This window comes from Lagopus leucura, unplaced genomic scaffold (genome assembly GCF_019238085.1).
Source record: "Lagopus leucura isolate 7727_CA_CO unplaced genomic scaffold, USGS_WTPT01 Super-Scaffold_100012, whole genome shotgun sequence".
Classification (NCBI taxonomy): Eukaryota; Metazoa; Chordata; class Aves; order Galliformes; family Phasianidae; genus Lagopus; species Lagopus leucura.
Genome location: NW_024962267.1, coordinates 18,522,694 through 18,637,566, shown reverse-complemented (window position 1 = coordinate 18,637,566; position 114,873 = coordinate 18,522,694). Strand labels below are relative to the sequence as shown.

At 43.9% G+C, this 114,873-nt stretch overlaps 1 protein-coding gene and 1 long non-coding RNA gene across 2 annotated transcripts; one reads left to right on the top strand and one right to left on the bottom strand.

Moving 5' to 3' along the window:
• The first annotated feature begins 23,025 nt into the window (after positions 1-23,025).
• On the top strand, positions 23,026-103,615 carry ABCA12 (ATP binding cassette subfamily A member 12). Its single transcript, XM_042874433.1, has 54 exons — positions 23,026-23,094; positions 27,562-27,655; positions 40,824-40,971; positions 43,488-43,576; positions 44,967-45,076; positions 45,806-45,991; positions 46,767-46,945; positions 49,753-49,865; positions 50,864-50,957; positions 51,084-55,253; positions 55,909-56,024; positions 56,717-56,823; positions 57,721-57,974; positions 58,099-58,211; positions 58,713-58,837; positions 59,568-59,741; positions 60,652-60,816; positions 61,818-62,016; positions 62,568-62,707; positions 63,260-63,379; positions 64,505-64,595; positions 65,892-66,071; positions 67,383-67,689; positions 70,015-70,129; positions 71,484-71,813; positions 72,684-72,753; positions 72,854-72,988; positions 73,684-73,836; positions 74,571-74,748; positions 76,321-76,539; positions 77,171-77,367; positions 77,938-78,098; positions 79,404-79,628; positions 79,865-80,003; positions 81,275-81,527; positions 82,714-82,800; positions 83,497-83,590; positions 85,089-85,216; positions 86,132-86,219; positions 87,520-87,625; positions 90,081-90,135; positions 90,501-90,678; positions 92,356-92,471; positions 93,047-93,206; positions 94,495-94,763; positions 95,387-95,597; positions 96,877-96,986; positions 97,545-97,689; positions 97,832-97,966; positions 99,861-99,964; positions 100,225-100,317; positions 100,764-100,869; positions 101,376-101,513; positions 102,749-103,615. Exons 1-54 carry the CDS (start codon positions 23,026-23,028, stop codon positions 102,866-102,868), a joined length of 11,961 nt encoding a protein of 3,986 aa, XP_042730367.1. The 3' UTR covers positions 102,869-103,615.
• Positions 103,616-106,274: 2,659 nt separating this feature from the next.
• On the bottom strand, positions 106,275-108,700 carry LOC122182036. The gene is made up of 4 exons (XR_006179673.1): positions 108,681-108,700; positions 107,635-107,865; positions 107,037-107,232; positions 106,275-106,737 (listed from the first exon to the last, which is right to left on the bottom strand). It is a non-coding gene; the product is annotated as an uncharacterized LOC122182036 (long non-coding RNA).
• Between the last annotated feature and the right edge of the window lie 6,173 nt (positions 108,701-114,873).

Genomic DNA, 114,873 nt, shown 5'->3' with positions numbered 1-114,873 from the left:
GTTTGAGTTTACACCGTGTCCCCTTGGTCTGATGTCCAAGATGGTGTCCATGGCTGTCCTGGCTGTGTGCTGTTGTGTATTGATATAGATGTGACAGAAGCATGCTGGTTTTGGGGTGGCCGCACCAAGAAAATAAATCATCCGCCTCCCAAAGTGTTTAGTTTTGCTTTATACAGCTTAACAAATTAACGGGGGTGATTTTTCTTTGGTGATGTTTACAGGATATTCAAATGCCTTGTGCTCTGCTCACGTTCCTTTATTTATTCGATAGGAGTGATGACTGACTGGAGTTTTTCTGGTGTTGCAGACAGATGCAGAAAGGTCGCAGGAAGAGCTGTATCTCTGGGATTTATTCAGGGAGTGGAAGGTTGTGATCTTCTGCAGTGCCATCCCTTGGTAATACTCATTCCTGTGGACAGGGAAAAGCGACCATCCTTTGCTTCAGGCTTCACTGATAACTAAGCAAGCAGTTCACCTAACTAAGCGAGAAGTTCACCTTGAACCAAGGCCACAGTAGCATCATACTGGAAATCACAGGAAGAGGTAAATACTACAATTATAGATACTAAATTAAGGTTATTTGTAAATTGTACCAGGCCTACATCCAGAAGAAGAAACTCAGACTTAATTAGCAATGTGCTGTGCTGTGTGAGATGCAAAAGGAGAGTGAAGTTGAATAGACACACAGAAGGGATGGTGTGCCTGGTTTTGCTGTTGTCAGGGCAATACCTTAGATTCCTTTCTTTTGAGACCACAGGGAGTAATAGCAATGCTTTCCAGCTTGGCTGTGAGTCCCTGTTTAAGCTTATTCTCTATTGTTACTTTTTTTCATGGCCAAGAGGAATGTAGAGAAAACAGGTAAATTTGGCTGTGTGTTAATTTGTTAGGGTAGGAGGCCAACCTAGGTTTCTCCAGCTATCACTGCAGCTGCTGGGGGGCTGGCAGAAGAGTGGGCTTTACCTAGCAGTGAACCAGGAAAGACCCAATCCAGAATATAGGAATCAAAGCACAAGTCTCTGCAGCCCTGCCTCAATAAGAAAGGTGTCATCCACGATGAGTGCTACAGCAGTGGCCTCAGCAAACATGCCTCACGGCCACGAGGTCGCTTTGATAAAAGCACGTTACTGTGTGCATTGCTACCTAGACAAAAAGTCTTCAACTTGGAAATTATTTATCATGCTATATCTGGTTTCATAAACAAGCTTGCTTCCCTGCTTTTATCTGTATGCCTCTGCATGCTCTGTTCACGTACAAACAACCTCTTGCCTCTTTTATGTACTTTCTGTACTACCTGCATGCAGAAATGCTGTCTTAGCACAGTCATATTTAGGAAGGTGGAAAGCAGATGCATGCATCTATAGCCAAACAGTTTTATTTACTGGCAGTTATTTAAATAGGAAATAGGGAAATTGTTGTGGAAATGCTGTCATGGCCTGAAGCAGTGATTGAGCACCTGGTGGGAAGACAGGGTCAGCCCAGGGGAGCTCAGGTGCATGCAGTGCATCTCAGTGACGAGAAGGGATGGAGTCAGGATCCACTCTTTCCCAGACCTTATTTAAAGGCTGGCAATGGAAGTAATAGAATTGTGCTGGAGATCCCTGTGTGTCTGAGACCTTCTGATGGTAAGTAGTTTCTTTCCTTTGTTTCTTTGTCCAGGGTTGTTGTGTTTGGGCAAACCCTCACTTAGTAGCTTAAGACCTTGTTACTCTGCTGTGGTTGCTCCACTTTCTATTGCATTACAGAAGTGTAAGTCAGAAATGTGTTACATCCAAAGCAGCTTCTCTAGTTTCTCAGTTACAGAAACCTCAGTTTCTCTAGGCACCTTATAGTCAAAGAGTGTGATTTTTTTGCAAGTATTTGTATATATCCCTACACTCAATGTTATGAGACTACACATCACAGCATTGAGAACTCATAAAAGTGATTGCTCAAGCAGGCTTCAAATACCTTGTCTCAAATATGATACAACAAGGATGGGGATGGAATGCTTAATACAGCTTGTTTTTCAGTGGTTAGCACTGTATTTTTGTGCTGCTGTTTATCTACCTTTTTGCTTTAAGAGCTTGCAAGAACTGTAGGGTGAAGTCTTTTTGGGGTATGCCAGGAGAAAAAGAGCTGCTAAACTCTTTAATCCTGATCAAAAGCTGCCTCATGCTGTCCAGGCCATTTGCCACTAGTTACCAAACCTGTGAGCTGACTTGGGCAGCTTAGCTGATGAATGGACTAGCTGGGAGTAACTGGAGAGATTCAAGAGCTCTCATTTAGTGTTGCTTTTTCAACCCTTGCACTGGCACAGGCTGCCTGCAGAAGCTGTTGCTGCCCCATCCGTGGCAGTATGCAGGGCCAGGCTGGATGGGGCCCTGGGCAGTCCAATCTGGTGGGTAGCAACCAGCCCACAGCAGGGGCTGGAACTGAATGGGTTTGAAGGTCTCTTCCAAGCTGTGCTGCGAGTCTGTGAATCCTGAGCACCTTTTCTTTCCCTGTACTCTCATTTAAATCACCTCCCTGGGGCTGGCGTACTGTTTATTGGCTGTCTGTAAATCCATCATCTCAGTCACATAAAGATGCAGAGATGATGCTAAGATTCAGAGACACCAGAGAGCTTCACGTGCACAATGGGTTTTAAAGGTTATGTCTCCATTTCAAGCACCAACATTAGTTGTTGGATTTTCCCAAAGCTTTGCTATTACTTTCTAATGCTTTTTCTGCAAAAGAAACAATTTCCTTGTAATAGAACAAATTTTGCAGATTTCAGCCTGAGTTATTCTCATGACACCCTGGATTATGCATGAGACCCAAAGGTGCATAAACCAAACAATTTATTTTCTCAATGTTCCCATTCCTTTCCTCGCAGTAGTTTGTTCCTATCCAAGCGTAGAAAGAATAATAATAATAAAAAAGTAAGAAATGGTTTCTTCTGTTGGCAAATTGTTGTGTATTCTATTGTCTTGAACTCCCATGCGGTGAGACAATGAATCCCGGAGCGTAAGACCCCATGTCAGTGAGTGAGGAAGCAGCCTGTGATGTGTAAGCAAAGGGGCAAAGCAGCGTTTCACGGAGGTGAGTCGTCTATTGCAGGGCTGCTGCACGGCTGTGCAGGGAGCGGGTTCCCACTAGGGTGCGCTAGGGCAGTTGAAATGGGGATGGTGTCCTTCTGGAATGAGGATGGAAGCAGTGAAGATGCCTGTAAGAGCAAAGGTGCCATTTCTGAAGGTAGAGGATGTGATTCGTTTCCCCGTCCTTTGGCTACAGCTTTTCACCTGTGAAGCCAGCACTCAGTGTAGCTGCCCGAGTGCTCTGAGGTTTGGGCTGGAAGAGGCCTTATGGAAGACCCGAGCCCATGCAATGACAGCAGGGAGAAGATGTGTTCACGAGCCTTTTATTTAACTTGTTTCTTCTCCTAGTCCCCTTTTAGCTTATTGCTTTGAATAACAGAGGAGGGGGAAATCTGTAGAGCCCTGTGCATGGCAGCAAGGATAGGAGTCCATCTCAAGGACTCATTCGTGCCTCTTGTTGTCCTTTGTGCCTTTCAGAGCTGCCCTTAGGATACTTACCCAGCGTTACACAAGAATTTTCTGCCTCAGCCCATATTTGAACTCAGGTCTCTCAGATACCAGCCCTTCTCTGCTAAGCTAGATTGCTCCACATTTACTTAATGAGCCTGCTGGAGTGTGATTCCTTTCATGGTCTACAACCCAATACATAAAGATGACAGTGAATGAATGTTGGTTTAGGATTCAGTCGGCATGCTAATTCCCTGTGGTTCCTGAGATATTTGGGATTTGCTCAGACAAGATGTGGGAGATGGTGAAATGCTCCCTGGGTGAGGTGAGAGCCTGGAGGCAGAGGTGACAGTTCTGTCCACCAGGCATCATCTGTTGTAGAGTGAGGGGGATCTGCAGCAAAAAGCAAAACAGGTAGTCACAGAGGAGTTCTCAGTACACAATACAAATAGTGTCAGGGCTGATAATGAAGTGTCAGGAAGCATATGGAAATCAGTGAAGCTTGGCTTGAGAGCCTGCAACAGATTAAGAAGAAACAAATGCATTTTATATAGTAATTCAGCCCCAGTCATCTTTGGTTCACCAAGTCCCTGAAATACTTATCTAGGGAAGAGAGAGACTGAAGACAGTGAGGAAAAAGCTGGGTGGAAGACTAGCTTAGACTAGTCAGTGTTGAAGGGCTTAGGCACTGGTCAACAAACCCCATCGTTCAGCTCCACCAGAACATCCTGCTCGTCTTTCTGTCAAATGCCAAGGAATGGCTTACAGGCAAAGGCCAACTCTGTGAACCTGCATTCATTTGCAGCTCACCGTGGGACCCAGGAAACCCTGTCAGATTATAACAGGGTCATGGGAGACCTGACAGCAAATGCAGACAGAGCTGCAATTTGCAGCATGCTTGAGAAAATGGCAGCTGGCCAAAGGCAGCAGGAGGCGCCCCTGGAAAGGCAGCCATAGGAGGCTGCTGATATGTGTTACACTTGTGGCTAACTGTGATCTGGACCCCAGAGAGCTGGGATATAGAGTAAGAAGGAGTCTTGCCAAAATGTCTTGTGATGTCACAAGAGGAATGTGGCTAAACAGGATGGAAAAAGGCAGTTGTACATGGGACATGTCCGGCATCATATAGCAGTCAGTGCCACAGCTGGTGAGACCTTAGAACTGTCCCTAATTGGCAGGTGTTTTTATTGTAATAGATGTTCTTTTTTTTTTTTTTTTGCTGATTTCACACATAATTAAAAGCAGGAGAATGGACAGAAAATGAAGCTTTTTTCATAAATCACTTTTATTTTTTTAACCTCCCAGGAAACTGGACCAGGTCAATGCATTTTGGCTTGAGAAACATGGATAACATCTTACTGAAGGGGGGAAAAAAAGAAAAAAAAATGAATGTTGTTGCTTTTCTTTAGTGCTCAAAACTCAATGGCTTTTGATTCCTCAGGAGTGTCTTGTGCTTTCTGAAATGCTTCTATCCTGTATGCCCTGCATTCATAATCAGCTGTGGCTCTGTCTTTTGCTTCTGACCTTCCTTGCTCTGAGTCTCCAGTCACAACAGGACAAATTCTGGCTTTTCAGAACTGTCTCTCTGAAGTGCTACAGCAAGGAATGACCAGAGGAGGAAGTTTATTTCTCCACAAAACATCACTGTCTTTGTTCACCTAAATCAAAGCCAAGCTGTTCATTAAAACAAAAGCAAACAATCCTCAAGCATTTCACAGTGATCAAGAGGCCTTAAAATTAACATTTTGTTGGTTGTAGAATGAAGAACAGAATTTTCCAGATAATATTTTTGAGGGGAAAATAGGATTTAGTCATGCAGGTAATTACTCTGGAACTGCGGAGCTGTGATGTTCACGGTTCCTAGCAGTGTGCAAGCTGTGTCCTGCCTTGCTTGTTGATTTCTGCAGCTCAGGTGCACAGAAGGATCCTGCATCCGACCCCTCCGGGGAGAGAACAGGTTTAGTGTTGGCTCTGCAGAAGTGCTTGTCTCCTCTACATTCTGTGCAGTTCACATGTTGTAACTGTGACTGTGCCCATGTCTGTTTTGTGCCTCTTTCTCTGCAGTCACTGTGGCCATCAGTTATGTTTTGGCTGGGAGGAGAGTTGGCCTGGGGAAGCATTTATAATGTTTTTTTTAAAGGTTATTTGTTGTTGTCTTTTTCAAAGTGAATTCATCTTTGCTGTTTTATAGGACAGGCACTCAAAATTCCAGTGGCAAGCAGGAGCAAGAGTGAATATCCAGCTCTCAGGAAGCAGCCATTATCACCAAGTTTTATTGTGACGTGGATCAGTTGGCAGGAAGTGTATCTGTCAGCCCTCAATCACATTTGGAGGGCAGAACAGTCATTTGGCAGAGCTCAGGTTAGTCATCACCTGGTTCCCACTGCGCTGTGGCTCTGGGCAGTGGGAGGGAACCATTGGCTTTATTGCTAGTTGGGAGATGTTGTTCTCTAGGATCCACCACTGCACCATAGGAGCAGGCAGTCACATGGTGCCAGAGAGACAAGGCTCTTTTCCTGTGTAGAATTAATAGGTGCATGGGAATAAAGCATTTGGCCCTGTGTGAGCTCAGTGGTAAAAACAGCCTGGGATGCTGGCTAAGGCAGCAAGACCAGAGGGAAGGAACAGTTAGACTGACATAATGGGGATTCCTGCAGAACACTCCTATGGACTTCTGACTGTATTCTTCAGTTTACCTAACTAATGTTTTCTTCAGCACCGCTTTTAATTAATGATAATATCATTAATCACATAATTATGGGCTCATCCCATCCTTATGAGACTTGGGTAACTAATAAGGACTGGTAACACTTCAGTTTATTCTGCTGTGTTTCGCTGACTAAATTAAAGCAGTTGAGAAGAAGCAAGCATGCTGGGAGCAGAATCTCCAAAACATAAAATTTTGCTGACAATATGCAACATCTAGCTATTTCTGGAGAGCTGAAGAATAGGGTTATTTTATTTACACTTGTTTTTATGTACATTGCTTTCCACTGTCAGAACCTGGAGGATCTGTTTGGATCTGGTCACGTCCTTTTAACTCACTTTGTGCCCACAAGCACACACCAATGTTAGGACAAACACAGTGGGCAAGGATGATTTCTTGGAGTCAGAGGCTGTTTTATCACAATAGGTCAGGTAAATGTCCTTTAAATAGAACACAGGGAGTTCTTCCTGAAGAGATTAACTCCTGCAAGGGGCTGAAATCTTGCTGTTGGACTGCTTCAAATCCTGTTGATGCCATTACACATAGCAGTGACCACGTTACATTAAGAATACATGTGACTGAATCATGTGAAATGGCTTCTACTTTTAGTGGATTCATGTTTGAGGCTTGGATCTAATGCTAAAGGTTGGAGAAAGGCATGATGTGGAAAATTAATTGGCCTTTCTGTTCACTTCTGACATTTCTCTGCCAAAATCCACCTTCACTGTTTAAATTGCTCCTAATTTCAAAGGTTATCAGCATCATTCCCTCTGGAAAGAGGGTAGATCTTTTCTTAGAGACACTTTAGGCCAAGGAGATCCTTTTCTAAGCATCTTGGCTGTGGAGAAGACCCTGCACAGTGAACTTTGTGGGGTTCTTTGTTCCTGAAGGAGCAAGGATAAAAGATGGCTGTAGGAAGTCCAGCGTTTGAAGTCCAATCTCCAGCTCTGTCACAGATCCTCACTGACAATGGGAGCAGGTTGTACTCCAGAACAACAGAAATAACCTGTGGCTATAGCAGACAGTAGATTTAGCCTTTCCAGTTTGATCCATAAAGAAGTTTCCACATTACTCACAAGTACACCTTGCTTTCTGGAATCACTTTTGTTGCATGTCACGAAGCTCTTGATCTGTGTTCTGAGCACTAGATCAATTCCCTCCAGTCCTTTCCCATCTTTGGATTTTGCCTTTTCAATGCTGTCAGTATTTACGGTCTCCTCCTCCCAAAACCTCATTGTTAGCTGGTTTGCAGCCAGCTTTCACTGATTGCAGATCTTGCAATAATTACTGCTTTGGGTATTTTTTTGAGGATACGATGAGACTGTTGGTGTTGTTTTGTTGGTTTTTTTTCTTCCAGAAAATGAAGCTTTAGTTTTTGTTACTGAAGAAAACCGAAAGTTGCCTGAAGGATGAAAACTGGAAGGCAAACATCTAGAATATATGGAGTGCTTTTATAAACTCATCAGTTTTCAAGCAAGTTTCAGTCTAACTGGAAGGTTTTGAGCGCTTGGTTTAAGCAGTACAGCATAAAAAATATCAATTTCAGGCACATCTTGCATCCACAACCCTTTCATCATTGGCCCCGTGGAAGCACTTCTGTTTCTCCTGTGAGTCTCCATGTAATATTATCCTGGCTAGTTTAATATCCCAGTTTGTGCTGTGTCATGTGCTGCACCGGTTTTGTGTTCATCTTGCTATTTTATTTTTCTTCCACATTGGAGCTGAAATATTGCAGCCCTGTGATCTTGCTCCACTGTTCTCCCCTGATTTTTCAGTTGTGCTTAGATCAGCATTTACTCATCTCTGCCGCCCTTGTCTTTTCCCCTTGTTCTCTTCTCTATAACATGATCAAATCTTGTTTGCACAGGATTTTTATGGACTTTTGCATTCACTAGCTATGGGCCAACCTGTCTGTTGAAATTCCCCCTCCCTCCCCACCCCCCCATCAATCGTGCACTTTGACATCTCCTGCTAACTGCCATCCCTTAGCATCTATTTCTATCACTGCCCTCCATTTTCCAGGAAGAACTGATTAGGCAATAAATTCTGGGCTATCCATCATCATATGCCTGTAAGATGCTTGTCAGCCTATGAGGCACAGATCACTCTTAATTGATTGAAGTGAGCCACGGCTAAAATCGCTGAAGGCCTGACTTCCATTGACGTCTCCCTGTGATCCTGTCTGATGTGACAGAAGTAAGGCAGAGCCATTGTAAGTGCGATGTGGTGCAGTGCAGCATGGCTGATGGAAGACCTGCAGAATTCAGGTCGTGTCAGTCAGCTTTTGTTTGATTTCAGGTTTTATTTCCATTTATTTACAGTATTACCCATTATGTGTAGAGTGTTTGCTAAACAATGAAGAATAATGGTCCTGTCCCACGTAGCTGACAGCGAAAGGGCTGACAAAGGGAAGGAATGCAATAAATGTGGTAACTTATGTCTGAATCATGCTTCCCAGCCAGCTGTGCTGATTAAAAAAAAAACCTGGTTTTATGGGGAGGCTGGGAAGCAGCAACAATAAGTACCTTTGTGAGGGAGAAAAATATGAAGTATTTGGACCAGTGATTTGATTAAAGATGACTTGCTGCTGACAGCACAGGGAAGGGGGTCCTGGAGGGACATTTAGATTCATTGGACACAGACCTGTGTAGGGGGAGATAATCCTAATGGAGATGCTTGTATTTGAGAAAATACTGAGACAGCAGCAGCAGGACTTTGGGCACAGAACAATCTGATGAGCAGGCAAATGGCAGATGCTGAATGTGAGATGTGAACTGCTAAGGTAGGGCTTATGGGCTAGGGACAGTTGATGAAGCAGGGGAAGAAGTGGTTGGAGGTATTTTTCTGGCCAATAACCAAGTAGTCCCATATTCATGTGATGCAGAGGATTCAGAGGAAGGGCCCAAAGATGTTCCAGGACCATGCAGATGTGGCACTAAGGGACGTGGTCATTTGACATGGTACGGGTGGATTGATGGTTGAACAAGATGGTCTTAGTGGCCTTTTCCAGCCTTGATTCTGTGATTCATCCACTCAGTGTGACTTTGAGTTTGGCTTTGTTCCACTAAGATGCAATGACAGAGTCCTACTAATTCCATGGAATCCTTAGAAATCAAAACTTGCTGTGGCGATCAGCAAATTCAATAAAAGCATCAATTTCCCCAGCTAGACAATTGAAGAGCATAAATGAGGGGTAGCTGATTTCTGTCTCTGAGTTAATGTCACAAATTATCATTGATTTAAGTGAGAGGAAACTATACTCCAAAGAAAAGGGTCTTCCCTACTAAAACATCCTCCACCCTATGTGTGTTGGTCTCCAGTACGTCTGGGTAATGAAACTGCTTTTTCTACCCTACGAAGACAGGCTGAGGGAGCTGGGCTTGTTCAGCCTGGAGAAAAGAAGGCTGTGGGGTGACCTCATTGCAGCCTGCAGTACCTAAAGGGAGCCTACAAACAGGAGGGAATCAACTCTTTGAAAGGGCAGATAACTGCAGGACAAGGGGAAATGGTTCGAAGTTGAGGGAGGGAAGATTGAGGTTGGATGTCAGGGGGAAGTTCTTGACAGAGAGAGTGGTGAGGTGCTGGAACACAGAGGTTGTGGCTGCCCCGTCCCTGGAGGTTTTCAAGGCCAGGTTGGATGGGGCCCTGGGCAGCCTGGGCTGGTATTAAATGGGGAGGTTGGTGGTCCTGCATGTGGTGGGGGGGGGTTGGAGATTTGTGATCCTTGAAGTCCCTTCCAACCCGGGCCATTCTTTGATTCACAGACAACTGGTTCACCACTGGCTGTTTGTCAATAGCCACAATCCCATTTTGCCAAGAGCCCAGAGCATATCTTAGTGTGCCAGTACCTAATTTGCAGACTGGCTGGTGTGTATAGGTTGGCTGTGGAGGCGGGTGCCGTGGGTGTGCTCCAATGATGGAACAGAGGCAGAGTTGCATCTGTGCTCCTTGCTAGGGATGGTAACCTTTATGCAAAGGCAGGGCAGGCTGTGACATTTAAACAGCTACAGTTGCTTGCGTCAGTACAACCAGTGGCAGGGCACTGACCTGGGGAACGTCTCATTTTTGCATTGATCCATTGGCTTTGACGTAGAGGAGGCTCACTTCAATAACAGATGTGACATCCTGACACGCTGTGACCTGCCAGAGGTGCCAGCTCCTCTCATCACCTTGCAATAGTGATTCACTGCTTTTGTGCTTGATAAGTTCTATTTTGTGGGGTTTTTTTGGTTGTTTTTTGTTTTTTTTTCCTGATAGCCCCCATCTGCAATAGAAATGTTCTGAGAGGTATCAGCAGACACGATGTTCTTTCTACTGTTCATCACAGGGACAGGACTTTGCAACAGGGGTGATATGTGTTGGGGAGATGAACCGTTTTCAGGCAGCTGAGCTTTAGCAGAACAGGATGCTCAGTTCCAAGGGGAGAGGGATGTTTGCATCAGTCCCAGGGATGAAAGCAAAGTTGCTTTGCGATGTAGTCTGATAGAAAGTGGCTGTTAGGAAAAAAAGATGTCTTTAAAAGTCAGGTGTGGATTTGCATTCTGAACTGACAGTTGCACAAGCTGGTAAATCATGCATAATGAATACCTTATTAGCTTAATTTTGTCTGTTTGGGGTGGCTGTGAACAGCCCATTAGAAAATAGCAGTTTTCTCCAAGGATGCCAAATAGTTGGTTATTATATCTGCAAATAACACTGAACCTGTAACTTGAGAGCAGCTTATTGTGCTATTCAGAGGTCAAAATCAGAGCACTGGCTGGATAGATAGCTGCTTAGTATGCTTTTCTCCCTTGAACATGGCAGTGTAACTTCTAGAATCAAGTTTCTTGTGTGCAAAGGGCAGAGGGATGACCACAGGCTCAGTTTCACTACCCCAAACCAGCCCAAAACTGTGATACATCTGCATTACGGGGCCTTTCTGATGCCAGTGTCTGTAGACTTTACATTTTTCAGCCTCTTACCTATTCTTTTCAATCATTAGGGCTACATAGAGATCTTTAGTTTTAAGAGAAGATGGTATTCCCAATTATGCCCCAGGAATGTGAGAGGGAAAATCAAATACCTGAGAGCACCAAACCACAAATGTTCCTTTGTAATAAAGCACAGGATTAGCACCCAGTAAACTGTCAGAGCTCCTGCTGGAAGTGCAGCAAAATGTGAAGCAGCAAAAGGACTTGTTTAAAAATTCAGATTGGTATTTATGGGCTTAGAACTTTTTCCCCAGAAGGAACATAGCTGCAGTCTTGTAAGTGCAGGTAGCTGTCACAGAAGCTTTCTGTTTCATGGCTAGAAGTACCAGAGGCAACAGTGGTATTTTCAAGACAGCTTTGATGCAGGATGTTCAAAAGCATGATTTCTATTCTACTCCAAAACCTGGCCCCCCAGAACCTCCCTTGACCTCTTCCAGGTATGAAACAGTTCTGTGTAGGCTTTAATGCTCTTCTTAAGATTTTCCCCTGTTCTCCCCACGTGCTTCTTGCCAAAGAGGTGGCTGAAATGGTACCAGCAGCGCTTTGTACTGCAGATGGATTCTGATTATTCATAAGATGGTCAGTGAGAATGGGGCTATTTCATGTCTTGTCAAAGCAGCGCAAGTAGGATGCTGCTTTTATGAGACTTGCTGCTGCCTTCTCTCAGTCATCTCTTTCATGTGCCTGAGCAGGACAGAGGTGACACTCTGCTTCATAAAGAGCCACAGCAGTGTGTGAGACAACTCAGGAAGCAGTTTACAAACAGCAAAGAGAAAGATCAGAGAATGGCAATATTTTAAGCTGAATTTCTACTACTTTCCAAGTGAGGATTCCAGCATGAGTACATTAAATTCTCGTATTACTCAACAGTCAGGGCTATTTAGCAATAAAGACCTCTGGCACTGAAAGAGACTCAAAACAAATCTTTCCAGCCAGCAATAAAATGCAAGGAGTGTCATGTTGAAGATCACTGGGTCGCGTAGCTTGTTAAGGCAAGAGGCTGGAGGCTTATTTGTGCAATTGCTGCAAGTGATCTTGTCTTATGACACACTCACTGCAATAGATAACTGCCTTGGAGTTTAAAAAAAAATTAAATACAGTCCCATGAATACAGTTCTGTAGCCACAGTAAATTAAATTGTGCACATACACACAGGGAGAGCATTAGGGCTTTTTGAAACTCGATCCAGGCTGCATTTGGAATTGGTTTTATAGCTCTTGATTGTTCTCTCTGGAAAAAAAAATCATTGCAAGCGATGCTTGTTGTGTGGCCTGGAAAATGAGGGAAAAAGGCTCAAAGCCAATGTGTGCAGCAGCATCTTGTCTGAGAGTCCCCAGCTTCCAGTCCAGGGCAAAGGAAGAAAGCAGCCTGGGCTTTCCACCTTTTCTTATGTAAAATGAAGGTGCCTGACTGCACAGCTTTCCAGAGGCTTGAATAATGAAGTAGCTCTAACTAAAGATTATATTGAAGTTTGATGTCTGCAGTCCTTTGCACTGCATCCACAGCATGCAAAGCCCCTGCTTGCCACCAAGGGGAGGCCCAGTCCTGCAAGCACAAAAAAAAAAGCCAGCTGAGTACCAAGTGCAGCCGAAGGCCCTGGAGTTCCTAATTTTCTACAGGGCCTTTTCTGAGGTGGTCAAAGCATCTTAGTCATTTGCACCAGTTCTTATGCTGAAAGTGACATTGGAATGCAGGACTGAGTGAGTGTCAGTAAATTCTACTTGTACAGAAACGCAGCATTTTACATTAACAGAGCCCCAGGGCTCTGTTATGACCCAGCCTGGCTCAAAATGATGTGTTCTTTGTCAACCTTTGTGCCCAAAGCAATATCAAAATAGTAATGAAGCACAGAATTGCTTACAGTATATTCCATGACTAGCTTTTTTTCTAACTTTTTTTTTTTTTTTGTGGCAATGTAGGAGACAATGCACTGATTCTGGCTGGGGGAAAGGCACGTTAGCAGGACATGTCATGTAAGCCAGTGTCAAGATAACAGAGTCCTTGATGTTGCTGTTCTTCTGCTGGGAGGAGAACTGTCTCCTATGGGAGATGGTTGATCTGTTGGTTTTTGGCCTCTGCTATTACATGTTATTTGTGCACTCTAGGTTTCTTCATACATGTTAAACAGCCTGTGCTGGTGAGAACATCAATGCCTTGCCATGTCATCTGGCTGACGCTGGATATTATCTACATATTTGTGCTCTAGTTTAACTTCGAGGAAGAAGTTATATCCCAGATAAATACTACAATCCCATTTTCCCCTCAGAAGTCTTTACTGCCCTCTCTGAACTATTAGCTCAACACAAACTGTACTCTTCTGGCCGTCTGAAGTGAAATACACATAGATGTGTATGTGGTAGCCCACCCTGGAAGTTCTTTTGGGAAAGAAGAGATCAGTTGGCTCCTTTAAGAGGGTTACACAGATGGGTGCCTACAGAGTGGCTCTTCTGTGGTATTTTTCCTCAAGCAGACATCTGGTCCTACTTCTGTCTTCTTGAAGGCAATGAATGTTGTTTCCAGTGCATCATCCAATGTTTTGTTATTAAATAATTAGAGAGTGGTTTTTATAAGCATTCTGACTGCAGAGTTGTTGTTGTTGTTATTATTATTATTATTACTATTACTGCCTGCTGGCAATGGAGAGGACGACAGTGATCCTCCCTTGATGTCTGTTGAAACAATGCGAAGAAAATGGGCAGACCTTTGGATTCTAAATAACACTCCTATCCATAAATAATGCTCCTGAATCCATAAATTCAGGGCTCTTTCTAGTGAGACTGTGTCTTCCTGCCAGAAGGCATTCATCTTTACATACAGGCACAGTGTCTGCCCTGTGCTCCTCTCTCAGCTCTGGTCCAGCTGTGTTTTGTGGCTGTGTATTTCTCACAGAACATCTTTTTTGTGGTTATAACAGCACCCAAAAGGACACACATCTGCTGGGTTTTCTGATCAGTTTGAAAATTTTCCACCCATAAATTTTATCTGTGTGATGAGGAGTAAAAAGCAAAAAGTAACAAGCAGTCATTTATTTGGGATTTCCAAATGTCCAGACTGGAGGTGACCGGAATTCTGGCCCAGTTTTGTAACTTGGTAGCTGCAGAACTCAGCACATCCCTTGGGGATGTCTTGGACTCAGAACAAAGAAACCCAGAATAGGGTCATCAAAAAGCCTTGCTAATAGCCGGGGGCCTTTTGCTGTGCCTTTGGTGCAACTGTATTTGTTCCATACCTAAGAAAGCTTCCATGTGACAACAGAGTCACGATATCTATTCTTGTCCTTAACTTTGTTCCATTTCTGTTTGAAAAATAGGGCTGTAGCATATGGATGGATGAATGTAGCAGCGCCAGCTATCTGAGGCATAACCTATCATGGGATCTTGCCCAGTTGGTCACCCAGGGATGGGTATGCTATAGCTCAGGAGCTCCATGTGTAACAAGGGCAACTCCCAAGATAAGGTCATGGCGCAACCCCCAGTGAGGGCGTGCTGGTGGCAGGCTCCTGCCTAATTGCAATATCTAGGCCTCCAATTGAGGCCCAGGTACGTGACAGCACATCCTATGGCAACTCCCAGGGAGCCTCTGTGTTTCCCAGCACATGTGGTACACACTTGGCTGCCCAACGTGCGTGCTGTATGTAGAGAAATGTGAGCCAGAAGCTCAGCACGTGCCTTAAGTTCTTCTCATGTGCATGGTGCTGCTTTCAGCTTGGGGAATCAGACCAGAATGCTTGACTGTTTGCTCTTACGAAGGTTGCTGGGTGCTAGTCATTAGGGATAGGAGGGCTGCATGCTCTCTCCCACGCTGGCTGTGAAGCCTCAGGAAGAGCCACATTCCTTCTCCCCTTCAATGAAGATTGCCCACTTCCATCATATGAGTCAGAGGATCAACCTCACTTTGACAGGGCATCTGTCATGTATAAGTAACCTGGAGAGGGAAAGAGGGTATCTAGCCTTTGCTTTGCTAAAGCTTAAGGAGCTGTCAAAACCACAGGCTGAAGGGAAGCAAGCGCTACCCCACTTCTGTCCGTACTCCTCCATCACTGCGGTACATGTGTGAGATTATTTCAACACATATTTTTCTTCCACAGCAAGCAAGTTCCCAGCTATAGGAGGCTGACAGGCCTTGTGTAACTTGTCGTTACTCATCAGCACTCCCAGTTCTCATTTGGATCTCAGGGTGTGGTCCTAATTAGCTGATTTTGTAACAACACCCCAGTGACTTGGTGAGGGATAGACATCCTAGAAACCCATTAAATAGGGGTACAGTGACTGCTTGTCCTTGGAATACTCTTTTGGATTGCTGTTTGCTTCTAGAAATTGAACCTTTGGGATTTTTTGTCCATCCAACACAAATAGCTTCTAAATCTGTTGAATAAATTCACCTAGGTTATGCTGGTGGATAAATTGTATAGAAATGATCAGCCCTGTAGAGATTTCATAAAAACATGCAACCTGGTAGAAGAGTAAGAATAGTTTAAAGGTCTTTACTGATAATCTTGTGCTTGTTTAGGAAACAGAAATGGAAATCTTTCCACATGGAAAGAAGCATGCATGAATATCCGAAATATAAGAAAAAGCACTGCTCACAACTCAGTTGCTAAATCTGAGCAAACTAGACTGAGTACGTGTTTTGTTATCTCCTGATAAACTTAGCTTGTGTTTTTCTGTTGCTGCTTTGAAGTTCTCTTACCTAAATGGGAAGATACCACTAAGCTGATTGCTGGTCTCCTGTGGTCTTCAGCAGACATCAACTGAACCACGAGGCTTCCACCAGAAAGACATGAGCTTGGGCAAGGACTGCATAGTAATTGAGATCAGGTACAGTCAGACATGTATAACCAAGACTGTACTGTTTGGAACAAAACAAGGCTTTGCTTTGGTTGTTTTTATATCGTGGAGCAATGTTTAGACTTGTTGGTTGCCTTTCAAATAGTTCAATAAAATCAAGTGCAGGTTCAGCTTTTGCTTTATCTCTGTTTTGGTGTGAATTGATCATCTTTGTTTTTTCAGTTGTGTCCTTTGATTTGGAATAACAAGCTTTTCTAACCTCAGTCAAACCCATTAAATGCTTTGTGAAGGTTGTCTGTTTCTATGTAAGCATGCTTGCTAGTTGCTTCCACCTAGATGGTGGATAAGCCAGACAGTACCAGTAATCTCTGCTCTGTTGATACTGGCATCACTTTCTGTGTTTCATTATCTATCAGGAAATACACTCCGAGTGTTATCTCTTTCCAGTGTTTTAAGACAACTGGCTGTGAAACTAGTCCAGCATTTCTTATGGAAGAAAGAAAAAGCCTTTTCATAATTCACATGATTGAGAGTTTAGCTTCCCATCATGTGCAGACGACCACAGTTAATTTTTAACTTCATACAATTTGCATCTTTCAGAAAATGACTGTTTTCATTGCATACAGAACAGCATGGCCGTGGTACAGCTGTTGTCGTAAGCAGATCTTGCTGCCTCTATTTCCTTAACCTTCCAGTCTGTCTCTAGATATTTTGATTTGGAAGCTTTTTTCTTTCTTCTTTTTTTTCTTTTGCATCTTTGACGCTTTCATTTGAGCAGCTCACTTGTCCCCAGCCTCGGAAATACCCCCTGTTTTTTGCAAAGTCAAATCCATTTTTCATAGTGACCTTGCTTTGACCTTGCTATCTGTCTTTCCTTAAGTTCTGTGGGCTCTAATTAGTCCATCTGTCAGCTGTCCAGGTTCACGTGACAGGACACGAGCATCGCCACACAGATTGGAAGCTGGCTGAGTGCTTGAAGATGATAAATGGGAAACGTCAGAGGATTTGGATGCTGGTAGCTGTCTAATGTCTTATTGCAAGCCTTGGCATTAGATCTGATCTGAACATTGTTAATAGTCGGGAAGAAAGGTTAAAGGACATACTAGTGAAACTGGCAGCGATACCATCTGCTTGCTCTTACAAAGCAAGGCTCTTGAGCAAAGTTTGCCATGTGTTGTTATCAGTTAATGCCCACTTTGAAGCCTTGAGATCCTGTGGGTTTGCGTAGATTGAAAGTTAGACCCTGACTCGAAGATTTTGACAAAGGGACTTAAGCAAGCAGATGCTACACATACCTGTCTGAGCACAGTGGTGGCCAAACTGGTGGGTTTGAGTATGTAATCTGAAGATCAGTTAATTGCCAGGCCTATTTGATGAGCAACAGGGTGAAATAGGAGGGATTCATGGTCTGCTGGCTAGCTTTTACTACACCAGGGAGACACTAATGAGCTTATTGCAGCTGTCAAGATCTATAGGCACACTGCCTTTCCCTATCTGTTTCTTGTAGCCACAACTTTTTTGTAGCTAACCTTAAATCCTGATTCAGCATTCTGCATGAATGGTACTGCGGGGTTTTGTAGCTGGTTGGAAAGCGGGTAGCCTGGCAGGGTAGACACATGTAGGAGCCTCACAAATAAAGGGCTCAGCTGCTGGGTATGGTAAGATGTGATTCATGGAACTGCAGCTTTGCTAGGACCTGATGTAAATGAAAGTGTCCTTGGGATCCAATGGATAGCGCAAAAAACTGGCTAGTGACACTGTATTCCCATCTGAACAGAGGCTTTAAAGCCAAAAGGTGCATTTCCCTGAGTTTATTCCCACTGAACTTGTTATGAGAGGGGTAAACAAAGCAATCAGGAGCTCTTCTGAAAATCCTGTTCCAGACATTTCAGTGTTGGCTGCCACTTGAACAAGAACATACATTTTGCTCGTACATTTTCATTTTGGTGCTCAGCTGCTCTGATTTCAGAATATCCCAAAACTCAGACTTCATTTGAGGTGTCGTTCCTGAAAACAGGACTGCTCAGTAGAAATATGTAGCTGATATCCAAGGACTGTGAGCCAAAAATCAGCAACGCAGTTCTCTGTGAGGGATGTCCTCTCTGACCCCTTGTATTTCCAAGCTCAAACACATTGAAAATGAGAAGGAAAAAAAAAGTCAGTGAAGAATTCTTGAGATGTCTTTGCTGGTGGCAAAGTAATAGAGCAGTAGTGTGGCAATGCCATGTCACCTGCAGTTCCCATTAAATATTGCTGCCTGTAGGCATTCTGAGGGTCCTCATTTCTTTTCAGAAGTACTCAGTGATAATCCTTCTAAAATCTCTGCCATTTTCAGGTGCTTGACATTAGGTATTCAGGAAATAAGGAGGAACCTACCTGGCTCCTGCCATGCCTTTGGAAGGAATTTGTAGTGGCCAAGAGAGCAGGTGCAGTCATGCACAGGGAATGCTGTGGGCTGCTTGACAAGAGCCTTTTTTATAGTTTTTGCAAGTGGCATACCAGTTAGCATAAGACTCTTACGCCTTTCCACCATCATCTAGCACTGCCCACAGTGTTGCCTAATGCTGTCAAGGCCTCAGGCAACTGCTGTCTTGTGTGAAGAAGCCAGTGTTTTAAGTTAGCTGTAGACTTTCACTTTTGCATTTGGTTGTGCAGACAAATGTGATGTTCTTTGATTTTTTTTGTTTCCTACTCATTCAGGTTTCAGAGTGTTCAGAAGCATGGACTTCATAAAGATCTATTTTTTGCTACAGGTCTACTCTATGAAAGCTGTAAATCTGTAGTACCCATTGCGTGAAGGCTCTTCTTCCCCTTTTCTGCTTCTATAACCATTCTGGTATAAAGAGTGGCACCATCTTGTAGCACCTTGCTAGTGGATGCCATCTTAGCAAAGCATGCTAGCAGGCCACATAACTTGCATCCATCTTTGAGCAGCTGGGTCTGCTCAGCACTGGTCTGCTAGTGCCCTGTGAGTTGCAGGTAAGAGTGGGGGGCTGCAGGCCGCTCTTGCAGTGCTCCTTGGCCTGGATTGATTTGTTGACAAGAGATCTGTGTGGACAGCTGAAGTCCACACATGGCATCCCTGCAATTCCTTTGCAGATAGAGTCCAACATGTGGTCAATATTAGGTTGCACAAACCATGAGGAATGCCCCGCCGCTGCAGTTCAGTAACTAAAGACACTGCAGAGTGTGCAAGAGGAAAGTACCAGAGTCCTGCCTCTTTGAGTCATAGCATTGCCCCACTGCTCCCCTTACAGATCTTCTTTAGTTGATGCTGCTTTGCATGTGTTTTGTGGCATCGTAGTTCATCTGGTTATGCTTCTTCTCTCACTGCTGGAGCGATCACTCCTCCAGGCCCCGAAGCACTGTTCACCCATGTGTCTATGGAAGACTCTGTGGTTTAGTTGTAGCATGCACAGACATTGCAAGATTAGTGTTTTGCTCTTGTTTGTTTGTTTTCCTCACAGCCAACAGTTTTGGGTTTTTTTTTCTTTTTCCAGCACTGGCTTCAATGGAGTAAATATTCTGCCCTGGCAGATTTGCTCCAACTACTCCTGTGTTAGATGGTCTTGGAGATCATCAGTCTGACTCCATTCTCTCCTCTTCCCAATTCTGTCCTGCATCACTTCCCTAAGCTTTTGTTTCTCGATAGAGCTAACTTGGCACACCTGGGAAGTGTCATTGCATCCATTTTCACTGAAGTAAAAGCTCCTCTACTTAAAAGAACGTCTCAAGGAAAGGACTCAGTGTTTGTGAGTTCTTGGTGCAAAGCAAGAAACTTTTTGCCCCACACTCTGTGCCCCTTGTGTCATCGTGGTGGGCCATAGCCACATGTGAGGTAATGAGCTCTCTAAAGACCTCCTCTAAAGACCTGCCTTGGATGCAGTCAGAGCTGTCCTGAGGATTCCTACAGTTGCATGTTCACAGAAGCAGGTTCTGCTTTTCTTCCCCCTGCTCTGAACCAGCAATTTGCCCCTCTGCCCGGAAGAGATGAACTGCAGTTCTTCAACAGGAGAAATAACATACATGAAAGTTTCTTGGTTAAAGAAAGAATTTAGCTTGTCTCTCCTCTTCCCTCTCTGCCTGTGTGCACCTTAGCATTGTCACTGGGACACTGGTCAGTCTGTCAGGAATGGCCATGTAGTTGCACAGCCTCCTGTGCCACCTGCAGGAGTTGGTAAGCAAAGGAATTAGAAAGCAAGAAGGTATAAGGGATTAATGAAGTTCTCATCTTGCATTTTTGAGCTGGAACTGTATGGTGTTTGGGGAGATGAGTACAGGCACTCTGAGAGCCAATTGACATTGAGTTATTCTGGTTTTACAGTGGTGAACTCGAACAAATTACCCTTTGGGTTCTTCCCAAGGGGAATGTTTGCTGTCTCGGTTCACAAAGGAACTAAGGATGTGCATTTGCTTGGGAATATTATTATCCAAATCACAGTGTTCTTTTGAAACAGTTTTTTGACTGAATACCAAAAAGAAGCAATCAAATGCTTGCCTCAAAAGACCTTGGCAAAGCAGTGAATGGTGAAATCATAAATTTCTTTTCTCCTTCTCCCTTAGAGCAAAATTATCTATTTCTGGATGTTTTTTTCTGGCCTTGGAAAGGAAGTGAATCGAGTTTGCAAATGGAGTTTGGATCAAATGAAATGAAATCTGCTGTGCCTTTTACATATAGCTAAACTAGGGCAGTGTCCTGAGGAGCAGTGTTTGTTCTTCAGCCACAGACCTCTTTCTCCTAAGGAAGTTTGGTAGAAGAAACGTGTGTAGTGTAGAACTGAGAGTTTACATGTGCAGGTTTCCTCTCATCTGTATCAAAATTTCACCAGGGAAGACTTTTAAGTTCATTGAACAGCACTCTTAGCTACCCTTAGATCAAAGTTCCTCTGCTCCAAGATCGTTCTGGCTGGCAGGGTTGCCTCTTCCATGTTTACCCCTGGGTGAAGTTTGGCAAGGATTCATTCAAGATTCTCTTCATTTTTGAGGCATGATGTTGGTTTGTGGCTAGAACAAATGGCGTGTAGGAGAATCTATTTTGATCTCCTGTATGAAATATGCTGAGAACAGCAAAGTCTTCTTCCACAGCTTGCTTAGATACTGAAGGACATGGGCAGCATGCTGCTTGGTTGGGGTTTTGTTCCACGTTAGGGCTTGATTATTATGTCCCCAGGCTGGATGTTGGCTGTTGAAATGTAACCTTTCAGGGTTTTGATAGCATTGCTGCGTTTGCTCAAATGTAGTTTCATTTATTGTTCAGTTCTAGCTAGTCAGGGAGGGTAAGGTCTGGGTGTATCATGCCTTGAGCTGCTGAAGGCTGACCATTACATGGTGGGCAAGACTTGCATCCACTGCGGGGTCCCACATTCCCCAAGTAGTGTAGTAAGCTCAACAGCACTGGGGTACAGAAAATGGGTTTGTCCTCTGTCAGCCCGTGTGACACTGCTCAGAATGGGAACCAAAACCATGACAGTAGATCAGGGTAATTAGAGCTCTTGTAATTGCAGCCTGATGAGTCTCCTTGCCCTGCTTGCCAGTGCAGGAGTTTTCATAAATGAGCAGGGATCCTTTCAGCACTGGAGAAGAGAAGCTGTTTCATCCGGCACTGAAGAGAGTCAGTGGCTTAAAGAAGTTGGGAAAGCTCAATTTTCTTCCCGTCTGGGAAGCTGGCAGATGTGAGGAAACAGGCATCAAGCACGCCTTTGGTCTCACAGGAAGTTTATGGAGGTGGATAAATTCCTCAGTAATTTGAGGAGGATCACTGTGCTCGTTTGATGAATCTTAATATCTGGTCTGAAATATGTCATTCTTCTTGGAAAAATGTTTGTGCCCTAAAGAAGTCAAACCTAAACTAAATTTAGAAGTGACCTCTAAATTTAACCACAAAACTGATGGATGCAGATATTTTCATCACTGTCAGAGTACTCCAAGCCATTTTTGGTCAAAACTTCAGTATTTTCCTATATTTTTTCAGTGTTAGCAGATGGGGCGATTGAGTGTACCTGGTCTTCTCCTGGGTGGGATAAGAAGCACTGCTGGATGATCAGAGCTCATCAGATAAGTTTGTATCAGATTTGTTACAGTCCACGGTGCTCTGAGCAGTCCTCTCTGCTGCCAGAGCTCCCTCTGTACCTGCGCTTTACTCTCTCCTTTCATCTCCAGTTTTTAGTAAAATCTCACCACTAGCTGCTGAAAAAAAGATCAGCAATCAATTGAATAATAACAGTGCTCAAGCCTCACATCTGTGCTGTACTCTTTGCGGGTGCGGGGTCTGATTCTGCTGTCTAGACTTAATATGTTACATTGAATTCAGTCAGGATGCCAGGACTGATCTCTCTGGAAGGAAATGGAAGATGTAGGAAGCTGGGTAATTAGATTTTCATTTATACATGTTTCTCTTGTTTCAGCTTCTGTGTTGTTTGTTGTTTTTTAATTTCCCTGGGTGGGTAGGCGTGAGATACTCACAAGTATTAAGAAATAATTCCAGTTCAGCGATGCCAGGAAGTTGCAAGCTGTAGCTGAGGGTACTTTCTTCTTCCCAGCACTTGCTTGTGAACTCAGGGAAGCTGGAGAGGCCTGGCAAGCAGCCCACACTCCTTACTGCTGCTGACACCTCTCCAGCAGAAGCAGTGTGTGGGTAGGCAGGTAATTTCATCACAGGGAGGAGGAGGCATGCATCACCTTTTGTTTAAGCAGAAGCATCTTTTTGGAATGCTATCCATTTTATCGGTTAGGGCTTGAAGAAAGAGCAGCCAGGAGAGGCTGGATATTATAATTAATGCAAGTGGAGGCAGGCTGCTGCGTCTGCCTGCCTGCCTGGAGAAGAATAACCTGTTGAATTTGCTAGGCATTGTTGCTGTGAGGACAAAAGCTACGGTTACAGGGAGCACAGCAGTAACAAGTGGATGAGGTAGCTGCTTCAGAGCTATGCTGTGGGGAAGAGGCAGGGGCTTGGATTTCGGACACTGGATACCCATTTGGGTTAGAGCCTCCACTTTTGCCTCCTAAGCCTGGGGAGGAGGAATACGCGGCCCACACGGTTTTGATTGGGTCAGCCGAGGATGGCCGCGCTCTTCCAGCACTTGAGGATCCTGCTGTGGAAGAACTGGCTGAGTGTCAAGAGGCAGCCGGTGAGTGCGAAAGCAAAGCCGTAGAGGAGCGGGAGCTGGAAGCCATGGAAATGCTCCTAGGGATGGAACACCTTCCCTATGAGGACAGGCTGATAGCATGGATAAGCTCTGGGGGAGAACTGATAGCAATCTTTCAGCATCTGAAAGGGAGGTTGTAAGAAAGGGTGCCGACTTTTTAGCAGGGTCTGTTATGATAGGACAAGGGGAAATGGTTTCAAACTCAAGGAGGGGAAATTTAGATTGGATGTAAGGAAGAAGTTGTTTGCAATAGAGGTGGTGAGGCACTGGAACGGGTTGCCCAAGGAGGTGGTGGATGCCCCTTCCTTGGTGATTTTCAAGATCAGGCTGGATGGGGCTCTGAGCACCTGATGGAGCTGTAGGTGTCCCTGTTCATTGCAGGGGAGTCGGACCTTTGAGGGTCCCTTCCAACTCAATTGATTCTATGGAATGAGGAGCAAAAAGGATTCTACACCAGAGGAAAGTCATGGTGTTAAAGTATAAATATTCTGGAAGCTGTCAATAGAGACAGAGAGGGAAGGAAAGGAATGACATGGAAGAGAAGATGGTCGTTTAAGCCCAAGTGGTTGGGTCTTGCATTGAGGGCTCAGGAGTCCAGAATGAATACCAGGGACGCCTCTGTTCCCTTGGGCCAGTGGTTTATGCAGACTAAACCATACACAGACTCATGGGCAGACCTGAATTAAGGATGTTAAATCCAGTGTGAACAGACCCTGCTCCCTGCTTGAGGGCACTAGGGGTATCCTCTGTAGCCTTTTGTAACAGTTGGCCAAAGGAAAAGGACTCTGAGAGGTACGGGTAGGGCAGATTTCCACTGCAGTCCAGTACATGGCAAATCAAACATACCAGATGGTCTGTCTTTCCAAAAGAAAGCACTGCCAATGGTGTCCAGAGATCAATGTGAATTGCAGCATCATAGAGGCAAGCGGTCCTTTGGGTGGCACGGCGTGTCCAGGCGAAGCCTATTCTGGTAGTTTTGTTGCAAGCTGGTTTCAATACAACTGCACTGGAGTTCATGGACAAGTGTTGCAACCCATCCCCTTGCTAGTAATCCAGATGTGATGACTTTTAAACTTTCTAGTTGAATGGAAAGCATTGGCTGGTGCAGAAAAAGCTGACAAGAAAAGTGGCCATGGAGAGTGTGATTTAATGATGGAATGAAAGACCTTATATCACTGCATGCTGCTGCAAGGTCCACTGTGTGCCTGCCCTGTCCTGCCTCTCAGGTCGGGAGCCTGGTTGGGAGAGTCTTTAATCTGAGTCCTTGTGATCTTCCCCAGGAGCTGCAGACATGCTGTGTTCCTCTGAGCTAAGTCTGGGCCTGCTGCAAAGGATACTGGAGTCTTTTTGTGAGATGCAGAAAAATACCAACAAATTACCTCCAGTTTCTCAAGAGCAATTTTAACAAGGTTGTTAGAACCTGGAGGCTTGGGTCTCTTTCAGCTCCTGCACCTGGAGTAAATGCTAACCTAAACCTTGCGTATACAGCTGACTGTACAGACTTGCTGCTCTTGGTTTCTTGTAGAGATGAAACATCTGTAGAATGGAAATGTCAATTAAAGTATGTCAATGTTAGGGCAGACGTTCCATCCAACTCTCCTTCCTTTCCCTCTCTTGCTCTCAATTAGGAATCTTGCTCAGACTGGAGGGAGTGTGAGGCCATAAACCCACAGTTCTGCTCCCAAATGCATCCTGTTTTCCCTATCCTTTCAGCTTCCTCCTTTTTTATTTTCACCTGTGTAATCTGTCTCCACCAGTGGACCAAGCTTTCAGGAAGTTTGTTGTGTTGTTTTTTTTTTGCCTGTGCTCATTTTGCAGGGGAAGCACTCTGAGCTTCTCTGTTTCTGATAACCCATGAATGCATTCCTGCTGCTGCAGTGATGTTCACTGCCCTCCCCAGGGCTGATTGGCATGTCACAGAGCACTCTGACACAAGCCAGCTCCCATCCCTCTGCAGACTGAAGTGCTTTCCCATTGCTCTGTTTATCAGCCTCTCCAGGGCTAGCAAATAACATTTGATCCTGCATTTTGCTTTATGCTTTATTTCCTCTGTGCCCTTTCTTCAGAGCCCCTGAGAGATTGCCTCTGCTTGTGCAGCGCGGGGAGAGCTACAGCTTCTTGGCCATCAATTTGATGAAATCAGCTGAAGCTCTTCATCCATACCCAGGGAGAGCCTCAACACAGGTTACTCCTGCTGAGAAAGGAATGGCCGTGAGTTGAGGGGGCAATCTTCTGGGAGCAAAGTTTGGCCTGCCTGCCAGAGGGAGCTGGAGAAATCAGTGCCTCTTGCACTTGTTTATTGTTTTCCATCTGTCACTTCTGTGCAGTATGCTTACTTAAAAAAAAAAGGCAGAAGGCAGAAAAAAACCACACGCCTGCATCCAAATGTAAAAAGATCTGAGATTTTTAATCTGCTCTTAGCACTGAAACAGTCCAGTAACTAAAGGATTATGCAACATGTGGCACAGTGCTTAATCTCACAAGCCAAATTGGCTTTGATTATGGCAAACATGTTCTACCTGCACAGGTTTGGCCAGGCTGGTTGTCTTGTTTTCATTAAGTAGGAAAGCCTGGGACAGTGAGAACACTGTTGTGTGGCAGCTGACGTATCCAGCTGCTGTTAAATCCCATTAAGTCAAAGGACAGAGATTCTAAAGGAAGAGCTGTCTGGGAAGTGGGGAATGTTAGCACTGTATTAGCTCCAAACAGGGAGGTGCAAAGATTTCCTTCAGTGTAGGCAATCAGCATTCATTTCTTCCCCCAAAATAGGAAGGATATCTTGCCATTCCTTTAGGCAGCCTCTGACTAAGATCAATTTCAGTGCTGTTACCCCATAATTTTATTTTAGCCTACATGGTACGAAACTAGGAGGATACCTTAATAATACCATGTGCATATGAATTAGTCCAAGTTAAAAACTGTGTTTGTGGTCTGATTATAAGGCAAACGTGATACAAAGTATTATATAAAAAGATGTTAGTTTCAGGGATGGATCTTGTTGTATAGAGTACATATAAAGAAAATAGAGTAGTGTCTGTAAAAGCTAAAAGCTGCTTTCTGAATGCTGAAATTTGAGGAAGACTTCCTCTAAAAGGATGTTTTAGGAGGTGGTTTGACATTTGTCAGTTCCCTGTTTTGGGGCACGAATCCTGTTCCCACTTCTGTGGCTGAGTGTCATGTCATCAAGGGGTGGTATGGAAGGACTTGCTGTAAAACAAGCATCTTTAAGCTCGTCACTCTCCAGGACTTGTCTGTCTGTTTGCTTTTTACCTTCTAAGAAGTGTTACAGGAAACGAAGACATTATTATGGGCTTGGAATTACCTTTGGAAAAATGGTGTGGGATAATATGTGCTGATCTGAAAGAAACAGCAACGCAGCGATGCAAAATGGGGTGATTTTGAAGAAAGACATCTTTGGAGTTTCAGAAATTGGCATGAAGATAGCAATTTCACAGCACAGGGCACTTGGAGCTGTACAGGTGGAAACTCAAATCCACTAACCACAGTACCAAGCTAGCCAGCTAGTGCAGAAGCAGTTAATTATTTGAAGAATTGCATTTTCCTTGCTTACAAAACACCAAGGTTTTAATACTGACTTTGGGCCTTGTACTTACATTGACTTACTACACTGGATGGTTAGCAGATTCTATTTTCTTCCTTCCCATCCGTTGAAATGGGCTACCCTTGTGTCAAAGGCAAGAGATCTATAAATGTTCTTTTTTTTTCCAACGTGCCACGCTGGTTTTGCATCATTTCTCTCTTATCTCAGCTCATCTGCATAAATTGCTACAATTTGGCAGTGGGATGGAACCAGGGAGTCGGGTTGTGTGGTCAGAAGCTCACATGAGGAGTGACAGGTTGCCAGTGTTTGGATGGCATTTCTCCAACTGATTGGTTTCACAGCTCTGTAATAAATCCCTTCCTGCACTGTTTTGTAAACAAATACTATGAAAATTCTCTTTCTTTTGTCTCTGCTGTTTGTGAGGGATTGTGAAAACCTTTGGAAAAAAGTAACCTTGTCATTTGTATGTCAAATGACTTCTGAGGAATAGTCAGTCAAATTAAAGGCATCTTTACTGAAAGCAAAACCAACCTTTTCCATTTTTGCTGTTAAGTTTTGTGACCATTGCATCCAAAGGTCTTGTACACCTAAGGATGCTTTTACTATTACATAGCAGTGTCTCAAATCAGTACAAAATGCATGAACAGCCAAACTGAAACACAGGGAAGCTTGTGTTATTTTCAGTCTTGTCATTTGCTCTTACAATCTTATGTAGTTTTTCTCCTGTATAGATAATACCTGAGTTTTAGTAATATGTGTTCCAAGACAGGCATTATTTACAGTGTATGCTATAACTCATTTAGGGTGGAACTTGTGCATTCTAGACAAGCCCTGGGACGCATCAATACAACAAACATAACCAATATATTTTCATTGCTGTTTTATAGGTATGGTCGTTCATTTTAATTTCCTGGCCTGTGGTTGTTTTCATAATCTTGGCTATCATCCGTCTCAAATTCCCCCCAGAACCACAGCCAAACTGTAAGTAACTGGTTTGCTTTTATCTCTTTGGGGATTAGTTCTCATTTCGGTGACTGATGTGTTAATTTGATGTTTTTTGTTACTTTTGTAAATCCGGTTCTCTGTAGCTTCCAGTGGAGATTTCCTGGTATGTAGCATGCTGTAAATAAAGTGTCAGTGTTCCTCTGAGGTTGTTTATATTTATGTTTCTTTCAAATTAGTTTCATAATTAGAAAACAACTTTACAGAACTGTCTCATCAAGATGCACTCAGATACTGCTGTTGTAGCAGCAGTATAAACCTACTTGATAAATTGAGGGACGAGGGAGCAGCTGAGGGCATTCTTATTCAGTAAAATGAGTAAGGGTATAGGATTCAACTAGGGTTAAGAAAACATAGTAAAAACAGTGTGCTCATCGTGAGAGATTCACCTTACGTTTGCTAAAGGAAAAAGCACCTACTTAGGCAGTTACTGCTAGGGCTCAGCAGAAAAGTGATAACTTCTTTGGCTCCAGGGACATGATGATGTATGTGAACCTTTGCTAGCAAGCCAAAGAGCAGCTGGCCAGTGTGTGTTGATAGTGCTTAAATGGGTGAAGAGTTTACACAAGCTGGTTTTCACTTGCATGCTTTGCTTCCTCAGTCAGGAGAACTGTGTCTGTATCTCAGAATGTGAGTCCACTTGAATCTTCTCTGAAAAATTTACACTGAGTTCAGTGGATACCTGTTACCACCAGAAGAAGCAGTCCTGTCTTGCTCTCATCCCTGGCTATGTTTGTTTATGAAATTACATGGTAAAAAAAAAAAATATATAGCAAGGAGTTTATCCAGTTGGAAGTCTTTTTCCTTTCCACAGTGTTAATTCTGGTTTTAATCTAATCCCTGGTTCTGCTCATTGTGACCTCAACAAGTGCAGACCCAAGGGGGAGGGGAAGGGACTGGTTGGATGACCTGGTCCCTCTTTTTAGCAATAGCCTACCTTTGTGTTGGGAAAAATCAATTACAGAGCTGTACTCCCTTCACTATCTTCTCATTAGAGGCATTCCTCAACATCAGTTGCAGAGGCACTGGAAGAACATGCAAGATTCGTGCTTCACATTTCACATCTAGTTTGCTAAGTTACATCCTTGTACAGAGAGCTGTTACTGACAGCCACATCTTCCCAGCGCAGGGTGAGAGTAGGCCTTCAAATTGCCTTTATTAAAAGATTTGCTACACCTTATACATAGGAGAGGCACCACCATGGCTAACCAGCATCAGACTGACATTGAGTGCACAAGAACAAAGTAACGTCATGGGAATGCAGAACGTTTGTATTTGAGGCAAGGAGGCTGATACAGACTGGAGAGTCAGACTGACAACAGCAAGGACAAGCAGTTGGCTTCTAGTGTTTGTAGCTATCAGATGGGCAAAATGTGTTTGAGAGATCTGTGTGTGCACTGGAAATGTTCCAACTTGGTTAATAATGTGCAGTTCTCTGATTAGAAGTGTTTCTGAGCTTCAGAGTGATGTATGAAAAAAGGCCACACGGTAATAAACACTAGATAAGCAATTAGGATAGCCCTTTTCTCAGAGAGCTTGCAGCCTACTCGGGCTAGAAATTTGTTTATCTAATTTGTAAGCAATGATGGAGAGTTAGAATAAGGGACTTCCTATAAATTTTGCAGAGTCTTAAACAGAGAAGGACATTCTTTGTGTGTTAGGCTGGACTTTTAACCCCAAGCCCATCTGCTGCCAGTGAAAGGCCTCTTCAGGCTTTTTATTTATGTTCTGCCCAAATCCCTTTGAACCAGTTGGAGAAGGCAGGACAGGACGTGTTGTACTTGGCGAGAACTGCAGTTTTGGCCAAGTGTGGAAATGGCATTCCTTACACGTGGCTCCAGTGGTTGTACTTCCTGTCCCTGAGAGATCAGATAAGGCCAGTGTTGAGAGTGCCAGCTGGATGGTAAAATATTTATTCATTTCTGCACATGGCTATTAATTTGAGTGTGTATTTATGTTTGCTCTGGGGGATTACATCTGTGAATTATTGGAATGGAAGGAATGTTCCTAGGAGCAGCAAGTATTTTCATCAGTGGTTCTCCGCAGGAAAGGGGAGACTGGTCAGTATGTTTGGACTTGTTCTCTTTTCTTGCGTGGATGAATTTTATTTTGGGGCAAATCTCAGCATCTGAGTAGTCTTTCTATCTAAAGTAGATGACGGGAACTCTATTGCAATGGAGGTTTGGGGCTGGAAAAGTTGTTAATGGTTGTTGCATACTCCTGTGATCCATGTTATTTAGAAGCCATCTAGAAATCCAAGGGGGATGAAGAAGAACATTAACTTGGGAATTGAACAGCTATTTCCTGCTGTCTTTCTAGTCAAATAAGAATACCCACTTGAAGATTACACTCTTCATTTTTGACAACTAGAAAAATGTATCAACTTTTCTCTTGAAACAAAGAGAAATCATTTGGGAGCTTTCTTTTCTGATAGGAAACAAACAAAAACAATGTGGGTGGACACATAGGAGAATGATTACAGGTGGGGTTTATATTCAACAGGAATTAGATCCACTCTATACCAAATTCCAGTGACAAGTTTAATGGCACAATCAGTAAATGGCGGCAAGAAGCAGTTTCCAATCCTGCTGTCAAGAGATTATTGCAGGCAGACAGAAGTCAGGAAGCATAGAATCAACGACACAGAGATAGAATAAGCTGCTCAGATGCTGAGTTTTGGACCTTTAGATAACCCCACAGAAAATCTAAATCTAAGATCTAACCTATCTCATATATTCAGGGCCACAGAAATATCATGAAATCTATTATTTGCTCAATTAAATTAGCTCCAATTTGAGATGAGTTCTCCTGAAGTATGTCTAATACGCATTTAATGGCTTATTTCAGGAAATTACCTAGCAAGTATCCATCAAGAATGAACAAGTGGCAAGAGCTTCTTGAAAGTGCAAGTCACTTGCTTTCCTTTGTTTGTGTAGCACCTAATGCAATGGGGTCCAGCAGTGGGCTGAGCTCAAAAGAGAAGTGACATGCCAAATAAACATCACCAGTCAATCACCTGTAGGAACACTGAGAACTGAGGTCAAGTAGGAGGCTGGAATCCAATTTGCTTTGTGATTGAAGCACCTAGTATCTTAAAAAAGAAACAAACAAAAAAACCCAACCCGCTCTTATTCCCACGTATTTGTTCAGTGATGTATTTCCTGGTCAGCAGAAATTAATATCAGAAGAAAATGGGGATTTGTTTCTCTGCATACTCAGCTCCTGTGATGATCTAGAGTCTCACCAAACAGATTTACCCAACCCTTTGTGCACGTTGAAGTTGTGTCTGTTGACCTTTTGTTACAGTCGATGTATTTGCTGGAAGACACTGGGTTGCACCGTGTGGAGTGTGTAGGTAGGAAGCTCTGCATTGGAAGCCTGTGAATGGGGTCTGAGGTATCTTCCAGTCTTTTGTGTCTGTATCACCTGTTTTCTAGAGTGAGTAGGAACAAAAGTCCCTTTACATCACTACAGGTTTTTGCAAAGTATGGGAATTGTGTGAGAGATACCATCAGTCCCTCAGGGCACAACCCACTCAGTCTATAGGGAAGCCCAATTATGCTCCTTGCTTTAACTAGCCCTGTCACACCCTACCCGCCCGCTTTCTTCCTTTTCTGTTCTCCTTCTTTCCCCTTCTGTCACTTTGACCTCATCCTCATTCTCCATAGAAGCTCTCTTGGATGTGGTTAGTTGCCCACTCATTCTGAAATCTTGCTTTTTCAGTGCTGTGAAGAAGATAAGGCTTTGCTCTCCTGTTAGACTCCCTCTGCTATCCAAGGGTGAAAGTTAGGCACGGTCTACAAAAACTGTGCCTCGTTCACAAATATTTTTCCTTCTTCATGAAAAGAAACCTTGCTCTTGGGTCCAGTCTGAAAAAATACCAAGTTTCTAATGCCAGGGAACTCCTTTCCTCCTCTTGGCAAAGGACGTTTTACCCTTCATTTCTGCCCAGAATTCTCACCCAGATTTCATCACCTCCATGGAGAGATGCTTGCATGATGAATTGCATTCACTCAGATATTTCTGATAGACTCAGTAACCAAGTGCTCCACCAGTCTGTCCTTCCGTGACTTCACTGGGTAGTATGGAAAAATTAATAGGTTCCCATGGTAATTATAGGTAGTCAGGATATGGTGACTACACAGGCCACTCCATTCATTTGGATAAGTCATGGGTATTTATGTAAGGAATGATCCACCCTAAGAGTTCAGCTTACTCTATATACAGAGAAGCACACATCAGACTCCCAGCACTCTGCTCCACCATTTGCCTATGGTACAGCAGTCCCATTCCTCGGTGTGCTTTGCACTGCTGTCTTAAGTTGTTGGGAAAGTTCTCTTTGCCCAAGCAGGCTGTGGATGCCCCATCCCTGCAGGCTTTCAAGGCCAGGCTGGATGTGGCTCTGTGCAGTCTGGTCTGGTGGTTGGTGACCCTGCACATAGCAGGGGGTTGAAACTAGATGAACATTGTGGTTCTTCTCAACGTAAGCCGTTCTAGGATTCTATGATTCTTGTCTATCATTTTCTGTCTGCCCTTGTCTAGACAACTCAACGCCAGTTTTGTCTGTGCTTGACTTCAGTGTGATTAGAAGAATAGTCTCTTCAGATCTCTCCGCAAGTGTCCTTTTATTTAGGTTAGCCTGAACAAATTGCTGTGATCACAGACTCACAGAATGGCCAGGGTTGGTAGGGACCTCAAAGATCATGAATCTCCAACCCCTCTGCCACATGCGGGGCCACCAACCTCCCCATTTAATACTGGACCAGGCTGCCCAGGGCCCCATCCAACCTGGCCTTGAACACCTCCAGGGATGGACGGAGCACCCACAGCTCTCTGGGCAGCTGTTCCAGCACCTCACCACTCTCCTAGTAAAGAACTTCCCCCTGACATCCAACCTCAATCTTCCCTCCCTCAACTTCAAAGCATTTCCCCTTGTCCTGCTGTTATCTACCCTTTCAAAGAGTTGACATCGCTCCTGTTTATAGGCTCCCTTTAGGTACTGGTGATGTTTCTAATCAAGAATCCTAGAATGGTTTGGGTTGGAAGGGACCTTAAAAGACCATCTGGTTCCAGCAGCCCTGTCACTGACATTTACACCTTCCATTAGACCAGGTTGTTTACAGCCCCCGTCTGCCTTAGGAATGTTCCAACAACAGGGCATCTACAGCATCTCCTGGGAACTTGTTCCAGTGTCTCACCAACTTCATCTTTAAATCTACTTGATGTCAGCTTAAAACTGTTACCCTATGCCTGGTCACTACAGGCCCTGGGGAAAAGTCTTTCTCCATTTTTTTTTTCTCTTGTAAGCCCCCTTTATATGTACTGAAGGTAACAGTGAGGGCTCTCTGTAGCTTTCTCTTCTCTGGGTTGTACTGTTTCTTTGTACAGGCTTTTGCCTTGTAAGGTGCAACTGGAGGATGTTTAGATTTGGAGCTGGAAATTCCTGAGTTCCCCGGATTTTTTTCTCCCCACTGTATTATAAGAAGGCCTTGGGGCAGTGACTTAATTCTGATGGGCTTCCTGAAGCACCTGTATCCAGGCGCTGGGACCTAGAAACACAGAAGTATTTTTCCAAAGGTGCCGAGGAATTTGGATTGCACTGAAATTAGCAGTTGTTGAGGTCTGTGTTTCTGGAAATGAGGGCGTATTTCTTTAAAGAATCTAAACACGGACTCTGGAAGCTAGCTGAAGACATTCACCATTGAAAGAGAGAAGCTTCTGTGTGTCTCCATCAGCTTTGCCCTGCAGTGCAGACATAACCTCTGTCATTTCTACATCCGTGCCTCTTAGAAGGTCTCCATCACTATTCCTTTCTCCTTTGTGTTGGGTTTGGAAGTTCTTTCTCCTTCCTTCACATCTGCTGCTTCTCCCACTCATTTCAATTTTTATGCTCTGCTCTTTATTATCTCCCTGTTCAGTACATGAACCCAATGCATTCATAGTCAAGGGCTGATTTCTAATTTATTAAATGAAGGGGTGGAAGGCCAAGGTCTGTGGGCAAGCAAAACTAGCTTGCCTAGTCTTAATGAGCATGGAAGCAGTTGCTGTCTGCTCTGGGCTGGTCTTATTATTTGCTAGAGGGAAGAATTGGGCAATGAGATGCTTCCTCCATTGAAGCCACCAACACAGGGAGGAGCCTTGCAGTGAGTTGTCTGCTTGTTCCATCTCGCTGTTGTAGGCAGACAACTGAGGACATCGTGTTATTGGGACACTTGAGAAAGCATAAATGCCAGTGGCATGAGGATGAAAAATTCAAGTTCTTGAATCTCACTTAGCCCCGCTGGGCTTCTGGAAAGCTGAATGGAGGCCTGGTGGGATGAACAGGAGCTGGGTCGTGGGTGTACAACTTGTGAATGAGGGTAAGCTGTGTGGTAGAGAGGTGGACTGGTGCATGCATAATAGCAGCTCACAGCATCCTTTGGTTATGATTTGCATGGAGGAAATTAAAATAACTCCATTTAGAGCTGAGGGAAAGATGGCCAAGCATGACATTGCTTAATGCCTAACAGCAAGGCAGAGGAGGAATGCACCTATTCAGTGCCAGGGAGACTTGGGCTAACACCAGCTCATCATAATGACACGTGTGGTGTTGGGCCCAGCTGCCAGAAGCCTGTGCTCACATGCAGTGATGGAGGCTCTCAGAGGAGCAAAAGTGACCCCACTATGACAGATGCTGAAGGTGCTTGGTGTCTTGCAACTTTAAGGTTAACTCAAGGGAATGTTTTCTTCCGGTGCTGTCAGCTTAGCAGGGGAAATTGCAGAGAGGTAAATGGCAGTTCTGCTGGTTGGTCAGAAATAGGGTGAAAGAAATCACCTGTTAGCTCTGCAGTGGTTTTAAAAACGAGCTTTGTCATATGAAAGGCAGTCTAGGTAGAGAGGGAGTGCAATATCAAACCATTAGCTCTGACCCAGAGCAACTCTTAAGTGCGCGTTTAACCTGAAGCATGAGTAATCGCGTTAAAATCAGTAGGGCTAATCGCTGCTATGCCATGGGCTTTAGACACACTGAACAAGATTTGAGCTGTACTGCTAGGAACTGTAGCACTTACTGTCCTCACCCTTTTTTTTCCCCCAATAACTGGGATTTCTGAGGGCGTTGCTCTTGCAGATGTGAAAGAGGAAAGGCTCAGGACCTGCTTGACTGGGAGTCCTTTGCCTCCTTGTCCTGCTCTCACCACAGCTCTCATTCCAAGGTCTCTAAGAACACATAGATCCTTTTTTTCAGGTTCGTGGTGAGACATCAGTTTCAGAGCACATGAATTTTTCACACAGTGTCGCATCAGTACAAGCACCATAGCAATTCAATATTCTCTTTCTGTAGATGAAAGGATAGGCCGGCCAGCTATTTGTCTCATTCTCCACATGCATAAAAAAACACAACCCTGCTTCACAATTCATGTTATCCCATGGGTTTGATTGTTAGGCTTCAACTTCGGAGAGATATCAAGGCTGCTGGCATTATCATAAGGCTATCTACAAAAGATAGCTGGAAATGACAATTGTGTGTGGTTAAAGAGGAATGGTTGCAGTCATCATGTCATGAAAGAGGCTTGTTCTTTGTCTTTTTGCCTCTGGATGTGTAGCAAAGTGAAGAAATAAAGTTTAAAGCAATGCTGTGCAACTGTGGGGAAGATGAGGAGAAGTGAGAACGCTGTACATACACAATTTAGTCCAAGGTTTTGCTTAGAAAGCTGGGAGGAGGACACCATAGCAGTAAATATTTCCCGTGTATATTTTGTGACTGCTTAGATAACTGTAAGTCACAGCTGATAGACAGAATTGCTGCTCTGGGTTAGACCTCTGCTGCTGCTCAGGGATGATTGAGAGAGCTTGCAGGAATCACAGAGAGCGTACTGAGAGAGCTTGTGGAGCACAGAGCAAGACTTCCACCAGAGATGCCTTCACAAGTTGAAGGGTTCTTCAGCCAGAAAGTAGACGGCTTGAATCCAGATATTCCTTTTTAATAGCCACTGAAATATCTTCTTTGGAGGATTTGTCCAATTTGTTCTAAAACAAATGTCTGCTTTATAATATATAACACAATATTTTGGTGCTCATTTAAAAAAAAAACACCACAACTCTCCCTTTTGTCTGCTACCTCGTGTTTCATTGTCTTTGTTGCAAGAAATGATCATTTACTCACCCTTTTCATAACTGATCAAGATGTTATTTACTTCTTTGACTCACCACTTCTTGGCCATCTTTTCCTTTGCCCAAAAGTGCCAGTTATTAAGTCTCATTGTGTGCTGTAGCAGGGCTTGAATGTGTTTTGAATGAACACAGTAATCCTAATGAAGTCATTTGCTCATCATTGCTCTTAATTTGCCAGTTGAAGAGTTGAGATTTGTATGGATTTTTGTCACGAACAGTGACTTAATGTGTAAGGTATATACAGTATCAGTGTATGTGAAATCTGAAGCCAAGAGAATGTAGTGGTAGGGAAATATTGCTAAAATATGGGAGGATAGAAAACGGGACAACCTCAGCAGGACTTTTGAAATTAATAAGAAAAGATCCAAAAAAGGTAATGTACCTCAGTTCATTTAGAAAGTAGCTATTCATAATGGGATTTCTTATCTTTGATGTGATTAAAATGGGATATAGATTTTGTCCGATTTTGCAGGATGGATGGCATAGCTGGGTAGCGAGCCCTGAAAGCAGAACTACCATGACCTGGTTGCTGGTTTGCACCAGAGACCCCTGGCTGGTGGAAACAGGACTTTACCTTCTACCTGGGTGTGGGTAGGAATGCCTTCTTTGAGGCAGACTTGATGAATTCCAGTGGAAGTGGGTGATGCTAGGGGCTGCACACACTGCATTCTACCTGCACTCTGCTAAATGCCTCATTCCTTGCAGAGAGTTACTGTACACTGCTAGTGCAAACCCCAGTGTGAGAAGACAACAAAATCACTGTGGCAAGGTAAAACATGGTTCATTTAGGTTTGGACATTTCAGTCAATTTCTATTAATCTCATAGATCGTAGTGAAACAGTAATTTTTGTCTGCCTTATGTGACATTAACTTCACATTTTTCATCGTTATTATATCAAACACCTGCACTTGAGAAAAAAAAAACCAAGAAGTTTTGCTTCTGTTGAAGCATGTTGGAATCTCGGGCATTCCAGAAAGTAAAAGCAATAAACTTCCTCAATTTTATTCCAGAGGAAAGCAAATGTGGAAAAGCCAGAATTCCCAATAGAATGAAAGCCTTGTTTCTTTTCAGCTCTAGAGCATGTGACCAGACTGGCTAGATGCTAATGAGCAGGGAGAACCTGCCAGCCCATTCAGTGCTGAGCCCTGGGCTTCTTCTGCCCTTTGGGATGCTTGCCTTGTTTGCTTCACATTCAGAGCCTTTCTTTCAACCCTGGCAGAAAATCAAAGCACTCCATAGTGAGAGAGGACAGCAAAATACCTCTACGCTTGGGTTTCCATTGCTAGCAAACGCAGCAGTCAGTCTTTACTAATAAGATACAGATCTGGGCTCAAGTTTTGGTTGCAGACTAATAAATTTGACAAGAAACCTGTGGAGGTCACGTCCCAGCAGAGCTAAGAAGGGGCACAAGTGCTGCAGTGATCTCTCCCGTGGGGCTCATAGTCAGTGTAGAAATATCCTCCAAGGGTACCTGGATTTTCTGGAAAATATAACATAGAAAGCTGAAGGCGGTGACAGTGATAAATGATGTCAAGTGTTGTGGATCTACTCTATCATGGGATCATAAAGTTGGAGTCTGCTGTGCACAGGAAATCCTTTTTCCTTGGCTTTGGCACTGCAGAAGATTTGAGTGGGATATGGAGATGCTTTCTGAAGGCATTCCCTACAGGGAAAATATGACAGAGGTCATTAATGGTGATAGTAAGCATTGTGTTTCAGATTGCAAAACAATCACCATTGAAACTGTCCTTCAAGATTTGCAGGGCGTTTACAGAACTCCTTCAATAAAGTTTGGTATCTAGTGCTTATGTCGTGTTTGAAGTGCTGGATAAATCCCAGCCCAGGGAGGGACAGATGGTTATAAATGTCTCCCAGAGGGAGCCAGCTTCCTCCCTGGTCATCCTTGCAGGGGTGTGGGACACAGCCAGTGGATGTGTACGTGTGGGTAGAACAGCTCATGGGGCTCCATGGAGCCACAGCTCCATGCCACAAGAGAGTGGATGGAGGAAGGAAGGAGGATGGGATAAGACTCGCGTTAATCTCCTGGCTTGCTTTCTCATCGGTAAACTTCCTCCTTTGCAGGATGAGAGGAACTTGCAGGGAATTTGGCCTGGACATTTCACATTTTTCTGTCTATGGCCTTTCATGAAAAACTTCCTTGATTCTCAAACTGCTGTTAGAGTTCAGCCTCTTCCACAGAAGCCTTTTCTGGCACCTCCCCTGCTTTAGTGCCACAAACAGTGCAGGGTTGTATCAGTTCATCACTGATGGATCAGGACGCTTTGCTTGTGATACAGCAACTGATTGCCTAATTTTTCCATTTAGTTCAAACCATAATGCTTCTGAGTCTAATTCTAAAATATAGCATTGCTACTTATATCTCACAAGAGGATCTTCTGCTTTGGTTGCAGGAGGATCCCTTGTATGATTTTTCTCCTTAAACATCTTGCATCTCTCTACAGTAGGAAGTACAGTACAGTACAGAGTACAGTAGAAGCTCTCAGAGTGGGTCCAGAGGAGGGCCACTAAGATGATCAGAGGGCTGGAGTACCTCTTCTATGGGGAAAGGTTGAGGGAACTGGGCTTGTTTAGCTTGGAGAACAGAAGGCTCTGGAGAGACCTCACTGTGGCCTTCCAGTACTTGAAGAGAACATATAAACAGGAGGGGGAAGGAATTGCTGTTTATGGGGGTGGGTAATGATAGCAGAAGGGGAAACGGTCTTAAATGGAGACAGGGAAGGTTTAGGTTGGATATTAGGAAGAAGTTTTTCATCCAGTGGGTGGTGAGGCGCTGGCACAGGTTGTCCAAGAAGGTTGTGGATGCCCCATCCCTGCAGGCATTCAAGGCCAGGCTGGATGTTGCTCTGGGCAGCCTGGGCTGCTGGTTGGTGACCTGCACCCAGCAAGGGGTTGGGTGAGCACTGTGCTCCTTTTCAACCCAGGCCATCCTAGGATTCTCTAGCAAAGAACAGTGCTCCCAAACTCCTGGCCTTGTGTTTGTGTTCCCCCCTCTGCTATCCCACTTAAGAGTTACAAGGCTTTAGCTCTTAATTGCTGATACACTGGTAGATGCAGATGGCAGTAGAAGGTATAGCCCTTTCCCTCCTACCTGTCTGCTTTTGTGTATTTGAGCTCCCTGTCCTGAATCTCATAGCTTTCCAGTTCTTTGGGCTAGTGTTTTGATGGAGATGCTGATAAAGTGAGGCCTGTGGTGTGCCTGTTTGGGTGGGGTACGAGTCGATTTTTGTCAAGGCAAATGAGAGTGCAGGAGATCAGAAGGAAGACAAGAGAAGTGTCAGGGTGTGCAGAAGGCCGTTTCACAGGGCTGTAATTGGTGATCTCAACGGGCAGACATCGCAGATGCAGTTGGGGGTATGCACAAATGGATGCTTCTAGATGAAAGTGCCCTACCGTGCAGTTTCCCTCGTGGGCAGTGGGCTTATTTCCACTTCAAAACCTTTAGAATAGCATAAGCTTGGTCCTTTGGCCTCAACCCCAGAAGGACAGCCTGCAGAGACAAAGGAGATCTTTCACTCTGCTTGGTGCTCTGCAATTACTGGGAGCTGGCTCAGCCTGCATTGTAACTCCTGGTGGTGTGGAAGATACAGCAAGCATTGGAAGGCAGGTAGAGCTCTGCTTTTCTCCTGCAGTGGGGCATCTTCTTTAGTTTTCTTGGGCAGTTCTCTGCTGAGGCACGAAGGAATCACAGCAGCGTCCAAAATGGGTGCTTGACACTGCAGGTCTCAGCAGTTGTGTGCCTATTGCTACGTGGTATAAAGCAGTGTGAACTCCCATGCTAAACTATGAGTATTTGCAGTTCTACCCAAAATTCTGCTCCCTAAACAACCCCTCTGATTTCTGGGGACCAGCACCACATTACACAGCCATGGGTTGTGACCAGCCTTCCTGAGGAAAGTTGGGGAATGTCTCTTCTTCAGGGAGACTGGCAGCCAGATATTCCATCTAATGCTGTCATTTCCTTTGGGAATATCTGATTTTTGACCACTGCTATAACAAATGAATGTACTGCAAATGTAGGATGTGCTTGTTGGAGGTGCTGGAGATAAAGCTGCTCCTGGGCAAGAGTCGTAGGTCATCTTTGAAGACTGAACAGCAAGGTAATCAATTCGCGCAAACTTGCCTGCAGGCCTTCTGTAAATCTGGCTCCATTCCGTAGAAGAAATAATCACCATGTCCTTTGCCAGGCAATTTTCCAAATGATTGTTTTAAATAATATGTTGCTGTGATTCAGCAAAAGAGTTTTGAGATTTATTAGAGCGTTTGTCACTGAGAGGAGAAGCATTTGGTGAACTCTGCGGGCTGGCAGTAAGCAGCATGGGGCAAGTGGCACACAAAGCACCAAAGTCTCTGACTGCTCAGGTCCTCTTGGTATTTTTGGAAATGGGAGACAGGGACATGCATCTCATCCCTGGGCACTGGCTGCCTGCATCACCGGTCACCAAGCAGATGGCACTGGAGCTGCTCTGCAATAGCAGGAGGCATAGGAGGAAGTGGTGATAGATTGCTCTGCTCCCTTCTTTGGGCAGGCCTGCACAAATCGTAAAGGAGGTTGTCTGATCTTGAATCTATTGCTCCTTTCTACAGTAAAAACTGAGACACAGTTCTCTTTTATTATCCTGGCTTGAAGTTGAAGCTTATGGCTTTGCACAGAAACCAAGTCTTGGAGAACATGCCTCTTATAGATACTTCAAGCTACTCTGGCCATATGCCTACTTTTATTTAAAATACAAATGCTGCAGTTGCTTTGGGATTGACAGGTATCTAGTTATTAGCAAATAGCTTGACTCTTTTCTCATTAAATAGCCTTTCATGGCTCTGTTGGTGTTGAGAAGGGGCTTCTAGTGGAATTTGGCAGAGATTGCTGCCAGGGTGGAATGAAAGAACCTCTGTGAAACTGAGAAACGTATGGCAAGAAAATGCATGTCTGCATCATAATAATGGTGTTTTTTCTTCTTCTTCTTCTTCTTCCTTCAGGTTATCTCGCACCCCGAAACCTTCCTAGTGCAGGCTTCTTCCCATTCCTGCAAACTGTGCTGTGTGATTCAGATGCCAGATGTAAAGGCACACCATACACACCAGAAGATCTGCTGCCAAGGCTTAATGATATCTCATCTCTCAGACTGTAAGGAAATTTGAATATACCTGGGTGTTGCAAGCTGTAGAGCAAAATTTGCTTTGTGGTGGAGGGTGCAGCCATGCATGTATGCATGTGCGTGTCCACAGCAGGCATCTATCAGGTATCTGTTACAACAGATACAGTTTCAGATATTTGGGCACTTAGAAATGAGAATATGGGGCTGCAAAGCAGGGAGTTATAAAAATGTTCACGTTAGAGACAGCTATTGGTAATGTGTCAGTTGTGTTTCAGGTTTGACAGTAAGAATTTTACTATTGAAGAAAATGCTTCTGATTACGCAGATTTCAAAAATCAGAGGAAAAATATGTATTACATTTATTTATTTATTGCATGATTGTGTTTTGGGTCATACATGATGTTAGTTGATAAGACTGCATCAAAAGAGCGCAGCGTGTTTACCTGCCTTCTGTAGTGATCAGATCAAGATGTGTAGTGTGGAAGTGGCAGATGTTCCCAACAGCTCTAGTTTCTGAGATATGTTTATTCTGGAAAGACTGCTCTTTCAATAGAGCCTCCAGGTGGCAGCCAGAGTGGCTGTCCTCTCTGCATGCCATTAAACATATAGGCAAACAGATGAAAAAGTAAAACATTTTTTCCCCACGTAAGCACATAGATCTACAGAGTGGAGCTGGGTGAGCACATTTTGTTGGAATGCTGGTTTGCTGAAATTGAAACGTACAGTGAAGGCATTTCAATCTCAATGATGTTCCAGCGCTAGCCAAGAAGCATTTGCTTTGAGATGTGCCAGCCAGTGTTGTCTCTACGTTTTGGCTCCTAGATTCTGGCAAGTCCCCAGGGAACATGCAGGTCTGAGGTCTGGTCAATGAGAGCAGAAAACGTACAAGGTCGCCTTTGCTCATCCTTCTTTTAGGTGACAAGTTGCTCCAGAATGGCTGTGCCAGAACCTCAAAATCCCTCCTGGCCAGAGACTGAGAGTGTGAAAAGCTAATGTGGGCACCAAGTCTTACACTAGAGAGTCCATCAGATAGGATCCTGGGTATGGTGCCTCCTCAGGGCTCCTTTTTTTCTAGAGATAAGTCAATGGTCTTATGATGGATGATTAAACGTGTGGAAAACAAGTTACACAAGGTGAATCAAGGTCACACAGCAGAACACAACAATGCTATGGGAAGACTGTGTGTGCCTGGATGCTCTTCACTTGCTTCTTCAGTGTCACTGTTTTCCTGGGTGTGTTAAACAGTGGTTAATTTGGGGCACTGAAACAAAGAAATGGGGACTTGCAGTGCCAAAGCTGGAGTTTTGCCATGGTTTTCAGTAGCTACAAATCCTCGTTGCTTTCTGGTTTTGATTTCTTTACAGCTGTTTAGGAAAGAACTATGTTTTCTTGCTGAGCGAAAATCAAAGGATTTAGTCAAAATATAGCTCAAGTTACATGAGTCATTAATAAGCATCTTGGCCACTACCGATGCTAGAAATTAGCTGTGTGAAGTATCACACACGTGTGTGGATATTCTTCCTCTTCTGTTACCTAGGTTAGCTTTAGGAATGCATCATGTTCTACTGAACTTAAAAAAAAATTGACTAGGCACAGCAAACCTTACCAGGGTACGGTAGAGTATGAAACCTCATCAGCAGGTTGACTGGGTAGGAGCCAGCATGTATAGAGTCAACTCTGCCTCAGGAGCAGAATCATGGTGGATGAAATTGTCACGAAGGGAAAAGTCTTAAGCTGTGACTCTGATTGTCTGGATGTATTGTTTAACATTAGATAGTTTGTAATACTTAGCTAACCCGGAATGTTTTTTCTACACATTCTGCAAACCTCTGAAACTATTATCTAACTTGCCCTAAAACTGTGTCTTTTCAGTGGTCAGCAGAGAAGATAGGCTAGGTTCTCACCCTTCATTCTGTCCCCTAGAAGCATTTACCAAGGTGTGCAAATAGTTGAGGTTTCCCTGCATAGAAGGGTACTAAGTACAAACACTGAGCTCGACATCAACATCTTCCAACGTTTTTCCCCCTGAAATGAAATGTTAGGGAAGGATGAAGTAAGGTCCTGATGTCTTGAAGGATTTCTTGGTAGCGGCGTACAGCCTGCTTTTATAACTTTAAGCTATTTCAGCTTACATCAAGGCCACTCCTTGATCAGTCAAGCTCAGTCTGATCCTCATCAGCAGTGTGGTGAAATTCTGCACTGCTTTTTCTGTTGAGCATTGGTGGGGGATACAGTGAAGCTTTCTTTCAAATAAGTGGGAATTGGTTTGAGATTAGACAGCCAAAAGTGTATGTCAGGCCTTGCTGTCCCTGTGTATCAGGCACGAATGCAATCCCCTCCATCTACTTAGCATCTGAGAGCACTGCAGTGTGCTTTCCCAAAATATGTACCAATCTTCTAGACAGAACTCAGCATTTACACAACCAAGGTTTCAACACAGCTACCATGAAATTCTGCTGTAGACACATCCTGAGTCACACTGTAGTTAAATGCAAGCTTAATCATAAGAAACTGAGTTTTCTTTTTTTTTTCTTTTTTCTGTCAGTAAGCAGAGGAGCTCATCTAGAGTGTCCAAGGATAATCATCCATCACCATGGAGTGCTGAGGTTCCCAAAAGCAGGAATGCTTCACTGGGTAGGTTACTCAGAGCTGTATGCAGAGCCCTGGTCTTTAAAGAGTGATCTTTCAAAGCACTCTCAACACAGATGCAGTTCTTAGAGCACTGCTAAAATGATTTGTGTATTCTGTACAGTCTCGTGACTGAGGCCATGACATTAGTGCAAATTCTTGGGAATAATTACAAGTAACTGTCTGTAGCAAGGAATTCTGGAATCTGACCAAGAAACCAGGGTTAAATTGTTACACTTCACAGGAGTGATGTGAGATTGCAGACTGTTTGGACATTAATTAAAGACCTGGCTATTTATGGAATATTGCCTTTTTACTGCCCACAAATTGTTCATGAACACCTTATGATTTTTTTTTCCAAATGCATCTCTTAATCACATTTATCCAGCAAACAAGTCTTCTTCCGTGCCACAGTGGATATTTATTGCTGGTGCTGTTCTCCTCTGACGTGTTTCTCTTTCCTGAAGGAACTTTCAGGCTTAAATTTTCAGTAAAATCATTACAGTTATTATTTATTTGTGGTAATGGCTAGTACTGCCTACAAGTCGTCATGATGGATAGCCCTTTTGCCAGGGAGCTCACAAGCAAATGAATGATTACAGATTTGCATTCTGTGACTGTTCTGCCCCAGCCATTCAGCGTTCCAATTAGCATTCCTGGCAATGCATTCCCTTCTTGGTGCATGGGCACACAAAAGGAACTGAGCACAGGGGCATAGGAAGAAAAATCAATGAGTGTTTATAGGAACTATCAACTCATGCTGATGGCCGCAGTCAGGAAAGAACTCGGTTTTACCTCATATTTAAAAAATAAAATAAAAATCATAAGTCACAGTCTTGGCTGATGTAAACTGGCATAGCTCCTTTGGTTTCACGGAGCCGTGTGTTTTGCAAAGGATGCTGAGTGCAAATGTTGGCTTTGATGTGCATCAGCTGGTGACCTAACAGTGTGCCACTATGTGTAGCAGGCAGCGGTGCTCCAAATCTGTGTGTAAGCTGTTCCTGAATAATGACTGTCACCCACTGGTGCCAAGGGTACCTGGAGAGCTCTCCCTTATGGGGCTACAGGCTTGAGCTCATGTGGGCTGCCTATGTCTCTCCCTGTGTTGGGGAGCTGTGGGACTGGAGAAAACAGATGGAAATTAACATTGAACCACAAGCAAATAGTTAAATACATTTAATTTCAAAAAAGTTACAGAAGGAAGCAATGTCATCCAGGATTTAATTACTTCAGAAGAAAATCTTAAATAATTACAGGGTGCCATTGGCTGTACCTTTGGAGATGGATTAATGATGGCATGCCCAAAGCTGTAGTCAGTTAGCTAACGTGTAGCATGATGTAGCAAAGAGGTTAAAAGACTTTATGTAAAATACAGTGTTTTAAACTGTTATTGCAGCATTCAGGGATTCGGTATCTCATGGAGAAAACACACACTGGAATATTTCATCACCATCCAATTTGACTTCTAGCATCGACATGTTCAACAGAATCCTTAGTTTTGGGAAGGTAAGTCTGTATAGTAGCTGTATCTGAGCGTTTATGTATAGTTATATGTAAAGACTTGAAAGCTCAATGTACCACATATGGCCTTTATTTCTTTAGGATCCCCATTATTACACGAATTTTCTTTATTTTAGGAAGAGGGAGACAGTTATTGTGGATGCACTTTTAAATTCTGTGGTAAATTTCTTATTCTCTAAGTAGAAACCAGATCAACCTTGGGACATAATACTTTGAATGACCAAAACTGGCAAGCAGTAACCTGAAGCATTCTCCTCAAAACTTGCCTGAGTTAAGGTGTTCTTTCATGTGGATTTAAAGATGGCTTTGCCACTGAATTCTGTATTTGCTCACAGTAGTAAAGCAGTGGTGTCATGTACTATATGTTTATTATGTAAGTAATTGAATCAATATAAGAATAAATCTTCTGTAATTGAAGCTTGGTAGCATATGAGAGACACCAGTATGCTAGGGACATTTTCTGCTATTAATGGTAGAAAATGCTTGCTTATTTTATTAAGCCCTGTAAACACATGCATGCCTGTTCATCTGCATGACTTCCAGGGATTTCAGTGATGCTGTTCACCTGCTAACATTCTGCATTTGTACTTGTGCTGATAGTGCTTTTCACATGCCACTGCTATCCTGTTAAAAAACAACAACAACAAAGTCTCAGCATTGCTTAAAGCCATCACAAGTAGAGTATTTCTTTAACCTTGAACATTACACCTCTAGAGCAAGACGCAGTATTCAGTGGGAGCAAATCTCAAAGTCATTCTGTGTGAGATCTTGTCACGATACGTACCGGCTCCTGGTCTCACCGAAGAGAAGATGGCAGCCAACATCTACAGGACATTCTGCTTTACTGACTCATCGCTTTTAGAGTCCTTTACCCAGGAGTTCAGAAGTCAGTTGTCTCAGGTGAGTGCCTGGGACTTTGTCCTGATGTCTGTTAGTAGCTGTGTTAGTTCACACACTTCAGCACGGTGTTTTGGAGGTACAACATGTCCCCACCTGGCTCAGAATAGCTCATCTCTATACTGAAGTACGTGCAGCATAAGTTTTTGTGAACTGGATTAGCACAAACACACAGGTCTTTGGGAAAGGCAAAGAGAGCCAGCTGCCAAATAGTGGCCATTAAGAGCTCCTCACCATGCCATGAGGTTTTGTTTCTCGCCTTTATTTGCTTCCCCCAGTGACAAGTAGATAGAGCAGTGTGAGAATGTGGCATAAACAAGAATATTTAAAGCTAAGGGAGGCTCTAAATTTCATCCTGTATTACACCAGCCATATAACTTCATCCAGTAACTCCTGCATTTGATCCAACAACTCATGACTGAAGCAGCCCTTGCTGCTGGGGAAGCTATATAATTAAAGCAAATGGATCCTTTAAAGGTAATGCCTTATTTTTTGCCAGTGTGAGGATTGATATTCATTTTTCTTGTATTCCTAGTCTTTGGACTGTTTAAGACATTCTGAATTTTAGGGCTTGTTTAAACAGAGAATTTATTGAGCAATCTGAGGTGTGAAGGTAAAGCACAGTCACTCTCTCAGTTACTGCCTGTCACTAGAGTCCTTTGAATGCATTGTTTGTAGAGTTGTGTAAAAGTACAGCACAGACTGAAAAACATAAGAAGACCCACTAGCAACAGGGTTTTTTCTGCTTAAATAATTTCTTGCATTGTTATTTTTTAAGGTGCAACACAACCCACAGTACCAAGCAGCATTTGTCAACGAAATGGTCTCATTTCTAACGCTCATCTCCCAAGTGCAGAATGACACCTCCCTGTGGCAGCTCTTTTTGCTGGCTCCAGATGTGTTTCAGGGCAGCACGCAACTCCAAGATATAATTGACTTTCTTCAGAATGCGAGCAGGTAAAAATAAAATGCCTGGAGGGGCACTGAAAGGTGATGGGCTTGTGCTGAACGCTAAGGACGCATCATTTTTCACCTTGAAGGGCATTAACTTAAAAGCATAATTGATTTGGGCGATGCCACGGCACCATTAACGCAGCTAGCAGTGCTTTGATTTTCCATGACTCTTGTTCACTTTTTAATTGGGAGCTTGATATGATCTATTAGTTGTCTTCCATCCTACTTCCATATGCATAGAAGAAGAGTGGTGAGCAATACCCCCTGTCTTTCACTGAAGGAAAGCCCTCTTTGCTGGATAGTTGTTCTGCCAAAATGGCAGCTAGCCACTTCCTTCCCAGAAACAACAGAGCCAAATTCTAGTGGCTCTGAACACCTCAAGTGTTTGTAGGGGAGCCAGAAATTCACTCTAAAGAAAACAGTTACCAGTTACTGCTGTTTTATTCTTCGAAAATGAATCCCAAGAAAGCAGAGGAGGGAGGGATCCTGGTTCTTCTCACATAGGGCTTTGAATACATTTGACTTTAAGAAAGTACCAGTTATGTTCTTGCTCAGTGGTTTTATGAGAAAACAGAGCAGGCTTAACTGCATTAATTAACTGTGCTGAAATATTCAGTGTTGTCTGTAGGAAGCACGTTAAAAACTCTTCCAAAATGGGCTTAGCCTCAGAATGCCTTTCTGGTCTTTCGTTAGGCTGAACTCTCACTTTCCTCTAATGGATGTGAGTCACCCATGAGATTGGGAATCTGTACCAAATCATCTATCTATCTATTGACTGTCTGACTGCATTTGCTAGAAAATATTCTGAACTTTCCTTTTGCTACAGCATGTGGAGGAAAGCGAGCAACAGAAGGTCTTCAGACATTTTTGTTTTTCTTATACGTATGAGCAGTTGGGCAAAGATGTCAATAGAGGTTGTAGAAACTTTGTCACTCTGATTATACTCAGGCTTAGAGAAGCTTGCTTTTCATCACTAGCGTGTTGCCAAGGCATTTAAAAACCTGTATATCTAGTATCAAGGAGGGGAGATTTAGGTTGGATGTCAGTTCTTTACTATGAGAGTGATAAGGTGCTTGAATAGGCTGCCCATAGAGGCTGTGGCTGCCCCGTCCCTGGAGGTGTTCCAGGCCAGGTTGGATGGGGCCTTGGGCAGCCTGGTCTAATATTAAATGGAGAGGTTAATGGCCCTGCTTGTGGCAGGGGGGTTGGAGATTCGTGATCCTTGAGGTCCCTTCCAACCTGGGTCATTCTGTGATTCTATCCAGGTAATTTGCTTTTCTGCATCATGAGAACTATTTGTAAGCTGTTACGACCTTATCCTTAAAGGAGTCTGTTGCACTGTGGTGAGACTTTAATGGTATTCACCGATGTTATGTCTGTGCTGCTGTTTTAGTGGCAGGATTGTTGCATTTGTTCACACTTACTGGCTTGAAGTATCAAGCTTGAGAACTAGCACCATTTGAGTGCCCAGGAGGAATTAATATTTACTATGTTGCTCTGCTTTGCTTCATGACTGCAGAGTTGGGCAAAGTTTTCAGAGGCACAACAAAGAGGCACAGAGAATTTCACCACCAGAACTGCAGTGCTTTTATGCCTAGCACAGGGCAGTGTAAACGCATGAGTAAAGAGTTACTGCAAATGGATTGCACAAATAGTATTTTTAATGAGGCTTACAAAATAGCATCCTAGCTAGCCTGGCCATGTCTTTTACTCAGGCAGTTCTGAGCTCCTGAAGAAATGCTGTGAAGGGAATTTCTTGTAGCAAAAAAAAAAAAAAAGAAAAAGATGTGGAAAACAAGAAATCGTGCTCAACTAAATACATCATTTGTAACAGCAGCTTCTTCACCTCCGAGACAGAGGCTAACAAGCACCTCTGCAAAATGGAAATGGTGAGCACGAAGTCCACAAAACCTTCATGGAGGCATTATGTTAAATGAGAAGAAAAAAGACCCCTGGTGCTCTGTTCTCACTAGCAGTCTGTTCCCACAAATCACTGTGTATATATTCATGCCACTAGAATCAGCTCAGCTAGGTGTTGTGTGCATCACCAGTAGAACTCTGGGCAGGCAAGAGATTATGCATTCTGTAGTGACCTCAGCTAGAGTGAAGAGCTGCTCTTTATGTAGGAGAAGGAAAAGGGACTAATAATCACCATGAAGTTTTCAGTAACCTGCACACACTGAGCAGGCAATCTTTTAAACAGCTTTGTCTGCAATACAATATGACTGATTGTCAGCTTGTTCTTTCCAGAGACTGAAAAAATATATACATGTATTCCTTGCTTCCCTGAAAGCCTGGTTATTGCAATATAGAAGAGGAAAGAAGGAAAATTGGACGTGGTAGAAGTTATGTATTTGTGATTGCTTCTTCCATCTGCAAATACCATCTCCAAGGAGCCTGTTCTCTCAGGAGCCTTGTCTGCTCTGCCTCTTGCTTTCTGTTAGGAGGAGATTCACCCACAGCAGTGAATCACAAGGGCGGTGTATCACCTGAGTGTTTTCTAAGCCCTATTATGAGGATTTAAGTGGTCTATAGGTTTTGCATAACCCTTTGAATAAATGCTCCCAATGAATGCAATATGCACATTACTGCTAATATACCACTAAGGATTTCCCTTTGAAGCCCTTTATCTTTGTATCTTGTGCATGATCAAACAAATACTTAAAAATAGGAGCACTGTCTTTTCTATCAGAAGTTTTAAGAATCACAGGCTGTACTCCAGCTGTTTCCTATCTGAACACTTGCTTTATTTCTTCTCATAAACCTGCAACCACTATTTATTTTCCTTGTGCTTTTTTTTCCCCCTTTAGTGGTGTGCTGGCAGCTCAGAGTGTCTCTACATCGCCTGTTACTGATGATAGATTCAAAACTGTTCAAAATGGGGTTACAGATCCCCCATATTCCTTGAATTGCTTGGAGCAAGGTAAGATTCCTGCGCATAGTCCTATCTCTACTGAAAACCTGTGGTGCCCAGGATAAGCAAACTGCAGGCTAATAAGTAGCCATACCAACTGCATACTGTTCAAGGCTCAGCATAATGAATTCTCCTTTCAACTTTTTACAAACGTGAATGAAGTACCTCATTTTGACTGCAAAAGCAAAAAAGGTTGGTTTTGTCAGGAGATGATGAATTAACATGAGTTGCAGTCTCAGTGGAAATGGGAAGCAGTAATTTTTACCTTCAGTTTTGTTGTCAATACCTGCCTGTAGCTGTGAGCTCTGTCAAACACTTGTGGCTATACCAAAGTAGGGATTGAGACTGGACTTGTACATGTCAAAAGTAGCCATTCTTCTACTCCATTGACTTTCCACAGGAGAGGCAGAGACAACCACCTCTTAACTGATGTAATATGAGAGGGCAAGGGAAAGGTACAGCATGTAAGCGCTGCCAGGGACAGACTGTAAATGCCATCCATTCTTCACTTGTTGGTTGGTGGAGATGGTGGAAGTTGGGGTGAATAAGAAAGCAGATTAATGAAGTGCAAGTGGGGGAAGACATGGAGATGTGAAGGGTGCAGAGGCCTGGACCACACAGGGATATCAAGATGAGTTTAACTCTGACAGAAATAGATTATGCAGTCAAAGCTCAGGTGCAGGTAGTAAAAAGTCTCCCTGTATGAACGGTGAGAAATCCAGTAATGACATTAGGCCAATTTGTGCTGTGTTAATAGTAGAAAAGGGGTCCTAAATCAGGAGGAGAGCTCTGTTGCACTCAAAACTGTTCCTGAGATAGAAAATCATTTCTGCAATGGCAGGTAGGATCCTGACTTTCCACCCTGAAGGGACAGTTCTATCTAGGATCTTGTGTCATGTCATAGGAGCCTAACAGCATACGTGCATGTTTTATGTGACAGATTTGCTAAACAGCTATTCTTAGTTGCCCAGACTAACGTGAATATCACCTTTATCTGTTTGTTGTAGATAAAGAAAAAAGTTTGGTGATCAGATATATTTGTAATCACTTTAACTGGAAAGATAAGTGGACTTTAGTAGCAGAGTTGGAAGAAGTTCTGAGGTAAGGCATTGACTAAAGGGATATTACTTACAGATAACTCAAATCTATGATCTTTGCTCTAAATCACTTCACGTTTCCACTTGCATTGATTTCATATTCACTAAAATGCTCTTTTTTTCCCTCCAGAAAAATAAAGCTACCAGAGATTGGTGGAAAAGTCTCCAAGAGGTCCATTAATTCAGATGATTTAGAAGCCATACGAAAGTCTCTACATCGTTTAAAAGGCTTTGAGAAAAAAATGAATAGAAGTGAATTAAAAAGCTTAAATCTATTCAGAAATTTGAAGAATGAAACATTACAGAAGTTGTACGCAATTCTTGCACTGGGAATGAATCCACATCATGATTATAAACTAAAGGAAGAATATAATAAGGACGTAATTGATGAAATCTATAACTTGACATCACAGCAATTACAGAGCAACTTTAACAGGACTTCCATTTTCAATATAATGACCCAGTGGAAAGAAATTCAGGGTGCTTTAAAATTAGCTACAATGATTTGGAATCCGGTTTTGTTAAATAATTCTAATTTTAGTACGGCACAAGCTGAGAATGCTCTCAAAACGTTACTCACCATTAGCATGCCATCATTTCTGGGAGACTTAAGAGATCGTTTCACTGGAATTGAAGAGATACCGTCTTTGATTTCCGATTATCTTCTTAAACCTGTGTCGTACAGAAGCTTTCCAGACCAACTCCTAGCTCTGCAAAAGATATTTTTTATACTGACACATGAAAACATAGGTTATGACTACCTGCTGCTGCCTGCCTTTGAGCTGATGCGGAAAGTAGAAAGCTCCATGGGTGAATCGCGGTGGCACGAACTGAACGGCTATTGGCGCCTTGCTGAAAGGCTGAGATCAATGCAATGGAACAATACAGGCATCGTAGCCTATGGGCAGTTTTTAGAGGTATTACACAGCCATTTTGAAAAGCTGGTTAATAATTCAAATAGTCTTTTCGGTGAACAGTTTGGTCAACTGTCTGAATTTATAGCAGCTGTATTTAAAGAGTTTGATGGGGAAAACTCCGAAGTAGCCAATATCTCGCTAGTCACTCAAGCTGTACAAAAGACCCTGTATGTATTAAAAGACTTACAGCTCAACTACAATGTCAGTAAATTAAAATATATAGATCTGTTCTTTAATTTTGACAACAAAACCTTTGAGAGATTTTCTGAACTTCTGAGGACAGGAATGAAAATCCTCCGCTACAGAAATGCCAGTGAAGCTTCCACTGAAGAAATTATTAATGCTGTCTATAACTTAACACGTCTTGTAGCGCAGGAGTTCAGTGAGTCTTCCTTACCACCACACAATGCCTCACTGAAGGCAAAAATCTGGGAGTTTTTGCATGTAGCCTTGAGCCCTTTTCTTGAGAATAGAGACAGCAGTGCCAGAACAAGCCAGAATTGCTCTGCTCAGGATGTGCTCCACGTAACACTTGAGATGCTTTTTGAGAATGCCACTCTCAGCGAGTCGTTGGCCTCCAGCCCCTGCAAAGAGCTCTTTGCCTCCATGGATGTCGAGAGTGGAGCTGCGCGCAATGAAACCTTCACCAGGATGTTCCAGCTTGCCATAAGGAACCTGAAGCTGTCTCCAGAGTTTGCTGCTGTCTACAAGAACAGCAGTGAACGCTTTTCCAAGGAGCTGTCGTGCACCGTCCAGTCTCTGCAGTTTTCCCTGCGTTTCCTTTCCAAATTAAAGCTCGTCTCTGAGGTGGAAAACTCTTGGGTAGAGGAGAAGACGAGAGGTCTGGCTGCTCTCCTGGAGACACTGCTGCAGGGCAATGCCTCCTGCCCCATCCCAGTCCAGGACGTGAGTGGTGGGCTCCCATCTCAGCTTTTGAACATGCTCCTTCCTTTTGTGCTGAATGAGACAGAACTCAATTCCCTGAATTTTTCTGACGGCTCTGTAGGCTGGGGTAGGGTACCTGTGTTTTCTCATCTGTTACCAACTATTTTCACTTGGAACAGCAGTGTAAATGAACTACTAAAGGTTGATGGAAATGCTTCCCACAGGTCTGAATGGGGTCACTTTTTGCGTCTGTGGCATGCCACTGGCAAGGTGCTGACCACCAAATGGAACCTAACGGAAGTGGATCAATATGTGAAGCTCCTGGAGATTGTGAAAAAAGCCCTGATGCTTGTGGACTTTGGGCTAGCTCCTGGAAAAACAGTAGTATATGATATTTTTGGTAATGCTTCTGGAGGAATGAAATCCTCAGATCTGAATGATTATTATAGTTTATTGAAACACTTCTTCAATTCAACTTCTGCTACAAACAGCACACTGGAATTGGAAAGAATACTTCAAGAAATGATCCCACTGTATGAGACAGGTGGTAAAGGATTGTTTTACAGTAATTCCCAAGGGAAGGAAAATCAAGATATTCTGTCCACAGCTGCAGTGATTTGGAATCAGATCATCTTAAACAAGACTCATTTTAATACAGAGAAGACATGGGAGGTTATCAAAATGATTGCACTTCATGCAGTTTTGCTGGAAGACATAGAAAATTATCCCAGTACAAGTGAAGAAGTGTCATCATTATTTTCTGACTTCTTGTTGACCCCTATAACTTCAGAAAATTTTGCAGAACAGCTCTTGGCCCTCGAGAAGCTTCTTGCTGCTGTGGCAAGGGTGAACACTAGTGATCATTATCTGCTGATCTCTTCTTTGTCGAAGCTAATGCAGAAGCTCCACAGTTTTTCTCGTCAAAGGCAGGGAAGTGAACTTCATGCTTTCTCCCAGATTGCTGAAGTTGTTCGGTCCATGAACTGGGACAGCACAGACAGTCTTTCTTTCCAGTCTCTACTAGACATACTGCAGAATCAGTTCGGTACCATGCAAAATGACTCCAGTCTTCCTTTCAGTAAGGAACTGAAGCAGATAATGGCCTTTATTTCCTCTGTATTTGAGCTGTTTGATGAAGGTGACTCCATGGGAGCCGTGTACTCACGAGCCGTGTACACACAAGCCGTACAAAGCAGTATCTTTCTTTTAAAAGATTTGCAGAAAAGTTACAATATCAGTGATTTTGAAGCTATTAACCTACTATTTGATTCTTACAACGACTATACCCAAAGATTGTTTGAAATATGGAGAGCAGGAATGAAAGTCCTTCACGACACGAACTTAAACAAAACGTTTGAAGAAAAAACAGACATTATCTATGATTTCTTCCATCTGTTGCTGCCAAAGGAGTTCAGTGAGTCTTCCTTACCACACAATGCTTCACTAAAGGCTAGAGCAGTGGATCTCATGCTCTTAGCCTTGAGCCCTTTTCTTGAGAATAGAGACAGCAGTGCCAGAACAAGCCAGAATTGCTCTGCTCAGGATGTGCTCCATGTAACACTTGAGATGCTTTTTGAGAATGCCACTCTCAGCGAGTCGTTGGCCTCCAGCCCCTGCAAAGAGCTCTTTGCCTCCATGGATGTCGAGAGTGGAGCTGCGCGCAATGAAACCTTCACCAGAATGTTCCAGCTTGCCATAAGGAACCTGAAGCTGTCTCCAGAGTTTGCTGCTGTCTATAAGAACAGCAGTGAACGCTTTTCCAAGGAGCTGTCGTGCACCGTCCAGTCTCTGCAGTTTTCCCTGCGTTTCCTTTCCAAATTAAAGCTCGTCTCTGAGGTGGAAAACTCTTGGGTAGAGGAGAAGACGAGAGGTCTGGCTGCTCTCCTGGAGACACTGCTGCAGGGCAATGCCTCCTGCCCCATCCCAGTCCAGGATGTGAGTGGTGGGCTCCCATCTCAGCTTTTGAACATGCTCCTTCCTTTTGTGCTGAATGAGACAGAACTCAATTCCCTCAATTTCTCTGACAGCTCTGCAGGCTGGAATAACCTGTCCGTGCTCTTCAGCATGGCGCAGAGTGAGCTTCTCATGAACAACATGCTGCAGAGATTGCTATATTCTTACAACCTCACCAAATTGAGCTATTTCTCAAACATCTGGGAAGTAGTTGACAGGTCACTGAACAGTGAAAGGAATCCAGCTGAAGTGGCTGCCTTTGCAAAGTTACTGGAAGCAGTGGCAAACAACTTTGCCAGCAATGCGTCAACTCTAGACATGATAGAAGCTGCTCACTATGTTCTTAAGCTGCTGAACATCTCTGATCTGCTAAGTGAACTCACTGCAAGTTCCAGCTCAGCTTCTCTCTCCAATAAAACTAATTTGGATGCTGTGTTTGACATAGTCACTCATCACTTCATTGATATGGCAGAAACCCTGTACAACAAGAGCCTGCCTTGGACTCAAAGTGACCAAACCCTGTCACCCACCATTCTGATCACACGGTGAGTTTGGGTTTTGGATACTAATGTTTTTTGGTTTTTTTTTTGGTGAGTCACAGCTCTCATTTACTTCCAGCATTACAAAAAGTTTCTCCCAGTGGTTCAATTTTGTTCTGAAATCACCTTAATTCAAGATACCAGATGTAATGTGGGTGAAATCAAAGGGCAGTAAACTTCTGTCTGAGCTGAGCATATAGTTGAAAGTGCGCTTTCAGAGAACATCTGTGTTGATATGTCTCAATTCACAGTGGAAGTAGAATTCTGTAGGAGGCTTCCCACCAGCAGTAAACTCTTTGGCATCCCTTCTTTTGTGATATGAGTTATGTGATATCCCTTCTTTTGTGATATTTTTGTTTCTTAGCCTCCTGTAAGCAGGCCTTTCCTAAGTACTGCATCCACAGTGAACCTTTCAAGTATGTTTTCTTTTACTTATGGTTTGAGGGTGAATGACAGCTTTGGGAGATAATGGCAGAAATAATGGATGAAATAAAACAGGATGGGTATCCGCTTAGGAAATGTTGTGAGAGATGCATGGCTTCATCTGGGATTCTTATTTACAGCTGCCAAGGAGCAGCATCTGTGCAGCTGACAGGTCGCTTGCTAACATCCCTTGCTTTTGAAGGAGAAGCTGATTTAAATTCCTACCTTATTTTTTCAGGTTTCTGTTTTTAGAATTTGAAAGCACCATCTTACAAGTGACAGTGAATAACAGCTATAACCCTTACCTGATGTGTTTAATAAATGCCACTGAAGTTGAAGACAGCGAATTGACAGGTAATCATGATTCCATTAATGCTGTGGGACCTCAGCTGCAATATGTTTGTGTCTGACTTTTCAAAGGGTTCTGTGTAATGGTGGGAAGGAATAGTGCTACATGTTTTCGTCTGCTGGCAATTAACTGCAGCTGTGAGGCTTAGGGAAGCCAGACTCCTCTTTGTTTGAGTTATGTCACGTTGTGGATATGTTTTCCATCCAGCTATATACAAAAGGCACGTGTGCTGTTCTCTATGTGATGACAGGTTACTGACACTCAGATAACGAATCCTTATGAATAGAAACCTATTTTCCCTTCCAAGCTTTATGTACCCTTAAGATGACAGCAGTTATTTTGAGAGCTAGCATGATATTCCAAGTAGATATTCGTGATATATGCTTATTGTAAAACCTCAGAGGTTGATCTGCTGACAGAATAGAGATACTGAGCATGCTCTGAAGCACACTGTTGGAAGTCCTGTTTATGGTGTGGGGTGTGTTTCCTTAGGAGCTGAGCACCTACTCAAACTGGATCAGCAGGTTGCAATCCAGATCTTGGACTGTGATTTCAGAGGTCCTGAGCCAATTGAATGTTGTAGAAGTTAACAGTGCTCAGTAGGCATTGGCATGAAAGTGCCAATATCCCCATCTATGAAGTTTCTGCAAGTCTGGTGTTTTTGCTTCAAGTAACTTTTGTTTTCATCCTCCCACAGAAAACATCATGCTGCTCTTGAAGCAAACTCATCTGAAAAAGAACTGTTTTATGCAAAATAATACCTCTGAGGAGCGTTCATCCATACCAGAGCTCCTGAAGCTAAAAGTGAGCCTGCTTAAAATGCTGACTTGAAGGACATCCTGCAGTGATACATGAATGTGAAATGGAAATTTTGGAAAACTGCATATGAAAAAAAGTCTTCACAGAACAGCTGATAAAAGCTAGGAAGGAAACTGTCTTCTGCCTGTATTTAAAAGTCCTGGGCTGATGAAGTTACTGCTATACAAGCCCTATGCACGGCGTATACCCAGCTTTCTGAGAGGGTAGATGCCTTACAACACTGCAGTACTTTCTGAGATCAAGCACCTAAGCAATGTTTATTTATGGATTTCCCTAGCCAGCAGTGCCTCACTTGAATAAAATACTTCTCACATCATACATACATGTTTGAGCTGTAGCATGTATGCACTTTATTCTGTCTCTCTCAAGAAGAGAAATAGAAAAAAGACAGAAAAGCATATTTTAAAAAGAATAAGTTTTCTGTGCTGTTACTGCTTATTATATCTATAAAAACAATATGATGAGCTTCTCTGTAACATCAGGCATACAACAGATGGCAGTTCTTGCTATGACTGTTAATGTAAAGAGGGATGTCAGGAAAGAGGAAAACCCATGGTAGAAGACTAGACAAAGGATTGGAATTTGCACATCAAGCTGGCAGAGGCAGAAGTCCTGACTTTTAGCTGTCTCCTGTTCACATGCTGTTTTCATGTGCTATTGTAGGGATGACCAGCTGGTATCCAAATAGCTACACCTATCACAAGAGGAATAATTGGTGTGAGATGTTCTATTTGAGACCTTTTGGATTAAATAAAAATATAATTAAAAAATACTAATAACCCTACAGAAAAATGCAAAGGAACAGCTCTTTAAAACTTACCTTTTTAAAATTCTGTCTTCTAACTTGTGCATTTGTCTTCCTTTTCAAAATGTTCTTTGAAGATATCTCTGCTCCGGAATCTGACAGCACTTCTTTGTGACTACGAGAGCTTTAAGTCAATACAGCATATTTGCCATCTCCCTGATGTTAGCTTTGGAGAACTGTGTGAGCAGAATCAATCTCATGAACAGCTTCTCCGTGCTATTGATCTGAGCAGCCAAGTTGTGACCAATGTACTGAACGGCAGAAGGATCTCCAAGGAGCTTTGGAACGTACTGATTGGAGATGCCACAGATGTCCAGGCACAAATGAAGTGGTGAGGCTCTTCCTCCAAGTTAGGCTGCCATAGTATTCTATTTATGAAACCATACAGTGGCTTCTTATCTTCTTCTCATATTCCCAAATTTGTGTTTTTTTCTTTTTTTTTTTATCCAATTTAGGTTTCAAGAAAACATACCAGAAATTGCTTTCTTTCAAGAGATTCCTCAGTATATGACAGCTTTGAATTCCATGTTGAACATCACAGAGAATTTAACAGACTCCAGCATTCCAGGTAGCTTTCTGTATTTTCTTTACAGTGTTCGTTTGTGAACGTCATCATTGGCATCATAGCTTCTACTGAAAATCTAAAGACTTGTTCAGCTGCTAACTAAGAAATGAATCCTGATTATTATGATTAAATTAATGAAGTAACCGAGCACCATGTCCCATGTCTGTGAGATCCTTTGTCTAGGATAATTCTAGAGACAGTGCTAGACCAGCCTTGTTTTTTCTGTACTGCCCCAAGACTCTGAGCACTGAAAGTCCCAAGTCTTTGTATTTGGGCAAACTTTGCTTTCACTAAACCTGTCATCTTTAGCTCATGATGGCAATCGGACTGTTAAACTAAGGAAATAGGACTCTTTTACAAGGTTTTGTTTTGTTTTTGTTTCAGTCAGCAATGACATACAGCACTTGTACCTTTTACCAAAAGTGAAGTCCTCTCTGTGCTCTTGAGGTCACTGTACGTCTGTAGAGAGCTGTTGTATCAATTTCTGTTTGATTTCATTCACAGAAAAGTTAAGAGACATGTTTAAAAATGTGGACCAGCTCAAAGAGGATCTCAAAAACACAACAAGAATGTCCACAACCAGTATTGATGCTCTTCTGGAAGCATCTCTCCCAGAAAACAGCAGTCACGTAAGTTTGTTGTTATTGTAGTGAGAGATCCTGTCGACTGCACAGGGAGAAGTCAGCAGTCCCACAGGGACAGACAAGCATAGCATGTTATAAGTCAAAATAGCCATCAGAAATGCAGTCATTGATGCCAGTTCAACCATTAGAGAACAAGAGCCATACAGTGGCTTTGGCTGTCACCAATAGCTGGTAAGCTGCTACTGCCATGGACTGCTTGATGCATGATTGCTCCAGTCTGTAGCAAGGGCACAGGTCACTGTAACAGATTAATGACCCAGCAGGGTTGTTGTTGGGGTTCTCAGTGCTGAAAGTTGTTGCTGTCTAGATGGAAAAGCACAGTTCTAATTAGGATTTGAAAATTAGTCAGGGGTCCAAAATAGCTTCCTGTAATGAGAGATGAGCTTGCCTTCCTCAGCCTCATGTGCAAACAGAGCTCCAGATACTTTTCCTCTTCCCAGCTATCTTGTCTGGACTGAACCCTGAAGACTGTGCTCTATTCCAGATTTCATGTACACCAGTAGATAGAAACCACAAAAGCTTTTGCTACCATGCAAGCTGAGCAGTAAAACACAATCCTTAGGATTTTTCCTCTGGAGTAGGAGTAGGCATTTTCTGGCATTTTCTGAAATTCCATCCATCATTGTGGATGGAACAACGGCTAGGCAAGATTAAACGATGTATACTGGAGCAAGTAGTCCAGCCCTTAACAAATCTTTTCTTCCTTTGTACACAGTTAATTTCTCAGATTCTCCAGCTGGAGTCTTGCAGCGTCCGTCCTTCTGACACACATCTGCAAACAGTAGCAGAAGAGTTCTGCAATCTCTCTCTTTCAGAGAGGACTCGTGAGACATACATCCTTGGGGTCACCCTGTTACGACACTTAGACATTTACAATTTCTTATACAAGGTTAGTATTGGATTTGAAGAGTGCTTCCTGTAGTCTTTGCTGCATGTAATGGCTGAAAGGACTGCAGTGGCCAGAAGCAATGCTGTTTTACACAAGCCAAAGATCAGGCTTTGCTCATGCAGTAATCTTTATTGCATATCCGTGCCGTGACCGTGTGGTTAGAAATGAAGATCCCAGATGGTGTAAACCAGCTAACCTAATTTAAAGGCACTGGACTTACTCTAAATGCTTCCCTATCTGCTAGTATCACCTGTGTGCTGTCACAAGCTATTGAACATTCCCAGCTGAATTCAGGCTTCCCAAAATAAGGCATTGGGCTAATTATTTTTATCCCTTGAAAAGGAAAGCCTTCAAAAATGTCCCGTAAAATATATTTTCCCAATCTAGTTGTCACTGCCAAATTATTAAATGATTCAAATATCCCACTCATGTGAGTACATAGACAGCAAGTAAAAGCACTGTTCAGTGAGTACTGTGTATTGAATGTACATTTTAAAATGCTACAGAAGTGATCCTGGGGGGAAAAAGTTACTGAGTGAGAATGCCAATCAATTTGGCTGAGGTCAAAAGTCACTTGTAGTGCTTGACATCTGTGTTGTGCAAAATGCTACCTCTTAGAAACTTGGATTACATCCCAGTGAATACCTGATACACGTTTCCCAACTGCAGGTGTTTGGAAACTTGTGCCGTTCCGGATGTGTAATGTGTATGAGAGAGGGTTGCAAAAGCACGTGGGGATTTAGAAATACTAATCCCATTTATTTCCCATGGGACATCCACTCCCTAAGCCTCCTGACAGTTTTGAACATCCCACAATTTCCATCTTGGAATTAGCAGATCATGGGCGTGTGCCTGCCTGTGTACACGCATTCGTGCAAATCGTAATTGATTTCCTTCCTGCCTCTTGCAGATGTTATTCCCTAAGGAAATTCAGAAACCTGTGGACAAGATATTAAACCTTCTGACAAAAATGAAATATTTCCAACACCAGGTAGAGTCTGATGTTGATCCATTGCTACAAGCCATTCATTCACTGAAAAAGCTTCGGCAGTCTAGAAGGATGCCACTGAGTAAGGTATGTGTAGTCTGCATTTGCTTCAGAGGTAAAATGCCATTGGAACAGTTTCCACTGGAATTTCTTACCTGAGAAGCTGAAGGTGCACTAAACCCTGGATTACTGCTTCCTCTTTTAAAGCAGTAAAGTCTTATGACTAATCTCTACTAAACTCTCACATTGCCTTAATGGGAGCACGTAGATTTGGTACACTGGGACAGGTATGTGTTCAGTGTGGTTGGAGGAAGGAACGCTAGGAACGAAAATGCAGAGAATGAGCAACTGGTGGTGGAGCACTGGAACAAGCTGCTCAGAGAGGTTTGGAGTCCACTTCTCCAGAGATATTCAAAACCCATCTGGATGCTTTCCTATGTAACCTACTCTAGGGAGCCTGCTTTATCACTGGGATTTGACTAGATGATTTACAGAGGTCCCTTCCATCCCCTATGATTCTCTCATTCTGTGAACTGTCTCAAAGGATGGTAGACTTCCCCCAGAATACTCAGGTGCACTAGGAGAAATCAGATTGTGAAAACTTGGAGAACTTCCCACTACAAACCGTCCGAAACCATTTAAGTCAAGAGCAAAAATTTGTTCAAGCTTTGGTGTGCTTTACACCATGTCTGCAGCCTCAAGACTGCCCAAAATATTCAGTACAAACCCTGCTGCACCAGCTGCAATAACTGCAGGTTGCACTAAAACCATTGGAACCCATCCCTTTCTGATCTAGTCTTGTACGTGTGCCTCTGGATAACCTTGCTGCACATTATGGGCAGTTCCCACATTGACTCCCATACCTTGAAATGGTATCTCGACCTCTAACGTAGCAGAGGTTAGCCATAAAAACATGCTTTCCCAGGAAAGCCTCTCATTTTGAACAAACAAACTTCTTGTAATAAATCAGTGTAAAAGCATTTAATCCTTGCCTTCTATTTCTGTTCTCTCTTTTTCCTCTTCAGAACAGGATGCTTGTAGCATACGTGATGTATTTGTGTGCTGCTTTTTTCCCCCCTTTTCTGCAGGTGCTACTTAAACCAAACAACACTAGGGTAACACATGGCACATTTAAATCCCTGTCCAAAGTTCTCTGCAACCAGGAGATCACACCCCTGTTCTTTGAGTCCTTGCTTCCTGATTTTGGAGACCCTGTAAGAAACAGTTCTGTGGAGGATGTCCACGTCCAAAAGATGATGAGAAAATATGGGATTCCTCATGATTCCAGTAAGTCTGGCTTTTTCATATATTAAACACGTTTCAAAGCCAAACTCTCACGTTTCCAAAGAGATCCATCACTGATCTTGATGTTTCTCTGGAGGGCTCATGGTTTATGCCAGTTCAAGATCTGCCTCGCCCAAATTACTGGTAGCTTATTTTTGTAAGCATTAAAAGGCAAGCAGTCTGCACAGCCCAGAAGTGTTTGATACTGCAGCACTTCCCATTTGTTGATGGTACAGTTCTGGGACTTAACAGGTCACAGTGTTTTCTTGATACGCAGTTTTTCCAACTGTGCTGACATTATTAGCTCCACTGAGTTCACAAAGCTCCATTTAACCTCCAAGCAGAGAATCCTGGCTCAAACAATGAGACTCTTGTTGTCCTGAGTTCAGCAACAGGAGATTTTGGGGATGGATTGCTTTTGTCAAGACACATTATATCAGTCGGTGAAGAGAGGCCTGAAATCATTTGCTGGACATAGCAACAAATTGGGCCAAGCTTTCTCATGTCTGTCTACTTGTGCTCAGTGCAGTTTATTTGTTTCTCTCCCCTTGCAGCACCATTTTGTTTATCTTTCTACCTGGATCTGGTCAAGACCCCAACTGGAGCTTTAATTTGGTCTTTTTTAAAACCAATGGTGTTTGGGAAGATCCTTTATACACCAGACACGCCAGAAACTCGAGCAATCATGGGAAAGGTATGGCTCTGCTTAAACTACATGAAGATATGCCCTCTCAAAGGGATTTTAATTTGTGCCTAGCACAGGCTTCAGAAGCAGAACTCTATTTTCTGACTGTTAGGAGTATTAGTCAGATTATTTTGTTTGTAGTTCCATTGCTGGTTGTATGTGTCACCCTTTACCTTTAAATGAATGTTACCTCAAAAAAAAAATTGCCCTAATATTTATAGTACACTTTTTTTTTTTAAGGCTTTCAGTTCATGAGGCTTTACCTCCATATTTTCAGCTAGTAACAGAGATGTGTCCCAGAATGCTCACCAGTAGTGGCAAACAGGCCATTGATAGGAGTAAAGCTGATACCCAAGGCATGCTCCAAAAGCCATGTATGAAACTGCATTTTTAAGTACTTACTTGAAGAAGGATTTTGCCAACCAGTGATAGAGTGCAAAGTAAACCCTAAAGGAGCCAAACTGAATCTCAGCTATTTAATTTCCTCAATTATTTTTTGAAGCTTTCACATAAGTAATTAATAAATTGAAACTTACATGTTGTTGTGGACTTTTTTTACAGTCTAATGCCACCTTGAAGCAGATGGCTGATCTAGCCCTGAAGTCACAGGAATGGCTGGATAAGTCTCCTGCCATCATGAATTCACTGACCAAGTTGAACCAGACGGTTCCAATGATCAAGGTATGAAATCTCACTATGTGTCCTGTTGTTCCACAGGGACTGTTCCTTTCACTAAGAAAAAAAAAAGGGGTTGGAAACAGGGACACCTGAGCTCATGCTTCTGGCCCACACTTCAGTTTCCTTGCCTGTCTGCCTGTTCCCATCACAGAAATACTCCTGATGCACCTTTCCATGCAGATCCCTTTTATGATATGATATGTCTGTAATACATACACTGTTCTCTGACAGTGGCCTTGCTGAGGGCTGCTGGAAGGCTAAGATGAGCGGGGAATGCTCTTCAGTTTGTAAATTAACTTTCTGCTTGATGGAGTGATCCAGCCAACCAAGACCAGGCAAGAAATGACTTTTTCAGAAAATGAAACAGTATCTATAATAAGCACGTAGCACTGGGTGCACACACAAGAGCTTGGAGATGTCTTTGTACCTCAGTGAATGTAAATAACACTTCTTTTTCCCCTCCCAAAGAGCCTTGGTTGGACGCAAGAAGCAGCAGGCTGTAATGCTTTACATACATGCATCATGTTTGCCACGGTACAAATTGCCACCTTTTCTTAAAAACTGTATAAATGAGATTTCTCAAACTCCTAAAGCATTCAAAAATAATTTCAGTGGCTGGGAATTCATTGTAATTTCCATGGCACAGAGAGAAAATCCAGAGCAGAAAATGCAAGAGTGAAATGAAATATTCTCTGCTGACTGCACTCAGTGGTGGAATAATGGAATATTCAGCCAAATAAAAAACTGACAGACGGTCTCCAAACTAAATTTTGGACCCTACCCATTCTGTGCTGGCTGTTTTCACAGGATTTAAAACACACATGAATGAAATTAACTGTGCTTTTAGTCCTCATATTGAAGAGTATGCATGATTTTTTTTCCCTGGGAGTCCAATGCCTGATGGAGAGTCGAGAGGCATCTTCTGCTGACTCCAGCAAATATTATCTTTCTTCTTTCCATTGCTAATGCTTTCCCATCTTGAAACACAGAGTGAAGAACAGAAAGTCAAGAAAGGAGCAGGGAAGTACAAATGCTACTGAAGACAGCTGGTCTGTCGTATTTTAGCAGTACACCAAATAAGCTTATGGGATCTGTGGTCAAATGCTCTTTCTCTTTGCTTGTTGACAGAATGCCCTACAGAATCCCTTTGTGCAGGTTTTTATCAAGATGATGGTTGATTTGGATGCAGTTGAATTGCTGAGTCAAATAAACAAGCTTGGTAAGTTGGGAGCTCCAGAGTCATGAAACTGTAGTCATCCTCCAGTCCTGCTCTGCTCTGGCCAGGATTGGAGATGAGACAGTCTCAGATGTGATTCTAAACCTCGTGGTTTGTCTATGGGAAAAGACTCTTAGAAAGCAAAGGGCTTGTGTGAGATGTTTCTCCTGAGTGCCATAGGAATGGTAGAATGGGAATCTCTGCAGCTGATTGTGGCCACTGGAGGACACTGTTTAGCCATAATTATCACTTCAAATGAGCTACCTGGGGCTCTGATGGGAAATGCTGAGCTCACTTGCATCGCACCAGGGTTTCGCTTAAAAGTTTTCCAGAGCAGGGAAGGAAGGGATGAGCCCGTGCTGGTGAAGACAGAAACATCATTATAAAATATCCCCTGATGCCATTTGCTGTTTTCTGATGGTCTTGAGTGGTCTTTCAAGTTGAGAGTCGCTGATCTGCACTGTGGGAATCAGTGCTACCGGCATTGGTGGATGTGTTACCTGTCGGTGCACAGCATGGTGCTCACAGCCCCTCCTGGCTGGTCTCATTGCTCCCTGCTCACTTTTCAGCGTATCCCTACATCTCAACATAAATCTGATCTATGCCAGAAAAGCCTAGCGTCAGCCAAAAGTAGCTTTAGACTGTTAAAGTCCAAACAGTGTGAACATGCTGTTCATGATGACCCCTGTGTTATTTTATGAGTAGCATCTCCTATCTGAACTCCCCATAAAACCATCATGCCTGCAGCAGCTGTTCCATATTAGTTACACTGCATTATGCAGTCACCTTTTAAAACAGCCAGCAAACAGCAGTATCTTTATTAAACTTCATTATCAGGTTTAGTACACACATCAGCACAACAGACATAACTTTCCCTTGATATGCTTGGATAGTGCCCATTCTCCCCTGAGACAGAGCAGCTCAGCAGACGTGTTGATTACATCAAAAACCAGAAGATGCAGATTGAATAGTGAGCATCATACACAGGTCTAGAAACCCAGCAGGTTAGTGGCAGCTTCTGATTTGGGATGGCTGTCACATCACATTGCTGGCATCCTCCCAAAGGCAAACTCATGAGCACATTACAAATGATTAACATAAAAATTGGGTCAACAACATGCCTTCGTTGCACCGCAAAGTGCAGAAATATGTTTGTTAATGTTACGTGTGACGTCTTTTCTTCCTTCCTGGTGTCATTGCTGGTATAAAGGGCAGGATGATTTGATGGATATATATATATATATATTTTTTTTTTTCTATGTATACTGATACTGTTGGTCTTGTGGTTTTTTTTTCTAGATGATATTCGGCTGGAATTACAGGACAACACTGACATTGTTGATCAGCTGAACACATTAGCTACCCTGGCAGTAAATGTGTCCTCCTGTGTCTCATTTAATCGCATTCGGGCAGTCAAAACTTTGGAGGAAATGGAAAAGATGGCTAAAGAACTCTTCCTAAAGAACGAACTGTTTGCAAGTATGTGTCAGAGTCTCAAGTCCCCCTGTCAATTGAAGTTAGCTTGGTACAGAGTGCAAGCACAGCCTATGAGGCTTGGCTTTCCACCTGTGACTGTTGTGGGCACAGCTCCCACCACAGCAGTCAATTTTCACCGAGAGATCTGGGAACTGCACACTCAGACTTCCTTGTGGCAGTGTTTTTGTGCTGTCCTATATATGCCTTCTCTTGTCTGTAAAGAGATCCTCTGGTCATCTGGCATTTTCTCTGGGTTAATTCTCAGTGGAAATAAGTTCCTCTGCCCTTTGGAGGTCTTTGTGACAGAGCTGCCTTCTCTCAGGCCTCCAAAGGGAAAAGATGCTTTATTGAAAAAGAGACAGTTGAATGTATTAGATGATTGTAAAGATCTTAAGATGCTCCATTCCTACACTGCAATATCATCATGAATCTTTCCAGTCTTACCTTTAACATTTGTGGGATTGGATTGCAGCTTCAAATCAGACTGCAGGGAATAAGAACTTAGACTAATTTGAGTGATGGGGTGTGTCTCAGTTATTGAAGAATGCACAGAACTCCGCTGTTAGGATTTACTTGTAAGCTCTGTGACCCGTTGGTCTTATACCTCATAATTAAATGTAGGTATAAACTTTTTCTATTCTTTGTACTTCAGGCCCTGATAATATTTGTCTATTGCCATAAAAAAAAAGTTTTCCTCTATGTTTGTCCTCCATTCCATTGTATTTACAGCATGCAGTTTCCTACCAGGACTTTGCAAAGCTTTTATATTCCTGCACATTTCTCAGCTTTGCAGGAGTTTGTGCATATAAATATGTGTACAGGCCATGAACTGTTGTCAATGCCACACTCCTGAGGTGTGTATTTTACAGCACCAGTACGTGAGCTCTGTTGATGGAGTACACGTGGGCACGTTCATGAGAGGTGTGTGACCACATGCAAGGGACAAACCCGACAGATTTGTGACAGTCCATGTTAACAGCAGGGTTTTTCCAACACAGCTGGTTATTTTTAGAGCCTTTCATTTTTGAACTCTCAATAGGAAAAGACGTGGAGGCTTGGAGTATAGTTAGCACCCAGAATCATCAAACACATTTGGAAGTATGAGGAGCTGCAATGACACTTGATTTCCAGTACCAGACCCTTGGTAGTGAACGTTAGCAGCCTACCCACCTGAGCATTATTTGTGCTGCGAAGAAATGGGATGATGGACTGTAACGTAGACAAGACTTACAAAGATGAGAAGTTCCTGTGTATCTGTGTGTACTGCTCCTACTCTATCAACTCTGAAGAAAAACCTTTTCTTTCTTTCCCAAGGTATCATTTTCAGGCTGCCATCAAGCTGGAGCAGCGCAGCCCGTGGGGCTTTGGCCCTCCCTCCTGTGCTCAATTACACCATCAGAATGAGCAGCAGGATCACGCAGACCACCAACAGGATCAGGGAGCGCATCTGGACTGTGGGACCACACAACTCCACCTCACAGAGCCAGATCTACAGCCGGGCATTTATCTATATCCAGGACAGCATTGAAAGAGCCATTATTCAGCTGCAGACTGGCAAGAAGCTAGAGGAAATAGCTGTTCAAGTCCAGGCCATGCCTTACCCCTGCTACAATAAGGATATGTAAGTCTGTGGGGTTTCCATCTTCCTGTAAAATTTGCTGTCCCTCATTTACTATGAAAGGTAGAAATGAGACTGGGTTTGGCAGGAATTGGGTTAAATACGAGCCTTGGCTTGTTCTGCAGGTGTTTACATGCAGATAGTGCAGCAGAACTTAGAAAATATATTTATTGGGCAAAAAAAACCCCTAGGTTTATGAGCTTTGTTCCTACAGATTGCTATCCAGCTGTTCTGTTTGTTATTCATTCCACTGATTCCAGCTAATGTGCAGTGTATAGTGAATAGTTCTCCATACAGGTGTCCCTCTCTCACAGATGCTTTAAGAAGGATAAGAGTGTGAAATTGTACCATTCATTGCCACTGTAATGAGGGAGGACAGAAGAGCTTCTGATGAGCCAAGTTGTTAGAATTAACAGCCTGTTATACCGAGCAGTGCAGCATGAACTGTGTATGGACCAAAATAAGTTTTGAATGGTAAAACAGATCAAAAAGTATTGGATCATCTTCCTTTCTACTCATCTTGAGCCAGATCTGAAGCTAATATAAACCATGTCTCTGCCAACTGCAACAGAGAGAAGCCAATCTCTCACAGCTGAGCACTGGTCCCTCTGGCAAGGAAATTTTGGTTGGTGTTGGAAAGCTGGCATCACGGTACATGCTCAGAGTTATTACCCTGACCACAGCTGGTGGCCAAGCAGAGTGGAAAACATGTAGGAAAATGATTTCATGTTCATCAGCAGGCTCTGAAGGATGTTCAGCAAGTAATATTAGTGGGCTGGGCAGTCAATCCACAATACAAGAGTCTTTCTTACACCAAGAGTACAGAATGGACACAGGAGCTTTGCATACCTACTGCATGAGCTAAAAGATGATCTGGGAGCTACAACAGACCTATTAAAATCCCGTGTCAGCCTGTCACTTGACAGCTGGAAACTCATCATCTTAACATAAACGCATGCAAAGTGCCTGCAAGTATGCAAGCAGGTGAGCATTCAAACCAGGTGTCAGCTTCCAGCAAATGTGTGGATTATTGCTGTGAGATAGTTTTGCACAATGATTAACTGGCTGCTGGAGGCACTTAACTGCAGTTATCTGTGCTTTTGCTTTTTCTTGGGCTGCTGAGAAAACAGCTTGCCTTTGAGTTTCCCTCCCCACCCTGGGTTCAGAGGGTCATGAGATGCTCAATTATTAAAATACCTAAAGGCTTCCTGTTTCCATCCAGTAGAAGTCATCAGAAAATGTCTGTCTGCTGATTGTTATCACATAGTTACAATCCTGTAGAGAAATGGAGTGAACTTATATACCACCTCACTGAAGGTATAGGAATATTGGATTTTTAATGGCCTAGGGATCATGCACAAAGTGATAATGAAAAACAACCAAACAAAAAGCAAATGAAACAAAAAAAGCCTTTCCTCAACAACGACAACAGAAGAACCAGAACAGCAAGGTAAGAAAGAAGAGAGAAATGGTAGACTGAAATGCCTTTTCGTTGTTCTGTAATATAAATATTATGACCTTGTTTGCACAGAAGGAAGAAGAATTTCTTGAAAGTGCTGAGTTTTGGATACTTTTTGACATTATGAGTTAAAAATGTAATTAGAAAACCAATCATGTTGGTTTCCTACTGCTGTCGTACATTAAACTTTTCCTGAGAATTATGCTGTTGGTTTTTTTTAAAGCCAGCTTTAGAAATAAGGGAGGAAAGCATAAACCCTGTAGATGCAATGAAGTGAATCTCCTACAATAGGAACTTGCTTTCCATCACAAAAGGAGGAGTTCACTTTTGGCCACTGTTGCACCTTCTCTCAGCGCACAACTGGCAAGGGAGGAAGGTTGAAAGGACGAGGAACCAAGAATTGTGAAGCCTATTTGGTAGATACAGCTCTATTATAACCATCCTCTGGAATAAGGAGAGACACCCCAAGGAGAAGCATTGATTCCAACCTCAGGCACAGGGAGGTACAGCCTGATAATAAAATCAGGCCATTGACATTGACAGGATGGCTGACTGCTGTTTGCAAGTGGGATGCACCCACCAGTCAGGAGAAGCCACTGCTGGTTTCTGCTCTTGCCAGTGGTGCTGCTGAGCAAAACTGTTTCAGAACCAGGCTGGAAAAATCCCTATGTTTTCTAATACATATATATCTATATCTATATATTTTTTTTAAACAATGCAGGAGTCTCTTAATAGAATCTTCAGTGCAACAGCAAAGTAGTCTTTTTTTGTAATTGTTAATTATACTCCCTGACAAAAGACATTCTGTATAAAGCATTAATCCTTAGAACGTTTTACATTCAACTGAAGCCTGCATTTGCCTTGTACAGGTTCTTAACCAGTGTGACCTACTCTCTTCCATTTGCTCTGATGGCTGCCTGGGTGCTGTTTATAGCTGATTTTGTGAAAACTCTTGTTCAAGAGAAAGATCTGAGGCTTTATGAGGTATGCTGAAACTTTCTGGGGCGTGCAAAATTATAAACAAGTTTTCCTTATTAGTGGGTAGTAGGTCTCATGTGCGACATTAAATGGAGCAAAACAAACATTAAGGAAAATAATATTGCAAATGCCTATTGTTTGACCTGCAGCGTTCGAGTTGTGACATTGTAGGCAATTTCAGAACTATAGAAATGCAGGGCATTTGCCCTTCAGGTGGTGAGAATGTTGCTTTGCTGTGCTGAACAATGGAAAAAATGGGGACCTTAAAAAATTACAAGTTTTTTGAAGGTTTAAAGCCCCCTGAAAATTGACTTTGAGTCGTACCTACTGGGAACAAAGACATGAAGAGTGACTTACTTCCTATCCTTGGAGTTATTATACTTAACATTTCAGAAGGTGCTACATATTACATCAGCTTCTCTGAAATGAAGTTCTTCATTCAGGTTGCCTATTGGAAAAGAAATCACATGGAGACATAGGGAATTTATTAAATTAGCTCACGTTTTCAGTGTGAACACAGCCAATGGAGATGAACAGCAGAGAACTTTCTGGGAGGCTAAGCTTCAGCAAGCAATAAAGCTCAGGCAGATTTGTTTGTTCTCTGGTACCATGGAAACAAACACTGAATCACCAAAGAAGTATTTCCAAGAAAGAGCACCCTATGAACTGCAGTGAGATTGACAATAAGAGTGTCCAGTTGACAGTCCCTGAATATTGTTTTGGGAGCACGCTTCCATTGCCTCTGTGATCCAGGGTGTCAGTAATCTTTCAGCTATGTAATCTGCAACAAGACACCAGCATCTCTCATTTCTTTTGGATTCGGCAAGGCAAGTTCACAGTTCTGTATGACTTGTGACTTGATCATCAGCTAATATAGATTAATATTACTTCCATATAAATATTCAAGCATATCCAGTATTTGTTGCTGGGGGGGATGTATGTGAAGTGGTTCACCTGCTGAACCAAATGGTACGTTTGGCTTCAGCTGTACCTAAGAGTATTTACACTCAGGCCACTGAGTTGAACAGCGTTATTTAAAACAAATGAAGTACCCAAGATGCTTTAGAAAAGTAGCAAATGTAAGTCCAGCATCTGCTTTGAAACTTGTGGGTTATGTCACACAATGTTTGCAGATCCTGCCTATGCTGTTGCTTTACAATGGGCTCCTTGCAAACCGAGGGCATTCCAGAAATGTGAGCGCGTGGTTTTCTCTCTTTTATCAACCTGGCAGTATGTCAAAATAAGAGTGAGCATATTTTGTTTGTGTGCCCTATCCAGACACTGAAAAAGAGAAAAATGAAAGATCTCTTAGTGAACAGTTATAACTTGTAATTCCTGTTGCTTTGCTTTCTCTCTGTAGTACATGAAGATGATGGGTGTTAATGCAAGCAGCCATTTCATCGCCTGGTTCATAGAGTGTGCCATCTTCCTTCTAATCACAGTCACCTTCCTCATCATTGTCCTAAAAGTGGGTGACATCCTTCCCAAATCAAATACAGCGCTCCTGTTCCTGTACCTTATGGACTACAGCTTGTCCATCATAGCCATGAGCTACTTCATCAGTGTTTTCTTCAACAACACCAACATTGCAGCGTTGGTGGGCAGTCTGGTGTACATCCTCACTTTCTTCCCCTTCATTGTATTGCTTGTCATTGAAAATCACTTGAGCTTCTCTGTGAAAAGCCTACTGGTAAGTTCTGCTTTTCAATAACAGGGATTATGTGTGTGGAAGCAAACATTCACCTTCAACACACTTCAGCTCCTCTTAAGGTTCGTGTCACCAATATACATGTTTGTAGCCATTCTCAATTCCACCAGTGGGTGCTGATCCATGCTGCATCACATAACGAGAGAGCTGGCTGTAGCCTGGTAGGGGGAGACCTGTATCCCTTCACTGAAAGCAAAACTTGTGGTGTTTTAGTGAGTAAGCACTGCCAGCTGAATCAGAGTAGTGTGAGCTATGCATTTTACCCTCTCAAATTGCAAAGCAAAAAATAGCTTACCTTCAACCATAATGAGGAGGAAGGCTAGACAGTGAGGAGTTGAAGTCACAGGACTATGAGGGAAGGCTGGCTCCGTTCATTCCTTAGTTGTTGTGCCTCAAATTTGTAGCCATGGAAGAAGAGAGAAAGCTTTGTCAGTTCCCAAGGGTGGAAATAGGTAGGTATTAAGTACCAGAAGTCACATTTGTTTTCAAGTTCACCAAATCTGGGAAAGGACACCTTTTAAGTCAAGTAGTAAATTCATTAGCCGTGTCAGGTAATTTTATATCACTACTTTATTTCAAAAGCCTAAATTAAATCCCTGGATGAGGGATAAAGTTGGATACTGGGAGTGGAAGGAAAAGGAAGAAAGACTCTAAGGGGATATTACAGCCCACCGTCAGAAGTTCTGCCCATCCGAAGCTTGGTCCACTGCTCTTTGTGTCTGCTGGAAAAAATCTTACTCGTTTTTCCAGCTAGTGCACCAAGCTGGGGAGGTATCTGATGGGTTGTCTGACTGGAAATCTCTTTGAGACTAATTAACAAATCCTTTGTTTTCAATTTTGTTTATTCCACAGAGCCTGTTGTCTCCAACTGCATTCAGTTATGCAAGTCAGTACATTGCTCGCTATGAGGCACAGGGCATAGGTATGTTTATTGAAAAGAAAAATACGCTTGGAGCTTCCATGGTTGTGACATTCCTTTAACTAATACGGGCTCTCTTGTGCTTCTAAACTCCTTTCTGCAGGTCTGCAGTGGGACAACATGTATAAATCTCCAATGATTGGAGACAACACATCCTTTGGCTGGATGTGCTGGCTCATTCTGATTGACTCTTTCATTTACTTCATCCTGGGATGGTATATAAGAAATGTATTCCCAGGTAAGGATGTGAAGCACTGAGGCTGTTGATGTATTGTTTCCTTTGGAAAACAGTGAGTAGTACAACACTGACTGATTCCATGATCCAGGCACTCAGGCACACGCAGGGCACCCCTGTTCCTAGAACAGTGAAGCCATATCTTGGAGGATGTGTTGAGAGTATTAACGATGCTGGGTTAAGAGAGGACTAGGGTTCCTTCTGCTCATCATGTGGGTAGGTGGAACCTCTGAAGAAGCTGAAGCCAAGGACACAGGAGAATATGATTGCTGTCTGGTTGGTGAAAATGAGAACAGAGCATGTTAGCCAGCATTTGTCAGTTGAGTGATTTTGTGTTACGTTACTTATATCATCCAATTTCAAAAAGTAATTCCTGCCTTGGGCAAGAGACAGTACATTTGTCTTTTGCTTTTCTTCCCCACCTAATGAAGCAGTCCGCTGGCACACAGAAATCTACCCAGTGGAAAATGTAAAGTACTCCAGCCCTCTGGCTATGAGGTTACTCAGAATAACAAATGAGCAAATGCTTCCTATTGTGCCAATTAGGGGAAAATCCCTTCCAAGTATCAGTAGTACATGAAGCATATCAAGAGAGGAGAGATCTCCTTGGAGTTCATTTTTGTTGTGTGGAGTGTAGTCCAATAGTGGTGCTTCCTGCAGAAACAGATGCCTGAATGAGCTTCCTCTTCTTCTTGCAGGAAGATACGGCATGGCTGCTCCCTGGTATTTCCCACTGCTTCCATCTTACTGGCTTGAATACAACTGGCTCCCTTTCTGGAGTGAGAAACAAAGAGGCTTCATCTTCAGCAAGCTTGTGTTAAGGAAAGAAGCCAGCCCCAGCAATCAGATATGTATGTGGATACTGACATATGTTTTAAGTAAATAAAGCCAAATTTGAGAAGGGCACCATGCTCAGAAAGCACAATTTTATGTTAATCCTTACTTTGTAGCACAGGGAAAACTGAAAATTATTACTTACCCAAATGGAGATTTGGCTTTCAAATTGTTTTTTCTTCCAATTCGATGTGGAAATCCAGTACTGACATTCACATGCATAGGTGTGTATACTGTAGTTGAGAGGATACCTTGGGTTCATATACCTCACCCTGCAATGCTCTGTGTAGAAATACATTTTTGTTTGTGAAAGCAAATACAGAATTCCCCTTGGCAAGAGGAATGTCTGCTGCTTTGTCCATTTCTGTAAATATTTAGCCTATAAAATATTATGAGATCACACAAACTTTCCAGTTCTGCCTAACAGAAGGTAACTCAATAGCTTTGCTGTATTTCCTCTAATTTCATATACTTGTTTAGTGTAGATGAAGTTAGGTGCTCTGAAACATCTAAATGTAGGACCTTTTCAGAAGAGACAGATTAATGCTTCTTGTCAGAAATTATAAGAAGTTGCAGGAGTGAAAAGGAGAAATGTGGGAGAGCTCAAAATGTCTCAGATCCTATGAAATGTTCCCTGCGTTCCTCATCGAGAGTCAACTGCTTCTGCTATATTGTATGCCATCAAAAGCCTTGCTTATCTCTGACCTGAAAAAAGGTAACTGTCATCTAACCCTTCCCTTGGGTTTTGAAGGTGCCCCCCCGCCTCACCTGGAGCCAGAACCCACTGATCTCACCTTGGGAGTCTCCCTCCATGGCATCACAAAAGTTTATGGATCCAAAGCTGCGGTGGACAACTTAAGCCTCAACTTCTATGAAGGGAATATAACTTCCCTGCTGGGGCACAATGGAGCTGGGAAAACGACAACCATGTACGTGTCCTTTAAAGCTGGGATTGTTTTGTACCGTTGGGCTCAGCTGGGTGGATATGAGAGCAAGTGGGGCTTTTCAGCATTGGGAAGCTGAATGAAATGCTTTATTAGGACAGATCTCTCTTGTAGTTTCATCTTACTCTTAGATGACCTCAGCAGTCCCTTCATCTACTAGAACTGAAGGTCCTTTTCTGCTTAGGAATATGCCTTTTAGTCTGGTAGGATCCCTGTAATACGCAGCAGAGCAATTGTTCCAGCACTTTGTTCCACGAGGCTTTGGTGCCTGGGGCTGGGTTGCTCTGAAAGATGTGGGTAGCCTGTGCACCTTCCAAATTTGAAGTGATATTAATATTAGTGAGAAAGCCTAATAAAGATATATTTCAACTGTACAGACTCGTGTGTTGGCTGGGCTGGAATTGAAGTAGGTTAATGCTCTGGCCTTCCAGACCTTCCAGCATTGCCATTTATAAATTATAGTTTAAGGTGTTGGATAACATCACTGGATAACCTGTGGAACTTGATTTGTCTACTGATATCTATGTATGCATCACTCTGAAAGCAACATTAAGGTGATAAATAGAAGCCCCAGAAGAGCCAAAAACAGTAAGGCAAGACAGATGTGTGCTTCATCTCAGCTTATTATAAATTCATGTCATGTCCTCATAGTAAGTGTAGGCAAAGGTGATGTACAGAAAAATATAACAGCTTCTTGAAACTTAGTGCAGGCTTCAAATCCTGAGTAAGGTCACAAGGTACTTCTCCTCTCCTTTTTAATGAGAGTTAAAAGTCCCAGGAGAGAGTGCAACTCAGGGATGGTGAAGGGCAGTCTGAGGTGCATCTTCTCCTTTTATTCCCTTGCAGGACAGCTCTAAAACCAGCCTGTATTGTGCAGGTAGTCATTCCACGTAGAAGGTGTTTGACTCAGGTCTGTTAGGTACTACTTGGTGGGTAATAATTAGCTTGAACTAGACAAAATTGCTGCCCTCGCTGAGGTGCCTTGTCAGGATATCCTCCCCCATTCCTTCTTCATAATGGCAGTGAAATCAGGTTTCTGCGCTGTGATGTGGTTAGCATGATGAAGATGTGGTTTTCAATCTCTGAAGTGGTTAGCAGTATGAGACCGTCTGGATACTGCAGACAAACCCCAAAGAATGAAGAGTGACTGCATTCTGTGAATTCCCAGTGATTCAATTGGAAGTGAAAGGCGTTCGTGAGTATTGATGTAAAGGAACATGCAGTGGTCTGACTTAGGGAGGGAGAGACCTCCCTAAGGAAGATAAAAGTGTATGTGAAAAGTAGCCAGAGCTCAGTGTGTGAGCTTGGTACTAGCCCTCACAATCCCACAGACAGGGGGAAGGAGGACGCTCTTTGATGTTAATTGGGCACTGCTCCACCAAAGCATGGAGAGACTGTAGAAGAAGCTGTGTTCAGTGTTTTCTGGCTGCAAGGAGTGTGCTAGTGGTGGAAGGAAGCTTGGCAAGTAATGATAACTACAGGAGAGTGGAGAAAAAGTACTTAGGGCTTTCTCTTTTTTTGTTTTAACTTCCTTTTCTACTTATTTTTCCCTTTCAGATCTATTTTGACCGGGCTGTTCCCTACATCATCAGGCACTATCGTTGTCTATGGCAAAGACATCAAGACTGATCAGGAAGTTATCAGGAAGAACATGGGTATCTGTATGCAGCACAACGTGCTCTTCAACTACCTCACCACGAAGGAGCACCTGCTGCTCTATGGGTACATCAAAGTCCCTCTCTGGAGTAAAGAGGAGCTCTACCAAGAAGTTAAGAGGTATGAAAACAGCAGGGTGGGAGAAGAGAGAGTGGTAGTAGTACCACTGCAAAGCTCAAACGAATGGTTTTGAGCATTGTTGCAAACCCAGCCTAGAGTTCAAATAAATGCCTTGATCTGACTGGAGGAGTACACTGAGTGCTGAAATCTGTGGCTGTAAGAAAACAACATTTCTTCTCCAGGAGTTTACAAGCTTCTGTGGCAGTTCTTTGGAGATGCCTAAGGGTCTGATCCTTGCTTCTTTACAGTTTTCCCCAAAAAGAGATTTGATCAACCAGTTAGAAGATGATGCCAGCTTTACTGGTTGTGCGGAGAAGTGAAACAGCCAAAACATCCCAGAGAATTTGGATTTTGGTGATCTCTGTTGATGAGGTTGAGCCTTTAACCTTAACTTGTCGGATGGAAACTTTGAAAACGTCCTAAAGAAAGATTTTTTTTTTTAATTAAAATCTGAGTGGCTGAGCTACCTACAGGATGAATCATCTCAGTGCACTCTGACCATTCAGTAGAGCTGTCTGTACTTGAGCAGTTCTTCATTTGCAGTTATGCTTTTTGGATATTTTCAAATATTCTGCTTTTAAAAGTTGCCTGAAGGGCAACATTTGGAGATTGTTTTTTCTTTGTTTTGAAGGACTTTGAAGGAGACTGGACTCTACAGCCATCGTCATAAGCTGGCTGGCTCCCTGTCTGGTGGGATGAAGAGAAAGCTGTCTATAGCTATTGCTCTGCTGGGTGGATCAAGGGTAGTGATCCTGGATGAACCAACAACAGGGGTGGATCCGTGCTCTCGTAGGAGTATTTGGGAAATTATCTCCAAGAATAAAAAAGGTACTGTGATGAGATGAGATGCTGCGCAGAGGCAGAGATGCTTTGTGTCCTGAAATTATGGTGTCCCATCCCTAGACGTGTTGATACCCCATCCCTGGAAGAGTTCAAGGCCAGGTTGGATGAGGCCCTGGGTAGCCTGGTCTGGTATTAAATGGGGAGGTTGGTGGTCCTGCATGTGTCAGGGGGGTTGGAAATTCATGATGCTTGAAGTCCCTCCTTCCAACCCTGGCCATTCTGTGATATGGAGTGGTTTTGAGGTGTGAGTTTTGGAGAGCATCGAGAACCAGTTGTGGGGGACTGGAAACACCTTGTAGATCCTCTAGATTCATTTTTCATTCTTCTTGTAAATTCACAATGTCATTTGATAAGTATCTTTACCTTAGTGCATATTTTACAATAATATTTTTCAGCTCCTCAGTAATGTTACTTTTCATCTAATTATTATTAATTCCTTAAAAATGCAGCTGATTTTCACCTGAAACTCTACATCATTCAATGCAGCTTTCACCTATCTCTTGTAATCCTGTATGTTTGTTCTGTGTGGGTTGACAGCAGCTTCTTCTTTTCCAGGCAGAACCATCATTCTCTCTACGCATCACTTAGATGAAGCAGAAGTACTGAGTGACCGAATTGCCTTCCTAGAGCATGGAGGGCTCAAATGCTGTGGGTCTCCATTCTACCTCAAGGAAACTTTTGGTGATGGATATCACCTAACACTCACAAAAAAGAAGGTTCGTGTCAGAGTTGGTCCTAAATCTTCAGCCTCATCTGAAGTTAAATGTATGCTTTTATGACAGATATCCTGGATGGGAAAATAAATCATTTGGAAACAAGGAAAGAAGGAAGGGAGTCATAGTAATCCAACAGAAATGAAGTCCATTGCAAAAGGTTCTTATCAGTCTTAAATCTCTGCCATGAAATAGTTATTCCAATCTAATTTCTATTCCAATCTAATTTCTATTTTGAAAGTAGGACGTGTTGGGTAGCTCTGCTACCCAAAGATAAGCAGAGGTATGAATCTGAGCCTTCTGTGACCCAGGTGAAGTCCTCTTCATCCTCCCTTCCCTGCTGGACCCTAGCTTGTTTTCGTGTCCATTGTGCACATCTGTTGGCAGGAGCTGAGAATGGTAGCAGTCCCAAAGTGGTTGTGTTTGATGCAGAGGGGCACCAAAGATCTACGGAGGATGTGCATATGAGCATGCTGCTTCTCAGGGAAGAGATACAAACAGCATCTTCCTTGAAGCAGAGGGACACTCTCCAAGCCAGTCCCCAGGGAGGCCATCAGACCTGCCTCTGGGGCTCTCAGAAGCAGGAAATTCATCTCTCTGCTCTGTTGGAGAACAGGGCCTCCTTGATAGTTAAAGGCAAGGCTGGATCCAGTGTGAGTTCTGAAGTTCAGAGTTGTCAGATCCATTGATAGTACCTGACCTGAGGCAAAATGTTCTGCTCTTTGCAGGGAGGGCAGAACTCTGATCTTAAAGCATTTGTTACAGTGCTGTTGGCAGGCCAGCACGCTGAATAACACATGAATACCATAAAAGATCAGCTCCTCATCCAAATTACTGGCAGCGTCTATGGAGAAAATGAAAGGAGATCCTTGTGTAAGCCCTGTACTTCACAGGGAAAACAATTGTGTTTGTGCTGGCAGGCAGGTTCAGGTGTGAATTCTCCCATGTGGCTGGACTTTTTCTGTTCACTGTAAACACTCTAGCTGGTGCAAAGTGGTCCATCTGTCCTAGGCCCAGTATGTCTGAGCAGTAAGGCGTGGATGGACCAAGCTGGGCTCAACATAGTCCAAAAAGTGCCCAGAGCTCCTCCTGAGTACAACAAGGGGCAGGGAGTCTGTGCCACATCTCCTGAGTCTTGTTCAAATGCTGGAAACCCGGGTTCATCTCCTTTTGGTTTTAAAAATGAAATGCTGCATGTCTGTGCTGAGAGCACCCACCATGAGGACATGATCCGAGCTGAGCCCTGCAGCAGGAATTTTGTCAGCAGCAGCTTCTGGTTGAACACAGAGTGCTTTCCTCCTTTTTCAGAATGCGATAGAGGAGTGTGACACCGCAGCAGTGACCTCCCTGATTCAGTCCCACCTCCCAGAGGCTTATCTCAAGGAGGATATTGGTGGAGAGCTCGTGTACGTGCTTCCCCCCTTCAAGTCCACAGTCTCGGGGGCTTACCAGGCACTTCTCAGAGCCCTCGATACCAGCTTGAGTGATCTCCACCTTGGTTGCTATGGGATTTCAAACACAACTGTGGAAGAGGTAGGTGGTGGCAGGTTTTGGATGTAGGAGTAACAGGGAAGGGAAGAAATTGGTTTTGTTACTCATTGTTCTATAGTTATGAATGTGGGAAGGTGCAGATGTATGCATAAATTTATGCATCTAGTAGTGCACAAAGCATACCACCGTCTCACCTCTCAGCATTTTACTTAGAGAATGAGATGTTGGAGTACTGAGTATTTTTGACCAGTTTCCCTGTATGTTTTCTTGTTCTGTAGGTATTTCTCAATCTGACAAAAGAGCTGGGGAAGGACCCACAAGAAGATGCAGGACTATCCCAGCGAGGGCCTGGAGCCAGTGGCCAAAACGGCGGGGACGAAATGTCTGTGAGCACGGATACTTTCACAGAAAGAGATGGTACTAAATTACCTCCAGGTTTTAATCCAGATTTGTCAGAGAATGCAAACAGTGACAGATGGACTCTTTCTGGTTTAAAAACACACTTCACCCAACCAGAAACACAAAGCCACTGATTCCCTAGAAGCTCAGCACTCTACGGTTGTCTAGATCCACTGGTTTGGAATGTCTGAATCACAGAACAGATTACAGAGAGGTTTTGTTTGCATCCGCCTCCCTTTAAATTGATTCCAGTTTTAATCTAATCAAATACAGTGTGTGGGTGAAGTAGCAAATGTATGGCTCTGAAAGCAATTGCTGTAATTGATGCAGAGGATTATTTCTACACAATTAGTAGAAGTTGAGAGAAACTTCATGGGAAAAGCAGCACAGCTCTGAGCTCCATCCTCCCCACTGCTTTTTGTTCTGTCCCAGCGACTGCAGTATAAGCCACACAGCAAAAAGGGCCACACATTGGGATAGATTTACCTTCAGAAGAGAATCAACAGTGTCTGAGTGTTGAGGGTTTGAGAGCTGCCCAAGGTGGCATGGTCCCAAAAACATGCGAAACATCCCTTCTGACAAACTGGAGATGATTTTTGCTTATGGATATATCATTTATAGTTAAGGAAGCTGCTAAGGGACAACGCAGAAGTATTTCTGTACTCACTTCTCAAAGCTGACCTGCACTGTAAATGGGCAAATCTGTAAGAGGTAACATGCATAGAAAAGTATTTTATGATACCCCTAACAAAAGCATTGAAGATGATTTGCCTTTTGTTGTATTATACAGGTTAATATTTCATAAAGAGAAATAGGTTACATAGGGTTCAGCTCTGCTTTTTTCATGCTGCAACCTTGTCTATGCATGTGATTGATTAGTTTATATGCCTTGTTTTCTTGTTTCCTAATGAATTCCCTTATTGATTTGCCTTGGGACGTCCTTTCTGAATGATAAGAATTTTCAGTTTGCAAATACAAAAGTTGTAGCTGAGTAGAGAGGGTGCAGATAACTTCTTGTATCTGGAAGTCTCCTTTTGTCTTGCAAGATGTCAAAATGTGCATGCTACGTGTGTGCATTTGAAATCAAGCAAAAAACTGGTGTTATGTGTCGTTACTTGAGCCAAAACCTGACTTCTGTCCAAATGGGGTACAGTCCAGCTTACTAGTTTTGATTTTTCCATCTGAAAAGGAGAACAGGCAGCCAAAGTAACTCCCAAGTTCCAGTGAGCGTCAGTTCCCTGCATTTCATGAATACTGATCTGTAGCAAAATGTGTTCTTTTATACCCAGATCAGCTCCTGATCAGATCTAAGAGCCTGCAGGGTTTACCATTGCTGCTTAAGAAGACATCAGCTTTATTCATTAAGAGATTCCACCATACCCGGCGCGATGTGCGAGGCTTCATTGCTCAGGTCATCCTCCCAGTCCTCTTCGTGATGGCAGCAATGGGACTTGGAACGCTGAGGACTAAGGAGACCGAATACCCGGAGCTGATTCTTTCCCCCTCTCTGTATGGCACATCAGATCAGGCAGACTTCTTTGGGTGAGTGGTGTTCCTTTTCAGCCTTCAACCCATCAAGGCCCAGTTCTTACTATCAGGATTGTTCCTCAGCAGGTACAGCAGAAAGGTGTTGTGCAGACGACACGGTGATAAAGTCCTCTTCCTAGGGGTATCTCTTGGAGAGATGGCTCTGCTCACACCAGCAATCAGAAAGCTTTAGAAAAACAATCTGTAAGCTGGAATTAATTGTGAAATATGTGAGAAATACTCTTTGTTGTGTTTGCCATTGGAGCCATCTGTCCCTGTGACATCCATCCTGCCTCAAAATGGTTTTTAAAAAGTGTTTAATCTTCCCCAATCTGAAATGGAGGTGCAGCATTAGTTGGGTCCAACACTGCAGCTATAGGATCAAGTTCCATCTATCCTGTGATCTGTCTGATTGCCTCTCTGTCAGTACAGGAAGATGTGCTGCTGTCCTGTCCAGGACTCACTAGTCCAAGGCATGCAGTGAACTGAAGGGCATGATTAACACATCACCACTTACTGATTTAATTGTGCTTAAATATCTGGTTACCATAATGAATACAGTCTGTATCATTCTGGTTTCATGAGGTAAACTGCGTTTCTCCAGTGGTTCTTTAGAAAGCAATATGAAATCCATCTCTAATGTCGTTACAAATCACCCGTCTGCTGTCAGATGTTCTTTCCTGGGACTGCTCATGCCTTTCTGCTTCAGTGCTGCTGGATGGGCAGATGAGCCACGTGTCTCTGAGTCCTCTGTTCCTAAGGCTCCCTGCTTCTCCTGGTAGATCACTGCAGGAGAGACAAATGCATTTTCCTGAATGACCTAAAGCGAATGGACTTCACTGGTGTCAGAACTGATTGAGATGAGGAGTCATGTCTGGAAATGTCTGTGGATCCTTTTTCCATGGAAACAGAGTTTTTGATTGTTCAGAAGTTTCTCTGTATGTGGCTTTGATCTGGAGGCAGTGAGTCACAGGGGTAGGTGTGCAACTATAGGCAATGAGCAGCTCTTTTAAACCTGTGTGTCTGCCCTCATGTGCTGCGTGGACTGAAGTAGTTTGCAGGGCTAGCACCAGGACATTTATTTAGCATCCTAAATAAATCCCATTTCTTTCAGACATCTTTCCTCTGCTCAGTGGTGATGGAAATACCCTGAGCATTTTCCTTTTTGTTTTTTTTTGTTTGTTTGTTTCTTAAATTGTAGGAATTTCAACGAAACAACAAATGCTTTAGTTGCTTCGATGCTTTCTTTCCCTGGGACAGATAACACATGCATGAATGAAAGCAATTCGTAAGTACTTCTTGTCTTTTCATTTCCCATTTAAATCCTGAGTCTGCAAGACTCTATTAGCCACCAGACCTCTTTCCATCCTTGATTGTCTGCAGAATTTTCATACGTGGATGCCGGAGGAAAAATGTTTCTTGCCTCTTTCCAGACCGACTTACAGATTCTTTAAGCACGCTACAGATATCTAAGCAGCCTTTGGCAGGCTGGTGCAAGCTTGCTCTGCTCATAGCTACATTCTCAGCATAGCTATTATTCATAAGTCAAAGCTGTCCTATGAGGACTGGACTGTTTGGGGCTCTGAGGATGAATTTTCAATAGTAACACAATCCAGGGCAGGTTATGTACTCAAGTGTGCCTCACATCAGCACGCGAATGTTTATGCTGAGTATTTGTAGAGGCTGCTGTCAGTGTGGCCCATTGCAGCACTTTCTATCCCCTATTTCTGTATTGGAAGATGATTTTGGCTTTGGCCAACCGCTGCGGGAATGAAAGCAGTGTCTGGGTTCTTTCTAATCAGCTGGATGAATCCAGGCAAGGGGAACTGTGCTGAGGGTTCTCCACCAAATCAGTGGGAGGACAGGTATTTCCAGAGCAGGCAAAAGGAGGTTTCCTTTTCTGCTGAAGCCTCTTACTGCCATCTTAGTAGCATATGCACTTCTGGCTATAGAGATCCTCAGAGGAGAATGTGTTCATTTTCAGGCAGTGTTTAAATGAAGACATGCTTGGCCCATGGATCACCACTGGAGACCCCTCAACAAAGTATTCTGCCTGCAACTGCACTGATGGCATCCAGGTAATTGGAATAAACCCAAAAGAGAGGGAGTTTGGTGGGAAACCAGCAGGTTGTGAATGGGGGATCTGTGGGAACTTGGTATTCAAAATCCCATCTGTCCCTTTCTGGTCGTGTTGATTTTGTACTTTGGATAATGACAGAGTGCACCAGCTTGGGGACAGGAAAGGAAACAGTAACCTCAGAAGATTTGCATGCTCATATATCTGCCTTGCTCACCTCTGTAGGAAAAGACTTAATGGTGTTTTTGAATGTTGTATGATTGTCCCACTTAGCAGAGGTGAGTGTATATTCAAGAGGAAAATTGCATTTTATACAGCACTGTCATTATATGAAAGCACAGCTATTACTGCTAGAGTTTAACTGTATGCAAAGTCTACTGGATCCATCTGCTTTTGCACCATTCCACTTTATGAATACTGGTGATTAACAATATTAGTTATTTGCCTTGCAGTAGTACATACAGGACCAGATATGGGTCCTGCTGAGCTCCATGTCTTTAGATGCACAGGGGGGAAAGGCAGATTCTGACTAAAAAAAGTTAGAACTTAATGTGTCCAGTTTAGGTTGATCTCTTCTCCCCACAGTGCTGTTCACCTGTCTTCAGCTTTATTCCAGAAAGAAACCAAACTCCAGGCACAGCATGATACTGTTTGTAAGATAAAGCATGTACTTAGTCAGAAGTTCCTAGACATTTCTTCAAGTGCAGCCATTTTATGCACTTTACTGGGCATGTACTTAATTTCACATCGTTAGAAGTACTGGCATCAATTCTCTCTTAAGTCAGGGTAACGTTCAAAGCTGATTCTTACCTCTAGCAGGCACAGGCAGGTGTTCCTCAGCATGAAGGCAGCTGTTTTGTGTATTCTGATGTAGAGTTTTGAACAGATACACAATAGGGGAGGCCAGGATTTTTGTTATGGATGAGCTGAAGGAAGCAGCCAGCATGCTGTCCAGTGGAGGATGTTTCAACCTTATGAAGCAGTCAATGCAATTTTGACCCTCAGTGTGTTAAATTATATATTCGGGACTAATCCAAGGTTTCTCTGAAGCTTTGAAAAATATTTCCAATGACTGACAGTAAAGTTAAAATGTAAAGTGTAGCTGCTGTGAAATGCAAGGTGAGATTTTGAGGCCACTGTGGAGTTTTGTGCTCCGTGAGCTGTTTTGCCTTCAGTGCAGTCACTGCAGCTCTGCTAAAAGGGATCAGAGTTAATTCAGGAAAAATCTTCCTGCCTAGCATGAAGCACATTTCAAGGTCTCGCTAATGTCAGTGAATCTGAAGTGTAGACTGAAGCAAAGGTTGTTTTGAAGCACCTCTCTAAATACACCGAGAACAGCACGCTGGGTTGGATGCTGTGCGTCTTGGCCCTGTGGTTTCTGTAAGCACTGGTCCCGGGACCAGAATGTCACCGTTGTCAGCTCTCAGCCCTGTCCTGCTGTGTGAGCTTTACAGATAAAGCACAATCACTGATGTCTTTGTTCCCTTGTCTCCTCTCAGACGTGCCCACAGAAGAACTATACCCCCCCTCACAGAAGGACCTTCTCTACACGAATGCTTTATAACGTTACGGGGCACAACGTGGAGAGCTACATTCTGGCAACCACCAAAGACTTCCTGCAGAAACGGTATGGCATGCATCTCCATTCTTTCTCTTAACTGCACTACAAGCATCCTTTTAGACTTATATCCCTGTACTTAAAGAGGGGATGGTGTAGGCAAGGCTTAGCAGAACCCCTTTGCTGATAGCTTCTGTGAATCTAGTGGAAGGAGGTAAAATGCACTAGAAGCATAGAGTTAAAGGTTTTGTCTAAGTGCTCTGCTTGATCATAGCAGAGAGCACCTGGGGATAACATGTCAGTCACCCAATGAGCTGGTGGCTGGGGCTGTAGATGGGCTTTTGTCTGGCTCAGAAATGTTTCTGAAGAGGAAAATCTGACACAGCCTGTCATGAGGTAAAAAACCCTGGGGAGAGATTCTCCTCTAGGTTTAATTGTCTGGAGAGTCTTGGTGTGCACTTCACTTAAACAAATGCCCGTGTTGGATGGAGGTTAGAATTGAAGTGTTTTCTTGCACAATGGGGCTGTTAGAACTATTATTGTGTCTGGAGCCTGCAATGCAGCTGCACAGCATGTTGTAGGGCAAAAATAGCCTGCCATTGAGGTTGTCAAGGAATACATTCACCTGTCCATTGATTTAACCTGAGCTGCTCATCTTCTGGAGAAGAAGCAATCATCTTGTTTCAGTGTGGTAAGTAAGCATCTCCAAAGTACTTCTCAAATTGAGGCAGTTTTGTGATAACACTGCTGAGTTTGTTTCCCTTGTTTTCTCCAGATATGGGCTCCTGCAGCAGTGTTGGCTTGGCGTATCTCACGCCATGTAGCGTGATAAGTTCTTCTCTTTCAAGTCAGTCTACAATTGAGGCTATGGTGACATGCAGTGCATGTATGCCTCTGAGGAGCCCATGCTAACATACACCAGCCATGCTGTTACAGCTTCTGGGTGAACATAACAGTGCATTTCCCTCTGGATTTTTCATTCAGGTATGGTGGCTGGAGTTTTGGGATGCCTTTGACGAGAGATCTCCAGTTTGATATCAAGCCAGTGCCCCCCAGCAGAACACTGACTAAGGTAACTCACTTCCACTGGAGTGATGTTGAGTTTGGGGATGTTTTAGAAGAGAGAGGGGAAACATCTGAAATCTTGCAGCTTGGCATGGGAGAGATGACTTTCAGTTCATTTTCTCTCCTCTTCCCGTTCTTCTTTATTGGTCTGACTTCTCTTGCGGATAGGAAACAATTTTTCTGCTGTCATAATTTTATTACCCAGATGTGAAAAGATTGGTTCGTGGCACCTTTATCTCATGGGAGAACGTATGTAGCTTTGCTAGGGCTGGCTTGTACATTCTGATTTACCCATTTCTCTGTTTCTGCTCAGTGAAAATGTTGTAACACATCAGCATTAAAGGCGCCAAGGCTGAAATCTGAGGTAGGAGAGAGTTGCAGATGAGTTCCTGTTGTTTCCGTGCTAAACTTAGCTTACCAGGAAAGTGTTCCTGCAAAAGCAGTGCTGTTCTCAGAGGTGTTCCCAGTCAAAGGGAATTACAGGAATCATTGCTTATTGTTTTGCTGATGCTCAGAGCTCATGTAATCAATTTTCAATTGTTTTCACCCCTTCAATTCTAGATCTGAAAGCTCTTGCTATTTGCTAATCAAGTGTCAGATTAGAAACCTGAAACTTCAGTAGCACTGGAAGCAAGGCTGACTTCCAGCCCCCTCTTTCTTTAGCAGTACTTGCTCTGCTAGGGTAAGAAGAATAAAGTCACTGAGCATGTAGAACTTGGGGATATACAAGGTGGGTGCTGTGGGCTGTATTGAAGCCTGTAATCTTAATAGCCTAAGCCTTTTGTGCTTTAGAAGTAATTTACACCTCTAATCCGGGTGCTGCAAGTGGTTCCTAAAGAGGGTAAATCCCCACAAAGTGCATCTCCTCTGGTCTGCAAGGCCCTCAGTCCTTGCAGTTTATCGTGGTTTTGGCAAAAAGTGATCATGACTATAGGAAGGGCTGTTGCTGAATGAGAAGAGCAGTGTTTTCTGCCCTAAAACAATCTGGTCCCACTTGCTTTCAAGGGAAGCTGATGTTTGATAGAAAAGAAACCACATATCTGTGGTTTTATATCACATATTCAGTTAGTTCTTTTCCTCTCCCTCGGAAGGCAAATGAAGCTGATGGGACTGCTCATGTTTTAAATGAAATGTGCTTTTATACTCATTTGGTACCTGATGTGGTTTAATCATGGGACTTTAGCTCGTAGAGCTTATGTCTTGAGATAACAGCTACGGGCTGATTCATTTGTGCAAGAAGAACAAACCAAAATGTTATCAGTCACAATTTATCTCCCAGTTTGTTTCAATTTCTCTGTCGTGTGCAGGTGTGGTATAATCCCGAAGGTTATCACAGCCTTCCAGCCTATCTGAACAGCTTGAACAACTTCATTCTTCGAGCAAATCTGCCAAAAAATGAGAGTTCCAGATATGGTAGGTGTCCCTTCACATGAACAGGTAATTTCTCCCCACTGGGGGGGGCTTCAGTGAGGTCGTTTTTTAAAACTCCATATTATGCAGATTCCTTTAAAAACAGCACTGAGAAACATGAATAAATCACTTATTTCGTTTGTCTTTGTCAAAGACCCTAGGGAGCTGGAGAGGGAAGACCCCTGCTCCTGTGTAAAACGCTCGCTTCATCCAAAAAATGTCAACAGTTGCTATTTGATTTATTGCTTCTCGTCGTGGTACTTTTGATTGCTGCCTCTTATTTATGCATAGAAAGGCTCCCTCAGATTGCTTGCAGAATGCCCCCCTGATTTCCTGTGACAAAAGCTGCCCTTCCGGCCACACTTCGGCCATGCCAAACCCCCTCACCTGGGATGTTCCAGGTGGCAGTGAGATAGCTGAGTGTCTCTTTGCTCATAAAAGTATTATTCCTCAGTGATCTGAATGTAACTACAATGGAAAAGGCATCTGCTGAAGCTTTGAGTGCTATGCCACGAATTCAAGACGCAGCAGAATGCTGATTACAAGTCCAAGCAGTGCATCTCTCTCCCCACCTCCGCGTATTGATGCACTGCAGCTCCCCTCACAACAAGCAAAAGCAGCACCTTGGCTCCACAACCATCCTATGAATAAAGGCTGGTGCCTTTGAGACTCACAGGGTGCTCTCGAGGTCAGGAGGTTCAAGCTTGTCTGTATGCAGTGGCAAAGCTGCAGTCCCTGCCAGCGTGCAGAGACAGGAGCTTCCAGCAGCAGGAGCATCCCAAAGCAGCTGAATTATTAAGCAGTGATGCTCACCCCACCTCTGAATTCCCAGCGCATGCAGTAGTGGGAGCAAAGCTTATGTGAACAGTCAGAAAGTTTTCACAGGGAAAGTTTGGTACCAGCAAAACAGCAATTTTCAACGGGAAAGAACAGCAGCAGTTTTTATTCCATCTGTCGTGCTGTGTATGCGTGTTGGTTTGGTTGGTTGTTTTTTTCTTTTCTGAATGAAATGCTTAGTAGTAAACGACCAGGCAGATAATTCTCCACTTCCCACTAATGATCCAATTCATAGAATGGGGGGAAATAAAATGAATGGATGAGGATAGCTCCCCTGGGGTAGTGTAAATCCAGTTTGAAATACAATTGAACAGACGGTCTGCGTGGTATGTCCCTGGCAGCTAAATCTATTTGTTGTTGTGACAAATAAATGACAGTTTAAGAAGCACTGAAAAGGCCAGATAAAAGCGTGTTGTCATTTCAGCAGTTTGAAAGAGGTGCCAGTCCTGCTTCGGTACATTTGACTTAGCATATCTTTAAAAAAGAAAAAAAATACATAAAGAGCTTTTTACCCTGTCACTAAGCAAGTCATAATGGCTTTTGACTTTCGTATATTGTGCTTTCTCTTCTCTCAATCCCAACCAACAAAAAAAGAGTAAGCATTGAAATGGAAATTCTGACTTCTAGCCTAAGCTTCAGCACAGGAAAATGGCTTTATAGTGAAGCATTAGCAGATTAGACAGACGGTATCTTTCTTTCTCCCTCTTTTAGAGAAGGAAAACATTTCCTGGCTGTTTGTGGGGCTCTATCAGCAGCCTCAGATTTTAATTCCATTTTGCTCACTGATGACAAGGCTGAGGATTTTTTCCTCCATGGAATGTATTTCCTAAGGAATCTTCCCTTTCGAATCTATTTGCTTGGTTTGGCACCTGGTCGGCTACAACTGCAGTCTGCTCTTTGCTGGCCCTCGTGCCAGAGCGTTCTGTTTTAGGGTAAACAATCCCAAATACTCCCTCCTTGTGTAGCTGCCAAAAGTCAGGCACCAGGAGAGTTTAAATTTCAGAGTTGCTATGTCCTAGCAAATCATTTTTTGGATTTTATAGCAGCTTGAGGTTCCCCAGCACCCCCTGAGAACTGAGGAATTTATTTAGGTGCCTAAATCCAGATGGAGAACCTGATTTTTAGGCATAAAATTTATCTTAAACCCTTTCCCAAGTGTGACCGAGGCTCTGGACTTCGCTGGAGGTTGGAACTGTCCCAACAGGGCCCCCCAGCTTCCTCCCTGTAATAGTTTTTATGGACACTGAACAAAGCAATTGCCACTAGTTCCTTTGGACAAACTGTTTTTCTTGGTTTGTTCCAGCTGCATAAGACAAAATTGTTCTCCTCACTGTCGAAGCATTCTTGCTGAAGTGAATGATATATAGCCCTTAAAGTTGGGCAGGTGCAGAAGCAAGGCCTAGGGTTTGAATTTCATAGCTGCTGAGCATCACAGTGGAATGATAGGAAGATGGAGCCTCTCAAAATCCTGCCAAGGTCACACTGCAGTTATAGAGCAAAAAGAGATTTGGTCTGTGTTTCTTCTCTATTCAGTCTTCTGTATTACTGTCAACCTCAAGAACTGAGGAAAGAAACTTTAAGCCAGCTACTTTTAACATTTATTTTCTTTTTGGTTTTGTAGGTATTTTCTTATCAGCTCACCCATATCCTGGAGGACAGAGTCAAGAACAAGTAATGTAAGAAGATTCATTCGGCTGATGCCTGAATTGTTCAGCTTCAAAAGAAGCAAGCCTGCTTCCTGGAAACCACTAAGCAGCCTAAATTACTGAATATCTCCCTCCAAATGTGAAAACTGCTCTCATCTTGCCTTCCTTGCCTTTATGCATGAGCGGCACTCTGTATGCCACAGGATGTTTCTTTTTAGGGTGTTTTTTGTGGGATCCTTCATGAATCTGGGGGTGACTTTTTTCCTAGGCATAATAACCAACAAAGGACACTGGAACAGATTCAGGTCCTTTATGCTTCTAAGCTCTAACCAACTCAACAAGGGAAGCCGACCGCCTCGACTCACCATGTATATCTTTCTCTACTTTCTCCCCAGGCTCAACAGCTTACTTGATATCATAGTTTCAATGTCTGTTCTGGTTGGCTACTCCATCACAACAGCAAGCTTCGTGCTCTACGTAGTAAAAGAACATCAAACCAAAGCCAAGCAACTGCAGCATATTTCAGGCATTGGGATGACAAGCTACTGGGTGACAAACTTCGTTTATGATCTGGTAAATAATTCAAACTCTTAAATGCATCCAGAGTGGCATTCAGCAGCAGGAGGGGGAAAAAGTTCTTTATTTAAAGTTGGTTGACTAGGCTTATTAATATTATCACTACCAAGAGTGTTATGTAGTAATTGTTCTCAGAGGCACTGAAGACGATTAAATGTGAACCGCAACACTGGATTTTGCTAAGCAAAGGCATTCCTTCTCTCTTGAGTGTATGCAAAACACTCAGCACATTTATATGAGAGCAGCACAGAACAGGCCAGGGCTTGATTTCGACTTTATCATGCAAGCAGCAAGCAGCTTTTTTGTTAGCTTGCAGGACTGCGTGAGTTGTCAGGTGGGTTTTATGCATCTGGGGTAAAGATTTGGGGCTTGAAACTGGAGCCGTTTTGGAAACCCTGCGACCATGGGGAATGACATTAGCAGACATCTCACAGCTGACAGTCCTCTACTTGGCAAAATGCATTGCTTAGTTGAATGCTCTATCAATTGTAAATGTTTTTAAGCCAGGAAGGATACTCGTGTAGCTCTGTGCCTTCCAGGTAATGAGCAGGTCGCTTTCTAGAGTGCTGCACTGTGCTGTATAGATTTACTACCACATTCCTAGAGATAGCTGAGCTCCTCAGCGCTGTACTGCATCATGCGGCATAGACATGCCCTTGTACTCTGAATTTTAGTCTCCTTGTGGCAAAGAGGGTTAATAGCACTGCTGGAAAGCATCACTCACACAGTATCTGTAGACTGAAGTGCTTTGTGTCTTAAGAACTATCTTTGGTGCATGATGTCAAACCCTCACGAAGCTAGAGATCTGCAAGTGCAGGACTATTTCTGCTCACGAGCTTTGGCACTGCCATCTGTGCTGTGATGGTGATCAGCTCTACATACCCTATGAGTTTCCATCAGTGCAGTTCTGTTCTGCTAAAATCCCAGCGACAGCATCGATTTCTGAAAACAGGAATTCTGCAAGTGTATCTGAGTGGCCAGCCCCTCTTTGGTGCAGCCAGAGCTAAGGGCTGAAATCCCTGGGGTCTGTCAGCCATGGCCACAGTCTGGCTTGGCACAGCCTCCTTGAGTCATGACAGGGGGGCTGGAGAATGGGACAGGTGTGTTTCTGCTTCCCTGATCCAAACCTTGCTCCAGCACTGCATATTTGTAAATCAGCCTGTGGAAGAATCCCCGGAGTCCTTGCCACAATCAGTATTCAGCAGGCTGAAACTAATCCAGCACTCTCAGCAACTTGATATTTCTCAGTGAATCCCCACCAGGAAATTCTGTTAAATCCCAAAGCTGAGAAAAAGAGGAACCTCTTGAGGCAGACACATGGTAGGTCTGTAGCTTGCCTCAACTCTGGGGAGACTGGATTTACAGAGAGCAATGAACTGGCCTGTCTGCAAGGTAACAGAAAACCCAAAGGGTATTTTTCCATTTAGGTCTGTTTTTCCTCTTTTTTTTCTCTCTTTATTATTATTTTTTCTTTTGTTTTTTAAACAAAATTCAGCCTATTCAAATAGGCTTCAAATGCAAGACTTCCTAAATAAGACTGAGACACTTACCTGTATTTAGTTTCCTTTAGCTACACCAGTGGGACCCAATTCAGATTTTACTGCTTCTGTATCATTCTAGAAAAATTCTGAAGAATTATTGTCCTAATAACATATTTGTAATATCTTTCTGCAGGTACTTTTTATGATCCCTATTGGACTCTCGATAGGAGTTATTTCATCCTTCCAGATACCAGCATTCTGCAACAACAATAACTTACTGGCAGTATTTCTTCTGTTGCTACTCTTTGGGTAAGTGTGAAGCAATTTAAATATCAGAGTGAGGAACTGGATATTGCAGGCTGTGATTTGGGATCCAACAGGGGAATAAGCGGGCTTTCTTCTTCAGTGCCAACTTAGCAAGAGGTGACTCCTTCCAGGAACAGAGTGAGCTAAGCTGCTGTCGTGCCTGCAAGATCTTTGTGAGGATACAAAACATTCCAGCTCACAGTGACAGCTCAGGCTGTAAGCAGATATTTACTGAACTGTTGTGAACTTTTGAGATGCAACAAGGGGAAAACAAACCAACCAAAAAAAAAACCAACAAAAAAAACCAGGAAAATTCTGGAAAACTTAGCAAAATTGTTTCCCTGACTTTAAGTCCTCCAGGCCCAGCCTATCTGCTTTCAGTCAGGGCTGCGTATCATGAACTTCTCTCAGTTCTAACTGATATCAAGCCATTTGTCCTCCATTAAGTTCCTGTACTATAGGAATCTAGTCATTTGCCAGGACAGAACTGTTAAGTTGTCTGAGGACTTTAGTTATTGGTTTTCAATTACTCTTTGAGTTACTGTTCAATTGCTCTTTATGCCGTTGGGGATTTATAGGTATGCAACATTTTCATGGATGTACTTGCTGGCTGGAGTCTTCAAGGAGACTGGAATGGCCTTCATCGTTTATGTCTGTGTCAACTTGTTCTTTGGCATCAATACCATCATTACACACTCCGTTGTGTTTCTGCTTTCCCAGGAAAAAGCTACAGACCAGGTAGGAACCCCAACGATACCAAGCCTTGAGCGAAACAACAGGAGGCTTCTTGTTGAGTTCGGTGGGTTTGATCAGGTCCTTAGCAGCTTTCTGGTCAACCAGGCAGAGGACAGGAGTTGCAGACTACAGGGTTGACAGGGTGTGAGTCACATACAAATCCTGTTTGTTTGTGTAGATCTGTTCCCCCAGCAAAGATGAGCATGGTGGTGACAGAGGGAAGAATATAACAAGAGAGGACAAAAACTGCCCTTGCTGAGAAAGGCAGGAAGGTGTGGATGTCTGATAGGAGGTTGATGGAACTTAAACTATAGCTCCATTCTTGCAGTACAAACTTGAGAGTGACAACTAGATTTCATTGCGTTGAGTGTCAAGTGCGCTGCGTTAAGCCCAGCGGTGGCTGCCTGTCATCTCGATCCGTAATGCAATCACCTTCTCCCTGCAAGGATAAAAAACGACCCTGAGACAGTGATGATTCCCAGATGTCTTAAATAGAGACATCCCTGGGAATCAGTGGAATAAAATGCAAAGTGTACACCTTACCCGTAGTTATTGTTGTTGTTTTTTAAAGAAAGGGCACTTGCTTTGTAAAACAAGAGCTCTGTTGGATTTTGCTGTGTAGCTAAGCAGCCCCCTAGATTTTAGGGATGTAAGAATGTGATCTGCATTTATCCCTCTGTGCCCCAGAGGCAGGGAGTCAGTCTGTCCCCATACAAATGTGCAGCCTTTCCACTTTGCTGTGTGCGCTAGTCCTTTCTTCTGCTGGAGATGTAAGAGCACATAGCTGGGAGACTGCACTCAGCTGCTTTGCCACGAATTAACTGGAAAAGCCTTTATGTCTATGAGAGCCAGATCTTGAGTTTTATGGGGGTGTTTGTCTGAGAAAAATGGTTAGGACAGCGCTCCAGAGGAGCAGAGCTGGAGAGCAGGCAGTACTCTGCAGTGGGTTGATGCAGTGATGCTAATTTCGGGCAGCTGCAGGACTCAGCTCTGGCTCATGAGTGGGTTTCTGGCTGCTGCATGCTCTAGGCTCCTGCAACAGGAGCTGGATGCTACTTACTATGGGTGATCACAGCCTCCGAGTTGCCTCTTGACTTTTCTGACCTTGTGTCTGCGAAATGAGCTGTCTCTAGAGCTCTTTGCTCTCAATTTATCTCTGCTCTGAGACACAAGCAAATCCCAATGTAATTGTTACACTTCAGTTCCATAGTGAAACCTGTGAATTTATTACATGAATAAAAACAGTGACTCTGCTCTTGTGGTGTTGCTTTTTTTTTCCTTTTTCCCCCAGGGCTTGCGTGATCTAGCTGAAAACTTAAGGCACGCCTTCCTTCTGTTCCCACAATTTTGCTTTGGCTACGGCTTGATCGAACTGTCGCAGGATCAGGCACTGCTGGGCTTCTTGAAAGCCTACGGTGTGGACTACCCTGACAAAACCTTTGAACTGGACAAGACCACGTCCAAGCTGCTTGCCATGTTTATCCAGGGCACCGTGTTTTTTGCCATTCGTCTGACAGTTCACGATGGGATGATTCAGAAGGTCTGGAACAGCACACTGGAGTAAGTAACATCTGGAGTATCTCGATGAGAACGGGCCGAGCCATCACTCACTGTGTTCTTTCTGGGCAGTCACACACCATCACTGTCCACTGTGAAGCCCATGTATTTCCCAGACATTCTGCAAACACAAAAGAATTTTCCTCTGGCAGCAATGCTGGCACCTTCCAGTAATGAGGATGTCTGCTAATTATGTGTGTGTTACCAGAGTCCCTTGCTAGTCCTTGCTGGCTCAGGCTGTTGTCCCTGTTTCAGACCTCTGGCTTTGGTGGACTGGTGTTCAGCTGGCTGCTGAGAGGAGTCGGCTCATTGAGAGCCTCTTCTTTTCTCCATTGAGAAGCAAGAACCTGTCCCTGGCTCTGTGAGTGTATTCACAAGGCAGAGCCTGCTCCAGCTCAGAATGTTTGCTGAATAAGAGGAAAAACTAGGCATAAAGGGAACACTGGGTTTTCTTGAATTCCCTGAAAAGATTAAGTAGGAAAAGAGAATAGAAACTGCAAGCCTGTGTATGTTTGCACACCTTGGGATCTCACAAGAAGGCTCCTCAGTACCCCAAACATACAGACCTACTGCTGTCTGTGACTGCTAAATGATAATGCCATAATAACCCTATTTCCTCCCCTTAGGTTCCTGTTTGACAGAGTGCATGGCAAAGCCCCACTCCTGCTGTCTGTGACTGAAGAAGATGGGGATGTTCAGGCAGAGAGGGTCCGAGTAGAGTCTGGCAAAGCTGACTTTGATGTGGTACTGCTTCAGAACCTCACAAAGATCTACCACCTTCCTCACAAACGCATTGTGGCTGTGAAAAACATCAGCCTGGGGATTCCTGCTGGAGAGGTAAGCAAGTTGGTTAAAGCTATGGGGAGAGATACTGGGGCAGGTCCAGAGTCCCACCAGCATCTTCTCCCCAGTTGTTGCCACTGTCCCAGCATGGCTGGAATGGTTTGTTCCGCTCTGGCTTCTTCCTTCCTTTGCCTTGCACTTTTTATATATATTAATTCTTGGGGTTGCAGTAGCAAATAAAGGTTGCTGGTGGATTTTGATCACTCACGTAGGAGAAAAGAAAAGATGGGAGCACATGGAGCATCTCTGAGACCCAGAGGAAAGTTTATAGGGCCTCTGGAGACCAGATCCTATCTCAGGCCGTGAAACTGAATAGTGGGAAGGCTTGGAAGTACTCCTGAGTATCACTGAGCCACAGGGTATATGAAAAGACTTACAGAGCTGGGCAGGAGGACAGCAGCCACATGTGAGCAGTGTGGCCACTGAACTTTTTGGCAGACGATTTCTCCAAACCACAATTGGCAGTGAGGCTTCTGACTCCTGGCAAAAGTCATCCCAGCACTGATGGGGCTTGGGGTGCCATTCCCCATCTGTCACCAGAGGCCATGGCCCTGTGCACAGCTACTGTTTGTGCACAGACCTGAGGTGGGGGATGAACCCTGGATGGATGCCCTGCCTCTGGTCGGGTCCCAGCACACAAGGATTTTCAAAGCAGCTGATCTGTGTTAATGATATCAAAATAATAGTAATTATCAGCACAGTGATGATTGCTTACGTGACACGCCGTTGTGTATCTTCGGCCCTAGCAATAAAATATGGATTTTAGCATGAGATACTGAACTGCACTCTGGGGAGCCAGTTCTTAATCTTATTAATGTAGTGCATTAGTGAGATTATTTGACGAAAATCTTGTGTCACGTTAAGGTTTTACCAATGACAGAACAAACCTCACTCACCTCATTCCTATGAATAGCTCTGTTCCTGTCAATGGGAGGCTGGCACAAATGAGATGAGCGGGATTTGGCCTGTCAGGCCAGCTCGCTGTGAGAATGCACCTCACAGTAAAAGAAATGACTCCATTAGAGACACGTCCTTGATTCTTCACCATATTAGACAAACGGTCCTAATATACGCTGCGGTATATTGTACCATAAAAAACCTCCATGATAATGTTTGTATGCTCCAAGTATCTCTGCTGCTCTTGCAATTTATCTTGCTCAAGAGGCCAGAGAAAAGAAGTGACAGGCTGCACTGAGCACTCATCTCAGTGCGGTATTTTTGCATTATAAATACAAGCATGGTTGCATTTCTACCTTTCTGTCTCATAACCCAGTGCTTTGGCTTGCTTGGTGTGAATGGAGCTGGGAAGACAACCATCTTTAAGATGCTGACAGGAGATATCGGAGCATCCAGCGGAAGGTTGCGGGTCCAGGATCATTCTGGGTATGCAAGATGTGATTTCAGGGGAAGGCACATAAGCTAACCAGCCCAGGAATGGTTTATAAGGCTGGATGGCAAAGAAAAGGAAATATGAAAGTTTGAAACAAATTTGAACGTTCAAAACAGCAAAAATAAATAAGACAGGGAATGTAACCCTTTGAAGATGGCACAGTGTCTTCATTAGGGTTTGCATTTGCTGTCATACCTTTGCTGTACTCAGTGGTGTTTCTTTCACTTCATTCGCTACAAATGGGATCAGACACAAATCCACAGATTTCTCTCCCTCTTCTGGAGACGAGGACTCATCTCCAAGCATTCTTTAACAGGAATAGGCTTGGTGGCAGCTGTGCTGCCTGAAAGGCTGATGGAAATTGGAGAATAACATACTAGACAATGTGGCTCACAAATACAGTTCTTTGCAGAGCTGAGGGCCTAAACATTGAAGATCTGCAAATTCTTAGCATTTTCCTTCAAGGCTTGGGGAGGGGTAGGAAGCAGGAGATTCCAGAGTGCATTGGCAATTTGGTCTGTTTGAAATGACTCGCTTAATTCCTTACAAAGGTCCTTGAATGACATCACCGAGGCACACTGGTCTCTCTTTGGTTACTGTCCTCAAGAAGATGCCTTAGATGACTTGCTGACAGTGGAAGAGCACATGTATTACTATGCTAGACTCCATGGCATCCCAGAGAGAGAAATCAAAGGAGTAAGTAACACCAAGGCCTGACTTGAAGCATTTTCTCGTTGTCAGGAGCCTTTACATTGATTTAACTAGTCCATCAATGTATATGTATACTGGTAATTAATTCCTGGACTCTGTTGTGAAATCAGTACTCTTCCACCCCTAGATCGTGCTTCAGCTTCTCCACAGGCTGAATCTGATGGCCTACAAAGACAGAGTCACCTCTATGTGCAGTTATGGCACCAACAGAAAATTGTCAACTGCTCTGGCTCTCATTGGGAATCCATCTATTCTGCTGCTGGTGAGAAATGGGGGCCTTGATGGGTGAAAGCTGAGCAGGTCTCCAGTGTCCCTGCAGGGGAACACTTGAACGGTCTTTCTAGACACAGGCTGCAGGACACTCCCCAAGTGTTCATACTGAATAAAGTAGCCTGACAGCATGTACATCAAAGGAAAGTTTAGATTCCAGCATACAGATTTGATTTTCCAGCAGGTAGAAGGAGGTGATCATCCCCCTCTTCTCAGCTCTTCCTCTTAGGAGGAAGTTTTTCACCCAGAGGCTGGTGAGGCACTGGCACAGGTTGCCCAAGGAGGCTGTGGATGCCCCATCCCTGCAGGCATTCAAGGCCAGGCTGGATGTGGCTCCGGGCAGCCTGGGCTGCTGGTTGGTGACCTGCACACAGCAGGGGGTTGGAACCAGATGAGCACTGTGCTCCTTTGCAACCCAGGCCATTCTATGATTCTGTGTTACATTTTCCCTGAGATCATAAAGAGCAGTGAATACCATTTTCTGTGTTAGAATCTTTCAGAGGTCAAAAGTAGATCTTCTGTTTGCCAGTTAAATTTTCCTTGTTCCCAGCTCCTTGATTTAGTGCTTTGGATAAATTTTTTTAGTGCTCCTGCATAGCCTTGCAAAAAGAATTAGCAGCCAAGGCTGCAATAGGAGACCAAAGGAGCAACTTTCAATATTAGAACATAAACCTTTTTTTTTCTAGGTCTGGCTTCCCCATTTTTCTTTCCCTTTGAACTTTTCAGTTCTTCCATGAGATGTACCATTGCTAAAGTATACTTTCATTTGAGTTCTTCCACTTGCTGTATTTTAAATGCGGAGAACTGTGGGGTGCAGTTGACACACCCAAGGGATGGAATGCCATCCAGAGGTTGAGCAGTGGGCCTAGATGAAGCTCATGAGGTTCAACAAATCAAAAAACAGCAAGGTTTTGTACCTGAGTCATGGCAAGAGAAGGCCTCTGAGGAGCGTCCTGTCAGTGTCTAAATGGGGGCTACAGGAAAGAAGAGGACAGACTCTTTAGAGAGACTGCTTTGACAGGAAAAGGGGAAATGGTTTTCAACTCAAAAAGGGGAAATTTAGGTTGGGTGTAAGGAAGAAGTCTTTTACAGTGAGGGCGGTGAGGCACTGGCACAGGTTGCCCAGAGAGGTGGTGGATGCTCCATCCCTGGAGACACCCAAGGTCAGGCTGGATGGGGCTCTGAGCACCTGATGGAGCTGTAGGTGTCCCTGTTCACTGCAGGGTTGCTGGGCTAAATGAACTTCAAAGGTCCCTTGTTACTCTTAAGAATTCTATGATTGCATTCAATGTTTCTAGATATGTTCAGTGCTCTAAGAGCAGTATTAAATAGGATGCTTAGTGAACATAAGCCTTCCTTGCTCTTGTATCTTGCCCAGCTGTTCTGTGGCCAGAAGTGATCAGACCAGCCATTTGATAACTTTGGTGACATGCAAAATCTGAATAAAAAGAGAAGGTGGGGAAATTTTCTCTCTGTTGACTGCTGCACGAACCCAAGCTGTTTGTTTCTGCCTCATATAGTACAGTACCCTTAACAATAACAATCTGGCCATCAGAAACCAGCTAACAATTTCATCAGCAATGCACAAAGTAGAAGGCAATATATTGTCTTTGATCTCTGGCTCATTTTCTCTATCAGTGGAGAAGTGGAACACTTGCTTTGTCAGGATATGAGAGAAGCAGAATGCAGGTTCGCCTGGGAATCAAATGTTTGTTGGTTGCTTCTTGTTTGAGACTCTTCTTTTGGTGTGTGTGGAAATGGAAAGCACCAGGATACAAAATGCACAGTAGGGTTGATCTTAGGTGGTGTTATCAGTGCCACTCGGTTCTTGTAAGGAATCCAGAGGAGGTTGGGAGTTCCCACTGCAACCTTGTCTTTCCCAATAGGATGAACCGAGCTCCGGCATGGATCCAAATGCTAAACGCCACCTTTGGAAAATCATCAGTGAGGAAGTGCAGAACAAATGCTCCGTGATACTCACATCTCACAGGTAGGGCTGGTTTGGCTTCCTTTTCAGTTTCAGGGTCTTCAAGAGATATGAAGAGGTCCATCCTTCAAATCCTTGCTGATCCTGAGAGAATTTCAGGGCACTGGGCCGTGACAGCTGTGTGGGGTTAGGGTTGGATGGGGATGCCCACATAGACCCACTCTACCCTGAGGAAGATGCAGTGTTGCTCTCTGATCATCAAAATAATTGCTTTCTGTATGCCTTCTCGATGACTTATTAGAGTTTCTCTGTTGGTTTTTCAGCATGGAAGAATGCGAAGCCCTCTGTACCAGGCTGGCAATTATGGTGAATGGGAGTTTTCAGTGCATTGGCTCTTTGCAGCATATCAAGAGCAGGTCTGTAAAATGTTCTCACTCCACTTCTACTGATTGGCATTTGGAGTTACTAACACAGCTCAGAGGGCTCAGGACATGAGACCTTTGTTAACAAGGCATCAAAATAAGGAGTTTTCTGTTTTATGTTCTTTACTGTACCACTGAAATTCATTTGACTAATATGTTTTTTGCTCTCTCACAGCCTTTTTTCCAAAAGATGTGTTTTCCAAAGTAATTCACTGTTGAAAATGTAAAGTGCGTGTTAGGGTTGAGCTTTGATTTCCTTAGTTATCACAACAGCCCAGTTCCTTATTGAGTTTCACTCCAGGTTAACAACCCTGACCCCATTCAAGCTGCACTCTGCCTGCATTAGATTTCCCTGAAGAGGCCGTGCAGCACTCTCAAGGGATTTTCTTTATCTGTTTCTCTTTCTTACTGTGTTAATTGTGGTTTTCCTTATCTCTTAGGTTTGGAAGAGGATTCACTGTGAAGATGCACTTAAATAGCAGCACAGTTGGCACAGAGACACTGACAGAGTTCATGAAGTCACACTTCCCAAATACGTGCCTGAAGGTAAGCAGGACAATTGCATTCAAGGGAGTCCTTCCACATTAACCAGGAGTATCTTGCAAGATAGACGTCTTGTAACTTGCTGTCCATATAGATCCATGCTCTTAAAATGTAAGAAATTCATGCACATGCACTTGTTACAGCTATCAGCAGCATTGCCCAAGGGTTGGATTATCCAAGTTCCTTGATGCCTTAAATAACCTCAGCCAAGCAGCTGCAGCAATCTTGTAAGGCAGCTGTTTGGTGACCCTCTGCACCTCTGAATGGTTCCACTGAAGCCTGGACTGTATGCAGATGCACTTTATATTAGTAATTAGATGGTCACTGATCAACTGCAAACAGTAGGATTTTCACCTTTAGGAACCAGAGGACAGAAGGCATGCTCTGTCTTTTGAATTCTCCCCTGGTTTAGCTCCTTTGTGCTTTCATCTTCAGCCAGACAGCCAGTGAAGCAGCTTGCTCTTCACAGGCAGCCTCCTAACTCTACCCCATCGTTGTTGTTTCTGCAGGATCGCCATTTCAACATGGTGGAGTACCATGTTCCAGTCTCAGCAGGAGGGGTAGCAAATATATTTGATCTCCTGGAAGCCAGCAAAGAAACCTTCAAAATCAGGCACTTCTCAGTGAGTCAGACGACGCTAGAGGAGGTAAGGATGTGTGGCCATCCATTTTGAACCGTTAACAGGGGAGTGAGCAGACTGATGGTTGCACATAATGGACTGCTGCACACAACAGACTACATTTTAAAGGGATTTCCATCCATATTCCTCCTGGGGATACTTTATCAGTACTATTGCCTCCAGATAGCCATGCTGGCACTGGGAAAATGCACAGAGTGCTGCCTGTCACATAAAAGATCTGTTCTTCCTTGTCGGTGCTGATTTCGGCAGTCTCAAGGATGAAGATGAAGGGCAGGATTATGAATCATCCCGCAGCTCAATGCTAGGCATCCTGGTGACAGATTTTTCCTGACAATCAGGGAAATTTGCTTGATTTTGTTCTTTCCTGTACTGTATTTGGATTGTAAGTTCATGGAGCATTACTCCAAACTTAGCTTTCATGGCATGTTCCTATCATTGTCCCTTGGAACAACATTCCCACTGGCATCTGAACCTTGTAGAAAATGCTTCAGATGAAGGGATTCATAAGGATTTATCCAGAAGAGAGCAGTCTGTTGAGCATCAGTATCTGATCTGTTAGGTCTGCCCCAGAGACAGGAGTTAGAAAACAAGCCCTGTAATCCTATGAATTGAGCAGATATGGGGGACAAGGGATATCCTCAATATTGTTTAATGAGGGCAGTAGTTGTGAGAGAAACCAGCTGACAAACAGCAGGAAGCCCCAAGTCATGTTTTGTGAGAGGACGGCACGGATTTTGTGTATGCAAATGTGACTGTAGTGCTTCAGTAAGAATATTTTATGTGTTCATTAGATACTGTTCAAACAGACTGTTATGTGTGATTATATGTACCTACCTATATAATATGCTGCTGCGCCCGCATAGATGTCAATTATATATAGACAGATAGGTTTATAAAGTAATAATATAGATGTCTTGCACTGTAATCAAAATGAACTACCACACGGGGGTATTATCTCACTAGTATTTTGAAACATGAGCTGCAGGACAATTAGGTTCTGCAGGGACATCTACCTTTGCATTCCCAGGCGTCCGTTCAGCAGTACAGGAGTATGCATCCACTGACTTAGGTTAAGCCAGAAGAACCCCACAACATTTGCAGTTCTCAAATGCAGTGCGAATCTGTTCCTGAGCGCTCTCTCCAGGCTCAGCCAAATGTACAGCCATTCCTCTGTTCTTATTCATTCACATTATCAGCTCTTTGCACTGTCACGTACTGAATGTTGTCCTTTAAACTTACAGGTTTTCATCGACTTTGCTAAAGATCAAGCAGATCCTGATGGCACGGATGCTGGTCCTGATGTGACATCGGACAGCTCTGACACCTGTAGCCAAGCTAGCACCATAAGCTCCATCTACTGAAAGGGCACTACCACAAGGCATCCCAGGAGCTGGGGAAAAAGCCTCCTGACCCCTCTCGGGGTTCTTCCAGTTTCTTCTTGTTTTCTGTGACTCTAGGATGGTAGGCATAAAAAGTCACGACTACTTAAAGTACTTTTTTGATACGCACTTATTTTGTTACTAGGAATGCAGTAGGCACTTAAGGCTGGCATTTGGTTACAAGTCACATTGATCTTTTCACAGGTTGTCTTTTTTTCTCTCCCCAGTTCTAGCTGTATGATGGATTTTATACCTGTGAGGATTTAGTTGTCATCACCTGCTCCTGCTGGCTATGGCCATTTGCTTACAGGAGAAATGGCCTTGATGGAGCAGAGGAGCTGCTGGCAGTGCAGGGTGTTTGACAAAGCAGCAGCCCTGTGGCTGCCCTCTGAAAGCCCACGCTCTCCTTCTTGCTCTGCAACAGACTTTCTGTTGCTCAGTTGAGAGGCTCCCCACCTGTGAAATAGGGCTCAGGGCGCTGCCCTGCTCACAGGGGTGTTGTGAAGGTGTAGGTGTTGTGTACTGAGTTGCGTATGCCGTTGGCGGGGCCATCTTTGGTGATGACATAAAGCTCTTCTGTATGTGTGGGTGATGTCAGTACAAATATAACTATTTTGAAAGTCAGCGCTTCCACTGATTTCGGTTTATTCCAGCCCTCCATGACACGCAGAATAGGCCCTCAGCTCCCAGGCAGCTCTTGGTACCCCTTGGAAGACCGCTCCACCAAAGCTGCCCGTTTCTCCTTTTGGCTGGTGCTCAGGGCTTCTCCACGGTGGCAGAAGAACAGTGTGAAACAGCTGTACTTGCCAAGGGAAACTGTAGAAGGAAGCTGCAATGCCACATGTTTCTCATCCCGATCACAAGAGGAGCGTTAGCAGTTCAGCTCCCGTGTGATGCGAAGGCTTGCTGAGATAATCACACAAGGAACAGGCGCTGTAAGCACCAAGGCTGTTCAGGATTTTACAGTGGGATGCAGAAGTTGAGAGTTTAGCTACTGCGAGGAGGTCACGCTTTCTCCTTCATCTCGGTGTAAACTTCTTGCTGATAGCAGGAGGAGTTTTCCTATGAATTGAAGGTATTGTCGAGCCTTGAATTATGCCTCAACCTGCTGGCTGTAATTAAAACTTGGAATTCAGCTTCTTTCCAGAATGCATTTGACACCTGCAGTTTATAAGTAACTGCAAATGCTGCCCAGACATTCATTGTGCCTCCTATTATTACGTCTCCAGCTCTGAAAAAGCTTTTTTCCCCCTCTCATTTTCATTGCATATCTTACACAGATCACAGTATAAAATTAAGCTTCTCTCTAATGGAGGGCTTGCGCTCCCTGCAACGGACGCAGAGCATGAATGCCAATGATTTAAATGCAGCCTTGTAATACCAATCAGAGTATTATTTTATTATGTCGATGGCTTTGCAACTGCCAGTGAAAGATGGATCTTCAGGCTCTGTCCAGATGTACTTTACGTTTAATTGAGGGAGTCTGATACAAAGCTATTCTTTTGTCCCTTTACAGCCTGCTAATCAAAAAAAAAAAGAGGAGAAAAAAGAAAAAAAAAAGGAAAAAAAAAGGAAGTGATTCATTGGAATACTTCAGCAAGTTTGCAGTTTAATTGGGTAAAACAGAATTCCCACCCACCCCCCCCCCCCCCAAAAAAAAAAAGCAAAAAGCATCCTTTGGATTTCCACCCAATTCTGGCATTAATAGAAACATCTGCTTCATGTGAAATGTGTCACAGCCATGATATACGCTCTCCAGTTTCACTTGCAGGTAAAAATAAAACATCTGCTATTGCAATCAAGTCTGCAGATATTGGTCCAAACAAGCAAAAGTTTAGGTACTTAAGGGAATTTAATTGAAACCTGTGGAGAAGTAGTTACAACTGCTCAGGGGGTTGAAGCATCTGGCAAGTAGGCTGTAGGAAGCATCACCAGGGCCTGAATTATCATTTTTTGCTATATTACAAACTCCCCTCTGAGCCTTGCAGATTCAACCTGTCCTTTTTTAAGGTAGGACATGCTCCAGGCTTGGCTCCAGGACAAGAAGTGTGGAAGCTAATAACATCCTACCTCTGAAAGCCAGCTCTGGGTTTCCCATCGCCCCTTGGTCTCCCCAAGGAGGGCTCGTTCAGGTTGCAGCACAGAAACACAGAGCTACCACTCAGAAAATGACTTTTTCAATAAAGCCAGGCAGCCAGCGAGCCTGGTTGTTTCTCCTGGTCTGAGCAGGGAGCTTAAGATCACTGAAAACATTGACCCCGGTGTCCCTGGAAGGAACAGAGGAGCGCTCTGCATACTGCTACACATCACCTCTCTGTGAGTGAGAGATGAATGCTGCAGCCAGGGGGAAAGCAAGCTTTTCATCTCACTTGTTTAATGCAATCTCGCTTCAGCTACTCTAGTAACCTTTGTTGGAGGCAGTGGGGAGCAGTAACACCCTGACAGTGTGATCACAGGGCCTCTGTGTGTTAATTGGAACTGATGGGCTTCAGCTGAGCTTCATTTAAGAATGCTTTAAAATATTAGCAACAAGGTGTGCACAGTACAACACTAAACAAGTCCCAGGGCCGGGGAGTCAAGGAGAGCCTTCATAATTGGTTGTGTGGATTGTGAGATGGATTCAAATCAGTTTTGTAATTGGAGATGGGGACTAAGAGACACTGACTCAAATCTCAGTCCCAGCTTTGCACTGCTGCTGAGAGCATGGCACTTCTCAAGCCTGATCCTTCCTTGGCTTCTTCCTCAATGCAAGTGGCCACCAAGGGCAGCCAAGGAAGGCTGTTCTGTGAGGCCAAATCAAACAACAGTTCTCTCAGCCCTGATCATTACAGTAAATATTGAGGGTCTGATGGGACTTCTTCATCCTTTCGTGAGAACCACAGTGGTGGTTTTGTCCCTGCATTGGGACAACAAGCATGTTTATAGGTCAAATGAAGGTGTCCAGGTCAACGTCGCTCCAGAAACCAGCAAAGCACAGGATGGGACCCCGGCCTGTCCTCTGTGCCTCAGCTTTCTTACATCGCTGCTGCTTCATTGAAGAGGCTGTAAAGGATTTGGGGGTTTTTACAAGCCAAGAAAAATGTAAGCTCCTGCACTTCATAGTGGAATAGGGTTTTTTTTCAGTGTATGTGAGTTGGTGAAAGAAGAAAAATGGTTTTTAGATGGCAACAGCACATAGCATGATTTTACTCCCTCTTTTTTGCAGACAACAGCTGTGATCTTGCATAGCTATAACAAAATATCTACAGCATATTAGAAGGGAGCGCAACAGAGAAAAGAAGCAGTGGGGAATGACAGAAACGAATTTGCCAGAATTATTATTCCACGACAGTATTTAAATAAAAAAAAAAATCACTCTAATTAATTTAGTTGTTCAGGGAGAGGGAGGAAATAAGGAAGATGGCACTGAAATAGTAAGAACAACATTAGTATGGGACACGGCCAACACTAACTTACTGTTGGCTTTGCTCCTCACGCAGCTTGCATACGCAGTGCTGGCAATGAGGGAGGATGAGCAGCCCTGCAGTGCTGGGGACAGCCTCCTCGGGGGCCACATCATCCAAAATGAGCCCCCCAGATCTCTGTGATGTGGGGGGAGCCGCAGGAGGCCCTGGGTCACCCCGAAGGGCTATTGTTCTTAGGAGAATGACCAGTCACAGTGCAATCCTGTGGCATTTGAAAGCCAGCATGTGGCCAAATGGAAGGATGGGCAGTGGCCACACGCAGCCCAGGGTGAAGAAAAGCTGTGGCTGATGCTTGCTGCCCATGGAGCAAAACTTGAAGCCTGATGCCTCTCCATTACCCTTGGTTCCGGAAATGGGTCATCACCAGGAAGAGCAATCCTGAAGGTTCTGTGTTGAGAAATAAGAGAAATCAGTGGTGGTGCTCCCCCAGCTTTTAAGGCCCAAAGCAACTATCTGATCATCCACCCCAACCTCCGATTTAACACAGGCTCCTGAATGCCAAGCAGTGGCTCTGTTGCCCAAACAAGCATTTTTATAGAGAGGAAACATCTTTTAGAAAGACATGAGCTCTTCTCAGACTCAAGAAAGAAACAAAGGAGTGCACCTTGAGGGCATGAGGGAGGATTTATGGTAACACACACAAGAAAAAATCAAAGCGAAGACAAGGTAATAATTGAGGTTTTTACCTCCATTAGCAGGTCAAGGTGAACTCCCAGCCCCTCCACTGTCTCTGTCCTAGTTGCCAGCTGAAGGGGGGGGCTTCATATACTGCCCTGGGCTGTATTGTGCAGCGGTGGTTTCACAGCCAGAGTGTAAAAACAGAGGTGTGTGCAGTGCAGGACGGCACGCCTCCTCCATATCCACACCTGGTGGCTTATTCCTCTGCAAAACAGCCATGTATGTACTGAAGTTAAAACGATACCAAGCAGACTGAAATCCAATTAAAGCAGATCCCTCAGGGCTGCACATCCAATTAGCAGAGCATCTTTAATTACACCCGTGGCGTTTCATCGACCTACGCAGAGAGGACCTTGAGCACAGAGCTGCTGTCTGCCTGGTGACCCATATCCATGAGGACTGCTGAGGATTTCTAGGCAGCAGTGACTGGTGGTGCTTTAGTACAAACCTGTGCTTGTTGTTAAAAAGCATGGAGAAGCCAGGAACCAGAGCAGGCAGGTCTAGGGATACCCAGTTTGAGATTTAGTTAAACAGAGCTTCCTCCTAGCACCTTACTAAAGGCTGTACTCCAATTCAAGAAAATAATATCTTTGTAGAGTTGCTCACCTTGCAGATGTTGCTCCCGACAGAGAAATTTCTCCATAGCCAGCAGGACCGGGCAGTGGGAGGCTGTGCTTTGTTGCCAAGATGCTCCAGGAACCACAGCAGGCACCAGCCTGGTGCTTCCCAAGGAGGCCCTCTTTGCTGGGAGGCTGCAGTGGGAGTTGGCAAGCTGCAGCACATCCCTCACTTGAGCTGGGTACCCTAATCCCGAGGGATTGCCTCATCTATCCTCTGCTAGCCACAGGAGCAAGGCAAAGGAAAAACAAAGAACACATTTTCAGCATTTTAATAGCAATTTTCTCTAACAGGTGATAGCTGGAAAGCAATTAAGGTGCAAGTGATTCAAAAGAGAACAGATTTTCACCCTCCTCAGGGCAGAGGGGTTTCCCTCTTGCATGGACTGAATGTTACCTGCTTCCAGGAACCTGGAGGCTGAAGCATCTGAGTTCACTTTGTTGAGAAAAGTGGTTTTTAAAAAAAAATAACAACATATATTTTCAAACCAAATCTTTAGAGATGCTAGAAACACGAGAATAACTGTGTGTGCTTCTCAGCTCTCTCTGGCATCTCTGCATGAAGTATGGGAATCCAGAATGCCTTTTCACCCTCATTCTTGAGCGTAACAGCAGCAGGCAGGCAGACCCAGCTGAGAGCCAGCAGTGCAGGCTCAGAGCCTTAGCTGCAAACCTGTCTAAGTCCATAGTCAGGCTGCCCTGGATTGCAATGGGCTGCAGGACCTCATCTTGTTCCCTAATAATTCCTCACTAAAATCCTGTCAACAAGCACACAAAGCTGAGGGAGTCTCTTCTTTGTCAGCTGTGCACCAGCCTGAGGGCTGGTGTGTGTTAAAACCTCACGGATCTCATTTCAATGCAAAATCATGTCAAATTGCACCAAATCATGCTATCCTGCACCATACTGATAGGTGCCCAGAAGCAGGTGTTTCACATGTCTTCACATGCTCCTTCTCGAGTGTTTCTTTAAGTATCTCCAGTGTCAGTAAGATGAGCAAAATGGAAGACCTTGAGCTTAATCAGATTAACAATTACCATCCATCGCCGCAAAGCAGGCTGCGGTGCTGCTGAATTCCTTCTGCTTCAGGAGCTGGAGAAATCAGAGCTGCACCTGAGCAGCCCGACAAACAAGGGCAGCTTGAGGCTCCCTGGGAAGGAGGAGGAGACCAATTGCTGGGGCTGACTTCTTTATTCACTTTTTTATTAGCCTTCAGAGCCTCCCTAGGAATTATTAAAGCCTCCCCAGGGAGCGCAGCACTGCGCAGGGAGCATTTGCTCACAGAGCGATGCTTCGTGCTGCAATAACACTCCATGCAAATGCGCCCGAGTGGCTGCACCCGTTCCCTCCCTCTCCTGGGCAGCGAGGCTCTGCTCCTTTAACCTGCTCTCCACGTCTTCGGCATTTGAGAATCCTCATTATAGACTCAGCAAGCAACTTCTTCTTTTTTTCTTTTTCTTTTTTTTTTTTTTTACCCTGGAACAGCTCTTTGCCACGCATGGGTGGATGGCAGAGGCAAAGGTGGTAGGCTTGTTACAAAGCCTCCGGTTGTCAGTCACAGGTTTGCTGGGTTAAAGGCAGCTTCCTCCTCGGGGCAGGGCTGTAAAGTGGGATTTGCAAAAATTTGGCAGGATTGGGGAATACAGAATCACAGAATTGTAGGGGTTGGAAGGGACCTTTAGAGATCATCGAGACCAACCCCCCTGCCAAAGCAGGTTCCCTAAACCCTATACCATGGGGTTGCAGCAATGAACACATTCAGGGGAGGTTTGGGGATGAACATTACCCTACGTACACACACCTACACACAGGGCAGTGGAGGCAGCACGGCCGAGGATGCAGTTTCAGACAGAGCTCATATTGCAGAGATGGCAGGAATCCCAGGTGCCAAAAGGACGTAACTCTGCCAGAGAACAGAAAAATGTAATTACTGGACGAGCCGGTGGGGCGACAGCCCTGACCCGTGAGACAACAAACCCACACAGCTCCTGCAGAGCCTGATGTTAGGGATTGTTTTTCCACTGTGAATATCCCACGCAGGGTAATTTCCATGCCTGAAATCAGCTTGTGAGAACAATACATCACTGCTTCTCACGTTAGGTTAAATGGTGGGGATGGGTGTCATCCTGGGGCTGCTAAATCTCTGTACTGCTCATCGGCCTCATCCTGATGAATGGAAGCTGCTGTGTTTCATTCCTCCCACGGTGTCTCCCTTGCTGCTTATGAGTTCTGGCTCAAGCAAGAGCTTGGGCCATATTACAGAGCATGCTGTCCTGCACGGTTACAGGAAATATCTTAAAAGCCAGGCAGAAGCACGGCTGTGCACCCAGGACAGCAGATGTGCAAAAGCCTGGGGTCAGGCAGGGAAGATTTTGGGGGGAGAATTTTTGTTTTTGTAAGCTGCAGCTCAAAGCTGGACACACTGTAAATAGGGATCATTAATCAGCCGCTCAGCAGCAAGCGCCTGCTGTTATTTATCGTAACAGCATAAATCACTGGGAGCTGTTACCATTTTAATTTGGGTTTAGTAGGGATTACTAGGGAAAAAAGTAACCCATACCTATTTAAAAAGTATATACCTGTAGCTGCAAGCACACAGAGGCATACTGGGGTGTTTGCTCCTTGGTTTTTCCACGGAAAGCAGCCACAGGGCTTTGAACCCAGGGCTCTGCCATGGTTCAGGCTGGGCACATGGGACTTGCAGTCACCCATGGATGCGGCACCTGGGGGGAAAAGCAAGACAGCAGGTCCCCAAAGCAGGGCACGGGGCCGGTGCTCCCCATGCACTGCATCCTCCTATCTGTAGCAACACCCCAATCGTCCTTTTTTAAAAACTGCTTTATTTATTTTATATGCAGCTCAACTCTGGGTCTATTTAGGCTAAAAGTGGGGCTGAGCCACCGTTGCACCACAGCAAGACCACAGCAGCACCAATGGCATCACACCCCGTGTTTTGAGCCTGGGGCTGCCGGGACCACAAGGATGCTCCTATCATCAAGTCCCTGCCATGGGGCTTGGAAGCAGCCTCCAGCCTCCAGCAGAAGGGAAAGGAAAGGGTTCTTGTTAAAAAGTCCTGGCACTTTTCCCTGCAAACATGCCCCGTGCCCACAGCCCCGGCAATGTCTCATCTTGATGAAACTGGTGGTGCCAAGCCCTGATCGATGTCGCAGAGCAGACAGCAGCCAAAAGGCGAATTTAAAAGTGAGAGCTTCAAAGGGGCTGTACGTCTTCAAAAGATGTGCAGGGAAAAGGGAATTAAATCCTGACAAAGGTGCCCTCACAGAAAGGAAATTCTTCTGTGCTCTCTCCATTTGGGGAAGAAAAAAGATTACAGCGCATCACCCCAAGACAACAAGGCTTACAGTGGCATGAGTGGTGCCCACGGTGCTTTCTCATGGGGTGGGATGGGTGTGCAGGGCCTGATCACGGCTGGCAGCTCACGGCCCCATTGCCCTTCAGCACAAAGTGGGGGTTAATCCTGATCAGGAATCGGGTGCTGGTATTTGGGAAATGAACATCCGAATATTGAGAGCATTTTAGAGGATTTATTTTTATTTCAACTAAAAGGGAAATACAAAGAACGTTATTTTTGGGCCAGACATTTCCAGGAGGCTTCATGTTGCAAGGATATGTTTGTAAATATCATCATAAATCAGATGTAAAGAGAATGAAGGTGATGCTGCACCCACACCTCAGCTCCCCTGTGCCCATCACCATTAATTGCCTCTGACATTTTTAACCCATGTTTCGTGTGTGCCTGATGAATGGGCACCCACCCAGGGAGTACTTCACCAAGCATTAAACCAGAGCTGAGGCTCGTGTTAATTATAATTGGGCTATTTATAATAACACTAATATAATCATGATAGTGTAATAGGACTAATTAGAGTGGGGCCAATAATAAGAGGGGTCACAGTACAGCAGCCCCAGCGCATTAGGAAATCTGCAGCCAACTTCTTCAAAGGTTTCCCTGCACTTTCATCCTGCTCAAAGGTAATCCAGCATCTGAAAGGTGCTGCAGAGCTCTGCTTTTTCCCGAGCACCCAGGCTTGCGGCACGCCAACCATATGTCTGACTCTGCCTGCTAGCAGATTGCACCAAATATTTTCCTTTCTCATCGTGGCTGAGCAAACAAACACCATCTGCGGGACTCGTCGAGGGAAATCCTGGCCCCCTGCACACCAACAGGATGGGACGGCAGCTATGCACATCCACCATGTGGCTGTTGGTGCCTGCCCTGGACCTCTGCCCCCACCTGTGACAAATCAGGACCTTGCCTTCTGCGCTCAGATTCAAAGTAATGTATTACTGAAATGCTGGCTCCCTTCAGAGGAGGCTGCCTAGCATTGAGCCGGGCTGTGGGACAGCATTTCAGTTTTAGTGGGTGCATGAAGGCAGGAAGTTACGCTTTTTGCTCCATCTACAGCTATTTCTTGATTTGTTAGATTTACCTATCCTGACAGGGGCTTTGGGCAATTTGAATCATGCCTGTGTTCTCCCTCGGCTGAAGTTTGCTGGCCCTTTCTTCTCCTTGGAGCCCAGGGGTCTGGGAGTGCAGCTGATGGGGTGCAGCGTGTTCCCTTCTCAAACCTTAATGCCTTTGGGAATAGAACTCCCAGGGGGGCCTTCTTCCTCCCACCTCCTTTGCTTTCTATTCGAAACTCCCGTTTTCCTACCCTGCAGAGGGTGAGGAGAGGAAAAACCAGCTGGGTGATCTCAATTTCACAAAATCCCTTGCAGTTTTGACTGAGGTGAGGATTCACAGAGAGCTCCTGCTGATCGTTGGGCCATTGGACCCAGGTGCAAATTGCCTGTCACCTCGGGGACTTTGTCACTCACCCTTCTGCAGCACCAGCTCCACAGCACCTGCTCCAGTCAGATCTTCTATGAGCGGCTTCTGGGTTTAGCAATTCACATGGCGAGAGCAGAACCGATGAACCACAGGCGGCTGCTGCCTTTAATTAAAAATGCCATGTCTAACACCAGCAGATGTTCCTGCTGTTGAGCCTCGACTAATAATTTAACGCTGTGTAATGCAATGCTGACTGTGCTGCTTAGTCTGAAAGCCTAATAGACTTTTTTTTTAATTATTGCTATTTCCTTCTGGGGATCAAATCCCTCAATATTAAAAATGTTAACATTTGCTTCTCTAACAGCTCTAACCAGTTCCTGCACCAAGTGATTTCCACAGCCCCGTGTCTTTCAAGTCCACAACGCCACCGGGGAGGTTCAGAATCAAGCTCATGGGGCTTTGACTATGCACAACAACCACCCCTAGGGTGGCCTGGCGAGTGAGCTGAGCTCAGCCTGTGAAGGCTTTGATTCAGACATCTGAAGAAAGAGGGAATTCACAGTGCAAGGCAGCTTCTCCTGGAATGGGTCTTTCTTCTGTTTTGATTCGTCGCCATGCAATGAGTCACACAGCGGTGGTCTACTTACTGAGAAGCGACAGGGTAACTTTGTTAATGAGCAGAATATCAGGCAGTGGTGTCTTTCTATAGGAAGGTCTTTACAAGGTTTGCCACGCTTCAAAATGATGCAGGAAGATGGTGACGGTGCCATCCTTTAACAAACAGAATACAAGGTAGCGGTGCATTTCGTATAGCAGTCTTTACCAGATAGGCCACGCTTCAAAATGACGTGGTAGGGTGGTGAGGACTCTACCAGTGACCTCCTTCAGCATCAGTTTTGCTCTGCAGCCCTGCGCTGTTGGAAATCCTACTACGTGCTCAGCACAGCCAGTAGCACCGCTGTCTCGGTGTGTTCAAGTCACGCATGCACCTTGCTCTGCTGCACATGACATCGGACCAATGCTGAAACCACTCTACGAGCTTTCTGTCACGCAGCAAACTCCTTTTAAAGTGTGGGAGCTTTATAATGCCAGGAATGGCTTTCCTCATACTTTCAATACTGCATAAACCAAATTTAGCAGTATATTTCTCCCCCCCCCGCCCCCCGGTTTCTGCATCGTATTTTTTTTTTTTTGCTCCTGACTGTCTGATTGCTTATAGTAATTCACTGCAGTGGAAGACATTTCTTAGATTTCCAAGAGCACCCACTCCTTAACCTTTATAAAACTAGGGCGAATGAATCACTGGTGACTTTTACATCTTTCTCGAACGCAAGTATTTGTTCGAGGCTGGCTGCCCAGGGCAGTACTTTGCCTTAGTTAAGCTTAGTTGTAAATGTTTGTAAATGCTCACACGATGTCTCAGCACAAAGGAGACCACGCTCACACAAGTGGATTTACCGAGACGGGCAATAACCGTATTTCAGCCGGGGGAAAGGCAGACGAAGTGCTTATCTGTTTTATTGTCCTATACAGTATATATCGGCACCTCATATTTTGCGAGCATAAATGCCACGTTGACTTAAGAGCACTATGGATCATGTGGTGTTTGTAATTTTGGCTCAAACGCTTTAAACCGCGTTCAAGTTGCAGCTGGGCAGCAAGTCCATTTGCCACCTTCTGGCACGACGCACCAGGGGATCATAGAATCGCAGAATCATTAAGGTTGGACAAGACCTCTAAGATCACCAAGTCCAACCCCAACCCACCCCCTTCATATGCAGCGATCACATCCCTCAGTGCCACATCTCCGTGGTTCTGGAATACCCCCAGGGACAGTGATAACACCACATCTCTCGGGCAGCTGTGCCACTGCCCCGCTGCTCTTTCTGAGAATAAATTGTTTCTAATATCCAACCTGAGCCTCCCCTGGAGCAACTTAAGGGCCAAATGCTGGTTGCTCATTTTTTGAAGCGCACGCAAAGAGCACAGCATCCTGGCGAGAGGGAGGAGGACGTTCAGCCTGCGAGCTGCTGATGTTTCATGGCTGTTACTGGTTATTCCGTGAGTTTATCCCACTTTCAGAGGGCTGATGGAGCAGGTCCCTGTCCCAGCTGCGTCGCCTGCTATCCTTCCTTGACTGCACTGACATCATGAGCACACGATGGGATGAGGCACCACCGGGGCTGACCTTGCATCGATGTTCTCCTCGCACCTATGGCTAATAGCAGCAGCAAAAGGCAACATTTAACCTTCTATAAAAAGCCATTCAGCCCAGCTGTTTCCCACAGCTTTCACCAGCCAAATCTGCCCGCTCCTCATCGCCGTTGTGATGAAGTTCCCTCACAGAACGGGCCGTTGCACCGAGATTTATGGCACGCTGCTGGAGCTTCTCAACGCGAAATGTCAGTAAAGCCCGTTACGTATCGCTTCTGGCACTT

Coding starts and splice junctions, on each gene's coding strand:
- ABCA12 (XM_042874433.1), top strand. CDS start 23,026: ATGGCCGCGCTCTTCCAGCACTTGAGGATCCTGCTGTGGAAGAACTGG. Junction 73,837..74,570: donor CAGCCCCAGCAATCAGATAT/GTATGTGGATAC, acceptor TGGGTTTTGAAG/GTGCCCCCCCGCCTCACCTG. Junction 94,764..95,386: donor GTCTGGAACAGCACACTGGA/GTAAGTAACATC, acceptor TCCTCCCCTTAG/GTTCCTGTTTGACAGAGTGC.